Source organism: Diabrotica undecimpunctata, chromosome 6, assembly GCF_040954645.1.
Source record: "Diabrotica undecimpunctata isolate CICGRU chromosome 6, icDiaUnde3, whole genome shotgun sequence".
NCBI classification, from domain to species: domain Eukaryota; kingdom Metazoa; phylum Arthropoda; class Insecta; order Coleoptera; family Chrysomelidae; genus Diabrotica; species Diabrotica undecimpunctata.
In genome coordinates this window covers 33,674,424-33,818,602 of record NC_092808.1, presented here as the reverse complement: position 1 = coordinate 33,818,602, position 144,179 = coordinate 33,674,424, and the positions used below count along the sequence as shown (strand labels likewise).

Sequence of the window (144,179 nt, the reverse complement as noted above, 5' to 3'; positions counted from 1 at the left end):
GAAAAAGAATGTCACGCACTGCACACCAAAACCAGTATTCTTACTCACACGTATACATATTTCTCCGACGCTTAGAAGCGCGAAATACAAAACAATTCTAGAACAGCTGATTATCGGATATTTTGGGAATTAAATTAATTAAATTACAATAAGTATGTTTAAAAAGTTTACAATTAAATTATTAAACAATATCTAACTCATCACGATTTTTTTCAATTTTTTAAAATGATTTTTTCGTTTTTTAAACATTTATTTATTTATTTTATTATTATTTATTTATTATTCAAACATTCTAATTTATAATTAAACAATGATTGCTGTAATAAATATATGTTTAAAAAAACAGCTATTTATTAAAGAATTAATCTGAAAAATAGACGCATACACTAGGGCCAAGTGCTACTGAAAAATTATATTTAAAAAAATGTTTTTTTGAAACTTTACATTATATGCCCCGTTTTGAGTGTCAGACAAGTTATGAAATGTATTCAACGTTTAATTTAAAAAAGAAATATGTTTGAAAAAAAAATGTTATTAATCATTTTAGAGATGGCGTGAGAAGGGCACGTTTGACGCGTCAGACTGGAAAAAGAGCTTGCTCTTGGTGTCAGACAATAATAGAACCGTTAGTTTCCTCGTTAAAGCAAGACATACAGAAAAAAATTAGCTGGTTATTTATCATTTTTGCACAGACCGTTTTTCAGTTATGTTGGGGGGGGGGGGGGTGGACATCTTACCGTCCCATCTATGGCGTCATATTATTCGCGTTTTATTATTCACTGAAATCAAGCCATTCAATAAATATGGCAAGAGTGTGTATCATTTTTGCACATGTCGTGAAACGGTCATGTTTGGGAAAATATAGGGGGAAAATGCCCCCGAACCAGAAAAAGTCACAGAGGAAAACTGTGGCGGACTTGGTCTAAGGAAGCCGTACAAAAAGTTTCAAGAGAGTATAAATCTCTAAAAAATTTGCCGGCGGGCACTCTAACTATAATGCATTACAACACTTATTTACTATCCTTCATTAAATGTGACCGAGCCACAATTCTTAACATTTGTAATCTAATTTTATAAGAGCTTCTCTTATTCTATTTTTCATATTGTCTGGCGTTATTGGAGGCTTCTGGTATACAAGGTCTTTTATACATGAGCTCCACATGAAAAAATCAATTTTTGAGAATTCTTGTGATCGCAGTGGCCAAACAGTTGGTCTCCTCTGCCTATCCACCTCTCAGGAAAGTTGTTATTTAGATGATTGTGAATAGGAGCAGTTTGGTGAACTGGAGCACCGTCGTGTAAAAATCACATTCGTTGTCGAATATTAAGCGGTACATTTTGCAGTAGTATTGGCAAATGATCATTTAGAAAATCCAGATATCCAGTCAAAAAAATGTCGGCCAATCACATAATCGCCAACAATATCACCCCAAACACTTATAGACTACCTACTTTGACTATGAGTGTTAACAAAATAAAGATTGTTTGATGCATAGTACTTAATGAAAATTATAACGGATTCACCATTCCATTTCTGTGAAATGTAGCTTCATCTCAAAAAAGCACATATTCGAAAAAAAATCGGTTTCTTTGCACTTCCTGCTGAGACCATTGACAAAAAGCCAATTTGCGTTGATTATCATCGACTGTCAATTCTTGATGCGGTAAGGATGCAGTTTATGTTTACGAAGGTTTCATATTATTATGTAATAATCTGAAAACTGTCATTTTCAAAGCCTTCCGTTTACGGTTTAATAATATGAAAACTGTAATTTTTTCAAAACCTACCATTTTACCTTTGTAACTGACACTATTCCCTTTTACTTATTAATAACTGCGCTCACAATCGGCAGTTAAGAAAGTTTTATTAAAAATTCCTGGCTTAGAATACTGTTGATATAACAATCTAAAAATTGTTACATCAATTGTATATTGTTTTGCTTTCTGATTTGTGTGAGTTATTTATTGAATACCATAATGGAATTATCGACCGATCTCGCACTAAAAACTCACCCTGTATATGTATATATATATATATATATATATATATATATATATAATATATATGTATATATATATATCCGACACCCTATTAGGGTAAAAGGAAGGGGAGAAAGAAAGAAAGTATATATATATATATATATATATATATATATATATATATATATATATATATATATATATATATTTATAAGTACATCTTATGGTTTCGAGTACAAAAACTAGACTAGACTGACAATATAATCTGAAATATAAATTATTTCTTTGTTTGACCTCTAGTGTGTGGGTCATGTATTCTGCCAACACAGCATTTTCGCATAAGATATCTGCATATAACAGTGGCGCAGACTATGCTGACTATGGTAATCCTCACGATATAAAGTTGATAATCTTTGATAAATCGGTTAATTGGGTTCTGAGTACTGACACTATTTTCTTGTGTCGGTGTGTGTGTGTATATTTCACACCGAATATTTTATATTTTTTGGCGATAAGCCACAATGATTATAATTAAAATTATATATCTTTTTCTTTTTAACTTTCCACTTCTTGTCCGGAAATCGCTTTCAAAACACTCAAACAATTATAAAAAATTGGTATAATACTGATCAGGGGTTATGATTCCCGATGATTGACAACGGCACTGTAACAAGATGTTATCCGACTTCAATTTCTATACTTGTCCGTATACAAGGAAAAGTTTCAGCTACGGTCAAAGTCCAGTCATCAGCGATTTAATCTCTAAAAGTAAGACACTGGCTCTCAAGTGTCTTTTTCTTCCTACTTTATAAATAGGCTTAATGCCTGTTTTACTTCGGTTTTTAGCCTCAATTGACGTTGTCCGACCATCTTTTCCTCGGTCGTCCCAATGATCTTCTTCCATTTCGCGATTTTTCTCTTGCTATTTGTACTGTTCTATTTTCTGTCATTTTTTCGATATGTTGATTCCATTCCACTTTTCTTCTTTTGGTCCACGCGTTTATTTCCTCTATACCACATCTCGCTCGTATTTCCTCACTTCTTACTCTGTCTCTTAGAGTTTGGTTTGTTCGATAGTTCGAACTTATTGAGATTTTCTGGATTTGGCACATCGTTTCATGTTATTTTATTTCTTGATACAACATCGTCAATAACAGCTTCCAGGCTAACGTTTGCAGATTCAACTTTTTCTACAAAGCAAAAAAAAGTAAACTACAAACAGAAATTGTGCATTCCTAAATAACTTACCTATCCTTCTTGTATTAGGCTTCTTTTGGTTAGAACTAGAACCTGCAGTAAATTCTTTGCAATTTTGTGTTTGTTTGCAAATTTTACCTTTTTTTCTGCGAGACTCATATTCACTACTGCATGAGTCTGAAGAACCATCAGTAACATTTTCATTGTACACTGGATCGGCATCGGAATCATAAAACGTACTTTCAGGCATAGTGATATCACTAAAGTCACTCTCCTTAGCAATTCTGCGAAGTTCGTCTTCCGATAGTCCTTTACGGAACATTATCTTCTTTTTTAGTTCCACTTTTTAACAAAAAACTGAAGAAAAAATAGTCTTAAGCTGGATTTATAGATTGACGGACTGTAGACGTAGACGCACTGCAGACGTAACAAACGGACTATAAATTTTATTTCAATTTATAAATCGACGGAGTGGAATTTTTTCGCATGAATAGAAACAGTGGCTAGAGTTGGTGACCATGATACTATAATATTATTTTATTATTTATTATTAATATTTTATAAATTCTTAACGTTCATTGTAACAAATAATCAACAAAATCAAAATTCGATTATGTTGATAAAAAACTTTACAAAATGGTGGGCGGGACAGACAGTTCACTTTGGTTGACAGCACAAAATTCTTCCTTTTGATTGGCCAGACGCAAGTAACGCACTGTAAAAGATGAAAGTTGCTCAACTCTTCCGTTGCAGTGCGTTTCACTTACGTTCCGTCATGCGTTTACGTTCATTTATAAATAAGAGTACACAAAATTCTATGTTGATCTGTTTCCAGTGCGTCTACGTTTACAGTGCGTCAAACTATAAATCCAGCTTTAGCCTCGTTAGACGTTCGAACCGATACTGACTGAAGTATGCTAGAAATTATAACCTAACCTGTTTGTGAACACGTGGTTTAACGGACCAACTTCTGATTTTGTTTACCACATACTGTTTACACAAATTTATACATAAGAAAGCACGGCAAATGCGATCCTCGACGAGCCACAGCTTTAGGAACATAAAACTACAGTGTGTGCCAGTGTGGTACGCATGGGGCTTAACGTGTTAAATATCTAGGCATCACATTATCTAGCCACGGAAAGCTTGAATCAGAAGTGGAAGATCAAGTGAATAGAGCAAACAGAGCCGCGGGTTGCCTGAATGAAACAATATGGAGAAATAAAAATATCGGGAAAGAAACTAAAGGAAGAATTTACAAAACAGTCATCAGACCAATAATGACATACGTGACATAAATAAGACCTGACACAGAGAGGAGAAAAAGGATGTTAGAAACAGCAGAGATGAAAACACTTAGAAAACTTGATGGTAAAACACTATGGGATAGAGCTAGAAGTACAGATATACGACGTAGATTCAAGGTGGAGAACATCAAGGGCTGGGTAAGAAATAGAAGAGTAGAATGGAACGGTCATATAAGCCGAACGACAACAAATAGAGTAGTTAAGACGGCAAGACACGATTCCTCAATAGGAAGATGATCAGCAGGAAGACCACGAAAACGCTTGAACGACAACTTACTGGAGGCACAATAAAAAACACACAGTCGTGTCTACATGAAAAGAAGAAAATGAATACATAATAACAAATTTTTGCATAATTGCAATTGATGTATAATACAAATAAACTATTACTATTACTGTATTAATATAAATGTTTTTATAAATAAAACTACTTAATAGCATACAATATAGTGGGTAATTTCCACTACCGCATCTAAAAAATAGCTTACGGAGATATTATATCTTAGTGGTGAGCCGATGGGATGGGAGGGGCAAACTGATGCCCTCCTGAAAAATCGAGTAGTTCCGGCCCTGCTTAAGTATTCTCTGTAGTTTATAACCAATATATTTTTAGCAAGATTGCTGAATATTACCAAGTAAACGGAAAAAAAATATTATTACGGTGTCGACTTTAAAGCAGAAATTATCAAAATTGGATTTGAAGGTTGAAAGGTTTGAGACATGTCATTTTTTGTATTATTATTGATCAAAATTTGGATGTGACTAATAATAAATCGAATATTTATACATCAACCCCATAATGATGCTCGTATCCCGGAAATGGAACAAGAAAAGTGAAATTATATAACACGATTTCGAACATATCGGAAAACTTATTATAAATGGATATATAAGGAGACCAAAATGGCTTTAGAGATAAAGGATCATAAACCTACAATGTGGTATTATCTTCTACAGAATTTCTTTACGGCACAAATAATTTTCTACTAGGTAGTTCTTAAAAAATTTACTGATGATAATTAAATTTTATTGTAAATAAAAGGAGCATTAACAAAATTTATTGGCTATTCCTTATTATCATCTTTCCGACACTAAACTGTTCTACGCCATTCTGTTTTTTTCCAGATTAAAACTTGCCGCTGTGAGGTCTGATTTTACAGATTTCTACGGGAACTTCAATAAAGAAAGATACTTGAATGTATAAACGTAAATAGCAATATTATGAGCGTACGAAAAGTAAAATGCGATTATAAAAATATTAAACACAATATCTAACGTCCTGGAAACATACAAATTACGAAATAGTAGCAGAAATGTTGAAGTAAAAAGTATGAAAAATATAGAGAAAAAAATATAAAAATTTATTTTTGTGTATTTTATTGGTTTATAACATTTTTGAAAGTTATTGGTAGTGTACATTTAAATTCTCTTGCATTTAGTCAATAGATTTTTCGAAGGGCTTGCTTCTCTTCACCTGCAAAAAACCCACTGCAAAAAATTCTAAAATCCAGCCCCGGAATACAATCGGGAAAAGAGAAGACAACATAACAAACGAACAAGGACTTTGAATATATAACATATGAAATATGCGAGGATGGAGAAGCAAGTCACACGAAGTTATAGGAGGCTTTATACATGTTTATAGCCTTCTTCTTCTTCTCGTAGCACTACAACCCGGGTGGGTTTTGGCTGACTTCACAACTTGCTTCCATCTTGAACGGTCGTCCATAATAGTTAAGTCAGTGGGTAGTCCCATTGTTCTTAGATCTGACCATATATTGTCTCTCCATCGCATTCGTGGACGTTCTAAGGGCCTTCTTTCTGTGGGGGCTTCCTCCCATATTAACTTGGCGAGGCGTTTATTAGGCAGTCTATGGACATGACCAGCCCATCTTAGACGTTGGAATTTAATCTCTTGGACTATATCGCTCTCTCTATACATCTATTATTGCTATTATACTATATGCTATATTGGTTGCTATTAATGTCGTGATAAGGCCCAAAGATTCTTTTGAGGATTTTCTTCTTAAAACATTTAAGTTTTCTTTCAGTTTCTTTGGTCAGGATCCACGTCTCACACTCATACATGAGCACCGGTCTAATCACCGTTTGATATATTCTAATCTTTGATCTTTGTGTTAGGCTTTTAGATTTAATAGTATTGTGGAGGCTGTACATACATCTATTTGTTGCCTGAATTCTTCCTTTAATCTCTTCCGCGATATCGTTATCTGCAGTGATTGCTGCTCCGAGATATTTAAAACTCTACACTCTTTCAAAGTTATATGGGTCTATTGTAACATTTTGCCCTATTCTATCTCGTCCCTTTTGCCTGTTGATGCACATGTATTTGGTTTTTTCTTCGTTTACCCTTAAACCAGTTTTCTTTCCCTTACCTCCAATTTATTAAAAGTCTCCTTCACATTGGTGACTGTGTTTCCCACAATGTCAATGTCATCTGCGTCTGCTAGTAGTAATTTTGGTCCATTTACTGTCAGTAATTCTGTTTTAAGTTGTGCTGCTCTTACTACTTTCTCCAGGATGAGATTAAAGAGGAGAGGTGACAGCGCATCTCCTTGTTTCAGGCCACTGCTTATTTCGAAAGATTCTGAGTGTTTGTTACCTATCCGTAATCTGGATCTACAGCTATTCACACATAACTTAACAAGCTGGATAAGTTTTTTGGAACTTAAAGTTCTGCCGTTGCATTCCATATCTGATACCTTTTAATGCTGTCGTACGCTTGCCGGAAATCTATGAAGAGATTATGGATAGTTCTATTGAATTCCCATCCTTTTTCAAGCAGCTGTCAGAGTAAAGATCTGATCTATGGTCGATCTATGTTTTCTGAAGCCGGCTTTGTATTCCCCCATTAAATTTTCTACAAACGGTGTCAGTCTACTTAATAGGATGTTTTATAAGATTTTATATGCCGTATTATTAAGTAGGGAGATGCCTCTATAATTAGAGCACTTGGTTTTGTCTCCCTTTTTATGGATGGGGATTATTACACTTTCGTTCCATTTTGTTGGTATTTTCTCTTCATGTTTTCTCATCATGTTCTCGTCATGTTTATAGTGGAGTAGAGAAATACAACAGAACACAATCAGGAGTATCAATATTGATAACAAAGACTTAAAAGGAAACCTGAAACGCAGGGAGCAAATCAATGTGATAATTATTAGAGTATCTATTACGGAGTACAAAGAGCATGAACTCGAGATAATTGGAATATATGCTCCATCAGAAAGTGTATCAAAACCAGATAAACAAATATTCTAAGAAACCCTATCATAACTTATTGAAAGTTTAAAGATAAGCTGTTGGTAGATTTTAATGCTTGGAAGGGGAAAAAACAAATGATCAAGTCGTAGGAAAATATGGGGACGATAAAAAAATGAAAATGGGAACTGAAAATTCTAAACAGATTCTACCAACAATAAAAACATACACAAGTATACCTGGGCCCAACCAACGAGAAACTCGCAAGTCAATTATGGATTATATTATCACAAAACACGAAACACACATACAAGCAAAAGACAAAGAAGAAGAAGAGTATTAAGAGGATGAGAGTGCAGAACTGACCACTATATTGTAAAATCAAAATGCGACCCACAGTATCGATCGCGGACACTACACGTAAATGACAACCAATGTAATGATCCACGTAAATTTTGGTGGAATGTGATTTTAAAAAAGGTGTTAGTAATCATAAACACTTGTTCTTCGACAAGTATCTCCTCCAAAATATTAAATCAGTACCGTCTATCAAGCCGGTCTTCCATCCTGCGTGCATTATATGTCTCTTCCTTTCTCTACAGTAGAACTTCTTTTACAAAGCGCTTTTCTGTTTCTGTCATCTTTTTTAATTTGAAACCTATGTTATGTAGGACTTGCCAGAAACTTGTTTCGCCAATATCACCACAATCGCTCATATAAAATTATACAACATTGTATCTAAATTCCCATTTCAATAATCAGTTCACTATTCCCATTTTTATTGAAAGTACATAAATTGCATAAAAATCTATTTAGATTAAGAGAAGAATACATAAGATTTTCTTTTAAATAAATTGCAACTCCACCTTGTTTCTTTTTTACCCTACAAAAGAAATTAGCTAATAAAAAGCCGGTTAATTAATTTTAAATTTTCTTCACTTTGTCAGTGCTCCGAAAAACATATGACGTCATATAAATTTTTATCCACAAGAAAAGCATTGATCATATCGACTTTATTTGAAATACACTGCAAATTTGCATGAGACACGCTTGCCGTACCTTGTCGAATTAGTTTGTTGATAAAAATTTGTATAAGTGTCTAGGTTTCTTCCTCCGTCTCCTTTAGTGCTGAAAATTTTTTTTGAAATTAAATCTCCTAACTGCAGTTTCTTTTGGCCAAATGTTAGGTCTGTGGACTTCGTCAATTTTATCGAAAGGGAAAGATACCTTATATGTAGAGTATTTGTCGGTTCTATACCATTCCAAGCAGTTAAAAGTAATATCGGGCATCGTCTCACCCAAGAATTTTCGATTATCGGCTTTTATTTCAACACCTAGTGGTGTTTACAGTAGACTATTCGTTGCTTTCAATAATGGTTTTGTATTTGTTTTCTTTTTTCGATTGGATATTTCAAGATGAGTGTCCTGTTTTTAGATTTTTTTATTTTCTTTTTGTTTATCATTCATGTATGAATGAGATCGACTTTGTGTTTTTGTTTAATGGCAATTTAAGGAACTGAAGGAGGAGCATTGTTAGTTTCCGCAATAAGGTACTTATGTAGGTTACTAATTAGAGTATTTACACTTAAAACACGCCGTGGCATTTTCAATAAAACAGCACTAACTCCAAACAATACATTTAAGTGGATTATATTAAATTTCATTTGACTAATAAAATGACCTTACCTTAACCCCTGTACCTGTACAAGTGTATGTGTTACGGGAATTGTTTTAGGCAAAATATGGTCTTAATCTTTTCTTAAAAGGAACTATTTTTATAATCTTGTTTTATTCTAAATAAATTTCACGGTAACTAACATTTTTTGGTGTTAAGTGTCACCAGGAAATCTTTCTATTTCCTAGGATTTTTGAGTTGTCAATTGCCGCTACCCACCCAAAGCATCAACTTACGTATTGTTTTTTAGTTGGTCAGTTGAATTTTTGCTTAGTTACTTAATCCGAAGACCGTGTAACTCACCAAATAGACTTGATATAAAGTCTTTATATCACAAATTCTAAAAACTAAGTTTGTTTCTCCCCATTTTTAAAATCCTATAATTTATGCTCACACATATTTATCATTTTTTAAAGTTGTCTACATTATAGGTTACATAACTTAACGACCACATTTAAAGTAAGGGAACTTTAGGAAATGTATACGTATACAAAATTCCTCTGAATGTTACAGAACAAGAAAAGCTACAATTTAACACATTTTTTCTCCCCAGCGGGGTTATGATATTCAACCAAAACCCCAACGATGTAATTTACTCCCTCGTAACATAAAAAACACGCCTTACTCACATTGCTTGTTATCGTTTTTTTTTTTGTGCGTACTTTCAAATTTTATTTAATGTAACTTTTATTTGAACTTTTCATAAAAAAACACCCGTTGCTAAAATGTAGCTGACAACAACTGTCAGTTAATTAAGGATATAGAAATTTCATTTATTACGTCATTTTTCATCTTTTTTAATTTTGACCTGCACAGCTTGTTTCGCCATTATTTTTATATCTTGTAGATACACATAAGACATAAAGAACAACCTTAATTTTTCAAATGCCATAAACTAACCACGAAATTGTTTTCCGTAAAAATATTTTACGATGTCATAATTCGGGCTCACTCGCAGAAGAAAAAAAATTATCTCGATGTGGGTTTAGCACGTAAAAAATTTACGGTACATACTCCATATAAATGACTGACCGTAAAATAGAAAATGTGGGTCGTAGGTGATATAATTCCCAACTGTACAATATTTTCCAATTTCATGCGATGGATATATGTAATATCTACTTTGAATAGCATTAATAAACGTACGAGATAGGATTCAATTCTGGTGGTTATATAGATACTAATAAAATTGATTCATCATTGCGATAGTATATAGTACTGGTATAGTATAGCCGCTGTGCATGTGCCACGAATATAAAATGGGAGAATTTTAAAGTTGTCGTTATTATTTATGAATTTATGGATATGAAATTATTTTTAAATTAGGAATAATTCTAGGATATTTGGCCATTAAACAGATACGGGAAAAGTAAACATGCAATATTCTTAAACACAAATATCTCATTACACATTATAAAAAATATACATATACAGTGCTAGTCAAAAGTCCGTTCCACCCTCGTATCTTTTGAACGGTTATTGTTATAATAGTGAAATTTGGAGGAAGGTAATAAACAGACATAGGCCTCTCAACTAGTCATAACGTAGGTGACGTAATAGTGACAGATGACGTTACAGCGCCACTGCGACAGATAATTTTAAATGGGACCTTATGGCAAGTGATACGTCGTTTGAAAGCTATTGAAAATACCTATTCAGTCATTTAATTAATAAATATTTAACAACCAGTTCTTATAGTAAGTGTTCAAAATGTGCTCTATATACTAACTACCAGTAATGCATCCTATTTCTAAACTCTTGGCGTAATCGTTCAATTGCCGAATTCATCTGGATTATCCTCCAGAATTTCAAGTATAAACGGTTCAATTGCATTGTAATATCTCCAGATACACTTCATCGGTTAAGTTAATATTGAGAAAAACAGCCCTAACTATGTGGTTTCCCAAAATACCTGCCCAAACATTTATTTTTTTTTTGGAAATTGAGTATGTGTTTCACGAAAGACGTGAGGATTTGTGTCACTCCTATACCTCACATTGTGTGAACATTTTCATTGAGAGAAAAAGTACGTTCGTCACTAAAACAAATTGTTTTTATGTAATCGTGCTGTTGGTTAATTTTACTTGACATATTTTCACAGAATTCTAGTCTTCGGTCGGAGTCATTATCTAAAAGTTCGTGCACAATTTTTAATTTGTTTGGATGAAAGTTGTTTTCTGCCAACACTCAGTGTACTGTCTTTTTTGACTGATTCCATAGCTAGATGCAACTTGTGCTGTAGAAGTAGAGTTTACTACCATTTCTAAAATTGTCAATTTTTTTGTCATCACCAATTGTTGGTCGACCAGATCGTTTGATATCTTGAACACTACCTATTTGTTTAAACTTCCGAAGAAGCTTTCTCAAATAAGCTCTCGATGTAGGGCGATCGGGGTACCTCTCATTGAAAAGACGTTCCGCTGCATGGACATTGTTACTACATTCACCAATTATTATGACAGCTGCTACTTTGTCGGCTACAGTACGTACCATTTGTAAAAATTTAAAAGTCTCATTAAACAATAATTAAACTAAATATTAACTAAGAACAACTAACTAAAAACAACTTAACTAAACTTGAATTGACCAAACTAAGCGGAAACAGAAACTAAATATTGAGCTATAAACGCTTTTGCAAACTAAAAACAACTATTGAATTGACAAACGTTAACTTTTTTGACAAATAACCAAAAGCGGGCGTTAAATTTTTATTAATTAATTTATAAACTAGAACTTTCGTATTTATTTAATTTATTCGTCAAAATCATCTTAAATCCAAACAAAATTAGTATGATTAAATAGGTATATCAAAATAATTAGAGTTTCTCACTTATTTAATAAATATTCTAACGTTCACCTCTGGTTAATTGTCAAAAAAGTTGACGTTGACGTAAGAACAATTAGAGAATTGAAAAACCTCAACTTTTTGACAAATAACCAGAGGCGGAGGTTTTAATATTTATTAATTAAATGCGAAACTACAATTTTAGTAATTATTTAATTTATTCACCAAAATGAGCTTAAACTAAAATAAAATTAGTATGGTTAAATAGGTATTTTCAATACCTTTCAAACCAGTTATTACTTGCGTAAAAGATACGAGAGGGGTAACGGACTTTTGACTAGCACTGTATAAGGTGTTGCTCTGAAACTCAGATTTTAATAAGGAAATGGATTCTTTATATGCTTTTCCAAAAACAATTCCACCAATGTGAAGAAATTTTTTCTTGAGTCAATGAATTCTTCACCAAAAGAAACCAAAATGATACAGTGCCTTTTGAGGTAGCTATATGTATAGACATAACATTCTACCATGTGCTTGGCAGCAAACAGGTCCAAGTACTGGTCACGTACAGAACCGTACAAAGACCTTTTTTGATTTTAGTTTATAATGCAAATTAGAATAAAACAAAGACACATTAGATATTTATTATAAAATACATATATTTACAAATAATTATCTTCAAGTACTTAGTTAAGTAAGAGGCATGGATTTTAATAAAAAGACTAAGTTTTTAGCGAGAATTTTATTTTAAAATTGTATATTTTATTAATTATTATATTACTCTGATTAGACTGATAAATGCATTTTACATTGGTTATAGAATAATCCAGGTTACTCATAGATACGAGTATTCAATTATACTAATGTCGATTTTCCTTTCGCTACTATCCACTTTGTTCGCGTGTATAATCAATTGCTTTACGTCATCTTGCACAGATTGTCCGAGGTCCACATCTCAGTTTCCGTTTTCTCAACGACATGAGTGACACAATTTTGCTTTCTTACGGTTGCGAAACCGTCTTCGATCAACTGGCGCACCTCTTCGTTTTTAAAAGTACTATTATGAGTAGCTATATATCGCTTTACTTGGTTGCACATCATTTCTATAGGATTTAATTCGCTATAATACCGAGGAAGCCTTAAAATTGAAGCATTATGTTGTGTAACATATTCATCAGAAGTATACTTATCGCATTAATCTTTAAAAGTACGCGCTACTTCTAATAGCTCGGATTTCAAATAACATTCCTCGAAAGAAAGTCTATTTCCGCTAGCAATTCCTGGATTGTAGCTTTATTGCAGGAATTGTTAGGGAATCTCTCTTTACGGGAGTGATACGATGTATTGCAATAACATTCCTGCCATCATTATTTGGTCAATTCGGTATTAAATCACGACTCAAAATATGTATCATCCATTTCATCGTAATAGTCTCCATAATTTTTCTTTGGCATAAAAACACGTTGTGCACCCGAAAGGAAACCTCCTGAAACACCTGCACGCAATAAAACATATCGCAAAGCTTGTTTGGTAGGTGCTTTTAAACCTTTGAGGGAAGCATCGCGACTCTTATGTATTGTGGTATCGTACTATTCGTAAGTAATAGATTGCAACATTAACCCACGATTCGTCCAAATATATAATATTGCCATCATCTCTTCGCAACCTCCGTATAGTTCTCAAATAATCGTGGCGCCAATGAACAATATCCTCTCAATCCATCATGATGCTTCTTCGGCCAAGTTTCTTTTAAACAAATCCGATTTCTTTCAGAAACCTGTATAAAGTAGAAAGAGACAACGATGGTATATTCTCATTACCTTGTATATAGTTATATATACGCTTTAATTATAGCGGCAAATTTTTCATAAAAAATTCACACTGTTGTTCTTTTTCTTTTTTGATATTGTAAATCCTTCTTTCGCTAACACCAGTCATCATTGAAGTACGCCTTACAGCAGCACTCACATTAAGTTGTTCCTTATTTTGCAAAAAAAAACACAAAACATTCAACACTGCCAGTGTAACGCAACCATCTAACCATGTTTAAATTTATAAGCCTCCATGCTCTCTGCTCAAAGTCGGACTAAATACTTTAGTGTCGTTTCATTTTCCAGATTCACCCATACCCATCCAAATGCTTGGAGGTTATTATATGCTAACTAGGACAAACAAGTTTATGACCATATTTGGTTGATTATGTTAATGATAATAATATGTAGCAGAACTTTTACAAAAAAAAAAATAATACTCGTACGCATATTATTCAATTTGGATAAATCGAGCAGTATTTGACGTTTTATTAGTAAAATTCATATTTTTCGTTGTCAGTAACTTATCAAAATGCTTCTGTATATATTTCTAGGAATTATTCGAATTCGTTGAATCACTTATAAACGATATATTATTAATTTTTTAACATCACTACATATTTGTACATATTTTCAGAATTTTTGTCAAATATTCAATCATTACAATTTTTTTACAATGCTTTTTTATTTAACTGTATACATAATATAAAATATTATACTTATGGGGGGATGCATTTTATGTAGAAACCAAAGATATTTTGGTATTTTACCTATAAAAAATGTTAGGTGTATATTTTAAAACTTTTTTTATGTTTTAGATGGCGATGAAGATTCCCGATCCTTTGATTTCGACCAGCCCCATCGAAAAGGTCAAATTATGCTGGACACTGGACCTAATCATTACCCACCAGATCTACTACCATTTCCTCCTAGGTTGGCTCAGGTCTCACCTGCTGGAAGTTCCGCATCTACTGTTGCAGATACAACCCGTCTTCCGCCAACACACGGTCCACAGTCCCCTCTTCACAGTCCAATCTACGATCAACTGAATCTTTACCGTACCTTGCCATACTCCAGATCCCATTCTCCGTTTGTAGGACCCCCAGCTAGAATACCTCGAACAGGATACGTTACAATTCCAAGACGCCCAAGGATGCAAAGTTGGAGCTCTGAGCCTCCCAATGTTGATGAGCTGATAGCGGAACCATTATATGACAATCTGGGTGCCAGAACTACTGCCGACGGAGGTACTAGTACTTTGTCTTTAAACAAATTGGACAGCACTGCGAGTACTCCAAGATCCATTCGACTTTTGCCTCTGAGTCCAACAAACTGCGATCCAATCGCTGAGAGTCATGAGTCTCCTCCCAGCCAACCTCTTGCCAGTCAAACTCTCCCTAGAAATTTACATGCCACCAAATTAACGCCATCGAAGCTCCAGTGGACGAAAGACAACGCAGATGCTTTACGTAGCCCTGAAAAGAGAAATTCCATGTCTTCCTTGCCAGCTGACGGACAGCCAATTAAGAAAATTCCTCCAAGGCCACCACCAAAACCTAAGAAACGTATTTCTACCGGACCACTGTTTGAGGACGAAGGGGAAGATGGAACGGAAGTGTGAGATTGGCTTAAATCAGTGCGAGTAGCACTGGTTGTGACATAACGTGGTCCAAACTTGTAGTGATAGCTTATAAAAGACAGCTTGGACTGACTGAATAAAAATTACGAAACAGTGCCTTAATTAAATTTGAAACATGAATAATAGATTTTAATTCTTCTTTTGGAGGAGCAAAATTTATTGATCAAACATGTTCTTTAAAGAAATAGACATTTTCTTAGCCCTTAGATTTCTTTATATATTTATTAGAATAACCAATTGACCTTTTTATTTTAACGTGTTAACTCTTTAACTGCCAAAATATTTGAATTCTAGATTTACAAAAAAGAAACATTTAAGCATTTATGGATAATATTTTGTAAACAATTTAAAAACAAACAAATTCTATAATTATTTTTATAAAGTTAAATAATTAATATTATATTTAAATCCATTTTACATCAATTTTTTTAAGTATTTTATTTATTTCGATTTTACTTGATTATTTAAATACTTCTCGATCTACTAATACAACATGAGTCCTCTAATATAATTGAATTTCTTTTTCTTATTATGTACTATATAGTCGCATATCATTTCCTAATCTAAAAACTTCTTTGAGGATACTAGAAAAAAATTATTAAAGACCTTTTTGAATGTTGTTGTCTGTATACCCATATGTATGTCTGTCTCTGTTATAACTCGTGAAGTAAAAGCCATAGAGTGTCCTTACACTTAAAACTTAAGTTCCTGTTAAGTTCCAGATAAATCCGAATAGAGAGGACATAGAGAACACAGTGTTTCACATTTGGGGTTAAAAATTCAGAACTTGAAAAAAAAATTAATGAAAAAAAATATATTCAGTATCATTGAGTTCCATAAGACGCTTAAATTGCTAGTATTCTGCAGGTTAAAACAAGTGGGTTTGTGCTTCATATGTTGTCGAGATTTTTGAAACTGTATTGTGTTTATTATCCTATAAATGGTGTTGTTGTTCAGCTGTTGTAACTATTATTTTGCTTAAAGGGGATTAAAAGGGGGGGCTGAAAAATTACTGGGCTTGGGGATAGGGTAAGCAAATAAATTGAAACGTTTGCGAACGGCTACTCGTGTTTTGGTTGGAGATGTGAGTCATGGATAAGGATTCCTTTATTTGAGGGGAACTTACTACAAAAAATAAATAAATAATAAGATATGACAATTAGCTGATACATAACACTCTATTTATTTTTTTAAATTTTTAAATTGGCCATGAAAGCAAATCTTAGTATATTAACGAACAATGTTTATTTAGCAAAATTTAACAAAAGTACTTTCTTCACTGGCTAATTATTTCTTTTTAAACTATTAAAAACGTTTGTTACTTTGGAATTAAATACAAAAAGCACTGTCCCACACAAACTTTAAATGATCTGGATCCGACCTATTTGAGACACAAAATGGAGGCTGACAAACACCAAAATTGGGCCTCAGGTTATCCTGGATGATAACTATATGAATCTTGAAAACTCGGCTGCTTATTTTCACTGAAAACCACGTAGGCCTCACTTAGCCCTCAGAAATACTGTTATCAAATCCCGTGACACAGAATACAGCAACGAACCGGTGATTATCCCACTTCACAAAGATTGCCACATAGCATTTGAGCCTAATCACCTTCTTTTTAACCTTCAAAACTCATTCGAATTAAGCAAAAATTTGCCTTGGAAAGGATATTTTTTCGTTCAGACCTCAATTAGTTTTCTGACTACTACTTTATCGAATTCCCGATGTTACAAAATTCTTCATGACTTCAACAATGAAATCGACTGCTTTCGCAGCCGGTTCATCGAGTAGTGATCTCATCACCCAAAATCACTCTCTTGTCCGCACACATTTTCCCACCAACCCAAGTTGAAAGATTGTTATTTATTTCCTGCGTAAAATGTCTAGGCGGAATCAAATCAAGATCAATCGAAAGAGCAATTATAATTTATTATAAACAGACTCGAAAATGTTTACATTACCAATCTTGGTATCAAAAAATCGCAAAAAAATTAAAAATCTTTTTCGATGTTTTATTATATACGGGGTGAAATGAAAATGCTACACTGTTAAAATAATTAAAATGCTATAGAATACATCATAACGAATTAAAAAAAATCTCCAAAATCTAACTGTTAATTTTAGATCTGCAGAATTCTACACACAAAGTTTAATAGTTTCTCCACGAGTTGCAACACATTTGTAGTCTTAGAAATGGGAATCGTTTACTTATTTTTTGTTTTACTTGAGAATCTGTATTGAATATTTGTCTCAGTGTATCATCGCCAGTACAACTTCTGCTTGATATTTAGCCTCCATAGTCTAGTCCAGCAGGAGGGTACTTTTCTGTATGCATGGAACGGTGGATAATTGAAAACTAGTCCCATCGTAAAGTACGGCTAAAAATACAGGGTTACGCAATTGAACTGCTACCAACTTCACATCGATATATCTGGCAACTCGATAATGACAGCTACGTCAAAGTTGGCAATACTTCAGTATGTTTATAAGCTGTCAAAAACATTTGCTTTTAAGTTTTATACATACAACAAAAGTTATTTGCAATGGAATTTAAACGTAATAGTGTGATTGCGTTATATTTGGCTGGAAAATCACAACCAGCTATTGTTCGTCAGCTCAAATACCTCAAAGTGAATAAAATGTTTGTGTATCGCTCCATAACTCATTATAATGATACTGGTAGCATTGCCAAACGCTATGGTGGTGGGCGAAAAAAAAACAGCATTATCACCTGAAATGGTTCGGAAAGTGAAGACTCGACTTGAGCGAAATCTACGTCGTAGTGGTAATCAAATGGCCAAATAATTGAAAATATCCCAGCGAAGCATGTAACGAATATTGCAAAAGGAGCTCAAGGTCAAGCCTTACAAGTTCCAAAAAGCACACAATCTTACACCAAAGCAAAAAAAAGTTCGGCTTGAAAGAGCAAAGGAGTTGTTACGCCTGCGCGAACGTGGCGAATTTTCGAACATAATGTTCTCTGATGAGAAAAATTTCCCTATTGAGCAGTTCATAAACTCTCAAAATGATCGTGTTTACTTGACCGAACGCACCTACGAAAGTTTGAGCTTACGAACGAACTTCTCTTCTTTGTCAACCATTTTCCATCCACTCCTGAATGTAGGTCTCTCCCAATTGCTTCCATCTTTCTCTATCTTGCGCCAATCTAATCCACTGTTTGCCTGCCACTGTTCTTATGTCATCTACCCATCTTTTTTGAGGTCTTCCCATGCTTCTTGTTGTCGTCCTTGGTCTCCATTCTAGAATTCTCCGTATCCACCTGTTGTCATTATATCGGGCTACGTGACCTGCCCAGGTCATGAACGAACACCCGAAGTAATTTCCCATTTCAAGTAATGGTATGGGCAGCTGTAACCACCGATGGACGCTCTCCAATCATTTTTATTGAATCTGATGTCAAGGTCATTTGAATAGGTAACAGTTCAATTGCGTAACCCTGTACAATAAAAAAGATATATATGTTTATATATCTTATATGTTTATATATATGTTTATATATAAAAAGTTTATAGGTAATTTAAAAGTTATTAAAAATTTTAGTCGAGAAATCGAATATTTAGCCTCCCAATTTTCAGACCTCATAACTTCTTACATGATGCAAATTTCTGTAAAAGCTGCATAGAAAGCTGGAACCTATTTTGACTGTTGAATCGATTATTTACTGTTGAAAAAATTGAAGAAACTTTCTTTATCAATGAGTTAACAAGCCATAAACAAATAGCTTTTCGCCCTTGCAGAATCAAAAGCATTCAACGGGCTAGTACGTGTTGACATTACGCTATTTTAAAATTTCAATAGCCGCTCGATGCCTGCGTATTATCACACCATGTACTAGCCCGCATTGTGCTTTTGATTCTGCAAGGTTGTAAAGCTATTTGTTTATTGTTTGTTAACTCAATTAAAAATAAAGTTTTTCCATTTTTTTAATAGTAAATTGTCAAAATAGGTTCAAACTTTCTATTTATGTGCAGATTTTAGAGAAATATGCACCATGTAAAAAGTTATGAAGACTAAAAGGCTAAATCTTCGATTTCTTGACTTTAATTTTTAATAACTTTTAAACTATAAGCTTTTTATATATAACATGTATAGCTTTTTTAATGTATTTTTAGTCTTTACGATGGGACTAGTTAATTAAAATATCCAAATTTGAAAATTTATTTATAAATACATTGTTTATAAAAATTGATACCACTTGAAATGGGCGACCTACATATATTCAGCGAAAATTTTTACACAAGATAGAATACTTTTCAACTATCTACTCTTCTATGCATACAGACAGTGATGTAAAATTTCGTTTCTTTTGGATATTTGTAACGATTCGTCACTTTAAATATCAATACCCGATACTTTATACTCGTTACTTTCGGTACTTTTAGTCTTCAACTACTGTCTGTGTCAAGTTAAGAATTCATAAAGGAGCCTTATGGGAAGCGGTGATGCCAGAACTACCGATAGACTGAGATAGGCGAGAGTAGTGGAGTTGCAGCGAAAAAGCAGGGCCGAACTGCATGTTATATTGCACATTAGACGTTTTTTCACTTAGGTAACTTTAAATTTTTTTTGTTTTTTTGAAAAATAAAAATTAAAGACATGTCTTTTTCTCACAACAGTTATTTATTAAATTTCGGCTTAGGTCATCATCAGACTCTTAAAAATATTCTTAATTGTTTAATGAACAAATTGAGTGAGTATTGTGGTAGATATTATTAGTGTCAGTAAAAAACATAAAAAAACAATAAAAACTTCTGTATATTTTAAAAAAAATACAACAGAACCATAGAAATGTAACAAATTATTTGGTTTTTTAGTTTGACATTTATATATTTACAATATTACAATTATCAAAAACTATGTACATTCTTCGTCCATATCCAAATCGGAATTGTCACTACTATCATATAAATCTATAACTATGGGAGTTACGTCTTCCATTAGACCGTCCACTTCCCAAAATTTTTTCTCCAGAGTCATTACATGTTGAATATAGTTTTTCCAGTTATCAGACGTAACATTTGAAAACGCTTTTTTTATGAGGTCCTCCATATCCTTCGCTTTGAAGGTGCTGTTATTTACGGCCACATGCCTTTTTACTTGGCTCCATACCATTTCAATTGGATTTAATTCGCAATGGTATGGAGGCAAACGAAGCACTTTGACATTATTTTGTTGTTTACAAAGTTCTTCAATTTTGTAATTATCAAAATTTTGTTTAAATTGCGCGACTACCTCCAAAAGCTCGCACTTCAGATAATTTTCTTCAAAAAATATGTCTTTTTGTCTTAACCAGTCCATAATGTTATTCTTATTCCACGATTGGTTAGGCAACAACTCGGTTTTTACACTATGATATGGAGCATTGTCCATAACAATAACCGTTTTTCGAACTAAGTTGGGCAACAGTTTGTTTTCAAACCAGTTCTCAAAACACGGACCGTCCATTTCGTCGTGATAATCAGCGCTGTTTTTTTTTTGCAAGGAAAAACATTTCAGCACCGTTTACAAAACCATTTTCACTTCCGGCATGGACAAGGATGAAACGTGGTCCACGCTGAGTGGGATGCTTTAGTCCAGTACTTAGCCCTTTTATGAACGCATCTCTTGCCGAGGTGACGGTTTTGTCTTTCCATTCTCTGGAAACCGAGTGCCCCACATTGACCCATGACTCATCCAAATACACAATGTCATAGCCCTCAGCCCGATATTGTTTAATGGCCCTTAAATATCCATGCCTCCATGCAATTATATCAGGACGTTCTATTAGCACGGCACTTTTATCACGTTTTGCATAAACAAAGTTCATGTCTTTTAACAACCTGTACATTGTACTGCGGGTAAAATTTGGCAAGTTTTCGTCTTGGTTCACTTTTGGCAGAAGACGATTCAAAGTAGGAGGAATGTTTTCAAAAAAAAAACTATGCACTGTTCGACGAACGCCGATACGAACACCTTCATCGTAAGTATAGTCTCTGGAGTTGTTTCGGCAACGGGTTCTTTTTCTGTTTGTTTTTACCTCAGAAAGCTCACCTTCTTTGTCTTCCTGTACGATTTTTTGAATCGTACGAACTGACACTCCTGTCATCGCGGATACTTTGTCGAATACAATACGTTGACTTTCATCTCGAAGCAAATTAATGTGGTATCTCACTACGTTTAAGATCACTTTTTTAGCACTCAGATGTAAAATTTGACCACTTTTAAACGGCAAAACTGGATCCATTTTAACAATATAATTTTTTACACTTGAGATTTGAGTGCGCGATGGTTATGCCTTAACCCTTGTCCGGGCAGAAGAATTTAAAAACGTAATCGGGCAGTTTGGGCTTATGTATACAGACAAACATATAATCTCCACTTCACCTAATTACACTATTTTGAAAAACATACCGCTCATTTATCTATAACTCATAAATCTGTCTGCTTTCCAAATGTGCTTTCCAAATGACACTATTGTTTGGAATGACTAAGTACATAAAGAGAATTAGAAAACTATTAATAGTCAATTATAAAGTAATCAATATTGTTTACTGTTAGGGCCTGTTAGCCCGGCTTGCCCGATAATGGAAGTTTAAGCACAATATCTTAATTATTATTGCTTTCTATTTATTAACTATTGTGAAAGTAATATTTTATAAATAATTTTGAGAGTTGACACCTAAGCTGTCAGAATTACCTGTGCCATAATAATTAACCAATTGCGTAAAACCTAATATTTTAACCACTAATAAAGACATTTTTCTAATAATCTTTAAAATCACTTCCCTGAAAATGTAACCATATTTATAAGTAATTGTAGTCGTTAAGCTTATTAAATAGATACGTACCTATCTTTTTAAAATAAATTTGATTAACATTGGAAAATATAAATAAAAATTTGAATATAAATAAAGAATGGGTTATTTCGGCCGGTCCTGCATAGTCCCGTGAACTATTGGCAACATACGCCCGTAAGAAATGCACTGGCCTATCTGTTCAGTTGTGAATTCTTAACTTGAAACAGTCTGTAGAGTACAATATTTGTGACTTTAGTGATAAGTATTTAAACGGTAATGGTAATAGTTTTCGGTACTTATTATTATTAATAAAAATAGTCCAAACTTGGTTAACTGGGATTTTATTAAACATAATAAAAACTTCTTTATTTTCACAAATCAAAATAAAAGTACAAAATAAAATATTTTTACAAATCATTCTTTTTCTTCGCCTGCCATATCAGAATTATCCGACGGCGACGTTGGCGATCACCATTGCGAAGGGTTCTTGATCTTCTGCAATATGGAATAATTGTCCTGTATTTGATCATATAAATCATTAGTACAATGTAAAAATAGTAGCTTTGCTACATTTTTGATTTTTATCTGTTTTTGCGTTCGATTACTATTTGACCGTCTTTAGAAAGTCCGCGTTCGCATGCAACAGAAGTGGCACGTAAGCATAAATACTTTTTGGATAATTTAGATAACCAGGGATACAATATTTGCCTCTCGCACCACCAAACGAGAGGATTCTTTTTTCTTTCAAGGTTTGGCTCTTCAGAAAACATTTTGATTTCGGCGATGGCGACTACCGTTGGTCACATGTAAAGAGTTTTTTGTATCGAAATGTATCATGTATCAAAAGTCTGCCAAATCATCGTAATTTTTTGTATTGTCCAATAGGTTTTCTTGATATTTTCATTTGTTTTATTAACGGTTTCATTTTCAACAGATAGATATTCTATAAGATGAACTAGTTCACCATGAATTTGTTTTTGAACTCTTAAATTGTCGTTATTGCTGAATGCGTTTATTTTAAATCTCGGATCCAAGAAAAAAGCTTTACCCAGTATAATATTGTTTTCAGGATTTCCAAAACGGACTTTTGCTTGACTAAATACTTTTACTTTAATGAGTTCTAAAGACGACAGTAGTACTTTTATAATAAGTGTAAATTTAGAGAAGGTTACTTGCTTTTTTGTGCTCAGTAACTGATTCAAAAGGCTTTAAAATATGGCAAAGTTCTTTTACTATCGTCCAATCTTTTTCAGTTTGAAAGATTAATAGGATTGAGCAAAAGACCAACTGTTGCAGCCAAAGGTCCCGATAATGTAACTAGTCTCTCAAATATATAGTATGTCGAGTTCCACCTGGTTGCCACATCATTAATCAACTAAGGGGGTTTCGTATGGTTACATTTGATTTTGAGTAGGTATAATTTTAAAAATAAATCCAAACAAATGGTATAAGACCTATAATTAAATGCAAAACGAAGCCTCTCAGTTCTAGTTCTAATTCCAACGACTCAAAGCAAACAAATATTTCAAACTAGCAAAGTGAAATATTAGCTTCTTTTTCTGGACCATCGTTCTGCCAATTTCTTTTCATCTATATTAAATAACAGTAGGTTTCTTTTTATTACAGTTTGCAAGTAATAGTGTAAATATCAAAGAAACCGACCCCCCCCCCCCCCATTTCGGCAGGTGTCTTTAGTCTTTACCTATGATATAATACATGTAATATCCATACTCCATCGTTGGTCTTTTACATTACAGCGCGTCGCTGGTGCCGCCTCGGTTTATCTTTCGAATTGCTGATTACTAACATCTCAATCGACAAATAATTTGTTTTGTTTTGTGTTGACGCCATTCGGGTATTTCGTTTAGTTTACTATAATGGTTATCTGTACCAAAAGTAACGAATATTTCTAACAACTAGGAATCGGTACTTTGGACATTGGACAAATTGGTTACTTTGTAACGGGTAGGTACTTTCTTTACATCATTAATACAGAAGGGTACCCTGCTACTGGACTAGTCTGAACAACTTGTATATTACTAAGTCTGCCCCTATTGTATCAAATGTTTTATGAAAATTTACATGAGGTATAATATATTTTTGTAGGAAGAATAATGCAGTTAATGGGTTTCTATACCAAAACTAAAAAAATGTAACCGGGAAATGTATAATTTAAAATTTTTTGCGACACTTTATATTATTTCGATATATGTAATATATTTTTTATCAATATGGACGCATATTAATTTTTTTATATATTCAATTCATTCGAGTAGTGTATATTCTATTCCATATCTATTTTTGTCCGATTCACATGTGTGATTATAAAATGAAAAAAAATTTAATAACAACGATAATAGAGAACTGACGCGGCATGAAATACCGTGACACGGAATCATTAAAAATTTGAAGGACCTAACAGTAGATCATTTATTCCACGCAATGTGAAAAAACAATCGTAGTGTCGGAACATTTTACTGGCTTAATGAACTGAAATAAATCTCCAGGATACAAAGGAAAATATAGGGGAGGTGCTTTTCACGGGCAATTTTGATATCTTCAGTAAGGTCATTATATCGAAAAAGTTGGCGAATTTGCTAGAATTTAGTAATTATACGAAAAAATTGGGAAATACTGGGAAATTTTAATGTCTTAAACAGTTACTTTTGCCATTTTCACAAAATGTCATTTGTTATTTGAATTTTCATCACAAACATACGCAAAAATAAAACTTTTCAACTATTTCTTTTAAGATTACCATCCACTTCCAGTTTTTCTGCCGATGCTACCAGTATCTGTAACTAAGAAAATTAGTGTCATGGTGAAACTGTTATGAGTTTAATTGGGCTGAGATCAACCGACTTTCCCTAATACACGACACAAAGCTGCTATGCTCGTTTAATAGCAAAATCTGGAAAGGCGGCTACAATTTCAATAATTACTTTGTAAGCGAGACAATCCAACATACTTATATAAAAAATGTCTATGATGCAATCCCTAAAACTCAGCATACGCCAATAGGTGCCCATACATATAGGAGATACCCCTCCAAAGACGCTTCAACTTCAAAAAGGCCAACTGGGCTGAGTACTCTGACAACCTGGATACCGAACTCGAAGCACTAGAGTCAATAGCTGACAACTACCTACAAATCTTGCAGAGGGCTTCTAAGCAGCACATACCACGAAACAATTCTTACCACGTCTGTCAAAGAATACGTTCTTAACATTATTACTAAGTAGCCCATTAACTACTTAATAACGGCAAATATAACATCACATGCAAAAAACAGGTATTAACCGCTCGCCAACAACCAAAAAAAACTACTTTGACACACCTTTCACCATAAGAGAACTGAATAAAGAACTAAATTTACTCAAAAATGGGAAAGCCGCAGAAGTCGATACGTGAAGCAAATTAAACATTTTGCCTCCGTGGCAAAAAGTTGGATCCTATGCTAGTTCATTAACTGCCGAACGACATTGCAAATACCAAAACTGTGGAGGAAAGCAAAAGTCATAGCTATACTAAAACCTGGGAAACACCCAGATACGCCAAAAAGTTACCGCCCTATATCGCTTCTCTGTGCCACATAAAGAAAATGGTTGGCTCAAAAATCATACCACAACAAGCAGATTTCAGACCTGGGGAGACCTACACCAGCCAAGTACTAGCTCTGACGGAACATATCGAGAACGGATTTGAAGAAAAAAAAAAAGATAACATACTTAAGCGCCCCGTTACGACACCGTTGACCACAGAAACCTGCTGCGCCAAAGTCAACGCCATGCTTAAGGACTACCAACTCGTGGAATCACTACCGCAAAAGAGACGATTCTACGTCAGTGATAAAGTCGCTGGCGAACCCAAACAAACGGCTTGGCTTCCGTCAAGAAAATTCCCCAAGACTAAACCCAACCAAACCTCAATTCTACGCTTTCCACCTTTAGTCTCCACTGGTTAAAAGGAAACTTAACATCACCTGGAATAACACCTTACTAAAACACACCGAAAAGCCATTATACATCGGAGTCATACTAGACCGCTCATTAACACAGATTTCATTGTGAAAAAACTGAAAGAAGGTGGATCCGCGCAAAAACCTTTTAAGGAAACTTAGTGTGGTAAATGGGACGCCGAATCCACAGTACTCAGATCAATACCGCATGCGCTATGCTTCTCAATGGCGGAATACGCACGTCCGGTATGGAAAAGATCTGCTCACGCTAAGAAGTAAATGTCAGACTGAACGAAACTTACAGACTCATTACCGGCTGTATGAGACCAAAGCCTATGGATAAACTGTATAAAGCTTCGGACCTCTCGGATCCTGACTCCCGTAGAACCGCCCACGAATTCTCCGAAAGATCCAAACAAACCTTCGACAACCGCCACCCTATTTTTGACCACGAAACGTATCCTGGCAGACTGAAATAAAGAAAACGTTTCTTACGAAAACGAAAATAAAGAAAAACAGAAACTCCACAAAGGATTTCCCCATGCGCGGTATTCCCCCGGATTCCCCTAGCATTTTTTTTCGATAGCTCTATATTACATTATACAAATCTAGCCGATTTCTTAAAGTATTTTATCCAGTTTCGCAGTACAATTTGTTTGTTTGCAGTTCTACATTGATGGTTCTTTTTTAAGTAGGACTTCTATTTTTTGTTACCTATCGATCTATCGTGGCTGATTCTAGCGATTTGTAGAATTCTGCCTTTCTTTGGCCCATCTATTGGTCAATCCAGTGCTATCATCATCCTCTTTGTCTATGCTATCATTTCAGCATGTTTATTAAGATTGTTGTTCCGTCTCAATTGAGATCTGCATTCTTCATCACTTGCATTTCTATGATCGATAAATTGCTTATATCTGCTTATCTTTCAGCATCCTTTTCGTTGGGCTGTTCTAATCCATTTGATTATTTTTTGATCTTTAAATTATATTTGCTTTTAAATTAATCTTTGTGTCGTTTAGATTTTATCAATACATATTTGTCTTTGTATGTTTCCAGAAACATAACTGGAAACAGAGATTTCACATTGGTTAAATATTTCCATTTTAAGGTATTGTGGATATCTTTTGTTTGTTACTATGTAACTTAATTTGCGGAATGCTGCTCAAGTAAACATGACTCATCTCTTTATATTTGCTGTCCGATTTTTTGTTAATTTGTACCAAAATATAAGCTTTTTATTATAAGCTGAATAAAATAAGCTTTAGATCTCCAAATTTTGTATCTCTTCGAAGATATTACACCGAGAAGAACTACATTAAACATAATTTATGGCGAGATGCGCGAAATGGCGTATTTTCGCCTTGAATTACCGGACTAGCGAAACAATTGGAGACTCGCCTTCATTGATTGGCTTATATACAAGATGTTAGTTACTGTTAGTTTTATTTGCCTTATAGACATACTTGTGTCGACCACGTTTTATTTCCACGATTTACTTAAACTTTGTAACTTTAACTTTCATTTAAAACTATCTCTTATGTTACCAACCATTTTGATTTAGAGACATAAATCATCACGTGGAATAATTTATTCTATTAGATTGGTATAAAAGGCGTTGCATTAATATTAATTCCTTTTTCTCCAATTTTATATATTATTTGTATTATTTCGTCCATATTGACTTGAATCAGACTCAATGCACCTCCATGAGCGATCTCAATCACATTGGTGATATAATTCTTCGTTTAAATTGACTAATTTTAAATTATCTATAATTTTGTTGCCTTTTCTATATTTTTCAAATATATGAAGTTACCACTTTATGCTTTTTATCCAGAAATATATTTCGAATTTTCTTATCCTTCATGTTATTTTTAAGTATAAATAATTATTTACCTGTTTTATTACAGTAAAAGACAAACAACGTAGCAACTTTGTAGATAATAAGTTTCCATTATCTCACAATAAAGTATATAAAATGTTTTCTTCTAAACAATCTTTATTTTTAAAATTTACTGAAATATATTATATTGAAAAGCCAATTTTTCGCCATGTTGAAGATTCAATTCAATCAATGAAATCGAAATGGTCCTGCATTGCTCAAAGTTTACGAAAGAATCAGAAAACGTCCTTATCGCATTTTTGATATATTTTAATATTACTTTTGAGAGATGTTTTATCTCCCGTATTGCATTGTATAACGTTTAGTTGACGTGCTTTTGTATGTTGTTGTCTTATTAAACTGCTTTTTACTTATATTTAACTAATTTATCAACTTTTACTAGCTAAAAGTTGATGATTGCGCAGAGCTATTTTCTCTCAATTTTTCGTTTGTGCGAAAAAGGTTTTTGCAGTAGGAAATGTATTGCTAGAATTACGTTACTGGAAGTCCAATTTTAAAATTGTATAAAACTTTAAAAAAGTGTATTTTACTATGTGTTTTTTTCGAAATCCTTTGGTTATACAAGTAAAAGGACACTAATTCTGTAGGACATTAAAATATATATGTTTAAAAGGTACGTACTTTTGTGAATGTATGTAGGATAGAGTAGGCTAGGAGTGCATTCAACAACATGGCCAAACTCTTTAAAAGCCACCACCTTAATCTGGAGATAAAAGTAAGGCCCCTACGATGTTATACCTTCTCGATATTATACTGCGGAGTTGAATCCTGGTCACTCAATCACGGTTAAAAAACCTTAGGAAATGGTTCTCCACAACAACTAATCTATTTAAAACATCAGTTAATAAAATAATTATAGCCAGAATGATCGCCAATATTCGAAACGAATAGGCACCAAAAAGAAGAAGAAGAACCTTTGTGGTCTGCAACTGTCTTTTAAGAAGTTTTATTTTTCAACATAATATCTTCTAATATGAATATGTTTCATTCAGTGTGTTCGTGTTCCAATATCGTTATCATCTTTCGATAGTGTTCTTCTTGAAGTACTGAAAATAACTCATCTACAGCCGCAATGGATTTGATTGGACATAAAGCTCTGATCAGTGGGTAAAGTCTTCAGTTTTGGGAATAGTTGGAAGTCCCAGTGAGCCAAATGTGAGAAAGAGGCTGGATGTACTAGCAATTTATAGTGCTCTCTCAATGCTCCAGACCATCCACTTTCCCCCCGATAGGGCTCTGATGCGCTATAGAGGCTCTCTTATCCACAAAGTGTATTGTGTGGGAGTCCTGGGTACAAGGCCTCCCACACGAAATCCTACCCTGACTTATCATCGATCTGTATTGCTTGTTCGGACCGCTCTGGACTAGAGCCAGTTCAGTGACTCGGCGATCCAGGATGTGGGTCCGTCTTTTTAGGTTTTGTTAGTGTTTTATTTTATGTCTGAAACACAAATGGATGTTAATGTGGAATCAAACTAACGTGAATAAAGAATATCTTCCTGAAGGATTAATTTTTGTACCTTGTATATCATGCCTTGTTTTTCATTATATTTCCAAGTATTACGAACTCGTTTTCTAATGTACACTTAATCTGTTTTATCTGTTTCGTATCTGCTTGAAGAATTTATTAGTAAAAATCTATTTGATGACCGAATTTTAAAAACCTATAAAGATTTTATGGCAGTGAATGTAAACGTCGATGTTTTAGCTCAATAAGCTGTTCCCAAAAATATAGAACATTTATAGCGCTATGATATGTCAAGATGTAGTTGAAATTTTATATTATTCATATTTATGCTGAGATCATGTTGTAGTTATAAATGATATATTCTTTACTGATTCTGCGAGACAGATTCTATCACTTATTTTTTTAATCAAATATCTCATTAAGTATAAACGATTTAATGATGATCCAGTCACGTTCATCTATCCTATTTGCCTTGATATCCTGATTCAATGTAAAAGTAAAATTAGTTTTTGTAACTAAAGAGTCGTTAAGCTTAATGCTTTATTAAAATATATATTGCCGAAAGAGTCGGATCCTGCGTCAGTTATATATAAGGTGTTTGTTATTTTATCTTAGACATGAAGTACGTGGTTATGACAATTTTGGTGTAGGGTGGCATGCAACCATTGGTCTTTTTTTAACGTTTTTTTCTACTTGAGATTTACTAATAGATAGATAAAGCTCAAACAGAATCTTCCAACCCACACTTCTTGTCTATTATATTTATGCAATCATTTGATGTCTATTATGTCACCATTTAGGTCACCTTGATCTATTATTTCAAAAAGTATACAAAGGGCCATCGACGAGTTTTTAGAAATAGAAAAGCTGTGGATCATCACTACGCCTCCTTTCGTAGAATACATTATAGAAGATAATAATTTCCGGCTTGTTGTTTGATTTAATAACATTTTTTTTAGGTTTGATTTAGGTAATTGTTGTTTGGTACTATATCTCTTCATAGTGCTCTGAGTCCTGATATGTTTAATTTAGTGGTGAAGGTGAAGCTATGTCTTGATTTGAAATAAAGTGCAATAGTAATGTAATTATACATCGAGTGCCTTAGCTCCGTTGCCTGCTTCTTCTTCTTTATTTTAGGAGCTATGGTGGTACTAGTCAGATAGTTAGCGTGACTGGCGTAGGTTTTAAACAAACTGGTGCCTCCCATATTGGAGTAACATATTCGCCTTCGGGAAAACAAAGTGGCAAGGCTGCTGCTGTCAATAGGAACGAATACTTTAGTCAGACAAATAAAAAGTAAACACTGACAGAGCTTCTTAAAATTGAAGGAACACGTTACCACGGAACAAGAAAAAGAAATATGGAGAATGATCAGAGGACAAGAAAAAAGAAAAGAGATGATCGAACTAATAAAAAATGAAACACATTCAGAAGGAAACATGGGCAGAGTACTTTCCCTATTTGCTAAAGGTGACGATAATGAACCACCAATACCAGAAGTGACGACAAACGAAGAAATAAATATTGAGGAGAAAGAGGTAAAGGAAGCATTAATCAAATTAAAAGTTAATAAATTTAACAACCAGAATGAAATATACGAGCAGAAGAACGATGGGAACTTTAGGTCGGGAAGATCATGTACTGACGCTTATTTATAATGAGGCAAGTGCAAGAGAAATCATTAGAATAGAACAAAACAGCATATTTATGTTTCGTGGACCTTAAGAAGGCATTTGACAGGGTTAAATTAAAGGACGTTAACCATGTACGCAAGAGAGATACCTCTAGGAATAATCAAGATGATCGAAAATATCTACTAAAACAACACAATAAAAGTAAAAAAAGAACTAACTAACGCAATTGAAGCTGGTAATGGGGTAAGACAGGGAGACTCCCTGAGTCCTTTATTATTTGTGCTTGAGTCTGAAGAATAAATCTTTATTTTGTCACACAAAATATTTTTGTTTGGTTGTTGTATCATAAGTGTCTCGGTCCTGTCATTGGTCTTCGATTATGATACAGTTTTTTCATAATTTTCGTTACCTGCCTGGAAAGTTTCACTGGAGCCAATGCTTATTCAGGAACAATATTGATGCCTGTGGCATGAAATCCAGCTGAAACATTATTGGGTATAGCAACTCTTGGCCAGACTTTTCCGAAAATTCTTTTATAAATCATACGCCCGTCGGTAGTTTTTGTCGTAGTTCAGTACAACAAATCGTATTGGTTCCAATATTCTTCAAAAGGCTTAAATATATATTTGTCCTAAGGCTGTAGCTTGTGAGTAGTGTAGCTAGGAATACAAAAAAGTATAATTCCATGCAAATGAGCCGCATCAAGAATACCTTCGTCTAAGTGAGCCACAGCTCCATAGAAAATCAGTAAAACGGGACCTTGCGGTTTAAACTTTACAAATTGGTTTACCCATTTTAAAAAGGTTGATGTTGTTATTGATCCTTTCAATGGTCGGACCAGTTGGAACATTATCTTGCCATTCTGGCTGCATACGTTTTCCTTTGAAGAGAATCATTGGAGGTATGACTTGGCCCAGTGCCTTTTCACATGAAACTATGGTCACATTTTCATCATGTTTAAGGCAACCATATATACCACTTTTTGACCCTTATTTAGCATAGACTGATTATTGTTTATAAAGAGAAAGTCGACATACTTTCTAACCCATATTGACAGTCAACTGCGGTTTAACTAAAATGTCCAATTTAGACAGCTCCTCTTTTATCTTGTTGAAATAGTCGTTTACTTTAAATTTATTAAGTTTGGCCGCTCTTCCAGAGTTCATGCTTTGTGATGTTCTTTTTGCAACCTCTGGGTGGCGTTTTAAAAAGAAGAATAACCATTTACGACCAGCCAATATTTTCAAAACATTAATGGGGTTTCGATACGGTTTTTCATACAGCAGGAATACATTGATTGTCGAATGAATTTTCCATTCAAAGGCATACCAACATGTGCTAGCCTAAAAAATTCTACTACAATTCATTTTTCTGAACCGGTGATAAATATGATCCCCTTTCCAATTTTTTGTAGTATTCCCACTACTTAAGTGGTTAAAGAGTGTTCTAAGGGGAATTTTGTATCTTACTGCAGCAGTCCTTACCTACCATTTACAGCTTCCAGAGCTTATTAACTGTTGTTCACTCCAAACAGCGCGCTTTTTCTTTACTATAGTCATCTACAACAAAACTATGTACCTATATTTAAAAAAATCATTTAAAAAGGAATTAAAAATAATATTAAAAGAGTATTATTATAAATACCTAAAAATAGTAGTTTGATGTGCGTCTAACTTGCTTGAGCAAACAGCTAAAACCAACATGGCGAAATCACACTTAAACTCGATGTAACTTTAGATTTAGCCACTAGATGCCAGTAGCGTCCAGTGGCAAACATGACTTTGAGAAATCTTGTCTGTTTTGAGTAAAAACAATCGATGGGTCTTATTTGTTCACGTTTTTTACAGTAATCGATTTTTTCGAATAAATAGTGGTGAATACATTATAGAAATAATTGTTTATATGAAATTTGTATCACAAAAAGCGGACAGAGATAAATACATCGAATACTCAACGGACTTGTCAAGCAAACCGAACAAACCTAATTATTCGTATGATTTTCAGTATTATTGTAATTCACAGAGCGCGAAATCACACGTGTTTTTAGCAACCGAAAGTTGTAGTGTAGTTGTAGTTCATACTATAATAGTATGAATCATTGTTCGGAGGAAGTGTATGTGCCAATTTTATTATGACAAAATGACCGACGAATCTTTAATTACAGATGACGACTTATTCATATTTTTAATGGAACAAGTCTGTTTGTGAGTCAAATGAATGAAGTCAAAAAAATCTTTTTTACACCTGCGGTACAGTTGACGGCATCTTCGTATAATGCGTGGATCCGTCAAACACGTCTATTCACATCGTTGAAGATAAACAGATATTCGAACATTGTAGAAAAACTTGTTCAAATTATGAAATAGAATATTTTTTTTATGTATAGTCGATTCGTTTTATTATTCGATATATTTGATAAAAGATAAGAGAACAATTTCAGAACAACATTGTGTAGCATAATCAAATAATTTTAGGAATCTCGACATGAACTTTGTTGATTTTTAAATACATATTTATTTACAAAACGTTAGTATCGAAGATATGACTGCAGATTGCTGGATCGATTCGCTTAACTATATTACAAAATTTTATTTTAAATAGTCGACCTTTTAAGCTCGATTTATCATGATTTTAGTGAACATATTAATGTATGTGAGAGGTTTGGAAATTAAGAAATATTATATAAATTGTAAATGAGGTTTTAGAAATATACCATACCTCTTTCATAACCAGCTTTAAAAACTATCTAAGGTCTACGTAGCTATGTTCAATATACATTAGGAATAAACAATAATTTTGCTCCTCTACTTATTTAAACAAAGTTAAATAATGCTTCGAATCCCTTAAATGTTATGCATGTTATCCTTCGGGCTTCCACTTCGACTGATGCTATATAAAAATTCTTTGTTAAGCGCATTGTAGGTTTTTTATTGTATTTTTGTAATTTTCATCAGTTTTACCTTAAAATTAATTTGTAATTACAAATTTAGCTAAGTGTAATGTATTTTTAAAAGTTTGTATCATTGAAAACATTTTCTAATATGTAAAAACGTCACACTATAAGCCAGTGGTTTTTAAACGATTGACTGCAAAATAGACATAACTATTCAAGCTGGGAAGTACTGTATATAATATTGTGTTTTGCACTGTTTAGTTAAACATCTTATAGACCAATGAAGTTGGTAAAAAATAGGCCTTTTTTCATTACAACTATATAGACGGGTTTGACAGTTGAAATGTGTAGTAACGTATGAGATAGTACGCAAACACTGTCATCTAGGGATTCATAAATTTTTTAATGGAACTATTTTTAAATAAACAAAACGTCAAACTCATTATTTTGCTCCTAATTAAAAACTTGTCAATTTATAGATTTGACGTCAACAGATAACTTTTTCGGAATAAAAGATAGGTACACAAAATGAGATATGCTAAATTAAAATCGGTTAATAAACAAAAAAGTTATTGCAAAATGAACAACAAAAGCGCTGTTTTTGAATATTGTTAATTACTTTTGTATTATTTATTAAAATTTTTTTAAATGTACCTGAACTTGAGAGTCTTAACGTGTTAATATTATTGAATTTACTTTTTTAATAAAAATATACGTATAGCCTTTCGCGAAGGGCTATACGTTTAGTAAATAGTATGTGGTGTAGAATTGTTTAATATTTTCCTCTTACTTACGTTAATTACTTTCTCAACCCCTCCAAAAACGTTTCCTTAATTTGTCGGATTTGGAAAACGAAATCGACTGCTTGTGCGGTCTGTAAAAACAGGAACAAAACATGTTTGGCTTTTTCTTTAATTTTGTTCCATTTTAACGATTGTAAAATTATGTTTTACCTCTTTTTTACAATTTATAATGTTTACAATTCAAGATGTTTACAACAAAGACAAAACTCAATTTGCAATTACGTAAACTCGGTTCGCTAATCCCAGTCCGAACTGTCTAGTGAATTTAGTAATTATTTTTTTGCGAAGTTAGTTACTTTTTGACAGACTAAAAGTGGCTGGAAATTACTATACAACCAAGCACCCGTACTCATAGCCAATATTAATAGTAAACAAACTAAATAGTAAATAAAATAGAACTTTGCGAATTACCGACAATCAATATTTATTTATCTGCACCATATAATAAATAGTTATGTTAAATTATAACAACTAAATATATATTTTTTAAATATATACTACCCAAAATTTGATGGGTTTAGTATACACTTCGACTATTTAGAATAATTCTTCTTTTTTTAAAGAAAGAAGTCTGTAATAGCAGGATACTTGAGCTATTAATACTGAGAAGTAGGAATTGTTGTGTTGTAGGTTTCCGACAATGAATCTGTCAAAATTTGTCCGAGCTAAGCGAATGGAGTTTACCAAATACCAATCCAAATATATCTAAATTCCGTCACGGCACATGCGTCTCCCGCTATGTCATACCCCCACCTAGCGTGACTTGTAGCGCCACCGCCATTACGAACGCTCGGATATTAAAAGGCATACCAACACCATCTACTTTAAAAACGACGTAGAACATCAACATTAGTGGGGTTATCTGAATAGTTCAGATCTTGACTAGTTTGATAGCAAAAAGCACTGAACCCATCGAGTTAGAATCTATGGAGAAGCTATGAGCATATTAACGTGTGTATTAAAAACGGCATAGGTAGGCGTGGCTAACGATGATACCAATATGGCGGTGGGATCATGGCCGGACTCAATAATATTAAAACTACTATAAAAATATGACTAGTTATTCAGAAGATTTAATCATAATTTAAAAAAGTGCAATACATTTTTAATAAACTATGATTTATTTATCCCGCGGTAAACACTAAAAACACGATATATTATACATAAAGATAAATTAATACAGTCAAATACTATTAATTTATTCTCTGAAGTACGAGCCATTACTTTGTTTACATATTTGTATACTAACCTGTAGAACGTTATTCCTGAAGATTTTTTATTAACATTGCTTCTGCTACTGCAACTACGTTGAGAACAAGAAACCATTATTATGCACTATCACAATATATTATTACAGTTTCTATAAAAGTATTATAAAACTAAAAATATTCGAAAAACAACAAACGTAAATAAACATATACGATCTGTCAAAAGTGTCAAAACAATCTTAACAATATGGCCGAAGTGAGGTCGTTTTTAGTCACGTGATGCCCTCTCCATAGATTCTAACTCGACGACTGAACCATAATAAGATTCGGGAGGTCAGTAATGCAGATCCAATGCTTATCGACATCGGCGCAGTTACGTCAGAATGGGACTTTGACCGTCTGGCAATACCACGTGTAACGTGTACTTAAATTGTTTGCAAAAGTGAAAAGTTTTTGCGAAATTTAATTTGTTTATAAGATTTTTTAAAGAATAACCTAATTTTTAATGCTGGTCCAGATAATTTGACTAAATGGATCTCAATATTCCGGAACTTATTTTCTCCGTTAAGACGTATACTAATAACCTATGGAGAAAAAGGTTAAAAAAATACATTTTATTAGAAATTGCTTTAACAGGAATGTTGTAATCAAAGAGTACTTTGCGTTCCGACTACAGTAAAAGGAGTGATGGTAGCAGACTGAAGGGCCAGCCAGCCGCGCTCTCGAAAAAATCCAACACTGATTGGATGGTCGTCAAATCTCTACATTGGCAATTTTTTATTCGAATTTTGGCGTTTTGATTGTTTATTTAAAAATAGTTAAAAATAAAGCCTTTTGTACTATCTCATACTACAAATTTCAACTATCAAATCCATCTATAGAGTTGTGGCGAATAAAAAACTAACTTACTTGGCCTATTATGGTTTTTTCTTTTTAATTCCTTAACTGACAACTGATTTACTCTGTAAAAATTTTTTTTTTTGTTTAAAAGCTGTCTTTGTAGTGAGTTGATCTCATTGGCGCCTTTATCTTCCCTCCTGTACACTTTATTTTATAGTATGTTCACAAATATAGAATTGGTCTCCACATTGTACTTTCCGCCAATCTTTGCTTATGTCCGAGTAAATGGTTTTACACAGATTTATAATTTCACTTCTGGATCCGATTTTTCTTTTTTTTTTTTTCGTTATTGCCTTAGTGACTATTAGGCATTCAGATACTCTTCTTTTTCTAATTATTTTAGACGAAATACTACTTATCTCTGTTAAGATGTAATCCCAACTTCATTGTTTTGAGTAATTATTTGACCAATTGGACTGCTGTACATGTATTGTATACCTTCTTAGCGTAAAGATGACTTAAATTGGTTTGGTCTCCTTAACACGTACTTTTGAGTTTCTTAACCACGTTTGGACTTTATTGAGGCGGGTTTATAATTTTTTTGGGGCGGCCAATGGATCATAATAGGAAGCAAGCAAGTATTGCAGTGTTATCTGCGAAGATCACTGTTATCGTAGTTACGTATTTGTTGGTTTATACCGGCCTCATGTCATTTAATTAATTTGCGTTGATAGCGAATATGTCTGACAGTTTTTTCTTACACTTCGCATCGTACTAAGGTTCTCTTATGTTGTTGCGATGTTTTCTAAGTTAATAGTAACCAGTCATCATCTCTGTGACAGTTTATAGCCCTTGTCTGTTAAGATTGAGTAGACTAAACGAAAGGCTCTTGTCAATTATGCGAATCATTTTCTTCATATGTGGTTATGCCTATAAGGCTCTAAAAATTATTGTCATGACTATTTCCCAACCACTTTTAATTTAATTTCTAATGGCATCTTCCGTGATGCTGCTTTCTTCGTTCTGAGCATTATTAAACTCATCCCTTCTTGTCTTGCCAGTAGTACCATATCTCTAAATTACTTAGATATACAAGAAGTACTATTATAGCTGGAAAATAGTTAACATTTTAAATATTTGCAGCAGGTTAAAGAAAACTTGATATGTTAACAGCATGGAGCACTGCCGGATTTTGGAGGTAATGTGAGATGTTTTATAAACGAAATATGTGAAGAACATATTGACACTTGCAATTAAGAGATGTCGCACAGTAATATCCTGTTCATAATTGACTAGAGTATACTAAAAAATTAGGTTTATTTCGACAACATTTTAGATTAAGCATACACCAGAAAAAATCCAATTAGAATTTTGCTTGTCGCCGCAGATAGCAGACAGGAAAAGTATTCGGATAGAAAGAGATGGATGAACGCCGGGACCCGACTACGTGTTTTTTAAACGCAGTTAACAGATCGAGCTTACTTCCACTACTAAGATAATTTTCGGTAATTTTCCTGCGCAAGTTGGCTTGCCGATTGTAGGATTTTCAAAGTCGTTCCTAGTGTTGACAACCTGTATTTGTTGTAAAACTTGCAAATCGATGTAAAAGCTAATAAATATTTTCTTAGATCAAAATGGATACCAATTTAAATATTATTTTAATTTTATTACACCCGGTGCTATACTTCAGAGAAATCTTTCACAATCTTGCTGAAACATTCAATTCTAATCTATTGGCCAATATTAGTGTATTTATTTTCGAGCAGCTACTTTTATTGAAAATTAACTTTGATACAAACTTTTAAGCAGTTAAAAAATATTAGTTTAAATTGAGTTATTGCTCAATTCCTTTCTTGAAGAAACTTGTGATGTATCCTAGTTAGTTACTTATATATTTCTAGTGAACTTTACTATATGCACTGTACATAATATCTATTAACATGTCTATTGCCCAAATCTAATATGTATAGTATCAAATCTTAAATTCATAAACAAGATTTCAAAATATTAGTTTGTTATTTTTAAGCCTTATATCTATTTATTGTAGATTTGAAGAAGTGGATTAAATATTGCAGTATTATTTGGAAGTAATGTAATAAACTCTGTCTTAATACGTATATTGATGTTTAACTATAACTTTTTTTTATTATACATTTCTGGAATATCGTACAATTTAGGTTGAAAAATTTCAACAACGAATTTTAATTTCACCTCTATCCTAGAAGTCTAATGATCAAATGTAGATGGAGTTGAGAAAATACAGCAGAATTAAAGAATAACTTAAATAAATGAGCGAGAATAAAAAGATAAATGCAGCGATTGTAGATATGTCTTCTTTAATAACACCTTTGTCGAAAACTGACAAATATTTAAAAACAGGCAATCCATGATTAAGAGCTACTGAATTCTTAGTAGACATTTCTCATTGTATTACTTTTTCTCTATGGTAAAATGCTGAGACGCTGAATTAGCAATTACAGTAAACAGTTGGAAGAGTCCATTTACGCAACGAGATGAGTCCGTTATACAACATGTAAACGTTTCTAATCTTATTAAAATCTATAAAAATCTATATAAAATAATAAATAAGTAATAAAATTACTTTTATCAAATTTTACAAATACAGAAAACAGTTTGAAGTTTCTCACTAGTCTACAGTACCGCATACTGTACCACTTTTCTTGACATTTTATGGTTTTTAAGAGTTCTCGAATATTGTTAGTACCTACTTTGTAGGGCATCTTTGTTTCATACTTGTTTTTCCCATGATATCCGTATCATTCTTCCGTGAATCCACAGTAGTGGAAGATACTTTCAGAGTCCAGATTTCACTGTAATGCACAAGCGATTTTCATATGTAATATAGGTACATTTAATGATTCCTTATGGCACCTTCAGATGGATATTGTCATTACAGAAGAGGAATTTAAGTTTAATGAAGATTGTCTAATTTACCTATCGGATCCGATAAAAACACTAACATATCAAAAAAGAAAATGCCATGGTTTAGAGAAGTGAAGACAAAATGTGAAGAAGAAGAAAGACTTTTTACAATACAGAACACAACAAACACAACATGCATATAATCACTATAAACAAATCAGAAATGAAACGAATACTTTATTTAGACAAATAAAAAGGGAACACTGGCAGAGCTTCCCAAACCAGATGGAACACGACTTCTACGGAACACAAAAATATGGAGAATGATCAAAGGACAAAGAAAAGAGATGAACGAATTAATAAAAATGAAACACATTCAGAAGGAAACATGGGTAGACTAATTTCGATCCTTATTTGCTAAAGGTGACGATAATAAACCACCAACATCAGAGGTGACGAAAAACGAATAAATAAATATTGAAGAGGAAGATGTAAAGGAAGTATTAAGGAAATTAAAGAATAGAAAATCACCAGGACAGGACAGAATACCGAAGGAACTCCTAAAGTACAAAGGATCAGATCTGACCAAACAACTATTAAAATTAATCCAAAAAATAACAGAACAAAACAGAATTCCTCAAGAATCGAGATCAAGCATCCTAGTACCTCTCTTTAAAAAGGGAAGCCAACCGGACCCGAAAAATTACAGATGAATTAATTTATTAAAACACAACACTAAAATTAACAACCAAAGTGATAACAAATAAACTGAATGAAATTATAACACTAGCAGAAAAACAACAAGGTTTCAGGTCGGGAAGATCATGAACCGACGATATATTTATAATAAGGCAAGTACAAGAAAAATCATTAGAATACAACAAACAGGTATATTTATGTATTTATGTTTTGTATACCTTAAGAAGGGCATTTGACCGGGTCAAATTAAAGGACGTCATACACTTATTGTACGCAAGAGGGATACCTATAGGAATAATCAAAACGATCAAAAATATTTACCAAAACAACACAATAAATGTAAAATTGGAAGAAGAACTAACCGACCCTATTGAAGCCTGCAGTAGGATAAGACAGGGAGATTCCCTGAGTCCTCTATTGTTCAACCTGATTATGGATGAATTAATAAAAAAGTAAGAACTAAAAAAGGATACCAAATGTTAGAAAAAGAACTTAAAATAATCTCCTATGCAGACTACGCGACGCAATACTACTTTCTCAAAGTGAAGACGATTTACAACGTATGCTGCACCAATTTAATATAACCGCCAGAAAATTTAACATGTTAATTTCCCCAAAAAAGACAAAATGCATGGTTACAACAGCAAATTTACTAAGATGTAAGTTGGAGCTGGAAGGTCAGATAACAGAATAAGTGATGGAGTTTAAATATCTAGGCATTACATTATGTAGCTACGGAAAACTCGAATCTGAAGTAGAAGATCAAGTGAATAGAGCAAACGGAGCCGCAGGGTCCCCGTATGAAACAATATGGTGAAATAAAAATATCGAGAAAGAAATGAAAAGAAGAATTTACAAAACAGTCACCAGACCAATAATGACATGACCCAGAGAGGACAAAAAGGATGTTAGAAACAGCAGAGATGAAAAATTGATGGCAAGACACTATGGGAAAGAGCCAGATATACGACGTAGATGCAAGGTGGAGAACATCAAGAACTGGGTAAGAAATAGAAGAGTAGAATGGAACGATCATATAAGCCGAATTCCAACAAACAGAGTAGTAAAGACGGCAAGAGACGGCTCCCCAATAGGAAGACGATCAGTAGGAAGAGCACGAAAACGTTGGAACTACAACTTACTGGAGGCACATTGAAAAACAGAGTCATGTCTACATAATGAAGAAGGGATCCGATGAAGATAAGAAAATTGATGTTTTTTTACATTATGTTTAAGCTCATTTTTCTTTCTACTTTTAGAGATAATGTTTCAGATTATCGCATAAGATTACAGTTTCATCTGCATACCTGATATTCTTGATTTGTTACCCATTTACTTTTATGTAACATGCTTGGTTTTTTAGAGTTTTCTTAATAAGTAAAACGGTGACAAGAACTATGAAAAAAGTAATAATTAAAAGAAAATAGAGAATAGCAGCTCAGAATATATAGATGCACGAGAAATTATAAAACAAAACTCAAAATGGGCTTATCTCCAACGTAAAAAACTCAAATTATTAAGTCAAAACATAGCTTTCATGAGAATGTATAGCTTGTACTATTTAAAGAGAAAATAAATAAACTATTAAACTCTTTGTTATCTATTGAGCGTTAAAAGCAAGACTATAGCATCCATTTATACCTACTAAAAACATATTTGTGTCATTTACGGAGATTAAAATGTATCAATTAGTCCAAACAAGACAACTTGAAAAACAGATCGTACCAGCTTTCATCAAAAATATTAACTGTTCGTCGTCATTGTAATAAATACAGGCTGTAACTCTTAAAATAATCATGCCAGCTTAGATTTTACACAAAATCTTGTGCAATTGCTTGCTAGTTTTTTCGAAAAAATATTGTATACAAATCGATGAGAATGCCCCATCAACGAGATGAGATTAAATTTAAGAGTTAAACACACAGCAATAGACTACATTCAAATCAAACGAGTCAAATGCTAGGCCTTGTATACAGTTTTATTATATATAGGTACCAAAATACCTAAATCAATTCTGATTTTAATAGCTAATGGTCCATAGATGAGTGGCAACTTGTAGTACAAGCATACTGTTGTTGTGTTACCAATTCCACAAAACATTTCTGATTGTAATTTTAAGTATTTATTACGAATTGCGATAATTTATAACAATCAAGTCTAATTAAACATTTTAAGAATACCTAAGCACGTTAAAAAATTGATGATAACTTACTTTTACCCTAAATAAATTAATTATTAATGGTTAATTAATATGAGCAAATCTAAGCCGGACAGCACTGGAAGAAAGATATTTTATGTAAGTACCTATATGTATTTCAATTCTTAAATTTTGTTAATAAGCGTTTTATATAGATAATAAAATAATTTAATTGAATATTTGGAATTAAAAATTCGCACGATATTAATTTGTAATTAATTATATTTTATATAATATATTTTTAGTCTTTCGATTTAGTCTGACTGCCTGCGCCCTCTACGTACTAATTGACAGATGAATTAATGCAGCAAAAAAGGAAACTGTAACGGGGATAGTAAAGTTAGAAACTGTAAATTGCAGCAAAGCAAACTCATCGAATCGTCGAAGTCTACGATGATCTTCTTGTGTTTCTGTTATCCTAATACTAAGTTTTGTAGGCAGAAGTATAAGTATGTATGATGAAATGGATAATTTTTTGATCTTTTTTAATTTAAACCTGTTATTTTTTCACAGGAATGATTGTAGAAAGATGATAGTAGTTGTAAAAAGTAATAAATCTAAGTAACAAATTTTTTTTACGTACCTAGTTAATTACTTAAAAATAAAGTTTGACTTGGATTCTATAATATGTGACAATTTTTGATTTTATCTCATAACAGAAAACCTGTTAAAACAGTTTTAAATTTTCCTATTACGGAAATCATACGATTGTTGTAAAAAAATTTAATATGTTATTAGAATACTGAATCTAATACTTTTGGGCAATATTTTGTATATCCTATCCATTAAGTCGTTTTTTCCTTTTTCGTGTATTGATATCAAACATGATATATATGTTTCAAGCTGAAAGCATTTTCTGCCATTTCCCAGATATTTTGTAATTCTTTCCTCAACTTTTCCAGCGTTCATGCCCTTTTTTAAAACATTTATTTATTTCGATTTTAATGTCTTCACAAGCTGCAAGTTGATCATTTATTTCATCGTGACATTTTTGCTGTTTTATGGAATCTGGTTTTTTTTATCAATATATAGGTACTCTATGATTAGTACTTAATACGTAATTAATATAATTATATGGTAATAACAATAATTAATATTTTAGTTCGTTAACAATAATTAAAAACAATGTTTAAAACAAAAATAATTAATTATATTTTATTAAATAATATATTTAGTTTGTCTGCATACATCTATGAGATAATTGAGAGACGAATATAACCAGCAAAAAAGAAAACTGTATCGGGCCGGTTTAAGCTAGAAAATGTAAGAAGATCCTGATCAACAAATTCATCAAATCGGCAGAGGAATCGATGATCTTTTCGCCTTTCTGTTATCCTGATACTAAATTTTGTCGATAGAAGTTGGGTTTTAAATGTAAAGGAAGGTTTGTATAAAGATATTTTTGAGATAAAAAGATATTTTTAGATTTCGCAGGAAAATCGATATATGATTGTAAAAAGTAATAAATCTAATTAACAAATACATATTGTTTTACATAGTTAATTTTTCTTAAAAATAAAGTTTGATTGAATTTAATGTTTTTTTTAAGAATTTTTGCTTTTATCTCACAACCGAAAACCTGCTAATGATATACGAAAGGTCCTACATATTGTATTACAGAATCATATGATTGTTGTAAAAAGTTAAAAAATATGAGTAATTAGAATACTCTATAGAATATTCCATATTTTGGCTAATATTTGGTATACCGTATCCAGTAGGATAATTTCGTTTCTAGTTTTCAAAATGTTATTTTTTTTCATGTATTGGTATTAGAAATTATATGTTTTAAACTGAAGGCATTTTTTCCTTTCCCATATATTTTGTAATTAGTTCCTCAACTTTTTCAGGATTCATGCTATTTGTTAAATATTTTATTTTCGTTGTTAATGTCTTCACAAGCTGCAACTTGTTCTTTTATTTCATCGTATGAGTTTTTGCTATTTTTTGGTCTGTATCAATATATTATACTTTATGCTTAGTACTTAATAATAATTATTATTATTTTAATACACAATTTGTAGAATTATTTATTATATTTTATTAAATATTATATTTAGTTTGATTCCTCACATATATGCGCTAATAGAGAGACGAATGTAACCCGCAAAAAAGAAAACTGTAATAGGGTGGTTAAAACTAGAAATTGTGTAAACAAATTCATCAAATCAACGAAGGAATAGATTATCTTTTTACATTTCTGTTATCCTGATACTAAAAGTTGTCGTCGTAAGTTGGGTTTATGAGTATTTTACGAAATTCGATCAATGAGGTGCCAAATCCCATACACAAATTCTGTCTTCAAAATTTAATATCCGGATAACAGAAAGCCAAGAAGATCATCGTTTCATCCGTTGCTCTGATGAGTTTGCCGGGAATCAGCGTTACAGTTACAGTTTTCTCTTTCGCTTCTTGTTTTCGTCTTTTAGCTAGCTGATAGATAACGCAGCAGTCAGATTAAATATAAAATTTAATAAAATATAATTAATTATTGCGTCATCTATGAGCTAATTGAAATACGAAAACAAGTAGCAAAAGAGGAAACTGTAAGGATTCTCGGCAAACTCATCAGATCCACGCATAAAACGATGATCTTCTTGTATTTCTGTTATCCGGATATTAAATTTTGAAGACAGAATTTGTTGTATGGGAAAAAGACCAGATATGAAAGAAAGTTGATTTTAAAATTTAATATTGTATTGTATAGTGATTCATCAAATCAACGGAGGAATCGATTATCTTTTTACATTCCTGATATCCTGATACTAAATTTTGCTGACAGAAGTTGGGTTTATATGGTTTATTTGGTAAATTTGTATCAAAGATCTGTAAAGTTGGTATCTTAGCTATTAAGTTTTTTTTTAGCTATTAAGTTTTAAAACAGTGAAGACATTCTTTCCCCTTAAGTCTTCTATGGTAGGTATAGGGAATTGATCAGAACAAACATACTTATTTAAGTGTAAAGGATCTTAACCTTAACACAACATTAACTTACCATCATTTTTTTCTACAACTACTTAACCCATTCCGTTGGTTTATCCATTTTGACTATTATTTCCCTTTTTTCAAGGTCATCAAGGGCTAATTTTATTTTTGGTTGTATTGTGTCCGAGATCCTCCTATAAGTACTTACTACCCGGATTAGCATTATTTTATAAAATAATCTTATATTCTTTGAAGGGTACTTTACTAGTGATAGATATTCATCCAGATATTCATCATTGGAGCGCATACGGGTAATGGTCTCAATTTATTTAAAGAAAAAATGGTACGCCACTGAGATATTTCAAATTAAAAATTATTTTTGAATTCTTTGTTTAATTTATGACAAAAAATCTTTCTTCTTTTTTTTTCGTATGAGGCGCCGTTTTTTACAAGAAAAATACCACATATTAACGCGTATTTTTCTTTCTTGAAACATTTTCAAGAACTATCTAATACAATAACATTAAACCAGAACAATAACAATATCAGAAAGTACCCTAATATAATGTTAAATAGGCACAAAGTTACAAAAAAAATGACCCCTTGAAACTTTAGAGAAGATTCCTTCCTTTTAGGTAGTTTTGGTCATGTTCATCAAACGCTTTCAGTATCCAATACTCAGAAATCAATTTTTTCTGAGTGAGCTTCGAAGTATCGATATTTTTTTAAATCACATCTGAATAATAAACGCGACATTATATTTGGACATTACACGCTGGTGAAAAGGCTGGATAAACATAATATTATTTAATTAGACATACCACAAGGTAATAGTTTCCAAACCTTGCTAAAAATTGAATAAAAATATTTAAAAAGCGTTATTAATCATGGAAAAGTTCATTTCAACTTTCAAATTTTAAAATCAACGATCTCGCTTGCATTCAAATCGTATTATTTACCTGGTCTTTTTCCACCTACCCAACACACAAGTTCTGTCTACAAAATTTAGTATCCGGCTAACAGAAATACAAGAAGATCATCGGTTCATCCGTCGGTATGTGTATGCCGGGAATCCTTAAGTTTACAGCGTTACAGTTACAGTTTCCTCTTTTAAAACATTAAATTAAATTATTGGTATTATCTAAGTACTAAGCCTAAAAATTATTAGGTATTATCTAAAATAAAAATGTATCAAAGAATACTTGTAAAATAATTAATTATATTGTATTAAAATATTATATTTAGTGTTACTGCTGCATCATCTATGAGTTAATTGAAAGACGAAAACAAGTAGCGAAAGAGGAAACTGCAACTGTAGCGCTGAAACTGTAAGGATTCCCGGCAAACTCTCAGATCGACGGATGAAACGATGATCTTCTTGTATTTCTGTTATCCTGATATTAAACTTTGAAGACAGAATTTGTGCCAGGTTATGCAAAATACGATTTCGAATGAATCAGTGAGATTTTTGGAAATCCTTGATTTTAATTAAAATTTGAAAGTTGAAGTGAACTTTTCCATGATTCACCACATATTTATTCCATTTTTAGCAAGGTTCGGAAACTATTTCCTTGTGATATGTCTAAGTTAAATATTATGTTTATCCAGCCCTTTCACCAACGTGTCATGTCCAACCATTTGTCGCGTTTATTGGGATTCAGATGCCGTATCTTAAATACCGATACTTAATAAGCTCACTCAGAAAAAATTGACTGAAAGCGTTTGATCAACATTACCAAAGCTATTTCTGTTAATTTAACCACTTTTTACACAAGAAATACACCAGGAATATGCACGAATACGATAGATAAATAATAAGGTAAGGGTTAAATCGTCTCTAACGTTTGAAGGGATCATTTTTTTTGGTAAATTTGCGTCTATTCAAAATTATATTAGTGGTACATTATGTTATTGTTATTGTTCTGGTTTATTATTATTGTATTATATTAGTTCTTGAAAATGTATTCAAGAAATGAAAAAAATTTTTTGTCATAAATTAAACGAAGAATTAAAAAATGATTTTTAATTTGAAATATCTCATTGGCGTACCATTTTTTTTCTTTAAATAAATTGAGACCATTACCCGTATGAGCTCCAATGATGAATATATAATAATTATTATTTGTATGGCAAAAACGAGCAAACTGCCTCTTAAAATCCACCAAATTTTATTTGCATATCTCAACCAATTTAGAGCAATAAATAAATCACTCCCTGAACTTGGTTATACTTATTTAGTAACAACCTACAGATTATACAAATGCCTATTATGCAAATGGACTAAAAATCGAATTAAAGCAAATTAAATTAAATATATCCATGCCACCTGCACCCTACGAAGAGGGGCATGTCCAACTGGGGCATTAAATGGTCAGTTCTTGCAACAAAAAAATATACAAAATATACGAGAATCCATTTGGACCGACAATTAACTTGGAGGACATAATTTGCTAAGAGAAAGCAATTGAGCTTAAAACTTAGCAAATTGTACTGGATGTTAGGTCTTAAATCACAGTTAACAGTTATCAACAAATTGCTAATTTACAAAGTCGCCCTAAAACCGATTATGGAGCTACATAATTCATTTGTGGGGGACAGCATCCCAGTCAAATATCGAAATCCTACAAAGATTCCAGTCCAAAGTACTAAGGATTATTGTAAACGCTCCATGGTATGTATAACTACCAGTACTATTGCTCGTGATCTTAAAATAAAATCTGCCAAAGAAGAAATATCCTACTTCTTCCAGAATTATGACGAACGCATAGAAAATCACCCTAATGCATTGGTTCAAACCTTAATGAGACGTCCAGCGAAGGTTAAGAAGGCATCTTCCATGTGATCTGCCCCTCAGATTTTTCGAACCTTAGTATTGTTCTATAGTGTAGTGTTGTGTAGCAATCTCCCAAACCCAACCTCAGATAAGTAAAAGGAAACTGTCACTGGACAGTTTTTCTAAATGTTTTGTTACTGTTTTGTACTGAACAAGAAAGTGTGCATAAACAAAATTACCAAGAAAGAAAAATTTTTAAAGATGAAAATAAATGAACTAGCAATCATAGCCTGTTATATCTCACCTAATATAAACATGACACAATATGCTGAGCAAGTTGAAGAAATCATAGAAGCGTCACAAGGAGAAACAACCTATATAATCGCTGGTGATATAAACGCTAAATCCATTCTTTGGGGTCCTCCAAAAAATGGCAAAATAGGGAAAATTTGCAACAAATGGATTTCCTCCGCAAACCTGACAGTGTTAAATAACCGTAAACCCCCATTCGAAAGAGGTGAGTCGCGAAGTCACACAGACATTACACTAGCAACCAACAACTGTGTCAAAAAGATCTCGGGACGGGATATGCTTGATGATAACATATTCACGTTCAAGTACATCTTATACTAAGTCGACATCAAGATCACACCCAGGCACGGCAGGAAATTACTCGAGTTCGATAAGAACAAATTCACGAATCAGATACGGAAGCTACAAGAAGAAACTACCAACTTTAATAACTTTAGAGACAACATAATAAAAACACACAAAACGAGCAGTAAAAGCAAACATATCACATACACAATACCATACTGGTGGAATGAAAACATTCACCAAAAGCGGACAGAATGCTTTAGAATCAGGCGTACGGCACAGATTAATAGGACCCAGTAAGTCAAAGAAGAGTATAAGAACGCCAAAAGGGAACTCAATAAATAAACGCAGATGCTGGCAGAACTTGTGCGATGCGTTGGAGAATGATAGGCCACTAAGACGCTGAGGTCAGAGACCCCATTTAACCTGTGCGATGACAAAGAAGGGAAATGGCGAATACCCAGTTTCCTAACAAGCCCATAAATGACTAAAAAGAGACGATGAGAACTGTCTCACAGAATTAACGGCAGCTGAACTCATCAGAGCCACCAATTCCATCAAAATAGGTAAATCCTCTGAACCGGACCGTATGCCACCAGATAAAAATACTAGTGAATGAATGCCCAGAAGCTACTAGAAGGGCACTCAATGAGCTACTAAAACGACAAGAATTTCCAGATCAGCTAAAACTAGCTAAACTTACACTGATACATAAACCCGGTAAATACCCGGATGAAGCCAATTCATACAGGCCTATATGTCTATTAGACTGTCTGGGAAAACTATACGAAAATCTTGTCAAAAATCGCCTAGAAGATGAATTAAGTGAAAGAGAGACTATCTCCAACAGACAATACGGATTTAGAAAAGCTAAGTCAGCAATATACGCGGTAAAAAGGTTAACTGATACTGTAAAGAACACAAAGAAAAGATGGGCCATACTGGTTATGTTTGATGTGAAGAAGGCCTTCAACTCTGCCGATTGGGCACATATCATAATAAAAGTAGAATCAGCGCGAGTGTCAGGATATCTCATCAATGTCATTAAAAGGTATCTTACTAATAGATACGTTACAGTGACAAAAAATACAGAACAGAAGTTAACAGCCGGCGTACCGCAAGGTTCCCAACACTCTGGAATAAATTGAATAACAGGGTACTTAAAATCGACTATGGTAGAGATATTCTAGATATTGCATACGCAGATGACCTGGCGATATTAGTCACGACTGACATGAACTGGGAAATCGAAGATAAAGTCAACACATGTTGCAGAAAAGTCTGGATGGCTAGAAACGATCTCGAACTGACAGGAGGCAAAATGGCAAAGTGGTCATACTAAAAGGACCACGACGAAGACCCAAGTTGACTTTTCAAATTGGTAATATTATTATAATGCCTACAAACTGTGCAAAATACCTAGGCATATACATCGGCTTGGGCCTAAGGTTCACGAAACACCTGACAAATGTAGTCCAGAGGGCGGAAGAAAGAATGGCAGCCCTACAAACGATCATACCGAATATAGGAGGCTCAAGCAGCCAAAAGAAGAATATACCTACAAGTGGTACCGTCGACCCTCCTATATGGAACCCCCATTTGGGCAAATGTACTAAATTACAAGAAGTACAGAGACATGATAACCAGAGCCCAGCGAAAGCCCCTTTTAAAAGTGACAAGTGCGTACGCGTACCGGACTACTTCAACGACGGAATTACAGGTGATAACGGGCAAGCTCCCCATTCACCTCCTACCGAAAGAACGGCAGACGCTCTATAACTCTCGAGACGGCCACCTACCTCAGGTCAGAGCCGCCATTAGAGAACAATTACTAACAGAATGACAAGCAGAATGGAAGGCGCAGATAGACAAGGCACAATGGACCAAAAAATTAATACCCAATGTGATAGAGTGGTACAAATGTAAGTTCAAGAGTTTTTCATGGATCCCGGACATGGATCTTTCAGGTCTTACACTTATCGTATTCGAAAAATCAGCGATGAGAACTGGGTCATATGTAACGTAGAAGACGACGCTGAGCAGTGTACTCGTATCTCCAGGTGTAAGGTGTTTGAGTCGGAACAACATATAATGCGAACAAAGCTATGAGAGATATCATCTGACAACTTGATAAGTGTCGCTATGGAAAGCAGAGAAAACTTTAAATTTCTTATAGACCAAGTAACAAAAGTTAGAAAGAGAAAGTCCATGATAGAGAAAGAAACTGAAACAGGATGAGAGTAATCTGGGACAATCCGCCTCCATTCAAAATTACTTATTATTATATATTACGTATGTATATATGTATAGATATGTGCATATGTGTATGTGTATATATATATGGGTATGTGTGTATGTATGTACGTATGTATATACTACATTTGTTTACCATACTTACTTATTGTTACCTAGTATTACCTAATACCTAGTATTCCTATACCTTATTGTTACCTAGTATACTTATACATTCCATATACTTTCCCCCTGGTTCCTTACCGCTCTTAGGTAATACCATCGGCAAGACCATATCACTATTGTACATACATTTTCTTCTGGTTCCTTATCGCTCCTAGCTAAGAACCGGCAACAAATCTCCATCATCAATTTAGGCAGCGCAAGTCATCCCTAAGTTTCGTTCACTAACTCAACACGCAAGGGAGTGTCTTGACGAAGAATGGGTTGTTTTAGTTGGTAGGCAGGGCAAAGGAAGGCATCAGTTTGCAGGACCTCCTCTACACAGGGGGAAATGGTCTCAGATGTTTTCCTCTGCCCTGAATCCAACACACTGAGCAATGGTATGGTGTTTAGAACATATCCATCCTCATAAAAAAGGTGATGAAATAAAAATCTAGGTTGCATTAAGAGAATACATTTATTCCACTTGGTATAATAGTCTTTTACGCTACTTTGTTCTTCGTAAACAAGAAATTGTAAATATTCAAGAATAAGCCTCAGTTTTTTAAAATGGTTAACCACTTAATCCAATAACACCGATAAACACTTTATTTTAAACATCAATATGTAATGTCAACAGTCTATAAACACAAGAGAGAGTTAGATTTATGTTATAACCACCCTTAACATGAATATTACTTAAAACAGGCTTGTATCGTGTTTTTCTATGTTTCCAATAATGATTTAATATGGACTAAATCCGCACAGAGCATTTTAACTGTCTTACTCAAGTAACGTATTGATCTGTAAGTCTAGCATAATATGTTTCACATTTATAGTTTTCCAAGATTTTGGGTTGTTCTATATAATAAAAAACTGTTTAAGATTCCTTTCTGTTTTATTTTTTAATTCAAATTCAACATAAAACAACCTCAAAGATAGGTGTGTTAATCTATTCTATAGAAATTTTAATCTTGTTAAACTATATAATTATAGAAGATAACACAAGAGACTACATTTAGGGATACTATGCTCGTAATATGCTCGTTTGCGGAAATAAAATTACATAATTTAAATACTGAAGAGCGTCTTTCAATTAGAAGATCATAATTTTGCTCATGTTCATTACCTAAATTTTGTAAAATTATTTGTATGACCCATTAAGAAATCATTATATTCAATTATATATTCATTCACTGATTGAAGAAGAGTTTCTAGTCATTAATTCGATTAAAATGGTGTAATCGACTTAAGTATAGTTTTGATTTTGTCAGATGCCTTATAAAGGTTCAAATAGCTAGCAATGCAAAGCTATCCATTGCAAGCTTTTTGTCGTCGTTAAGAGATCGGTCAAAATCAATAGGGCCTAAAACATACTTAAGTTGATCTATTTATATTTTTGGTCAATATCGTGATATGTCACTTATTACGATTTAAGCATATTATCATTCTTTTGAGAATTGTTGGGTATCCAACGGAATTGTACGTTGTAATTATTCTAACTCTAACAGTATGGGTACCATTCTTTGTTTATTATATGCTCACATTAAAAGCAACTACTATCTAAGTTCTTATATATAGTTTATCGTACAGGGGTAAGAATTAAAATGGTTATTGTTCTTCGGATCGTCCATGTTCATAGCCAGAGTCATTATTTTTTGTCGTCCGGTTTGGTTCAAAATTGGAGGTTGGTGTTGTACGTTTACAGTATAACATTGTTGCCTTTTTTAGCTGCCACAGGTAATTTTTCTCCAGTTAAAAAGGGATTGTTCTTAGACTGAAATAAATATACAAACAATTAAAAGAATTTGTTTTATAATAAAAATAAGCACTAAAACTACATCATGCCTTTTGTATAATTCATTAAATTAAATGGAAACCAATAGGAACTGAAAAATTGCCTCTATTAAAATATGTAAGGTAACCCGGAGGTAATGAAGTACCAATAAGTAATTTTCGATATGCAGATGATACTGTTATACTGGCCGATAACATCGATGATTTACAGATGATGTTAAATAGAGTAAATACAACTGGCAACCAATTTGGACTGAAGATCAATAGAAAGAAAACTAAATTTATGGTGATCAGTAAAAACAACATTCAACATATCGACCTGAATATTGAAGCCGAACGTATTGAAAGAGTACACCGATTTAAATATCTGGGATATACAGTAAATGATAAGTGGGACCCAGACGTAGAGATAAAGATCCGAATTGAAATAGCAAGATCCAAATTTATCAAAATGAGAAAGCTCTTAAGCAACCGCCACCTAAGCGTTAACCTCCGATGGCGCGCCACGAAATGCTACGTACTCTCTACGCTACTTTACGGAGTTGAAGGGTGGACGTTAACAGCAGCAACTATAAAGAAGTTAGAAGCTCTAGAAATGTGGCTGTATCGACGCATACTGAGAATACCTTGGACAGACAGAGTGACCAACACAGAGGTATTAAGACGAATGGGTAAAGAGGTGGAATTGTTAACAACTGTTAAAAGAAGGAAAGCGTCATACCTGGGCCATGTGTTCCGTAATGATAAGTACAGTCTGCTACAGCTTATCGTGGAAGGCAAGATTGAAGGTAGAAGAAGTTTGGGCAGAAAGAAGAAATCCTGGTTGAGAAACTTGAGAGAATGATTTCAAATACCAGAAGCTGCGAACATAATACATGCGGTACAAAACAGAGAAACCTGTCGTTTGATGGTCGCCAACCTTCGGTAGAAGATAGCACATAAAGAAGAAGAAGGTAACCCGACCTAATAACGGCCCAGTTAAGGAATATTTGACTTTAGACGTAAATAATTAAGGAAATAAAATAGTAAAGAACATGGATTTAAAGTATATTGGATAGGTTGATGTTTTCTTTATCAAAATAATTAATAAAAAAATAAAAAAATGTGTGTTTTTTATTTGCAAAAAAATTGTTTTCACTAAAATGCAAAAAACTTTAATTCCAGCCTATGTCGAAAAATTAGTGGTAATTCTGGCCTAATGGTGATTTAATTCAGGCCTGTATATCAAAAGAATTATCATTTTTTTTTAAACTGAACACACAATTTTTCGTTAATAGGTATTTTAATGTTTTCAAAGTAGGTATAAAAAATGCATCAGCACAAAGACATAATTTTTATAAAGAAGAGGCACAGAAAAACTAAATAAAATAATGTACATACGTAATGCATTTTTAACACAAAAAAAAACAACAAAAAATACTTTCAAAAGTTACTTAACCACAGTCTTTTTTTTCATTAATTGCATAAGAGCAAAGAGCTATGAAAGACCTACAAATTATTTATCTCGGGTACAGAAAAAAGACCACTTTTCTAAATGTACTGAGATGGTGCAATTAAACAAACAATTTTTTGATAATGATATCCTATTTTTTCCATAGCTTTGATTTTGAATTTATCTTCTGTTATTTCTTCTCCTATTCTTGGAAAATATTTCTCCTCGTAAACTACAATGACGTAGTCACCTAGTTCGTAGTCACCCACCACTAAATCCATAGAATTGTTAGCTTTCGGCTTTCTAGTTCTTTTACCTGTTTTTCTGTCAGAACCAACATTTTTGTTTAAAATTTCATTTTCTTTTTTACTTGCTCCATCTATCTCTCCTCTTTGTTTTTCTTTATTCTCAATGTTTAGGTTTAATTTCATAGCTTTCGAAATTTTAATTTTTTCTATTCTCTTGCCATCAAATTCTGCATTTTCTTTGTGATGTTAGGTGCTTTGATTTCTTTTTCTTCAAGCTTTTGTTTTTTCCTTGCTTCCTTTTCATTTTTTTAGCTTCTACTCTTCTCTGGTACTCTATGAAATCATCAGCAATCGTTACTGCTGGTATTAATTTTTTTGTAGCCTTTCTTTCGGACGTTTGAGATATTTTTCTGGAGAAATTAAATGGCGTTGGAAATTTTGGAGGAGTGACAAAATAGGATTCAGCAGAATTTATGGGAAATTGATTTTCAAAATAGGTTTAGGTAATCATGAACTATTTTGCGGCATGAAGCTTTGACAGGTCGGGATAGAGCAACATCAAGCGGTTGCACGATATGTATAAAATTTGGAACCAGTGATACCAAAACAATTCCATTTTCATGAGAAAACTCGCAATGCCAGAGATATATGGCTAACATGTTCATCCAAAAATAACAGGTCGCTTAATGTTTTTTTGGTTCAACCATTTATTAAAATAGTTTGAGACATAATCATAAAACGTTTCTGTATTCATCCATTCACTTTCATTGTATCCGATACCCCAACCTATTGGCATAGTTGGAACCAAATGTTTTGGTAGCCTTGAATAGGAAAACAAAACCGTTGGTGGTAGAATATCTCCACTAGCGGATATGGTTGCTAATATGGTCAGACATTATTTTGTCGTTAGCAGTTCTATTATATACAGTTTTCTTCTTCTTCTTCAGTGCCTTATCCGGTCCGGATGTTGGCGATCATCAAGGCTATCATGGTTTTGTTGACTGCTCTGCGAAACAGCTCCGCTCAGGTCATCCCAAACTATTGTCGGAGATTTTTCAACCACGAGATACGACGGCGTCCCGGTCCTCTTCTGCCAAATACTTTACCCTGCATAACGAGTTGAAGAATTCGATATTTTTCTTCATTCCGCATCACGTGGCCGAGGTACTCAAGCTTACGTTGTTTAATTAAATTAAGCACTTCTTTTTCTTTTGTCATGCGCTGTAGGACCTCAATGTTGGTGACATGGTCCACATAAGATATTTTTAGTATCCTTTTGTATATCCACATCTCGAAGGCTTCGATTCGTTTTTCAGTGGCTTGCGTCAGTGTCCAGGCTTCAACTCCATACAGTAACACTGGAAGAACGTAGCACCTCACTATTCGCATCTTGGTTCCCAAACTGAGATCACTGCAGCACAGCAAGGATCTCAACTTAATAAATGTAGACCGTGCCATTTCAATTCTGGATCTAATCTCTTGAGCGTAGTCCCATTGTACGTTGAGGGTAGTTCCGAGGTAAGTGAATCTGTCGACTCTCTAGATCTCTTCGCTAGCTGCCATTAGTGCCCCGGGATTTGTTTTATGTATAAATAGATTTGTATAAATTTGTACGGCTGACAACCATGAATTTAGTTTTCTTAATATTGAGGTTCAGTCCGTATGTTACGCTCACAGTTCGCACTCGGTCTAGTAAGGCCTGCAGATCGTTTAGGCTGGTTGCTAGTAACACAGTGTCATCGGCGTAGCGGATATTATTGATGTATTCACCGTTCACTCGGATTCCCATGTCTAGGTTTGTGAGGGCTTCATTAAAAATCTCCTCAGAGTATATATTGAAAAGAGGCGATAGCACACATCCTTGCCTTACTCCTCGCATGATCTTCACTTGGTCGGTCAGCTGGTCTTCGATCTTGACTTGAGCACGCTGGTCCCAGTATAAATTCATGATGATCCGAATGTCTCATCCAATGATACTCATCCAATCCTACTCTTTGTAGTGCGGTGACCATCTTCTGGTGCTGACAACGGTCAAATGCCTTGGCGTTTTAGACCCTCTTAACTAACACTTGTTTGTAATGTGGGGCAATGAAAAAGGCTGTCTCGTTGAAGTTGAATATTCAGCTTGGATCTTTAAACACATATGTGATGCCATTTTGACTGAAATAATCATATACTTTCTTGAACCAATTTCTTATCCTTTCGTCTGTAACGAAGAAACGGCTAGCTGTCAGATTTTGCGATAAACGAGGTCTTACTTCCGGATGCTGGGTTAGGAAATGTTAGTACCATCTATTTCCAGAAATACCATTCTTAAATGGATTGGCTCACTTTAGATTTTTAATGACGGTTTTTTTTGCAGATACCATACCAGTGAAATGTGAATAATTGAGTCTTTTATTGCTAAATTTGGGTTAGGCCGAAATTAGAGCATATGCGAAATATAATAAAATCTAATACCGCCCAGATTAAAATAAAATTAATTTAATGTTTTTTTTGTAAATAATTAATTGTCAGTCTTGAGTAAGTTACAAAAAAAAATATTTTTTTTTAGGAGCAAATTCGAGTTTTTTTTTAATTTTCTACCATTAGAAATAATCACCTGACTTTCATAGTTGTAAACTTCCTTTTTTGATTTTATAGAAAAAAAAGTATGGGACGGAATTTGATAGTGCGTTTTTGTTAATATTTTTTTAAAAGAATATATTATTTTTATTTAATAATTTTTGATATATGAAAAATTATATGAAATATGAAAAATTACTGCGTTGAAAAGTCCTGGAAGCCTGGAAGGAGTAGGAGAGAAAGATCAAAGAAAATATTGTAGGATGCAAGTAACAAGACTAACTTGTGAACACGATTAATATTATGATCGAAGATAAAAAACTTAAATTGATCATGAATTAAGAGAATAATGAATATTGAAAATGGTGTGTAGAATTTATTGACTAGATCATTCCTTGCACTATCTGCTACAACCAACGGTATACTGAACACAAGGTTGATTGACACGAGTTTTTAATTTAAAAATATGTATCAGAAAATTAGAATTAAAAAAAAATATGCTTTATCATTTATAACTTAACAATAACTATAAATATAATTTTATTATAAACAACCTTGAGAATTATTATAAGCTATTAAAATAATGGTGAGTTAAAGTACTAATAAGTATATCCAATCATAACACAAAAGTATTAAACCACAGTAAAAATACGTGTTCAGCTCATAAAATCACAAATAGGTAATAAGCGGGTTTGACAAAATTAATAAATTTTTTTTAAGCAATAAACAAATAATTTAATGCAAAATAACGTGATCATTACAGATCCGTTTATTTACATTGCTAAGTACCTATATGTATTAAGGATTGAAAAATATGACAAAAACAAAACATTGCGGTGATTAATCAAAAACAGGATTAAAAATGAAAAAATATTTATATACGAAAAGAGGTATCGGCTGTGCCCAAAGAGTAAAATCGAAGATAAAATTTTTATCGAAATGTCTGCATTTTTGATAGTTTCACATGGAATACAGAAGTGGTATCTGACCCTAAATACATCTGGCATGTACTTCAAAATACGATTGACTCAGGTCACATTTTAAATATCTGCCAATGGAGTATTTCAAAAACAACTCAATTTATTAAATTATGATACATATTCGAAAGATCTTTGATATCTATCAGTCTTATTATTGATAAAATTTTGTTTTTTTTTGTGAATCATCATGTGTTTAATTTATTGGTTTGTACACTATGTTTGTGTGTAACAACCTTTTGCCCAATATATACTCAGTGACATTAGAATTGTAACACCCCGAAGGAGTAATTTCCTAAACTTAATTTTTTGGTAACAGAATGACTATATTTAAAACATGCTATGATAACAATACCAATGTTTTATCTCTTCTACTTTTTGTAAAAATAAAGTTTTATCTTAGAAATTTTTTTGTGAAGAGACCGACTTGTGAAAACCAGTTCGTATAGAAATTTTTAGTTATTATTCCTCAGTCTAATTGTAATTCAGTGTAAGAAAATGCCTCAAGTTCGAATACACCATAATTACCACCATGTTAGCGATTTTGACAGGGGTAGAATTATTGCGTATAAAGATATGGGTTTTTCATATCGCGAAATTGGCCGTCGTGTTAATTGTACGGCAATGACGGTTATGTGTGTCTGTCGTGTGTGGACAAACGAAGGTAGGGGAACACGAAGAAGACCAACTGGTCAACCAAGGCGTACCACAGAGCGTCAAGATAGTCGCTTTAGATTACTGGCTCTGCGAGACCGTTTTGCTACTGCGCGTCAAATTGCTGACCAATGGTTTGGAGTAGTAGGTAGAACTTTTAGTATGCGTACACTATACCGTCACATTCGAGCCTTTGGACTGGTTTCATTCCGCCCACGACTAGTGCTTCCTTAGACTGCGGACCACTGTCATCAACGTTTGAATTGGTGCAGAGAACGGCAACATTGGGTAGAAGAATGGCGTAATGTAGCATTCAGCGATGAATCAGAGTCTGTTTAGGAATGCATAATGGTCGTAGGATGGTAAGACGCGGCCGTGGAGAACGACGAGATATCGAGTTTTCTGTTGAGAGGCATGTATACAGGACAGTTGGAGTAATGGTTTTGGGGGCTGTTGCCTATGGTAACCGATCACCATTGGTGTTTATTCGAGGCAATACCATAGCTGCGCGTTATGTTGAAGACATCTTACAAACCACTTTACTGCCTTATCTCGACGTCCTTTTTCAGCAAGACAACGCGCGTCCCCATATTGCTCATCAAACTATGGACTTTTTCCAAGAAGCTGGCGTTAATGTGTTACCATGGCCGTCACGTGCTCCGGATTTAAATCCTATCGAACATGTATGGGATATGATGGGAAGGAGACTGTCCACTTTGCACCATCCTCCACAGACTCTGGCACAGTTAATACATGAAGTTTAAGTTGCTTGGAACGAGGTGCCACAAGCAGACATTGAACATCTCATTTTGTCCATTCCTAGACGTATACAGTCAAACACATTATTAATTTTTTTTTGATTACTTGTTAATAAAAATTCTTGACAACGTTATCGTTTCATTCTTGATGTAAATCTACCATGTTCCCAAAAAATTAAGTTCAAGAAATTATTCCTTCTGGGTGTAACACTTCTAATGTCACTGAGTATATATTGAATTGCAGTCTTTACAATTTAGGTAAAGATTTTTAGAAGATATTTTAAAAACAAATAATTATCTACCAGAATTTTACAACCGCTAATTAAAAAAAGAAGTTGCATTATCAAAAATCAAACTAATTCCGATAACTATCCCAGAAAAACCCAAAGTATACATAGCAATAATATTAATAATGTCAACGACTCAAACAAATACTATATATATTTTAATATTTTTCAAAATTTAAATCCAATGTTACTAAAGATCATCAGTCAGATGTTGTTTATAATGTAAATTGTAAAGATTGTACTTCAACATATACTAGGCAAACATAACAATATCTACATAGAAGGGTTGTTGCACACAGATTTTGTAAAAAGAACAAAACTACAACAAAAGATATATATTGGAGATAATTCACATAAAAGCAAAGATTAACGTTACATCAATAATAAGACCAATTTAAAAGAACTCTTCGATATATATGATAATTTATTAAATTGAGTTGTTTATAAATGCATCTGGTATGCACCAAATTGGTAGATAATTTGAAATCCGACCCTGAACCAGTCGTAGTTTCAAATGCCTGCTATGTGGCTTTAGGATAAAATAGCACTTGCCCTGAGGATAGTACTATCTTCTTATTTTTATAATTCAGTCCTAGTCATAAGACCTTTGTACCAAAAAAAAATTTCAATAAAATCCTTTATAAAAAGGTATATAAAAAACCCAGTCGGGCTATGTTAAATAGACAACACGTTTTCGGAATAAGTATTCCATCATCAGTGTCAGGTTAATACATGAATGTAGCCACTAAATATGGGGGTAAAAACCCTTTAAAAATTACTAAATGAAATTTAGTTTACATTATATCTTGTTTAAAATTAAGACGGTAAAGTTACCGTTAGATTGGTAACATGGCGACATATGACTCTACATTAAGTTGCAAGTCCTGAGACGGTATGTCTACGAGGACTTTATTAAAGCAGCTTTATCAGGTGGTTTATCAAATTGTCCGAGAGTTTGTTTAAGTATGTTCTTGATTATTTTCTTGGACCAGATTTGCACTTGAATAGCTCTCCATTTCTTTTGATGATTCCATATCAGCCACTTCTAAACCTCCTGTCCTGTATTCTCTTTGATTTGGCCACCAAAACAAAAACTTCAGCCTTTATATTACCCTAGGCCAGTGGTGCTCAGACTGATACTACATGGGATCTACCACATAAACTGCAAGCTTCCGGAGATCGACTGTTATACCCTGTTTTTAAACCGGGAGGAGTAATTCAAATTTACCGCGCCGCAATGTTTTATAATTAAGTTTACCGCGCCATAATTAAGTTATATCGACGATTTTTTGTGTTTTCTGCGTTATTCTTTTAATTTTTAGATTTTTAGTCTGCTTTTATATAAAAAATAGTTATTTTTAGAAGTCTTTGGCGACTTAAGCTAATATTTTTGGATTACCGTCGAAAGTCGATATGATCAACCAAAAAAGAAGATGTATTTGGTAACTTTTCTAGTGAATTTCTTGGGTGTGAATCTGTCCCTTTAGTTTACTCCTCCTGGTTTAAAAACAAAGCATAGTAAAAAAACATTTTGACAATAAAATCTTCATTGCACATTTTTAGTTGATAAAAAGTTGTAACTACAGAGAGTTGTAATTAAAGTCAGGTTTTTCATATTAATTTTATTTCGATGTTGATGCATACAAGTATTTCATATGATAGTACGTAATTACCGAAGGCCAAACGCAAGCATGAAGAGTGATGTTCGTCAGTTAGCCGATTACGATATTTTGATTTCACTATCCTCATTTGGGAAAATGCAGCCTCACACAAGTATGTTGATTCAAAGAATGCTGTGACCTGTGCAGAGCTACTTGTCTCATAGTCGGATATTTCTCAGACGATATGAAAGACCAAAATTTCGTATCGGTCGCTCTGGATTTAACCTGTATATCCGAAATTATTTTCAGTACCTCATTTTGGACGGAAATGATCTCCATATTGAACGTAACGGATATTTCAGTGGCTCTTTTTTGCACGTCTTGACAAGAAAATGGATTAGACATGAGTGTTACAATATCTGTCAGTTTTTTTAAAATCAGCGAAGCGTCTTTCAAACTCGCTATGAAGTGTTTGCAGCTCCGAGTCGTAATAAACATAATTCAAATGAGCGGCTATCTTTTTTCAACGATGGAAAGTTGTTTAAATCCTTTCTGCTAATTTGCTTAATCAATAATTTCAATTTGGTGACAAAAGAATGTATTACGCTCATCATATCGATAATTGTTTTATTTTTACCTTGTAGTTCAAAATTAAGGAGGTTCAAATGATTTATTAAATCTGTTAGGAAAGCCAGATCACTGAGCCATTTTTCGTTTAGAAGTAGATGAGTATCGTCCCCTCGTTCTTCTAAAAAAGAAATTATTTTGGAAAGTAGCTCCTGAAACCTATCAAAAAATTTTCCACGTCTCAACCACCTCACATCTCTATGCAAAAGTAAATCAGTGTGTTCCGCAGAGTCGCTAGTTTCCAATTGGGCTTTAAAACGACGTCGTTGCAAGCTTCGCGCTCTGATTGAATTCACAATTTTTGTTGTCATATTCATGATGTCGTCCATATTTAAAATTTTGGAACACAAAACTTGCTGGTGAATGATGCAATGAAATGAAAAAAACGATGGAAAGTCATCGTTAGCTCGACATAATGCATCAAATCTATTGTTAACGCCAGTCATGGATGGTGCACCATCTGTTGTAATACAGCTCGTATTGTTTCACAAAATTTATAAAAACGTTGTATATATCTTCTCTGCGAGTTTTTTCTTTCAGAGGCAGCATTGTTAACAATTCTTCTTTAGCCAACATGTCAGAAAATACCATCCGAATGAAAATAGACAACAAGGCGGTATCAGTCATATCGGTTGACTCGTCAAATTGCAAAGAAAAGTAGATACACTTCATAATTGGCATAAACAGCTTTAACTTGGCTTTCCAAATCTTTGCTCATGATTTCGATACGTCTAGTAACCGTTGGACGTGATAACTGGACTTCTTTAATGACAGACATAATATCTGTTTTATTTTTGAAGTCCTCAAATAATACATTCGTAGCCTCAATGAATGCTTCCTTTACTACATCTCCATCTTCAAATGGTTTTTTATGTTGTGCCAATATATAACAAATTTTTAACGACGCAATTGTTGCAGCTACAGATTGTTTAACAGTCCTAGTGAACATTGATTGTTCCGTCTTCAAACTACTTTTCAAGTCTTGCACTTTCCGTTTTCTAAACAAAATGTTTTGCGAAAAATCATTTTCATAGATTTTATGAAAAGTTTTATAATGCCGTTCTAAATTTCTGCGTTTGGGCAGAGCAACGGAAGACCGACGAACAAGACAAACACACTTATCTTTCACCGTAGTAAACAGGAATATTTCTTCTTCCCACGCATTATTAAAATTTTCTGTAAGATCCGTACAGTTATAGAAATCGTTATACTTCATTTATTTTGCGATATATTCCGGTTTCGACATATTTATACCTTTTGCGGTTTTGCGGGTTTTTCTTGAGGTAGCATGGCGGAAAATGTTCATCCAGTCATGTAAGGAGTACACAGGAATATTTTTCTGTGTACATTCTATTGCAGAATGCATTGAGTCTACATGGAGGTAGATGTGTCTCCTTTCCAAGAACTTTAGCTGTATAATTTCAACATTACCCAACATTGCTTCTACTGCATACATAAATGAAGCATTCACATTCAATTATCCGAGAACAGTGTGATATGAAACACATTACTGTTAATGTTATTCTTTAGATAGTTCAAGATGCAGTTTCCTACTTGCTAACTTTCTTCCCTTCCATTCATCTCTGTCCAAACGTAACAGTACGCATTATTCGGTAGTTTTTATACTTGCTATCGCAGATATTTGGCAAGTATAGTATAAATGGCTCACATCTCCACATAGAATTTGTAATACTGCTTGCAGGTCGAAAGTTAGTGAAAGAAAATTATTTACATTGTTTGCTCTTTCTTTATCCTTTACTATTGTATTTTGGCATGCATTCTTTCTCTCTTTGTGATTGATATATTTTTCTTTATATTGTTCTTTATCACCTTCTTTTGCATAGTCATATACACAACAGATTAAACACTGGTCTTTTTGGCTTAAAAAAGGCAAGTTGTAATTTCTGCAAAATATTCTATATGTTATTTCAGAAACCGGTACCCACTTTGTTTCCTTGCATGTAAGCTATACATTTTTGCGATATTTAGATTTCTCTCAAAATACTGACGTTTCGTGCGTTTTCTTCTATAATATGACTCTATATGGAATTTAACTTGTTGAATTGATTCCAGAATGGTTTCATTAATTGACCTATATCTTCCACGTTTGTCATTACCTAAGAATGTTTCTATATAACCTTTATTAATGACAGCATGCGTAACTATATCCTTGATATAATTAACATTTTGCAGAAAAAATTTCTGCATACTTGAATTTTGTCATTTCCATTTTCAAAGAAATAATGTTTTGCATTAGATCTTTCGTTATGTTGTGTTTTCTTGAGTAATACGCGTTTTTTTGGAGTAAAAATTTATATGTTCGACAAATTAAAATATTTTTTTTTCGTTTAAAATCCATTTTCCAATAGTTCGCGCAAAGTACTTGTCGCAGTTCCATTAAAAAATGCTCAGTACATTTATGTAATGTACGTAAAACATTTTTAGAAATATATGGCAAACACTCTAAACGATGTCTTTTAGCGACAGTTCTTCTCCATTCACTGGAATTACTTGCTTTGCATCTTCTTAAACTGTTTACTTTAGCTACTACTGTTTTGTCAGAAATCTGTGCATTAGATGAAGTTGGACTTATTTCAATATTATTCGGTAATAAAACATTTGATAATACTTCAATTTCTGGAGATGAAGAAAAAAATATATGATTATCTGGTAACGTCGTAGGTTTTGTCACACAATTTGAGTCCTTTACTGGCTCCACTGCGCGTTGTTAAATGTCTGGTGTTACATTTTGCAAAACAGTGTAACCACAAGGGATATTACCAGTTTCATCTTAAAAAACTAGATAATCTAGTACTTTTTGAGCAGGAGGTAACCAAGACGGATCCTCGTCAGAAAAATCAGATCCCAAAACTGTCTCAATCTGTCATCCAGTTCTGTTTAGCAGGTCACTCTGCCAATAAATTTTCTTCTTAAGTTTTTATTACAATTGCAGAGAATATAATTACATGTCTTCAAACTATTAATATCGATGTCTTCTTCAATTACAGAAATTATCCTTCGCCGAGCAAGTCCTTTTTTCGTATCGTTGTGGAAGAAGGTCTCTCAAATAATAAAGTCTTTTAATAATTCCAATTGTAGGGGCGTTCACGAAATTAATAGCAAGATTTTAAAAGAAACTTACCAAATAGTTTTAACATCTTTCACTCATCTTATTAATTTAATTCTATCAACTGGAGTATTTCTGGAAGTACTAAAATACACAAAAGTACCACATATATATATATATATATATATATATATATATATATATATATATATATATATAAAAAAGGTGATTCCTCAAAAACTGACAATTACAGACCCGTAAGTATTGTTTCTACTTTTGAGAAAGTGATTGAAAAGGTTATTAAACAACAATTTTATTCTTATTTTGAGTCCAATAATGATTTTCGCAACTCACAATATGGATTCAACAGTGCTCGTTCTACTACGAACGCGGTATATAATATTTTAAGTGAGGTGATTGAGGGGCTTGAAAACGGCAATCGTTAAGCAATTTCTCTTTGCGACTTGTTGAAGGCTTTTGACTGCGTTATACACGACATTTTGCTCCAAAAACTAAATTACTATAAAAACAGAGGTATCCCTTTTAAGCTTATAACTTCTTATCTATGTGGCAGATACCAGGCGGTAGTGTCTAAAGGTCTAAAGGTCATCTCTAGGATTTTCTATCAGTAAAGCATGGAGTCTCATAAGGTTCGGTGTTAGGACCTCTTTTGTTTATTATTTATGTCAACGATTTGCCTAAATTCTGATTCTGTCAATTTTTGAGGAGAAAAAAAAGGTTATTAAAAAAAGTGAACCAAGCATACCTAAACTACATACTTCGGTCACATATCCAGAAGAACGGGGACTATCAAATTGGTAGTAGAACGAATGGTAGAAGGTTGAAGGCCAAGAAGATCTTCAATAAGATGGGCAAACGGAATGAAAACTCTGGTGGTAAAATCCGAAGCTGACCATCTGGCAGAGAATCGCAGTCAATGGAAGCAGCAAGCTAACCATATTTAGAATATCACCAGGCCTTGACAAGGGGTCAAGGAATGAGGATGCATTCAATTATAAAATTCAGCGTGTGACAGAACGCTGTGTATTAACTATGTTATCTTTTTGTAAACAATGATCTGACGACAACGGTTTCCGATCAAAGCCAAAAATTATTTGAACATTTGCCCCAAACAGTAACGGTGCCTTAAGTATGCCTTTCAACAAAACTCACTTTTCACTGCCATCTCTTACCGGCATTATTCTAACTTTATAAAAAATACGTACGTTGCAGCACTGTTTGCTCCAATTAACCTGATCAATCGCTGACTCTTCTCACGATATTATTTATTTATGTATCAAATCTTCCTATTTTCATCATTACAACTTTCTTATATGGAAACAATAGAAATGCGGGAAAATTACGCTCTAGTACTAATTGAAGGTTAGGCTCTTTAATTAGAGATAGAATCAGAGTACCTGTAATTTCATATTTGTTACGGGAGTCTTATATTTTTATATGTGCAGTTCTCTTCATTAAGACAAGTGTATTAATTACACGCAAAAGGAAACCAGAAATTAATCGCTTGTTAAGGCTCATGATATATCATGAGCAGTTGTACTTATTTAATTATTCTAGTAAGTGGTCCTTTTGTTTGGGCTGAGTTAACTTGGGCATTTTTAAAACCACTTTGATGTTTTTCCCGTACGGAAACCTAAAGCTCCCTACTGCTTATTTGACGTTTTGCTGCTCTAAATGTACTGTATATAGAGGTAAATATATAATAAAGTAACACCAAACGTGGATCCGTGCACTTAATTGAAAATTCGCGAATTAATCGGGTCAGTCTATGGATAAGTAGTAGGGTATAAGGTAAGAAAATGAATTTCCTGCATTGATCCTACACGAAAACGAAAATCGATAGGAAATGGGACAATTGATTAATTCTCAGAAGATATTTAACTTGTTTATAGACTCATATAATAATTTTTAGCTATTGTTCCTCTATGCTCCCTTCTGATCGAAGACTAGATGTTTCAATGGATGTTAAACTTACGGTTTTCTTCCCCAACTGAATTCGTACTAGTAACAAAAAACTTGTAATTTTTTTAAATACTAAAAATCGCAGATGGTTGTATCTTCTAACTGTAATCAAATAAAAATTTAACCCATATGTTACCATAACGATTACAGTTAACAAGTAACCGTTTATTGAGTAACACCTCATCGCTCCATCTGAGTTCATTAAAACGTGATACCAGTGTGGAAGATAACTTCACTATTTTCTCCTTGATGATATGATACTTTCTATATAAGGAAAAGAAAATAAGATAAAAATGTCTCCATTTGGTCACATTAATTAATCACCCAAAGTGATTCTTCCGGTTCCCAAACAAAACGACGACGCTCAATTAAAGATTCAGATTAAAATTAACACATGTCAACTACCCACTTATCCACCTGTATATTAGCTACATCGACCATATTATTATGTTGGTAGGTAACTTTCCTTTGTTGATTCTTTCAGATCGAATTACCATAAACACAAATCTTTAATCGCAAACAACTATTTATTATGTTGACGAATCTTAATCGGGATGAGTTTTGATCTTACGCCTGTCATACATTAAGTTAAATGCAGGTTTTGTAAGATTAAATCAACAAACTAATAATATGAACAAAACATCCACCACATCTTTAATTAATCAATAACAATAGCATATTTTTGTGTACAATAAGTCACTTTAAACATACATTAATGATTGTTTGAAATATTTTAATTTCAAAACATGATGATGATAGATCAATATTTCTGGCAGCTTTAGACAAAAGTGATCACAAAAGGTAAGAGAGGAATATTAAAGTAAAACGCTAAAGAAGATTACGAAATACTTATAGAACAAAGCCTAAAATTTGTTTTGGGTTGATTTAAAAGTACACAGAATTGTTTTGTACATAATTTCCTCACAAAAATGTCTTACGAGGAAGTTTCTACTAAATCTAGCACATGGATTTCTGCAAACAATCTGAAATTTAACTTCGATAAAACGCTAAACTTGGTTATATCTGCAAGTAATTTACATAATGATCCAGATAACGAAGAAACTGTTAAACTATTAGGAATAACCACAGATAATCGACTGAACTGGTCGGCTCATATCTCATAACTAAAGAAAAAGTTATCAAGTTCATTATTTGTTATTTGCCAACTAGCAAGAATTGCCAACTTGTTAATTTCTATTCTACAGTAAGCATATTACACCGATATTCTTATTAGTCAACTAAATCTATTTCTCTAAAATAAAATACCGCAATTGAATGTTTGAAAAGCACAATAATCTTTTGATGATTTAATTAGGGAACTAGGCTGTCTACTAAATAGGCTGTCTGATGCAAATACACTAAGTGTTTAAAAATGCATTCAATAAGCACTCTACTTTCTTATTACCTTAATCTGTAGATCTTTTTTTGCATACAGGTTCTTTTGCGCAAAAAGCTGTTTCAACTGGAATGAAGGAATAAGTTTAATAGTATGGGTTCACGAGAAATTTTTCTAAATTAATCTGCATATTTTAAGGAGTTACTATGAGTAATTTTATTAATTGTTTGTCAACCTGTCTACAAAAATAAGGACCTTCTTCTTCATCTTGTAGCACTACATCTCGGGATGGGTATTGGCTGACTTGTTTTTATCTCACACGGTCGTCAATGATAGTGTATCGGTGGGTAGCCACTTTGTTCTTAAATCTGACCATATGTTATCTCTACACCACATTCGTGGGTGTCTAAGAGCCTTCTCCCTGTCGGAGCCTTATCCCAGATTAACTTAGCAATATAATGAAAACCTTGGACGACATGGCTAGCGTTGTATATTTGTTTGACCTCAGTATTTGTTCTCATTCGGTATTGGTTAATATTCGGGTAGTGATAGGGTCCGAAGATCCTTCTGAGGATTTTTCTCTCAAAACATCTCAAGTTTTCTTTCCATTGCTTTTGTTAGTGTCCACGTCTCCGGCACCAGTCTTATCACTATTTTATATATTCTGATGTTTGAGGTTCAGGATAGGCTCTTGGATTTAATAGTGTTATGTAGGCTGTACCTACATCTGTTTGCAGCCTAAATTCTCTTTTTTTTTTCTCTCTCCGAGATATTTAAAATGGTCCACCCTTTTTATATGGATCTATTGGTACATTTTGCCATATTCTATCTCGTCTCCTTTTTCTGTTAATGCACATGTATTTAGTTTTCTCTTTATAGGCCATAAAACCGTTTTTTGCCTCCATCATTATTGTTGTTCTCAATGGTTCTGTTCTAATGTTCCAGAATTCTATGAAAAAAGACAGCTGATAATGCGTCTCCTTGTTTTAGGCCACTGTTTATTACAAACCATTCTGTGAGTTGATTATCTATCCGTATTCTGGATCTACAGCCATTTACACATATTTTAACAAGCTGGATAAGTTTTTTGGAATCGAGACTTCTACCATTGTATTCCACATCTGATCCCTTTTAATGCTATCGTATGCTTTTCGGCAGTCTAAGAGGAGATTATGGATAGGTCTATTTAATTTCCATTGTCTTTCAAGTAGCTGACTTAGGGTAAAAATCTGATTTATGTTCGATATATTTTTCCCGAATCCAGCTTACTATTCCTTTATAAAATTTTCTACTAAAGGTGTTAGTGTATTGGCTCCCTTTGGATATGGATTATTACACTTTCTTGCAAATTTGTTGGTATTTTTCTCTTCATTCTATATAAATGTTATTAGTTTTGTGTAATTATCTATGTAAAGTCTCCCCTCTCGGCCTGTATGTTGTCGAAGCCTGGCATTTGCGTTTTTAAATTTGTTCATTGCTTGCTATGTTTCATCTATGGGTGATGGTCCACCTTAAGGTATATATCCCCTTCATGTTTTTCCTTTTGATGTAACTTTAGTAAATTTTTGAAATCATTTTGCGATGTTTGGAGTAGTTCAGATTAAGAAACAAATGAAGATAATATTTGTTGGTTCAAACCTCAAACTAGTGCTCTACATAAATTTATTAAATAATATATATTAGCATAACTAATAGGTTGACATCAAAACTAGACTTTTATCAACCTTGCGAGCAAGCAGGATTTAGAGCTGGATACGGAACAAATGATCATTTGCAAACCATTAAGTCGTTGATTGAAATACCATTGAATATAATAGACCCCTGATACTTGTCTTTGTCGACTTTGAAAAAGCATTTGATACGGTCAATTAAAGTGAAATGCTCCAAGCTCTAACACAATGTAGAATAGATTATCGATACATATCCCTCATCAGATACATCTATTAGAATGATACAGCCTGTGCAAGACTTAATGAAGATACTAGGACCTTTCGTATTGAAAGAGGCGTTCGGCAATGAGACAACATGTCTCCTAAATTATTTATAACTTTGTTAGAATACGCGTGTAAAACAATAGATTGGAATGAAAAGGGCATCAATGTTGATGGAAAATTTTTAAATAACCTTAAATTTGCAGATGATATCGTTGTTATTGCAAACAGCTTTGATCAGGCACAGATAATGCTCCAAGAACTCCATACTGCCACAAAAAGAGTTGGTCTTAAAACAAATTTTTCAAAAACACAATTTATGACAAATTTAGTCCACAACAAAAACATCTCAGTAGAAGACAAAGATATTGAGCCAGTTGACTACTATAAATACTTGGGCCATGAGATCAGAATAAGTCGAGACAACCAAACAATCGAGCTGAAAAGAAGAATAAACCTCGCTTGGGCTGCATTTGGAAAGATGAAGGATATTTTCAGGTCTAAGATTCCAATGTATCTGAAAAGAAATAGAAACCCCAACACTCACAAGAACAACATGAGTAAACTACAAGTTGCGGAAAAGGGCAATGGAAAGAATAATGTAAGGGATTTCTCTACGTGATAGAATACCCAATGCTACTATAAGCAAAAGATCAGGAGTAGCAGACGTTATTGAAAAGATAACAACACTAAAGTGGAACTGGGCAAGTCATGTAGCAAGATCAGTTGATGACCGGTGGACAAAAATAATTTTGGAATGGAGACCCCGAATACAAGCTGACAGAAATAGAGGTCGACCCCCAACGAGATGGACAGATGACATAAAAAGAGTGACTACAAATTGGATTGAGATGGCGCAAAATCGGACTAAGTGGAAAAACATGCGAGAGGCCTATGTTAAGCAGTGGACGTTAGAGGCTAGTTAATGATGATGATATAAAAGCATGTACTTAGTTAATCTCATGGATTTTCGGGTTTTATTAAAAAATCAAAACGATGGACAAATATATGTGAATTTATTGATGGTCAATCGACAACTTCCTTAAAACTAAACTATTTTATATTGCGTATAATAATCTCCGTCTATGTACGAGGGCCATTCGTAAAATAAGGTTCCCATGAATTTAAAAATAAACAGTTTCATTTTTGTGCTTAGTGTTAAACCTTAAAACTTACGCAATTATTCTAATCTCCGTTTCTATCCAACAATTTTCCAGACGATGCTCTAACTTTTCTATCCCCATTTTATAGAATTTTACCGCCAATCCATTAAGGAATCAAGTAACCTCTTCCTTGACTTTGGGAAAAATCTCTCTAATTTTGGGAATAAGTGATAATCACTTGGTGCTAGGTACGGACTGTAGTGGGTCCCAGGAGTGGGGCACAACAGTCCAGCCAAAATCTCTTAGTAGTTCCTCAGTTTGATGTGAGGTGGAGTATTGTCAGAGACGTTCGCATAATTGCAAATTTATATTGAAATAAAACAACATCAGTTTTAGTAGACAGTTTGGAATCACTGGCTCTTAATATTAAAAGAGGAGTATGGCAGGGATACCTCTTGACGCCCCTGGTTTTCAACATTTAATCCGAAAGAATTTTCAGAAATGTACTTTCCGAAAAACAAGAAGGAATAATTGTGAACTGTGAAGTTCACAACACACCAGACAACCATCCAACAATTTGCGATATGCATATGACTCAGTACTCTTAGCATCTGCTCAAGAAGATCTGCAAACATTACTTGATGTTTATTTGATTAATGAGAGGTCCCAAATATAGATTGCTACAAAATATTATGCAAGAGAAAATAGCAGGCAAACGCAGTCCAGGACGAAGGAAGACTTGATAGTTGAAGAACTTACGAGATAGCTATGATTGTAACCAACTTTCTGAAAGGACATGGTAAATGAAGAAGAGCCATTACTAATGACTTTGGGAAAAAACGGTTAAGACGATACGGACTCATTCAAAGGAACAGAAACAAGACTCCCTAAACAAGTAATGAATTAGAAACCTACAGATAATCTGCTGTCATATATGGAAATCAACACCCTTACGTCAGCCAACGGAAGTCAACACCTTTACATCAGCCAACCTTGATTATTTAATAATATTAATGGAAACACGTATTGTTATGGTTACTTGATGGCAAATAAAAAGAGATTGTACGTCTTCGTATTTTAAAATTGATCGTATAAATATTGAGTTAGTAAAGAGATTAGTAAACCATAATTTATTAAATATATGAAGAATGCGCTAAGAAAGAACTTGATTAAATTCTAGATTATAACAATTTTTACCTACCTTAGCCGATTGTTGTAACATCTTGTTAAAATGATAACCGTCGAACATATCTATGGAATTATCATCGGGAATATCATTTGAGGTAGGGCATTCAAACATATGTTCCGTATCACACATACAGTTTTGTGATGCTTGGTATCTGCGACTGAATGAAGCGGTATTTTCAAACATCTCAATGCATCCATGTTCAGCTAAAATAAATAAACAGTAACAGAGGATATATATATATATATATATATATATATATATATATATATATATATATATATATATATATATATATAAATATATATATATATATATATATAAATATATATATATATATATATATGTATATATATATATATTAGAACGCACCTACGAAGACTATGACTACGATGAAGATATTTTGACTCGAACGTCGTTTATTAATATGTTAGCCTTATTTTATATTATAATTAGGTATATATATATATATATATATATATATATATACATATATATCATACACACACATATATATATATATATATATATATATATATATATATATATATATATATATATATATCTTTATTTAACAGGAAAGCCACGGGATGATTACCACGTTAAAGATCCGCATGGATATCCTTAATAAAAATTATCATGGACCCCCTAGTAGATAATTTACTTAATGATCATGGAGCTTGAAATCCAGTATCCGGCAGGGGAGGACAATCAGATTTAGACGACGGGGTCTCTCAGGTCATCATCAAGGTAAATCACTGTCAAACAAATAAGAATAAGTCTAAAACGTAAAATAAATATAATCCAAGTATATGCACCCACTGCAGACAAGGATGAAGATACCATTGGCAATTTCTTAAGGCTGACTAAAAGACATGATACAAATATTATAATAGGAGATGAGATTAAACGCTAAATAAAGGCCAAGTAGAAGTGGAGAATTGTGTGGGGCGATATGTACTTCTTTCTTTCTTCATGTACCATGTCCTTTCAGAACGTTGGTTATCATCATAGCCATCTTAATTTTATTCACTGCTACCCTATATAGCATGCTTGTATCAACACCATACCAATCTCGCAAGTTATTCAACCATTAGATTCTTCTTCGTCCTGGACTGCGTTCGCCTGTTATTTTTCCTTGCATGATATTTTGTAGCAACCTATATTTGGGACCTCTCATTACATGTCCGAAATACTCCAGCTTTCTCTGCTTGATGCTTTTTATGATCTCAGTAGTCTTGCTGAGACGTTCTAGTATTGAAAGGTAAGGACTCTTTGGTTGATGCTCTTTGCAGACGAGCATGTTAGTGGTGGACAGTAAATACAGTTTGACAGGTAGAGAAGGACTATTAAAGAGGGAGGACTTAATGTTAGCAGATCGAAAATGGATTATGTGTGGTTTGAAGAAAGAGGAATAGTTGGGGACATACAATTGCTTGGAGAAAAACTAGGACAAGTAGAGAGTTTAAATACCTTAACTCCTAAATAACAGAAAGAGGAACTCTGTTTCTGAAAATGTCCACAGGATACAGGCTGAGTAGTTTAAATGGGGTAACTATAGTCTCAAATAAGATCCAAGAATAAATACTGCAATGGTTTGGTCATGTCAAATGTAGAAATGAAAGCTACGTGGGAATAAGGTTAGAGCTGTTAGAAGTTGATGGAAAGAAAGGTAGAGTAAAACCGAGGAGAAGATAGAAAGTATAGGGGGAATAATATTAATGCGTGTGTTCCATTTAGTTAAACATAATATAGAAATCAAGTTTAAAATATTTTTATTATAATATTCATTTTATTTAAATAATTAGTACATCCTATGATATTTCTAATTGTAAGTGGTTAAATATCAGAATAAAATATTAGCAAGTAAGGATTATAAAATATTTTGTTGATAAATACTTAAAAAAAGACAAAGGTCCTTTGTTGTTTCTTTAGATTTGATTTGTAGAATGGAAATTGGAAATTTCGGATAGTTTAGATGTTGGCGATTTCGAAGTAAGTGGGATTTTATGATGACTACAATACTTTAACATGATTGGTTGGTAGTAAAATGTGAAAGTGGAATGAGAGATGACAGGTGTAAGTTCAAGGGAGAGAAAAGGGATCTGATCCCTGAACTTTTGAAAAGAGGACATCTTCTGGTAGCTCAAAGTAATTTTCAGTGTTTTAATTTCTATACATTATAAAAATCTTGAAGTAAAATATCAAAATCAACTACTACATAAAAAGTCAACTAATATCCAAAATACAAAATTTCTTCCGGTATAGCATAATTTAAACAAACATTTTATTTAAAATGTTTTTAAAAGCTTTATTTTCATTATTTATTACAAAGATTGGAAAACAAAAACATATTTAGTGCTGAAACGGTTACGGAACGTGAGTGTTCATAGAAATGTTGATCAGTATTAGTATATTTTTCTTAATTATTGTTATAGTCTTGACTATACTACCAATTTTACATAAACGATATGTTAAAAATCAATCTAGGTACTTGGGCAATGTGCCAGGGCCCAAACCGAATGCCTATATTGGTAATTTGAATTTATTCTTAGGAAAATCTACTGAAGGTGAGTTAAACAATATTACATATTAAGTTTTAAGAAGACTCTTCTTATATCTTAACTTATTATCTTAGCATATGCACTAGAGAGATCACGAGAAATAGTTAAAGTTTGTTCCTGTTTATAAATGGGGTCTTAAAAAATTTTCTGGTAAATAACTTCTAATTCCATTTCTGGAACAGATTGAAACTTTAGTTTTCTAGGAACTGCACTGATGAAGATTTATTCATCTCTGCAGGAGATTTATTTGACAGTGCTGCTTTTACTTCATCATCAATTAGCCTATATTTGTCCACTGCTGAACGTAGGCCTCCCGTAAAATTTTCCACCTATTTCTATCTTGAGCTTCTTGCATCTAGTTGGTGGTCGTCCTCTGCCTCGATATGCCTCTTGCCTTTGTCGCCATTCCAGAATCTTTCTGGTCCATCTATCATCCGTTAATCTGGCAACATGTCAGGCCCAAGCCCATTTATCCATGGCTATTTTTTCAACTGCATTTGTGACTCCTGTTCTTCTTCTTATTTCTAGGTTTGGTACTTTATCTCTGATGGTAATACCTAATATTGATCTTTCCATAGCGCGTTGTGTAACTCTTATTTTATCTATTGTTCTTTTTGTCAGAGTCAGTGTTTCTGCACCATATGTAAGAATCGGTAAAATGCACTGGTTAAAAACTTTTTTTTTTTAAACAAACTGGAATAATAGACTTGAAAATGTTAATCAATCTATCAAAGGCAGCATATGAGACCTATCCTTCTTTGTATTTCAGTTGTCTGATTATCTCGGCCTAAGAGAATCTTATGCCCTAGATATTTGTTAGCTATTACTTGGTCGATGCTATGGCTCTCAATCAGAATTTTACCGCTGACTACAAGGTTGTTCATAAATTTTGTCTTTGAGGTGTTAATTTTAAGACCAATTGCTTTTAACACTTTATAGAGCGTGTGCAGTATTTTTGTAGCTTTATCAACTCAGATATTAAAACGATGTCATCGGAAAATCTTAGGTGGTTCAGATCTTCCCCATTTATATTAATTCCCATGTTATCCTCTGGTTCCATTTGCTTGAACATATATTCAAGAACAGGTGTAAACAATTTATAGGAGATAGTATCACCCTGTTTAATTCCACGTTCTATTCGTTTTTACTTGGTGGCATAATAATTCCACAAAAAGATCTTTCAATTCATGGTCTGAATTAGTTGCTTCCTTAAAGGAAACTTATTTATCATATAATTATGAAAGAAATTTGTGGAAACAAATACGTTCCACAAAACAGTCTTTTAGACAACCGGTCTCTGCATATATGCAACTGGTCTTTGATGCTCTGGTCTTCAAAATTCAATTCCTGAATGTGAAAAAGTGGATGAAATCATTAATGGACTTCTTCCTGACTATGTCAAGGCTTTTGCTTTTCAGGATGTGGAATCAGTTGCAGACCTTACAAAATATTGTAGAGATTGAGGTTTGAATCTGCTCTTACTATTTCGTCTAGCAGCAAATTTTCTGTCGAGTCTCGTTCTTCGTCTACTACATGTTGGAACTACAACATGAAAGGCCATACTTTTCAAGTGTGCAATAAACCCAAAAGAAAGTTTTGTTGTGGTTGTGGCTTTAAGAATATCACCATATATGAATGTAGAAAATGTTCCAAAAAGGGTTTCTCAAAGCTACCTCTCAAAAGGTTTTGTCAAACGTCTCTCCAAGAAACATCAAGCAAATGCAAGAACATCACGGGAAAAACTTTTCGTAAACGTTCAAACAACCAAAGTCAGTGAGTGTTTCTAAGCAACTCATACCTAAAATTGCTTCTCCGTTTATATCTTATGATAATTTATGCACTTTTTTTTCAGTACAATCTGAAACTTTACCTTCTTCTACTACTTCTGTTTCTTCTAGTAGTCCTTTAAATTCTAAGGTACGTTTAAATTCTGGTCCATTACTAGATGTTCATACTAATGATAATAGACCATATATTTCTATTTCTGTAGGTAATGAGACAATCTCTGCACTTCTTGATAGTGGCAGCAATGTTAGTATCATGGGTTCTCCTTCTTTATTTTGACTTAAAAAGCTAATTTATCAGTTAATTATGTTGTTTCAGTTCAAGTCACTACTGCTGTTGGAAATATTCAAAGTAGTTTAGGATATGTTTGGCTACCTGTTACTTTATTGAGTAAAATTCAATCACTTAAAAGTGTTAATATTTCCTTCTATTTCACGTAAAATATTATTAGGTATGGATTTTATTCATTTGTTTCAACTTTCTTTGGATTTCTCAAATTTTTTATTTAAGCCTACAGATTTATCTTCTTGTGTAGTAAATACTATTATCAATTCCAAATTTGAGTTCGCATCGAGACAGCAAAGTGAATAGACGTATTTAATACGAGTTCCAAAGCTATCGAGTTTAAAAAAGTAAAACACATTAAGTATTTAGTTAATTAGTTTTCATTAAACAAAAACAGTGTTATAATCAAATCCATCTAAAATCAACGGTTGAATCTGTAAAAACCAGTAAGTAAACAAAGTTTGTTTACATATATTTAAGCATTTATTGTCAATCGAAAAACACCCATCATTTTTCGAAATTTTGTTGAAATATCAAAACAAGTTCTTCAGGTGAACAGGACCGTACTCAGCCACAATTTAAATTATTAATGTGGCGTTTAAATAATGGATAACAAAAATCCAGGGGACCATGTCCCTAACCCTCCTCTGAACCTTCCCATATCTAGTACTTCAACTCAATACAATTCCCAATCATACGCATCAATTACAACAAAAAATCAAACATCATCCAAATTTCCCGATAAACAGCAAGCCATCTTATTTACTTCCATTGACGACGTAAAAATTGAAGATTATCTAATAGCCTTGGGCAGTACTGTAAATCCTAAAGATATTATTTTCGCCTCACGGATTTCTCAAAATAGAATATGCATTTACTTATCCTCAAAGAACTATTAGATAACTTCTTAAAAAATTATGGTTCAATTAAAGTCAACAATCAAATTCTCACTGCCCGCAAATTAATCACTCCAAGTCAAAGAATTGTTTTATCCAATTTATGCCCCAGCATACCACATTCTATTTTAGAAGCAGAGCTAATAAAGCTAGGTCTAAATCTATTATCGCCTATTAACTTTCTTAAAATAAACGCGTCTCGCCCAGAATTTAGTCATATTCTCAGCTTTCGCCGACAAACGTATATTACTCCTTTAGAAAACAATGCAATATTGCCAGCTTCTTTCATAATAAATTTCGACAATACATCATACAGAATTTTCTTAGCAAGCGACAACCTTGAATGTTTTTCTTGTAAACAAGCAGGTCACTTAGCTGTAGTATGCCCACTTCTACAACATAACGAGCAAACTTCATTAGAGAATTTCGCCCAATGCACAGAAGCCGCCAACACTTTAGCGTCTAATGATGAATCTTGTCAAAACATAAGCGCATCTTCAGTTAATCAAAATGTCAATGTAAGTACCAAAGAACGAAATAAACAGAATACGGAACCAATGAAAACATCTGAAACGGTAGCCCAAGAAACTTCAACGATTTCCATTAAACGACAAATGTCAGAGTCTACACCACCGCTTGAAGACCTCCACAAACAACCTACATTTCAAAAACCCAAACCCAAGAAAATTAAACCGGAAAAATCCATTCACGATGAAATGCAACCATTACAACAAATGTTTGAAGACGATAAAAACAATTTTACACTGAACTATAACCAAACTTTAAATTTCTTTGAATCAGCCCCACACAACTCAGACATATTGGATCTTCTTAAAACCTATACAGACAATGTACAGGTTTCCTTAAGGATCTGGACACTATGTACACTCAAAGCTCAAAAAAGCTGAAAACAAAAATCACAAACATTAAAAGAAAATTACAGCATCAACTCTCCAGAACATCTGCATCAATGGACAGCGAACTCTCATCCTCTCAAGAAAACTTAAGTACTTAACATTCAGATGTATCATACAATGGAATCTCAACGGGTACAACACCCGTTGCGAAATGTTACAAAAGTTAATTGCTCAACAAACACCATCAGTTATTTGCCTTCAAGAAACTCATTTCAAAGATTCTTACCATGCAAGGTTAAAGGGTTTTAAATGCTTTTATAAAAACAGGACCAATAGAGATAAAGCAAGTGGTGGAGTAGCAATCTATATCAACCAAATGTACGAAGCAGAACTAATACCTTTAAATACACCCTTAGAAGCTGTTGCAATCACAATTAATAGTGATATAAAGATCTCAATATGCAACATTTATATTCCACCGAGTGAAAATTGTTCAACTGCCGTAATCGAGGAACTACTTCAACAGATCCCATCTCCCCGTATACTCTTAGGAGATTTTAATAGTCATAGTCCCTACTGGGGATCCAAATTTCGATCATTAAAAGGAAAAGTACTAGAACAATTACTTGACAGTAACAATATAAACATCTTGAATACAGGGGAACCCACAAGATTTAATATACAAACAGGAGAATCCTCAGTTATCGACCTAAGCATGTGCGATCCGGTCCTACAAACATCTTTAAATTGGGAAGTCCATCCCTACTTATACGGGAGTGATCACTTTCCTATTCTTATAACCCGTCCTTTTAAAACCGCCTTAACTACTCCTCTCTCAAAATGGAAATTAGACCAGGCAAATTGGACACTTTTCTCAGACCAAATAGACCAAAAACTCCCATATCTCCCTGACCCTAGTACCTCAAATATATCTTCAACTTATCTAAAATTCTCTGAGTTAATATTAGAAGCAGGCCACAAAGCAGTCGGAAAAACCAAAACTCTAAAAACTCACACGCCAGTACCGTGGTGGAATACTAAATGTGACGAAGCCATCAAAAAATACAAGCGAGCTTTTAACAAATTCAGACGATGTCCTACTACACAAAATCAAATAAAATATAAAAAACTGAAAGCTGAATCTCGATATCAAATTAAGCAAACTAAAAAACAAAACTGGAAATCTTTCGTGGCATCCATCAACAACTCTACTCCCCTGTCTGCATTATGGAGGAAAATACGTCAACTATCTGGAAAACAGCAAAACGCCCAAATTAGTTTCTTAAAACATAATGATCAATTCATTACCTCAACACAAGAAATCACAGAAATTTTTACAGACCTTTACGAACAAAATTCCAACACTAACAACTACCCTCCAAATTTTCTTCAATTTAAATTTAGAAATGAAAAAAAGGAGATAATGATCACGGAGAACACGGAGGACTACATGAACTCGCCAATTTTACTTGAAGAAATGGACGATGCATTGTTTGGCATAAAAAACTCTTCTCCGGGTCCAGATGATATACCAATAATTTTTCTCCAAAAACTAAGCACAAATGCTAGAATATACCTCCTTAATGTTTTGAACCAAATGTGGATTCAGCACTACTTTCCAAAGTCTTGGTCAGAATCATATATTATCCCAATCCCTTAACCCCAAAAACCGAAAACAGATCCCCAGTCCTATAGACCAATATCCCTAACCTCGTCAACCTGTAAGCTATTTGAAAAGATTATAAACCGTCGTCTTACATGGTTTCTGGAAGATAAAAAATTGCTTATCCCGGAGCAAAACGGCTTTCGTCAAAATAGATCAACGACGGATAACCTAGTTGATCTTGAATCCGAAGTTCACGAAGCACTCATTAACAAACAACACTGTCTAGCTATTTTCTGCGATATAACAAAAGCCTACGATTGCACATGGAGATATGGTATAGTAGAAAAGCTTCACTCCTGGGGTATTAATGGACAATTCCTAAAATTTATTCAAAATTTTCTTCAACTTAGAACATTTAAAGTACGATCAAATGGAACACTATCATCAAGTCGAATCCAGGAAAATGGAGTCCCCCAGGGATCGGTATTAAGTGTAACTTTATTTCTTGTTGCAATTAACGATATCTTGGAACAATGTCAACATCCAGTAAAAGCAAGACTATACGCAGACGATCTGGTTATCCTACTAAGAGGAACAAATTTAGAATCCACCCAAAGAATCCTACAAAGCGCATTAAATAATCTCCAGAAATGGTCTGACAAAACAGGACTCAGTTTCTCTAACGAAAAAACAAAATGCATGCTCTTCTCAAAAAAGCGAAAAGAGGATAATCCAATTTTAACATTGAATGGTAAAAATCTGGTCTTTGTAAAAGAAATAAAGTTCCTCGGTCTTACATTTGACAAAACATTGAATTGGAAAAGTCACATTAAAAATCTAAAAGGTACTTGCCAGCAAAGCATTAATATTTTAAAGACACTGTCGAATATCAACTGGGGCAGCGATACGGCAACTCTTCTACGAATCTTTTCATCATTAGTTCGATCAAAAATTGACTACGGCTCAGTGATATATAACTCAGCCAAAAAATCTGTTCTTAAAGAACTAGATGTAATCCAAAATACGGGACTGCGAGTCGCTTTGGGTGACTTTCGAACAAGCCCCATACTAAGTATATGTAGTGAATCAGGGCAAACCCCTTTAGAATTTAGAAGAGATTTTTTAAGTTTGTCGTTTGCTTGTAAAGTTCTATCCTCTCTAGATAACCCAGTCTACCATAACGTTCACAGCAATCGTTTCAGCCACTACTTCTCATCTCATCCTCAATGTAATCCACCTTTCTATGAACGAATTAACCGATTACTATATAAATATAGCATACAATTCCCGTCAATATACCATCCTTCCGAAAACCCTCCTCCTCCATGGACTGTAAATAAACCACCAGTAATTACTGATCTATTAAAATTTAATAAACATGAATCCCCACCAGCCATATTAATAAACAACAAAGATATTATGGATAGATTTAGCGACTACCGACAGATCTACACAGATGCATCAAAAACAACGGACGGAGTCGGCGCAGCCATTTTCTGTAATATTCATAATGCTAAATTTAAGTTGCATAACAACTGGACTATCTCGAACGCAGAACTATACGCAATCCTTGAAGCTCTAAAGTTCATTAGCACAACGGACCAGAGAAATTATACAATCATTACTGACTCAATGAATGCTCTTTGTGACATCAAAAACATATACTCCAGCAATCCTATTCATAAAGACATTTACAAAGAACTTCAAAATGCTGCAAAGGAAAACAAACATGTGGTATTAATCTGGGTTCCATCTCATATTGGAATACATGGTAACGAGGTTGTGGACCGTCTAGCTCACGAAGCAGCGACAAGAGATGGTCAAGTGCAATTAAATAAAATAGTGCCAAGTGATCTTAAATTGTGCTTAAAAAACATAGTTAGTTGTGCGTGGCAAAACAAATGGTCGCAGTGTTCCGAAAAACTAAGGCAAATTAAAGACAATGTTTTACAAAAACAAGCCTTTGTGTTACCGAGGAAAAAATAAGTCATCTTTTCTCGACTTCGAATTGGTCACACCCGTCATACACATCTTTACCGAATTACAAGAGACAATCCTCCATACTGCAACCAGTGTCAAACCAACAATACAGTTAAACATATTTTAACCGAATGTCAAATTTTCCAGGAAACCAGAAGTAAACTCAACCTTCCCAGCGACATAGGCGACCTTCTTAGAGACAATAATCATCTACACAATATTATAAAGTTTTTAACGGTTGTAGGCATAAAAGATATTTAAATTAATATCTAGACTGTACTTATATTACATATATCAATCTTCTTTAATGTTCTTTAATGTTAGTACGTAATTAATATTAACCTTTCTTTGTTACAATATGTATTTTCCATTGTTGTCGTCTATAACTCCAGTGGTTCGGACGACATTAAATAAATTAATAAAAAAAAAAAAATTCCAAATTTATTTATTGTAAAGCTTTAGGCAGGGTTCTTTTTGCTTTGTTTAGCATGAATAAATATGATTAGTTAAACATTGTTTTATTTGTTACCAGCTAAATTTTCATGGTTTAATTCATAGTTTAAGACAAGACGAATTCACACTTGAGAGACTGAGCTAGGCGAAGCATAGACGATAAGCTCCCATTGTTGATTGAGGTATTATTTTATAATAGTATTTCAATTCTCTTTGGTAGTCTTAATTATACCAATATTATTATATGGAGGAGAAACAATGACAATGACTAAAAAAGATAAAAAGACTTAAGAATAGAGGAAAGAAAGAATATGAGAGATGAAAGATCATAAGATCATTTAAAGGATTGGTGATAATACGCATCCCTGTCTCACTCCACGCCTAATTTAAATTTAATCTGACAGCTGTTTATTAATGCGTACTCTATCTTATTTAATTTCAGTGCATTCATTAATTGTTCATGTTGTACGTTAACGCATGCTTTATTATAAATTTTTTTTAGAATACTTGGACATCATTTCAAGCGTTTTTAAAGAAAATGGAAACATAATAAAAATTTACAGAGGACCTTTAGCAACCGTGGTGTTAGTTGCAGATGAAGCTTTTCTAGAATATATTTTAAGTTCCAACAAACTTATTAATAAATCCAAAGAATATAAATACTTAGAGAATTGGTTGGGAACAGGACTACTAACTAGTGGAGGTAAGCCAATTTCAATTTGAACTATTATCAAATTTTCTACCTAATCAGATGTCATCATCATTCAATCTTCGCTTATCTACTGCTGGACATAGATCTCCCTCATAATTTTCCATCTATTTCGATCTTGTGCCTCTTGCATCCAATTCCTATGACAACGTTTTAGATCGTCAGTCCAACGTGTTGGTGGGCGACCTCTACTTCGGTAGGCATCATCTCTTGGTCTCCATTCCAGTATCCGCTTTGTCCATCTATTGTCTGTCATTCGAGCCACGTGACCTACCCAGTTCCAACACTAAAATGGAACTGGGCAGGTCACGAGAGAGAGTAGCAACACTAAAATGGAACTAATCAGATGTAAACATTCATTATTTGACGTAGGTCTTATATTAATTTGTTCCTTTCTCCTTTGCTGGATGTTACTTGAACTCAATTAACTACAGTAAAACTTTTGTTAACGGACACCTCTAGACAACGGAAACCTCTGCTGAACGGACAGTTTTTTTAGGTCACTCACATTTACATTTTATAACATTTTATATGTGGGTAAATAGGAAGACACCTGCGAACAACGAACTCTCTTCATAACGACTTCGGACAAAATTTGCCTTCAGTTTTTCTAAGAAATTGTTGTAATTTTACCTTCCAACAACGGACAGTCAGGAAAAGCGATTAAAAGATTAAAATTGGGGCTTCAGAAATACAACTAGTAAAAGTTTTACAGTGTTCGAGTTTTGGCCAAAAAGTTTCAAATAGGAAAAACTCAAGTTAGTGACATTTTAAAGAAAAAAGCCGATTTAAAAAAGTGGTGTATTGAAAGTGGAAATGTTCAGCATAAAAAGAGGATTAAAACTAAAGGTTTTGCCACCGATACTATGGTGTACGATTGATTTTGTAAAGTGAAGAGTAAGAACATTTCATTATCTAGACCGATAATAAAAGAAAGAGCTTTAGAGGCAGCGAAATAACTCAATTTGAATTTTAAAGCTTCCAATGGTTGGCTTGACAAGTTCTGCTTAAGACATAACATTAAATTTAGAGGAATTTCTGGAAAAGCTGCAAAAGTTAACTTTGACGACGTTTCAGATTGCAAAGAAAACTGCCAACCTTTGGTGATTAATAAAAGTAAAAATTCTCGTTGTTTTAAAAATTTTCTTGTTAATAAACTCCAAGTGGTACATCAACTGGTACTACAACAAAAAGGCCTAAATGACGAAAGATATTATGCCAGATTGGCTGTACAAATTTAACAGAAAAATGCAACGTCAAAAAGAAAAATTCTCTTCTTCCTAGACAACGCAACATCCCATCCGGATACTCAGTTATCTAACATATCGATAATATCTGTGGCACCTAATACTACAGCCAATTGTTAACCGTTAGACCAAGAAATAATTAAAAACTTTAAATCCTCGTATAGAAAATTTTTGATGAGAAAAATGTTATCATCTATAGAATGTTCTTTATCAACTGCTGAACTGAAGTCCATGATGATTGCTAACGCTTTAATTTGGATTGTGGCAGCATGGAGAGACGTTTCAACCAAAACAATTAAAACGTGTTTCATTAGGAGCGGGTTTTTAAAAAACCATAGTAGTGGATAAGAAATTGAGGAAAATCTGGAGCTATAAGACCTGGAAGACGATTTGCCATTGTCAACCTTTTGCGAAAGCCATGGAGGTGAAAATTTTTTGAACTACCTACATATTGATGAGGTCCTATTGATGGAAAATCCTGAAGTAAACTTAGCTAGATGTGTTCAATTGATTAAGCGATAACTCTATCCAACGGACAACCTTTACACAACGGACAATTATTCCCCCCGTTGGTGTACATTATGGAGAAGTAATGTATGTATTTTGGGGCATTTTGACATTATTGAAGCCAAGCGTCTATACTGGCGTTGTATTACTTTTTTTTCTGCAGTAAAATGAAGTACAAAATTGTACATAATGTATGTATTTTGGGGCAATTTAACTTTTTAAAATGTGAACTTTCTCTTTTCTTTGTGATTCTCCGGTCTTCAACATAATATCTTTTTATATTTTCTCTTAGAATATAATCGGAATTTCCCATTTAAATCTTTATTATACTTTAGGAATTATTTCAAAACTGAAGAGAGTTGCCTGCCTTATTGATAGTTGATGGAACAAGACCATGTTTACAATCGAGAAATCAAAAATTCGTTTGTCATGTATACATCAATGTCACCAAGTGCTCGGTCAAGAGTGACCAATGAGCACTCTTGGCGCGCATCGCCCCGCCTTCCTTCCTTTTCTAATTTCCTCATTAGTCTTTTGGTTTGGAATCTTGCAAAATATTATGTATAAATATTAATTGATTTCCAAACCAAAGGACAACACCAGTGGACACCTCAAAATCCCAGTGCCACACCCACCAATAAAGAAAACACGTCCTGAAGAAGCACAAGCCTAAAGCAGGACATCGGACACACCCAACACAGAAGATAATCACTCACACACAAAACCAACGCTACAATGAATCCAAATTAAAGGAGAGTCTACCTCGGTCTCTGCTAGAGCCCTAAACTCTAGGGAGCCGACTAGCGGGGCTCTGCTTCTACCTTAGACTCTGAGGCTTTGCCTTCGCCTCTTAAAAATGAGTTTTATTTTATCCTTCAAGAAAAGAGAGAATTCAACGTCCCAACTAGAATAAGGGATAAGTGCCTAGAGTGTTTCGCTCATTTAATTCACGAAGCCCCTAAGCAGAGCGTATAGCAGAGTGGATAAGTTCATAGGTCCACTCTAGCTACGATGACATGACGCCCAACAAATGGATTAAAATCCGAACCTACGACCTAGTTACTGATCCACAGAAGGCAACACTCCATTGACTTTAACATGGGCTGAAGTCAAGTGAACAGTGGGGAGAGCCACGGGAGTGTTAGAAAGCTATATTCTAACACTCCGCCATCGAGTTTTGCAGCAATCCTGATGCCCTCAGTGTACCAGGTCTCAGTGAGCCAGCCTTCTTCGACATTTTGAAGCCCCGGAAGCTAAGAAAATCCTGGAGTAGCCACAGTACCTGCCTGCCCTCCAGATATGTGGTCCGCGTCACCACGGAGCCCCAAGCAAACTCGCCTACGAGACCCCAGGATAAGCGGATGGAAGCCGGATAGCAGAGAAGAAGACGAACCCGCTGGGAGGAATGGTACACCGACCGTGGATGGAGCATGCCGCAGAGGGAGATGAAGTAACATCTGGCCCCCTCCAGGTTCAAGATAAGTGTTGTATGTGAGTTACGAACCTTTTGAATTTATTTTGAACACTTTTAAATTACTGTATTCATTATTCTATATATTTTTTTCGCATTTCTTAAACTTGTAATATTTTAAATTTTTCAATAAAATTTTCCACAGCCTCAGAGTCTCGAAAGGAGGGGGATGTCGCCAAGTGCTCGGTCAAAAGTGACCAATGAGCACTCTTGGCGCGCATCGCCCCGCCTTCCTTCCTTTTCCAATTTTTTCATTAGTCTTTTGGTTTGGAATCCTGTAAAATATTTTGTATAAATATTAATTAATTTCCAAACCAAAGGAGAGTCTACCTCGGTCTCTCCTAGAGCCCTAAACTCTAGGGAGCCGACTAGCGGGGCTCTGCTCTTACCTCAGACTCTGAGGCTTTTCCTTCGCCTCTTACAATTGAGTTTTATTTTATCCTTCAAGAAAAGAGACAATTCAACGTCCCAATTAGAATAAGGGATAAGTGCCTAGGGTGTTTCGCTCATTTAATTCACGAAGCCCCTAAGCAGAGCGTATAGCAGAGTGGATAAGTTCATAGAGAAACTAGAACGAGGCAGAATGGCAGCGGGCGGCGAAATTTGAAACGTTTATAAAAAATAAGTGTTTCGAAATTATAAAACTATAATCAATATTGCTTATTTGATTTTTTATGTACTTTAAAAACGTTTTCATACGGTAGGAAGTTTATCATTATATCAAATACTATAATATATAAATTTGACACTAATGAATGTTTTTGTTCGGTTTAGGTCAAAAATGGAAAACACGCAGAAAAATGCTAACACCAGCATTTCATTTTTCTATTTTAGAAAACTTTGTTGGTATTTTCGAAGAGTTAGGACAAGATTTTATCAAAAAGTTATCATGTAATGTTAATAAGCCATCATTTGATGTATACCCCTTAGTGAAGTTATTGACGTTAGATATTATATGTGGTAGGTCTTTTCACTAATTACATAAACTTACAACTAAATTTACAAAATAATTTTTGCACATACAAAATGAAAGAGGAGCACATTACAAACTATAAAAGGACTAATATGGTTCTGAAAATATTTTCTACGTGTTTTTCACTGAATATTTTGTACATAGGAATAAACAACATTTAATGATAATAAAACATTATTGAAGTCAAGCGTCTATACTGGCGTTGTATTACTTTTTTTTCTACAGTAAAATGAACTACAAAATTAAAAGAATATCTATCAATAAAAGATTCGATTCGGAACGATTGTCAAAATTTAATAAAATATATAAATGTCATCCGGTTAACAATAACATTAAAATCATCTGTTTAAATTTTTATAATAATTCTGGTCTTACAATAATTTCATATAAATACAATTATTATAATTTATTAAATTTGTTTAAAATATAAAAAATAAATAAATAATAAAATTACTTTATTTAATTTTAAATATAATATTAAAATTTTAAAAATTCATCATTACAAACAGCATTGCATCTCTCAAGATTTATCCTGGAGCAGACTTAGAGACGAACCACGTTCCATTCCTAGGAGTATTCGGAGTCAACCTCAAAAGAGAGCAGACAAGGAAGTCACAATTCAAACAATCTATGAATGTTAAAAGACCTTAATACGAAAATGGGGACTGCAATTAGAGACGAATTGAATGAAGAACAAACAGATTACAGAAATAGTTCAAAATGTAAAGGATAAACATTTAAAGGCAGATAAATGAATCAAGAAAAAATCATAAATGCCAAATAAGATCCCTAATATAATGGACGAAAGAAAAAAAGCCAAAAATGACCCAGACAGATATAAAACGATAAATATAACAATAAGAAGGAAAATCAGAGAAGCAAAAGAAAAGTAACGTTGAAATATGCGAAGTAATTGAGACTCCACAGTTAAAGTACAATAGTAACAATTGTACATAGAAACATTAAATAACTATAGTTGGAATAAGGTGAAGACAGATAGGAAATCTAACTGATTGCGATGGAAACATCATCTTGGACAAACAGAATAAAAGAAAAACGTGGAAAGAATACCTGAAGAAACTGTATGAAGACCAAAGAGATAACACCTTTAAGCTAGAAGAAGCGCTAAATGATGGACCAAGAATAATACAGCAGGTAGCTTATTTAGCAACAACACAGCTAAAGGATGTCAATGCAGCAGGCCTCGATAATATACAAGCAGAACTAGTCAAACTAATAGCTAACAAATTAATAGCAATAATCACTAAAATACTCAAAAATATATACAACTTTGGAGAAATACCAACAGAACGGCTGAAGTCTGAATTTATCGCACTTCCAAAAAAAACCAGGAGCCAAAAAAATGCCAAGAATATGGTACGATAAGCCTCATGAGTCATCTCCTAAAATTGTTCCTAAAAGTAATAGATAAGAAAATTTACAAACCGTTAAAAGCGTTTGATCGAGTACAACTTGCCAAAATTATGGAAATACTAAAAGAAGAAAGAATTAGTAACCAAGATCTGAAAATAATTAGAAACCCTTACTGGAATCAGACCGCAAAATGCATTCTACTAAACGTCTACCGGCTTAACACCATCAGATATGCAGATGACACCATAGTATTTGCGGACAACCTAGAAGACCTACAAGTCCTAATGAACAAAATCACGTATTACAGTTAACAATATGGACTATATTTAAACGTAAAGAAGACAAAGCTCATGATAATTCTAATAAAAATATTCTACGTCAACCAAACCCCAATAAAAAGAGTAACGCACTACAACTACCTCAGCACCATAATAAATGAAAATGGACCAACAACCATGAGAAAAGAGCACGCATTGGAAAAGCTAGATCGACCTTCAATCGGATGGAAGCCTTCTTCAAGAGCTACAACCTTTCTCTTGGTATAAAAGTAAGAATGATGCGATGCTATGTCTTCTCCGTCCGTTTTAAAAGGAAAAGTATTGGAAGCATTTATCTGAGATGTGGCTATATCGGAGAATACTTAAGATCCCGCTGTACCATTGAATTAATAAAATGCCCTTCTCGGTCCTTAGTAATAATTTGTTTGGCGTTTTAATACTAGCGGTTAAAAACCTAGCACGAACATGAACTGATCGAGTCACAAATGAGGAGGTCCTCACAAGAATGAAGAAGAATCAAAAAGTACTGACCACCATCAAATCTCGAAAGTTACAATAATTCGGACACATTATCTGAAATGAGCCCAGATATAATTATTCCCCATAGTAGAAGATCAAGAAGCCCTCGTAATGGTGATCGCCAATGTCGGATAACTCTGATATTGCACGTGAAGAAGAAGATGCCCTCCTACAAGCCATCATGCAAGGATGCAAGGAAAAATATTTGTAAAGCGAGGTCTATGAAGAAGAAGAACGGCCTGGTTAAAGAACCTCAGAACCTGGTTCAACACAAGATCTGTGCAGCTTTTCCAACATAGTGATCACCAGCAATCGTCACGGATAGGCACATCAAGAAGAAGAATACTTTCGATAATGGCATTACACCTTCTGTATCAGGAGTATAATTATTGGAGTTATGATACTACTAACTAGAATATTATATATTATAAATAACTATAAAATTTTTTATTTTAGAGTTTTATTAATATTGCAATGTAATCTTTCAGAAACTGCGATGGGCGTGAAAATAAATGCTCAAACTTACGAAAATTCGGCATATGTGCAATCTGTTAAAAATATTTGTTCATTAATTCACCAGAAAATGTTCTCTATTGCTGTAGCAATTAGCCACCATCTACATCCTTTGACCATCAATTACTACAAAGAGAAAATTGTCTTAAAGACACTTCATAATTACACTGATCAAGTAATTGCTAAAAGATGTGAGGATTCGCGGTGTGTTATTAAGAACAAGATAGATGAAAACGGAATAAAAAAGAAAATAGCGTTTTTAGATTTATTACTCAGCGCCAACTCCAATGACCGGTTTCTTTCAAGAAAGGATATAAGAGAAGAAGTTGATACTTTTATGTTCGAGGTAAGTGATAAATATTTAAAATATGCAAGACAATAATCAAATATTAATAAATAACTTTTAGGGCCATGATACCGTATCGTCAGCCATTTCGTTTACTCTTTACGCTTTAGCTAATAACTATCAAGTTCAGGTAAGAGAATAATATATATTTTTTTTGTATAACACTTGTGCGGTGTTTGTATACTGCTATCTGGTCATAAATGACCAATTATCAGTTATTTTCTGACCTAACTTAATAAATAGCAAATATTTAAATCAAAGGGCTTACCCTATGGATTACTCTTATTTTATCTATTATCAACTGATGCACTACAATTAACATGCAATAACCTCACAGCACTATACTGTGCTTTTACACTAATCTGTTATACATTTACACTAACTCAAATGGTATTGTCCTTGTTTGTGTCTTCTCTTTAGTTCAGTGTTGTCAAGAAGCTGGATTGCCTCGACATTTACATGACTATGCAGCCTGTGCTCGTAACTTGCTCTTGTTCTCTTGATTATTTTGATCACCATACCGAGGTCCTGGTGGAGGTTGCTGTTACGGATATACCAAGCAGCATCAACAATGTTTCTCAGTACTTTGTTTTGAAATCTCTAGATAATATGTAGATTACTAGCTTTGGTAAAGCCTCAGAGTTGGCACTCATATACCCATACTGGCCTCAGTACTTGCTTGTAATGAGTATGAATGGATAATGTTGAATTTTTTCCAATCAGCCAATACAATTTCTTATATAAAAAAAGAGGTTAGTCTTTGTATGTGGGTATATTTTATTTTATAAAAACCCTCAAAAGGGCAACATTACAAGCACGAACGTTTTCGGAACAACTGTTCCATCATCAGGTTAAAATGCCTAAAATAAGTATAAACCATTTAGTTACAACAAACGTGGTTTAAAATTTTGACTAAGGTTAAAAACAATAAAATGGTTATACTTACAGGTTAACATGCCTGAGCCACCAAAATATTTGGGTAAAAACCGTTTAAATTGAAAAATGTTACCGAAGAATGTACATGATGTTTATAATACTATATGATGTTTAATATTTTAATTAGATTTTACTTCAGGTAACATACTTAAGCATGGGTGTATGTTACCTGAAGTAAAATCTAATTAAAATATTAAACATCATATAGTATTATAAACATCATGTACATTCTTCGGTAACATTTTTCAATTTAAAGGGTTTTTACCCAAATATTTTGGTGGCTCAGGCATGTTAACCTGTAAGTATAACCATTTTATTGTTTTTAACCTTAGTCAAAATTTTAAACCACGTTTGTTGTAACTAAATGGTTTATACTTATTTTAGGCATTTTAACCTGATGATGGAACAGTTGTTCCGAAAACGTTCGTGCTTGTAATGTTGCCCTTTTGAGGGTTTTTATAAAATAAAATATACCCACATACAAAGACTAACCTCTTTTGTTATACGTGGTATACAGCCAGCTACAGGAATTATTTTCCTTGTGGATTTTTTTAATTTCTTATATCTAATATCAAGCTGCCCTCTTTTCTTTTTGACATGGACTTTCCAGCGCAGCTTCGCGTCTAGGGTGATGCCCAAGTATTTTGCTGATGTTGCATAAGGAACTTGGGTATCATTTATTCTCACTGGGAAATTTTCTATTTTTTTTTATTTGTAAAGTTAATGTGTGCAGATTTAGTCTTATTTAATTTTATTCGCCATTTTCTGGTCCAGTTATGTATTTTATTTACTGATAGTTGCAACTTATGAGTCGCTTCTTCACTAGAGTTTCCTATCGCTAGTATGGCTGTATCATCTGCGAAGGTGGCAATGGTGTTTTTTCTAGCTCTGGAATGTCACACGTATACAATAGATACAAAACCGAACCTAAGACACTCACTTGTGGCATGCCAGCTTTGATCTCCCTTAAGTCGGTGTACACTTCTTCTTGTTTTACTCTGAAATATTTATTCGTAATGTATGATTCTAAGATTTCTGAATACTGTTTAGGCATGAACGTTCTTAGTTTATAGTTTAAACTCTTATGCCAGACTTTATCAAACGCCTATGCTACGTCCAAGAAGATTGTAGAGCAGACTTATTTTTCTTCTAATATTTTTTCTATTATATTCTTTATTCTGTGAACTTGATCTATAGTGGAATGTTGATTTCTGAAACCAAATTGATGATTTGGTATAAGATTTTTTCTATCTATTATTGGTTTTAATCTTTTCAATAGAAGTTTTTCAAATAATTTTGACATCACCGGAAGGAGTGATATTGGTCGATAGGAGGTTTACCTAGTTTGGCGATCATCATGACTTCGGCTACTTTTTAGAGTCTGTGAACATACCTCAATCTAAAAGCAGCATTTATTAGGTGTGTCAGCTTAACTATGGCTTTTCTTGGTAGATTTTTTAATAGTTCTCCTGTTATAAGATCATATCCTGGAGCTTTCTTAGAATTTATATTCTCTTTTATCTCTGTTTATACTTCTCTAAATGATGTCAACGTTATTCTTTCTTCAGTTTGGAATGGTTCTTCCTATCTCAGTTCTTTACCATCATTGTCGTTGGGTTAGAACGTGCTTTCTAAATGATCTGCAAATCGTTCTGCTTTTTTTTTGTTACTTCTAGCCCAACTGCCGTTTTCCAACTTGATAGGAGGAGAATGAATAATTGGTCTCTTCATTCTTTTTGTTGCCTTCCATAACTAATAAGAGAATAGAGAATAATTGAATGATGTAGAATGAAAAATTACGAATTTTAGTAGTATTACTACACACCGTGCGAAAAATTTTCGCTATATTATTGTATAATGTATATATATATATATATATATATATATATATATATATATATATATATATATATATATATATATATATATATATATATATATATATATATATATATATATATATATATATATATATATATATATATATATATATATATATATATATATATATATATATATATATATATATATATATATATATATATATATATGTCGTTGATTACGATTAAGGAAATATTTAATGTACCCCTGAGATTAAAAACAATGCTATCTGTCTATCTCTAGCCCATTATCTATTCATATTATAAATATAGTTTCTTTCAATTATCTCTATATTCTATTTATATTTTGTACATTGAACATGAGGTTTACTTAAAATTATAGTAAGGTACATCACTTTTGCGGTTGATGACTTTTGGTTTTTTGCAGTATATTTACTACGTCACAGAAAGACTGGTAGAAAATGTATTCGAAACCAGGAAAAAATATAAGAAACTAAAAAGCATTAATAATTGGGAAGAAGCAAATCGGTGCTCTAACAAACGAAAACACCATAATTACAGACCGAAATAAAATAATACAACTCATGACTAAATTCTACAGCAAACTATGAAAAGCCTCTGAAACACTTACATAATCAACCAGCAACCAAGAATATCCAAGAAGTACAAGAAGTTCTTCCGGAAAATGTGGAATCGACAATTACAAAAATAAAAAGCGGTAAAGCAGCTAAAATAGATGGCATTACAGTTGGGCTGCTTAAATATGCTGGCAGAAAAACCTGGAAATTCTTAGTAGGTATATTTACGGAATGGCTAAAATCAAGATGCATAGCAGCCCACTGGATACACAAAACATAATTCTCATACATAGGAAAGGTAGCAAAGAAGATATAAAAAAACTACAGACCTATAAGTCTACTAATAATCATATACAAAATATTCACAAAGATCATCAACAGCAGATTAACAAATGCATTAGATGCTGCTCAGCCAAGAAAGAAAGCTAGCTTGAGAAGTGGATTTAGAATCCTGGAGTATATCCATATGCTTCGAGAACTAATGAGTAGAGCTAAAGAATATGAAATACCGCTAGCCTAACCTTCATAGATTTCGAGTAGGCTTTCAATTCTATATATCCCAAGGCAGTAATAGAAGTGTTGATCAACCAAGGCATTAATAAACCGTACAAATAAACTTGAGCAAATATATACAGATAGGCATAAGCTAAGGCAAAAGTTTATGAAATCAATCCAGAATTTTTCACTATCAGAGGCATCCGACCAGGAGACGCAATATCCCCAAAGACCTTCATTGCAACCCTAGAAAATATATTCAGCAAATGAACTGGTAGACCAAAGGCCTATCCATTGATGGAGAATACCTCAGCTATCTAAGATTTGCAGATGAAGTCATTCTGATCGCTAATAATGGCTTGGGCATCTTTTGGTAAAAATGCAGTTATTTTCAAATCCACGATTCCGCTCCAGCTACGAAACTTGGACACTAAAGATAAGGTCGATGAAGCGGTGCATACTGGGCAGAACAAAGAGATATCGCAAAAGAATAGAATGGATTAGACAAAAAATCGAGGTCGCTAAAATAATCCACAGATTTGTGGTATTCAAGAGGCGTCATGAGACCAAGAAGACATCCAAACTTAAGATGACATAAAAAAATAAGCAGATACAACATGGCAGAGAAAAACGAATATTAGACAATCGTTGGCGGAAACGAAGAACGACTATGTAAGGAAGGCTCCACCAGAATCGACAGAAGACGCTAAGCATGATAATGATGATGATATCTTCTTCTTCACGTGCCATATCAGAGTTATTCGATGTTGGCGATCGCCATTGCGAATGCTTCTCAATCTTCTGCCACATGGAATAATTGTCCTGCATTTGATGATGATACTACGTCGCATAATTTGTAGGAAGTCCTAGGGAAGGGCTTCCTACTGAGGTGCTCTGGTGAGTCTTAAATAGGACGAAATACGTATAAGCAAATTGTAGAAGCACTATACATGAAATCAAGTCTTAACTGTCTTTTCTATATCTTTATTTACTCGTATTTTGAGTATTAGAAGCCAGTTCATGAAAGGTTCTTCCTCAGATGAAGCGATATGATGTGGTATGCAATTTTAGATTCCCCATATCAATTTATTTTCTGGTCTATTTGCTTTGTATATCGTAGAGGGCACAGATTTGCGTAAAAATCTGAATTTTGGTTTCGAACATGTAGTAGAAATCTTAGGATTTTTACTAGTTGCTTTATAAATAGACTCATTTATTGGTTTCTATAGATTTCTCTAGTATTTGCGTAACTACGAAGACAGCATCGTGACATGATTTTGCGCTACTGCCTGCTTATCTGATGGTGTCAATATTCACTTTTATATCAATAATTTTATTTAAATGCTTATTTATCATTCTTTCTTGACCATCTTTCAATTTGTACAAATTGCTTTTTAATTGTAGTGCAAATAATTAATTATTTGTATGTTGACAATCTAAATTTTCATTTTAAGGCATTGTGTATGTCAAAAACAATGTGTTTTTATTGTAGGAAAAAGCCATTAACGAACAAAAAAATATGTTCAGTGATTTAAAAAATGCAAAACCCACTATGGCCAATCTAAACGATATGAAATACTTGGAACTAGTAATAAAAGAAACTCTAAGATTGTTTCCCCCCGTACCGATGTTTGGCAGAATCGTAGATGAGGAATTTGAATGGAGTAAGATTTGTTAAATCTATTCATATATTAAGCAATAGTTATTGAGAGTATATTTTATACTCGTACAAATTTTAAACGATAAAACGTAAAGCTATTTAAGTGTTCTGAGTAGTATTTTAAAATACATTCTTAAGAGATTTTGTAGTTCTGTAAAAACAACAAGCCAGCATTTTTTTTCTGTTTGAGATTTGTTTTAATCTCTGTATATATATATATATATATATATATATATATATATATATATATATATATATATATATATATATATATATTATTGTGATATTTAAAGTCTTGGTGCGCCAAGCAATAATTAGCTAATTAATTTTTTTAATTAATTAAAATTATTTCAATGATGTGATTATGACTCTATCACAATTTTTAATTCTTTTATCTCAGGGTTAAAATTCGTGCTTCAATATCTATGCTATTACATGTGAAAGGTAAGGTCCAGAGAATACCGGAATAATAAAAAACACATATAATCTAACACTATGTATTGAAAAAAAAATAATGAAATAATTCACACTCAAAAGTTTTCAATAAACAAATCTCATATAAGGATTCTCAAAATTTTGTTCTCCGTACGTGAACAATCAAAATTAATGGTACAAACAATATTAATTGAAAACTCAAAATCCAAACTATTCTAACTCTCCTAATCAAAATATTTATATCCTTTCTAAATTACGTGTAAAAATTGTGTTATCAATAAAAGAAAAAAAAAACTTCAGAACAACAAAAAATATCTCTCTCTGATGATGAGTGGTCCAAATCCTTGTTCCTTGTAGACTGTATTATCTCCTCTCAACCGCTCCCTATGTAATCAGCAATCTTACAACAGATTGTTGCAAGTATATCGTCCTTAATGATCTCCTTCAAAAGCACAAATCATTCAAATTATGATAGCCTTTCTCCTCTCGATAAACTGAATTCAATAACTTTCCTTCTCCGAAATGTTTGTTGGATATTATCCTACTTATCTGAATTCTTTTAATGTTTTTGAACTTTGAAATATTTTTAAACAAACCAATATTTTTCTCGATTTTACATATCATAACAATATATATATATATATATATATATATATATATATATATATATATATATATATATATATATATATATATATATATATTTATTTATAGTTATCAAATTTCCCTGGTTCAAGGATAAAGAATCAGAGGAACCAGATAAAACCAAAGAGGAAATCAGCGTTAAAAGGTACGGAGAACAACAAAACACCTGGAGAAGATGGGATTGTAGGTGAAATGATAAAACTAGGAGGCGAATGCGTCATTAACTCTTTTTAATGCCTGCCTCTTTCAAAGAATTATACCAGAAAAATGGAATAGTGACATTATGATAATATTGCATAAAAAGGAGATGTAACAGAAATTGGAAACTATAGACCTATCAGCATGTTATCTTATTTATGTATGCTCTTTATGAAAATAATTAATAGCAGACTGGGACCTAAGCTAGATTTTCACCAACCAATAGAGCTAGCCGCTTTAGAACAAACGAACTTTTTTCTTTAAATTCCATATTCTATCGAAGGTTGGAAATCATCATGGCTATGTGGACCCTGTGGACTGCCACTCTAAATAGTTCTGCACTACTGCATTCAAACTATTCCCTTATGCTCTTAAGCCTCGATATTCTTCGTCTTCCCACATTTCGCTTTCCTCGAATTTTGCCTTACATAATAAGCTGCAATAATGAGTATCTTTGCCCTCTCATAATATGGTCTAAGTACTCAAGTTTTCTTCTTTTGATAGTCAATATTATTTCAGCTTCATTTCCTATTCTTCTAGTAACTTCTGCGTTTGACATTCTTTGAGTCCATGATATTCGCAGGATTCTTCTGTAACACTAAAATTCAAAATCAGCCAACTCATTTAGATGCACTTGTTTTAATGTCCATGCTTCCAAACCATAAAGAAGAGTAGTGAATACCTAACTCCGAAGCATTCTTAGGCGTAGTCCTAACCTTATATCCAGAAAACAAAGAAACTTTAACGAAAAAAGTTTAACGAATGATGCACGTGCTATTTCAATACGTGTCTTAATTCCTTTGGTTTGGTCTACATTTGATGTTATCCATGTTCCTAAGTATTTGTAGGTACCACACTCTCAATTACAGTATCCTCAACAATCAATTGGATGTTTGCATCTGCTGATTTAGTCATGATCATGCATTTAGTTTTTTCAAATTCATCCTTAGTCCGTATTCATGACAGTATTCATTAAGTCGCTGCATTACGTTCTGTAAATCATTGTTGTTTCCGTCATTATTACTGTATCGTCTACAAAACGCAAGTTATTCAAAACTTCTCCATTGATAGATATACTTTTTATTGAATCTGAGAGCGCTTCTCGAAATACCACCTCACTGTAGACATTGAAGAGTAGTGGTGACAGTACGCAATCCTGGCGGACTCCTCTTTTTATTTTGATATCTCGGGTGTTCTGTTTGTTCTCATATCACGACTGTCAATATTTTTGCTTTTTGATATATCTACAAGCTTTTTATGTTGAACCTGATCAAATGCCTTTTTAAAATCAACAAAACATAAGTACATTTCCTGATTTATATCCATGCATTTCTGGGCCAGCACATTCAAGCCAAACAAAGCATCTCGTGTGTCCATATCATTTCTAAAGCCAAATTGTGTGTCACTAATTTCATATTCAAGAGTTTTAATAATTCTGCGGTGTATTATTTTCAAAAATGTTTTAAGTGTGTGACTTATTAAAGCTATTGTTCTGTGATCTGAGCAAGATATGGCACTTGATTTTTTGGGTATTGCCACAAAGGTCGATTGCAGCTATTGTCTGCAGATTCTGGCAGTCTGATATATTAGATTAAAGTGTTCAACCATTACATCAATAACATCTTCATCAATGAGTTTTAATAATTCGATGGGCACATCACCTGGTTCGGTAGCTTTGTCCTCTTTTGTGTTTTTAATGGCATAGATGACTTCTTCTCGTAATATTGGTTGTTCGGTATCCTCTGTGGTTTCTAATGATAGTTCTTCTCTTTCATCATTAAATAGCTTTTGAACTTTTTTTTAAATTTAAATTTCTGATCCACGGCTAACCTTGCCGCAAACTCTGAGTGTCGTTCGTATGTGGTATCCCGGTTACTGACGTTGTTCTTCTTTTTTTTTTGCTACCATCAATACATTTTGGTACCATCAATTATCTTTCTTACTACCGCCCTGAATAGCTAAATGGAGGCTCAATCCATCTCTAGTCCAGTCAATGACCATTTTCCCGCATAATTTTCTAAAAATTTTTTTTATTAAAAATTACGCCGGGAATGAATATACTAACCAATTTTTAGCAACTTTTGTCTTTTACTAATTTTTTATGAAAGTAAATATTTTTTTATGAGATTTGAGAATTAGTCAAAAATAAGTTTTTTAAAAGCAAAGAACATCAATAGAAACAGACATACTAACATATATAGAACAAAAAAGACTAAAGTGGTATGGACATGTAAGAAGAACTAGCGACAGCAGATGGATAAAGAGAATAACCGAATGGAGCCCCATAGGAAGGAGGAAAAGAGTACGACCCCGAAAATCCTGGAGGAACGAAGTAGACGACGCCATGAGTAAGAGAGGACTAAACGATGAAGAATGGAACAACAGAGAGAGATGGAAACGGTTGAGCGAGGGAAGGCAGTGAATACTGTAGAATCCCTAAATATATCTTCTTCTTAGAGTGTCATATCCCTACGGAACGTCGGCGACTACCATGCTTATAATATTTTTATACTGATCTCGGTCTTGCGCTACGTGTAGCAATTGGTCCGCTGTCAAACCTGTCCACTGCCGCAAATTCCTCAACCAAGAGAGTTTCTTCCGTCCTATCCATTTCTTTCCTTCGATTTTACCGTTGAGAATTAGCCGAAGGAACTCATATCTTGGTCCTCTGATTATATGTCCAAGATATTCTAGTTTCCGCCTCTTAATAATATTTAATAGAGTTCGTTGATGTCCCATTCTTCGAAGAACTTCTTCGTTTCTAGTTCTGCTAGTCCATGGAATTTTAAGTATCTTCGATAAAACCACATCTCAAACGCCTCGATTTTATTCATGATATCGGTGTTTAAAGTCCAAGTTTCACATCCATACAAAAGTACAGACCACACGTAACATCTTGTAAACTTTTCATATTATTATTTTATATTATATATATATATATATATATATATATATATATATATATATATATATAAATATATGTGTATATATATGTATATATATATATAATATATATATATATATATATATATATATATATATATATATATATATATATATATGTTTTTTATTAAATGTTAATGTCTTATAAAAATTGAAGGTTATAAAAAAAGAATGTTTGGTTTATAATGTCGGTTCTTCTTCGTCACATCTACATGAAAATGCTTCTTATAGAAAATGGTGTTATCGAAGCAGTTAATGAATTTGTATTCATGAAAGTGCTTGAGAACACTGAATACATTTGTTATTTTGGGCTCATTCTACTTCTGAAATCAATCCTCAGTTATATCGAGAAATACAAAGGTAAAACTCTACAAAACATTAATACGCCCAGTCCTAATGTATGGTTTAGAGACCTGGACTCTATGTAATGAATGTAATGAAATGTAATGACCTAAAAAGTAATGAAAACATGTAAGGATGTTTCGAAAATAAAGTACAAAGTCAAATCTATGGAGCGGTGAATGAGACTGAAGTATGGAGAAGACGATTCAACTTCGAACTTTATAGAAAATACGAGTATTAGGAACTTGATATTGTAAAATATATTATGATAGGACGTTTGAGGTAAGCATGTAAGCGAATGGAATAAAATGACCTAACTAGAAAACTGCTCCTTAATAGACCCATTGGTCAGAGAAGAAGAGGAAGACTCAAAACAAGAGAAATATGGGAATAAATGCTTGGCGGAGGAAGGCGATAGATAGGGTCGACAAGAGAGAAATTATTGAGGAGGCTAGAACCCACACAGTGTTGTAAAGCCAGAATTATGATGATGATACCGCTTATAGATATTTTTATCTCAAAGCAGAAGTATATAAATCCATGTATTGGATGAAAAATCTGGAACATGGACTGGGAAGAGACTGGTTGATAGGAAAGGTAGACTTCTTAGCCGTGAAGATATATGTGACGAAGGTAAGTGTGTGCTTCCCATACCGGCGATGTCGATAGACTCCCATACGTCGGTCTGGATCTTTAATAGTAGATTTGAAGTAAAAGTGGAGTATGAGAATGTGTTGTGGGTATCAAAAGGTACGAGAGGCATGGTCATATGTTATACGGATAGCTCGAGAACTAAGAAAACCGTATGATAAGGTATGATCTTCGTGAATGGGAATCTTCCTTTATATGTCTAGCTTTTACCTTAATAAACATGTTACTGTTTTTCAAGCGGACACATTGGCCCTGCATGACGCGGTAGTGACAACGATCAAAGTTGGAGTTCAGAATCATGATATAATTATGAACTCAGACAGCCAATCTGCTCTGAAAGCATTCTTAAATCCTATCAAACGATAGAGTTGTATAACAACCTGTTTTAAAGCACTGAATGAGTTGTATGCTAAATATGACAAAGTAGCTATTAGATGGGTACCTGGGCATTATAGTATTGGGGGAATGACGCTATCGATGAAGCAGCTAATAAAGGTACAGAGCAGGTGTATTACAGACCTGATCTTTTTACCCAGCTTCGTATCAGAAATGTAAAAATGATATACGGAAGTTTTTCCTAGATCAACTCCTGGCACAATGGAATGGAAGGACCGATTATCGTCAGACTAAGGAGTCTGTCGTCTCAATCTTGTTAGGAAATCAACTAACTGCTTTGAGTCGATTGCCGGCTTTATTAAGCAGACGGGGCATCTTAAATGGAGGCAATCCTGAATATGGATAAATCTTTATTAACCTCACTAGGAGGAAACTGATACGGTAAAGACAATGGGTCTAAGATCTGCGTCCAGCCCATAAAAACAATTGTTAAACAGCTTTAGGAGAGACAGGAAGAAGTAAGCTAACAGGTTTGTTATGAGACAATTATGAATGTGGGACAAATGCCAGATAAATTGAGAGGCAGTATATTGGAACTTGTAGCTTAAGCCTTAATATATTTGAAGAGCTTAATGTGAAACAATGACAAGCCACACATGAGTTCAAAAAGAGTTAGTGCTATGATCGGTTAAAGTAATAGTATAACAAGCCACTAAAAATTTATTTCAGCTCGTCGTTAATAGATGACGCGACAAACCTATGGTAACAGTGTTGCATAGATCTAGTTTGTCTTAGTATCTACTCGACATAATGACAAGCCACATCAAAATGGCGAACATGGGCGAAAGCGATTCAGATATTTCTGTGAGTTCTGACGATTCTAGTAGGACAAATACTGAAGTTCAGTCGACATTCGATGACAGTGACCGTGATCCTGACTTGTCATATTATTACCATTAAAGATTAAAGTATGATTGTAGTGGCTTGTGACATGGCTTGTTATATTATTGCATTTTGTTGTAGGATAATGAACAAGGTCCGTTAAGAAAAAGGACAAAACCAAACACACCCGACAAAACTCCAACAAGTCGATGGAGACAAAGCAATGAAGTGAAGTGTAGGGAAAAGCTTCAGGGCCACGAGAGCAATATTTTTAACGAATTCTGGAACCTCGGTTCATGGGAGTTACAAAATAGCTACTTATTCGGATGTATAGATATTGTTAAGAAGAAAAGGTCCTACCGAAAGAAGAAAAAACATCAAGAATCGCATAGAAAGAGCAATGCAGTCTACTCCATTAATGTTAATGGTGAAACTACACGTGTCTGTAAAACAGAATTTTTCAATATCCACGGACTTAAAGCTTCTAAGGGCAGAGTAAATAACATTGTTCACAAGAAGATAGAAGGAAATCTAGTGCCAGAAAGAGACAACAGAGGAAAGCATACAAACCGTGTGAACAAAATATCTGATTCTGAAATACTAAGTGTTAAAAACCACATACATTCGATTCCAAAGTATCAAAGTCACTACAGTCGACACAAGAACATGAATAAAGTTTATCTGGATCATAACATGAGTATAGCCAGTCTCTATTTGGATCGATATGTCCTTTGGTGTACAGAAATGGGAATTGAACCAGTCAAGGAGCATACTTACCGTAAAATATTTTGTACCGAGTATAATATTGGATTCAAGCTGCCAAAATCAGATACTTGCAAGACATGCGACGAAATTAATATCCAAATAGAGTCAGCAAAATTAGAAAAAAATGATTATAGCGAATTAACAACAAGACTTAACTTGCACAAGTGTAAGGCTCAGGCAATGCAACAACTACTGAAGAGCGAAACAGTCCAGTCCAAAATTGATAACAGGACATGTGTTATATCGTTTGACTTGCAGCAAGCGTTACCGATTCCCAAATTAACCACTGGTCCTGCATTTTATTGCAGGAAAATCTGGATGTATAATCTAGGAATCCATGATTGTACGAAAGACGCTGGTCATATGTTTGTCTGGACAGAAAACATTGCAAAAAGAGGAAGTGATGAAATTGCATCAATACTCATAAAATTTTTAAGCTCAAAGATAGGTGAAGTAGAGCATCTCGTTTTCTTCACGGATAATTGTCCCGGGCAAAACAAAAACTGGCTTTTAATGTCTTTATGGTTCCAGTTAGTGAAGGAACAAAAGTTTAAGTCTATTACACACCATTTTTTAGTCAGCGGACACACTCACCTTCCCTCCGACAGGGATTTTGCTCTTATAGAAAAACGACATAGAAAGTATGCTCCGCTTGTGTACTCTCCTGAGGAATGGCAAAAAATTATAAAAGAATCTAATAAAAAGAAGCCCTTCAACTTAACTGTTATGAAGCAGGAAGATTTCCTCAATGTACAACCACTCTTAGAGAACGTTAAAAAGAGTACTCGCACTGATGACCAGCAATCTTTGGATTTTTCCAATGTTTTTTCCTTTTTGTTCAGGAGTGATAACAGACAAGCATTTTACGTTAAACATTCTGTGAATGGTACCTACAACCCCGTTAGTGTTGTCAAGAAGGGACGTCCTAATGTGCTTACTGTATCTGCTTTAAAACAGAAGTATATTGAGCACATTCGGATTGCAAAAAAGAAACTCGAAAATGTAAGATCATTATTACCCTACATACCTTCAGTGTATCATCCATTCTACAAGAGTTTACGAGAGGATGTCAGCCCTGATGTTGCTGATGAGGTCGCCGAGTTGGTTGATTAAATAAGATTTTGGGTACTTATCACTAATGTAATAATGTAACAAGCCACATTTTTTTAATAAAGACTGTTTTTATCTCAACTTTGGAGTAATTTTATTAATATTGTTATAAATATAGTTCCATAGCGCAACATACACCCACATATCTAAATTAAAACAACAAAAGTTGTTACTGGATTTTATAATATTATTTTTAACATTAAAAGTCAAATATCTCACTTTTGCCTTTTTGAGGCTTGTCATTGTTTCACATTAAGCTCTTCATTTATATGTGATAAAACAAAAATAATATATTCCGCTATGGTTGCAAAACACTAAAATTCTCATGGTATATTTTTTATAAAACTTCAATTTTAATTTTATATTTTAATTATTTTTATCAATTGAATTTATTTTCACTTATTTATTTTTCAGGCAATATTGTATTCCCAAAGGGACAGGAAATAACTATGTTTCCATTTATATGTCATCGAAATCCAGCATATTTCCGAGAACCACTTAAATTTATACCCGAGAGATTCGAAACAATGTCCGGTAAACATCCCTATACGTATATACCTTTCAGCGCTGGAGCAAGAAATTGCATAGGTAAAAGTATTTTGTCTATAAATTTTATTTTACTTTATATTTTTTATTTTAGGTCAAAAGTTTGCCATGTTAGAATTAAAGAGTGTGGTGTCTAAAATTTTACGGCATTATGAGTTATTACCAGCTGCAAATTTTACAATGAAGCTTGCTCCAGAATTAATTTTAATATCAAAATCTGGCGTATATTTATCAATTAAAGAACGAACTTAAAAATTAAATATTTTGTATTTATGATCTAACTCTGAAGGGATAAAAATAAATACAAGAAAATCCGAGATGATGACAATAAAAAGTTACAAAATCTAGTAATCTATATAAATGAACAACAACTAGGGGTTGATAAGTATAAATAACTGTGAGTATTTTGAGTATAGTAAGTATCATGAAAGGTAAAATCGAGGGCCGAGAGGAATGCGGATGTCGTGGTTCAAGAATATTCGTGATTGGCGTGGAATACGCAGTGCCGAACAACCATTTCGAATAACTGACCACCGTGAACTGTAATTCGTCAATGCAATTGCCAACGTTAGGGGACTAAATATGACACCGAAATAAGAAGAAGAAGAAGTGATTAATCAAGAGCTGGATTGAAATCGCTAACAGTGCGTTCCTAAAAATCAAGAATGTTATTTTGTAATATTCATATCTCTATACCGCAGCGCAAAAGACTAGTTTAGTTCTGTTCAATATGAGTGGGCTCTTAACCACCATTCCACTCAACCTAAGAGAACTATTGCGACTCATCCGTAGGTTAAAGTTGCCCAGCATGAGAGAATTTAAAACCATGTATTGAGTGGAAGGTTTATAAGACGCTAGGTAAGCAAAAAAATAAGAAGCAGAAAAGACAATGAAATCAATAGGTAAAGGGGAGTTCGTGTAACCTTCTAATAAAATTTATTAGTTTTACTGTGAAATAACAACAGTTCATTTTGGCGCTTCGATTTCGATTTCGGAAATCTTCCTCAAAATAGCTACGAAGACATGAATAATTCCAACCTCTTTGAAGACTGGTTGTAAAGCGTTCTGCCAACTCTAGCCAAAAATGCAGTGTCATATAACGCGTCCTACCATAACAGAACATATAAAAAATACCAACAGATGCTATGCAAAAAACTGATATTCAAGATTGAATGCAAAAAAAAATAGATGAAATCATTAAATCATCATGTAGATATGTGCTTAAATTGCCACCTTACCACTGTGAGTTAACCCTACACTGCTCAATGTATCATTTTGTGATAATACATTACCATCTTTGAGTTGTTTTAATAAGAATAAACTATGAATTATGCTTATCTACAGGTATTCAGTGCTTGACCGCACAAATATCAAACTAAGAATTATTGTGCAGCTGACTTATAAAATGCGATTATCTCGAAAACGGTTTAATTTTCAGGTTACTAACAAGTATACCTTTTCTTTGTAAAAATAATGTATCTTAAATATTTTTTAACACAAATAGAGCTAACTTAAGCAGCAAAAAAGTTAAGCGCAAATTTATGCCATCCATGTGGCATATGTGGCGCCCTCTATTAGTTACATTAAAGTAAGTATAAAATTATAATTTATCCTACTCAAAAGCATCTAACCTTAAATTTTTGTCCAAAAACATTCACAAACGTATAAGTTATAGCGAAAAATAAAATTTTAAATTTCCACTTTAACACCCTGTATCTTTCTTAATATCAACATTTTATTAAATCAAGTTGGCTTAAATTGTAATAGTTTAAAGTGTAGGATCTACGGTTTCCGTTTGTACAATTACTTAAGGACCACCCTGTATAATTTTGTCCAAATGCAGTTTGTATCAAAATTGATACATTACCGAAAATGTCCTGAAATCAAAAAAAATAACGTTAAATTTTTTTTAAGTATTTTTTTCGGACTTCTTTATAAAATAGCTATACATATAATTTTTTTCAATCTAAAATTAAAAATTGAGCATTGTAGGGTTAAACCCCATTGAGCTAATATGGTACAAGTAAAAAGTGAAGTTGCAAGAAAATATACGACATTTCAATTAAGTGACATATAAAAGTACTTTTCAATGAAGCATTGAATAATGTTACATCGAATTTCTGGAAAAATGCCATCATCCATGTAGATGGCATTATATCCAAGATGTGAAAACTCGAAAATGGTTGCGTTTCGATTTAATTTGAGGTTCTTACCACTCCCTGACACGTGTTTCTGGGTCTTCCCGTCATCAGAGAGAGCTTGTAAGAAAACTCAAACTAAACCAAAACGCACCGGCTACTCGGCAATTATAGACAAAATAATTACCAGAGTATGCTACTAGAGACATCTAGTGATGAAAGATGAAGTTAAATGTGTCGATAGCAATTAAAGTAAATTGTATACTCACGCTTAATCAAGCCATTAAGAGCGATGCTGGGAATATTTATATTCCACTAAGCATCAACAATTTACCCATGTAAATTACTATCTTTCTTGTACTCATTGCGTCGAGTAAGGACGATAAATATGCGAAAATGGTTGCGTTTCGATTTAATTTGAGCTTCTTACCACTCCCTGACACGTGTTTCTGGGTCTTCCCGTCATCAGAGAGAGCTTGTAAGAAAACTCAAACTAAACCAAAACGCACCGGCTACTCGGCAATTATAGACAAAATAATTACCAGAGTATGCTACTAGAGATGACGGGAAGACCCAGAAACACGTGTCAGGGAGTGGTAAGAAGCTCAAATTAAATCGAAACGCAACCATTTTCGCATATTTATCGTCCTTACTCGACGCAATGAGTACAAGAAAGATAGTAATTTACATGGGTAAATTGTTGATGCTTAGTGGAATATAAATATTCCCAGCATCGCTCTTAATGGCTTGATTAAGCGTGAGTATACAATTTACTTTAATTGCTATCGACACATTTAACTTCATCTTTCATCACTAGATGTCTCTAGTAGCATACTCTGGTAATTATTTTGTCTATAATTGCCGAGTAGCCGGTGCGTTTTGGTTTAGTTTGAGTTTTCTTACAAGCTCTCTCTGATGACGGGAAGACCCAGAAACACGTGTCAGGGAGTGGTAAGAAGCTCAAATTAAATCGAAACGCAACCATTTTCGCATATTTATCGTCCTTACTCGACGCAATGAGTACAAGAAAGATAGTAATTTACATGGGTAAATTGTTGATGCTTAGTGGAATATAAATATTCCCAGCATCGCTCTTAATGGCTTGATTAAGCGTGAGTATACAATTTACTTTAATTGCTATCGACACATTTAACTTCATGTGAAAACTCTTTTTACCCCGATAATTCTTATCGGGGGCTCTACTATAATATATTAACAATGCGTTGTAATCGACCGTACTATATAATAATTTCAAAACAAACATATCAAACTGTGACTAACGATTTTCGAGTATCCGGTTTTTAGTAAACACTTTTTGACTCTGATAACTTTTTACATTAAATATTTACAATTTACATTGTGGGACAATTTATTCGAGGATTAAAATCCAATAAGAATAAGATTAAAACATTAAGCGTTCCAAACAAAAGCAGAGAATTATTTTTGTATGATACGGCCAGTGTGGTAACTACTGAATTTTTAAAGGGTTTTATTTAAGAATCAGCAATATATATTACACCATTGGTTTACAATACATTACAATTGGAACTCTGTGGAGCAGTAATTTTATCGCGTTTGACCAATAATGTCAAAACTTATTATGGCCACTAGACACATAGACAGATTCCTCGATAGTACGAGCCCTAACAACTATATCTTGAAACAAGCAGTTATTTTGCAAATAAAATACCAAGTTACCGAAATTCTTTAATAAATTTTTTTTTAATCGTAAATATGAAATTAACAATATTTTTTATGATATATGGAACTACTTTTGCAGTTTAATTATATATTTTATTTTGAATACTATTTAATTCATTGTTTGATACCCAAAAATGCTGACAACTAAAGATTGGAACAAGAGGTTTTTAACAAATTAAAATAAACATTAATAAGGCGTAACGTCACACTTAGCTTGAATACCAGCCCGAACTCTATTAGGTATTGTATCAACTAAGCCTTCACATAAGTAGGGTTGAAATTATTCCATATTTCTTGCAATTTAGCACGTAGTTGTGGCAAAGTACGCTGAGGGTTATTTCTTAGGCGTTGTTTCATTTTGTGCCAAAGTATCTCTATTGGATTAAGATCCGGGCTGCTAAAAGGATGTGACAAAACTTTAATGTCATGTTCTCCCATCCATTTTTTGGTAGATTTAGCCGTATGGTATGAGGCTCCGTCCTGATGAAAGATAAAATCTCCGGATGGAAACAACTTTGCCGCACTTGGTAGAAACGAATGTTCAAGGATATCTTGATATTTGGCTGCTTTTACTATGGCCTCAATAAAATGTAAAGTTCCCAACCCTTTAGCCGACAACTCCACACCATAATGCTCTGTGGAAACTTTACAATCCTTTTGAGACAATCCTTATGGAATGGTTTTGTTTCTTCGCTAATCAAACGCTTTTGATAATCTCCTATATAGACATCAAATTTGCTTTCGTCGCCATGGATAACTTTGTCCCTGTGATGTTTGGTCTACGAAAGTTTTGATTTAGCCCAAATGTAATGACTCCGGTTTTGAGTTTCCGTCAACAATGGTTTTTTTGGGCTTACGCGAATAAATCAAAAAATAGAAAATTTAAATCGCAAAGAAGAACTTATATAAAAACTAAGACCACTTTTGTAGATATATTTGTGACAGGATTCTCTGGAAACATTCATCCCAGTTTCTCTGTTCCTTCTAGCAGTTACTTCTAGTAGTGTATTTCTTCTTCCCGACTTACGTAATCTAATCAAATGCCATATACTCCTGCTTTTAGACGGCCTGAACTTTTGCCCCGAACATCAATCCTGGCAGTTTCACCCTATTTCTTAATTATATTAAACACAGTAGTTGTTGCTACAGTCAATTCACTGGAAATTTCACGCATTGTTTCCCTTTATGGTACTGATAAATAATAATTTCTCGAATTTTTGGATCAGTAGGTTTTCCACGTGCCATTTCCATCTTGCTCGTAATAAAACTGATGGTTGTCTTTATTCATACTCAAATGACGCGTGACAATTATTGTTGATAACGCACTACCTACTTGTATGTTTGATTTCAAAGCCTTCTTTGCGCCAGGCTAATAAAATTTAAGGAACGTGAGGAAAAGCAAAACATGTTCCAATATTTAGTTGTTAGCAGTTTTCGATTATCAAACTATTAATTCAATAGTAATCAATATAAAATATATAATTGGGCCGCAAAAATAATTCCATACATTAAAAAAAAAATAAATTTCATATTTACAATTAAAAACAATCAAATAAAAGAATTTTCGTTAAATTGGCATTATATTTGCAAAATAACTGCCTGTTCCAAAATATAGTTGTTAGGGCTCGTACTTAGTTGGTTGAAAACATCAGCCAATGTATTGAAGACGTTTGTCAGTAACCGCGTAGCAGAGATCCAGGAAACCACTTGGTTTGCGCAGTGGAGTCATGCGCCAGGTAAGAACAATCCAGCAGATCTAGTGTCCAGAGGTGTGGAACCGGATAAAATAATGGAATTCAACTTATGGTGGCTCATGCAAGACTCAGATAAATGGCCAAATTTACAAGTCTGAATCTGAACTTTTAGAAGAATTTTTAAAATACCATAAAGGGATAATAATATTATAATAGTATTATTATAATACAACCTGCCGAGGACTTTGCGACACAATTGGTCTCATTTAGCATAATTAGAGCCGCTTCTTTGATTTTATAGTCCTAAAAGAAACGGATGGTAAAAAGAGAAAAATCAAAAAAGTGGCTCTAATTATGCTAAATGAGACCAATTGTGTCTCAAATTCCTCGGCAAAATGTAGTAGGATCTGGTTACCCATATTAAATGAGGAAGTTATTAATAGGAAAATACCAGTATTAGTAAGTCAGTAACATATAAAGAATACATCATTTATGTTTATTAAAGTGCATAATTTATGTTCATTAAACAAACATATAAAATCAGAATTTGGTGTTTATTGAAAGTAAACTAAATGCACGACCAAATACTTACCATGTCGGAATAATATTATGAGGTTTTTTTCCTGGTTTTTCCCTCATAATTTACTATGGAATCACTAACAGGAGAATTTTACTGTCATCATGACATGTATTTGTCTTTTTAAAGAAGAATTACATGCTATGATTTTATTTCTGACGGATATTCTCAAGTTAAAGTTGACTTTCTGTAATCGACTGAACTATCTTACAAGTAAAGTCGTCCCAGGAACGCAACCCAACAATATTGGCAATATCATTTTAAAGTTGTCTACTTTAAAATGTATAATGTATGTCTGAATTGTCAATATAAATGAATCAGATAAAATTAAATTATTAGAAGAATTTTTCACCAAGTAATAACAAAAACAAAATTTGTTTAATTTAATAATGTTTGTATTTTGAGAACGATTTCCGAAGTGGAAATTGAATCGTCAATAAACTTACTTTAACCTTTAATTGTGGCTTATTCCCATTTAAATAGTAATATATATTATATAATACTTATAATTAATATTTCAAATATCAGGGTGGTACAAAAAAATAATGTACATAATAAAAAAGAAAATTAGGGTCACAGAAGGAGGAAAATAAAAATAGAATAAATAATTAAAGAAGCGTCATAACGAATTGAACATCCTGACTAAAGACTTTGAGAATCTGGCTTGCCAGAATCATTAAAAGATTCTTAAGGCAGGAACAAATAAAATTATCATGTATATGATTGTCGACATTCGTTAAATGGGAGGTATTAAATGAAACAAAAAAAAACGAATAAGATGTTGATACTATCAATATTTATTATCTTTTACGTATGATGAGATTCATTTTTTATTTCAAGTTTGTTTTCTTCAAATTTATGTCTAGCAGAGAAAAGCAAAAAATGCCGAAGTAGTGAAGATATCCAGAAGAGATATAATAAGAAGTGGAAATGTTAAAATCGTATAGGAACCCCGTTTTTTCAAATAAAATTGATAAATAATTTACGGAGATATTTGCAAAAAGCAGTTTTTTTGCACTAATTTATAAATTTAATTAATTTTTTTATTAACAAAATAAAATGTTATTAATACATTTCAACATTGAGGAATTACCGTCCTTTAAATTTGTGCGAAATTTCTTCCCGATCGGTCTAATAGTTTAAAAGTTATTCAATTTGTTTATCCCTGGGACTAATTATTGAAACCATTGAACTTGCCCTATGAATGATGCTAGACACATTTAACAAATTTCATAGGATTCTTTAAGACTTATACTATCTCAGAAGTTAAATGAATAGTGAGTTTTCATCGAAATTATTTACAAAATAAACGTTTGAAAAAGGGGTATGTTTTTTACTTATAAACAATTGTAATAACTTCTATATTTTTCAAGATACAGACTTGTACGTACAACCATTAGATAGCTGGTAAAAAAACTCACATTTATCAAAAATAAACCTTCTATGAACAATAGGAACGAAGTTAGCGACAATTTTTTTGTTGATTATATCTCCATTGTTTATAAACATTAAGAAGTAAAATTTGCACTAATTTTGAATGAAAATCTAAACTTTATATTGAATTTTATAGCTATAAAATTCATCCAATTTTTCGAAACTTAAAACCTTTCGAAACGAAGTTACTTTCGAAAGATCGACATAGGAAAGTGGAGGGGAAACTGTTTTAGCTCCTCGCTGCAAAATTTAATATTATGGTTACGGATTTATCATTTAAAAGCTTCAACAGTTCTGTAGAAATTTCATCAGGTCCATTTGCTTTTCCATTTTTAGCGTTTCTTATTGCGTATTCTACTTCTTCTTTCAATATGTCTGGCCCCGTTGCATTGATTATCTGAGTTAAGTTGTTTCTATCGTCTTCAAATAATTAATTCAGGTATTCTGTCCATCTTTTTATTTTATTCTCTAGATCTACAATAAGATTTCTATCTTTGTCTTTAAGTTTACCTATTTAGCATTTCTTTATGCTTCCTGTTATCTCTTTTACTTTTTTGTGCATATTGAACGCATCGTACTTTTTCTCATAGGTTTCCATTTCTTCACATTTTTCTTTAATCCACTCCTCTTTGGCTTCTTTTATTTTCTTTTTTATGTGTTTATTTATTTCTTTATATTTGTCTGGGTAATTCTTCATCTTTCTTCTTTGTTCCATCAAGTCTAGTATATCTTGTCTCATCCACCCCTTATTCTTTGTTGTTGTTTTTGTAAGATGTTTCTTTCCTGCTGTTTGTATAGCTGTATTTATGTAGGTACTTTAATTTTTGGTTAACGTTGTTTGTATCGTTAATTTGTTGCTGCACTGAACGGAGGTTTTCATTTATTTCTTCTCCTGTTTCTTGTCGTATATTTTTGTTTCTAAGTTTATTTAAATCTAGTGACTTTCTGTGTGGTCTTCTAATCTTTTTTGGTCTCGCCTCTATCACAGTAACTACCGGGTTATGATCTGCGCCTATATCAGCTCCTGGGTACGTCTTAGTACATTTAACAGCATTATGATACCTCCTTGCTATCATAATGTAGTCTATTTGATTTCTCACTATTTTTTCTTTGGTAGGTATGTTGTGGAGATGTCCATGTATATAACCGTCGAGGAGGTAATTTGAAAAAGGTATTTGTTATTACGAAGTCTTCACTTTGGCAAAATTGAATCAATCGATCTCCTCTGTCATTTCTGTTTCCAAGCCCATATTTTCCTACTTGTTCTCCTACCTTACCTTGACCCACCTTGGCATTAAGATCGCCCATTAATATGTTAATGTATGGAAAGACTAACTTAATAAGTGAAGACAAACAACCTGCAACAAAAAGGTTCAGACCTGACAGTGAAGTCGAATAAATGAACCAAATTTTAACTTTTAAACCAATGTATGTAAAGAAAATAAAAAAAGTAAAGTTCAATAAACATTGCAAAATTTAATAAGGCAAGTGATGAAAAAATCGACTTATTTTATCAAAGCAGTAAGGCACATTAGATTAATATTGTATATCATATTTGTAAGAAAAATAGAATAAAAATCAATCTTGTTAATTATAAAAATAAAAACAATTATAATTAATATAAGGAATATAATAATATAATGTGTAAAAAATTACCTGAAATTTAATTTATAAAATATATAAGTATTATTACATCATTGATATAAAATGAAAAAACATATGTTGATTTTCCGAGATTTTCCGAGATTTATGGGGGGTGAAAATTATGTCATCATTATTAATACTGCGACAGACTATTTGAGCAAATTAAAAAAAGTAAGTATTTAGGGTGAATTTCAAATGGACTCAATTTTTCCGAGTTTTGCGAGTTTTCCGAGTGCAAAGGAAGCCGAGATAATGTAAATTTTTCCTACGTGTTGCAATTTGAAGTTCCGATGCCGAAAAAAAAAACGGAGCTGAAACAGATATCCTCTCCACTTTCCTATGTCGATCTTTCGAAAGTACCGTCCTTTCGAAAAATTAGATAAATTTTATAGCTATAAGTTTCAATATAAAGTTTAGATTTTCATTCAAAATTTGTGCAAATTTTACTTCTTAATGTTTATAAACAATGGAGATATGATTTTTTTTTAAATAGTCACTAACTTCGTTCCTATTGGTCATAGAAGGTTTTTTATTTTTTAATGTAATGTAATGTTGTACGTACAAGTCTGTAGCTTGAAAAATATAGAAGTTATTACAATTGTTTATAAGTAAAAAACATACCCCTTTTTCAAACGTTTATTTTGTAAATAATTTCGATGAAAACTCAATATACATTTAACGTCTGAGATAGTCCAAGTCTTAAAGAAACCTATGAAATTTGCTGAATGTGTCTAGCATCATACATAGGGCAAGCTCAATAGTTTAAATAATTAGCCTCAGGGATAAACAAATTAAATAACTTATAGAATATTTGACTGATCGGGGGGAAATTTCGCACAAATCTAAAAGATGGTAATTCCTTGATGTTTAAATGTATTAATACCATTTTATTTTGTTAATAAAAAAATTAATAAAATTTATAAATTAGTGCAAAAAAACTGCTTTTTTGCAAATATCTCTGTAAATTATTTATCAATTTTAATTAAAAAAACGGGAAAATAAAGATATCTTGACATAAAAAATGACATAAATACTGTTTATTTAAAATATAAGGGAAACAATTTATAGACAAAAAATCAAATTGTGACCATAAATTATTGCTTAAAAAAACGCAAGGTAAAACTAGGAGTATCTTTTCATCATCTAGTATCCCCCACCTATGTTTTAAAAGCTTCAGATATCTGCGAAACATTTTTCCACCTTTTTTTTTTAACCAAACTGGGCTAAAAGTATCTGTATTTGACAATATCAAAAAGTATTATAAAGAAATGTTTGAAATTAAAAATAATTTCCAAATATTTATGTTTATTTACATTAACAATACTACTTTGTTCGACATTTCCTCTTCGATATCGCGATAAAGTTGACAATTTAAGTACATATTATTAACTGATAATTAATTTGGATTCAGTGGCCTGTAGAATTTTTCTATAAATATACAAAATATTTTTCACATTGAATGTCGAGAGTATTTGTTTATGATAAGGTAAAAATGCGAGCAACATTGTTAGAAAGGAAAATTTGAGATTTTGCTGATAGTGGGTGATAAATATAAAATATTTCAAGAATTTACAAACAATTTTAATTTCCGATAGTCAGATAAAAACATTGGCATTGAAACTTTAAAAAACAATATTTATTAAATTTGAGACTTGTGGAGACTTTGAGAAAAAGAGCCTCTTCATTGTTAAATTAAAAAATTCATACCTTAAGATCAGGAAAAAGAAAACTGGTTTATATCCATATGTATTATTTTTTGGGATAAAGCAACATTCTTATCAAATGGAACAGGTTCAACCCAAAACTGCTATGCTGGTGGAGTGATACGAATCCAGAAAACAAAGGCTTATTACGAAATTTATAAAGACCCAATAATTGGACCTTTCTTTTCCGACAAATCTTAAACGCGTATCGTTTTGTGTGTTCTTCAAACAATTAAATAAGTGATTTTATTGACAAACTTCACTTAGTTAAATGTAAGGAGACAAGATAAATAATATAGTATGTAAGGAGATATGGTTCCAGCAGGATTGTGTCCCATGTCACAGTAGATAAGATGTACAGTCCATCTAATTTACTTACCGTTGCACGTCATTATCATTGACAGAGATCAAAGTTGACATAGTTGCCAAAGTATAAAAGAATCCTGAATCCATTTTAAATCAAATATGTAACATAATTATTGCAAAAGTGTATTATACAACAAAACAAATTAATATTTAATGTAAATAAATAGAAACAAAACAAGAGTTAAAAAATAATTTTGTTAAAAACAATTTGAACCGCTTGTATGCGTCGTATAAAGATGTAAAATAGAATACTTAAACAAAAACAACACTTTTTTCATTACTTATTTACTTTGAAATGTTTTGTTACAACTAAATTTTCAAATGCTTTTTTCTTTTTTCTTCAGATTTATTTAAATTTCGGTTTTCTGATCGATAGTGATTAGATAGAGATCGATTATTTAGTTATATAGGCCTGGTACGTTTTTTGGGCGGTGATAGAAGTGTATTAGTTTTTACGGCCTGAGAAATATAACTCACAGTAGAAATAGGTAAATTTAAAGCTACAGCTACACGCTAAAACAAGAATGTTTATTTTAAGCATCTACAATAATATACAAAACATACATTTACATACTTCTCTAACAGCAGTCAAGGGTAGAATGGGGCCGTTTATCAATCATGTAAAACCTTCAAAAAACGATCCCGTGTTGCTCATTCTTGATGGCCATTATAGTCATACACGGGATCTAGACGTTATAGACTTAGCGAGAAATGCTAAGTCTATAACGTCAACGTCTATGCTTATGCATAGACGTTATAGACGTTATGCATAACGTCTATGCTTATGCATCCCTCCCCATACGTCACATAAAATCCAACCGTTAGATTTGTGTTTTATGTCTCCATTAAAGACATACTATTCAAGAGAAATCCAAAATTGGTTAAAGAATAATCCTTCTCGAAATGTAGGACCCTTTCAAATAAGTTCATTATTCTGCCCTGCTTATCAGAAATCTGCTACTGCTGAGATATCAGCCAATGGGTTTCGTAAAGCAGGATTTTTTCCATTCAATCGGAATATCTTTTCAGAAGCAGATTTTATTTTAGAAAGACAAAGAGAAAGAACTTCGCATCGACAACATAATTTTGATAAGACTTTGCCATTGGAACCAAATCACACCAGTAGCTCAATTCAACTGTCTATTGAACCCCTCCCCTCCCGGTCGTAGGTTCGTTCTTGTTTATGGCTTGCTGATCATGACATCACCGTCTAGAGTTCGTTAAGTTTGCTACAATATTGATTGTAGCACAATTATTCTCTCCATTTTTGTTAATGTACTTTTATGTCGTAAAGATAATAATAAACGAGATAATTTGATTATTATGCTTCCCGCCTTTTACTAGTTTCTTCTTAACACGGAAAATAACGACCACACGAAAACATTTATAAAAAAGAAATTGTAGAAAATCCCAGTTACAAAAATTTTAGTTCCTACCATTTTTTGTCGAAAAGTTTAAAATGGCGGAGAGATTGAGCAAAAACGGTTCCCCCTTAAATTCGAGATAACGGCTAACGCAAACTGGATGCTCCGCTCCGCAAACAGCTCCGCTGCTGCTTCATCTTTTCCCGCTGTCTTTAATTCTCTTGATTTGATAATATGATTGTTTTTTGTGACATTCCCTTTTTCAGATTTAAGTACCTACCATTATAGAAACTTTTGCCAAGCCATTTACAGAACATTCTATAATAATAATGGCAATCATTAAAATATTGTAATTTTCTCGTTAAGAGCATAAAAAAATGGAAGAAACAAATATGTCCCTATAACACATAGGCTATAATATAGTGTGTAAGTTAAATTAACACTCAGTTCAAAATGCTTACCTGTATATCCTATCGGGCATGGATTCGGTGGACTGCAATAAGCTGGCAAAGTGGATTCGCCTTTATGAACATTCTTATTCTTAAATCCGTTGTGGTGTAGTATTGAATTTTCATCCCTGTCTCCATTCAAATACTAAAAATTAAATTACTAAAAACGGAAGTTTTTTTTTATCATAATTAAGCAGTAGTAATATCTACTAATGTTTTGTGGTTTTAACTACATACATTGGTTTTTAATTTAACTTTAAAATATATACGTGCTTCGTGTGTCGGTGTCATTACTTATGTACGTGTTTAAATAATTGCCAGGCGGCTTATTTCTAAGTTTCATTTAGCATTTGAATAATGTATACATATGTAATATGATCATGTATATGTAATAATGGCTATTTGTATATTGTAACTATACTTGTTTAAATCTGTTATGAGACATATAGACCACATGAGAAGTAAAAAGAACATAATATAATGAGGACTATACTACGAAAGTCAAGCTTCATTCAATATATTAATAAATTTTTATTTTGAGTCTCTTAAAAATATGGTATTAATAGTATATTTAAAGTAAAATTTCATTTTAACTACTTATTAATTAACAAATTTATTATAATAGTTAGTAAGAATAATATATATATATATATATATATATATATATATATATATATATATATAAAAATATATATACATATATATATATATATATATATATATATATATATATATATATAAATATATATATATATATATATATATATATAAATATATATACATATATATATATATATATATATATATATATATATATATATATATATATAAATATATATATATATATATATATATATATATATATATATATATATATATATATATATATATATTGGAAATATCGGGTATGTGGTCTATATTAAATAAAAATCTCTGTTTTTTCTAAAGCTCAATATTTCGCCATTTATTTAATAGCTTCATCGGAGTAAAGAAATTAAATGATTATACACATACACATCTTGTTCCATCTTATTTATTGTTAACGAACGTGCTCAAAGATATTTTAAAATTTTAACATGCATTTTATTAAATGTACAGTTTCATCAACAATAATGTTATTTTAATATTCAATTTTATTAATGTGTATAATCTTTTAATTTCTTTACTCCCGATGAAGCTATTAAATAAATGGCGAAATATTGAGCTTTAGAAAAAACAGAGATTTATATTTAATATAGACCACATACCCGATATTTCCAACATATTTATAAATTGTTTTTTGGTCGAAATAATCACGTTAAATATATATATATATATATATATATATATATATATATATATATATATACAATATATATATATATATATATATATATATATATATATGTATATATATATATATATATATATATATATATATATATATATATATATATATATATATATATATACATATAGGTATATTATTTTATTGTATGATTCCTGATCTTGAATTTTTAGATCATTTTTTTTAATTCCTTGGTTTTTCGGCTGTTATAAATAAAACACTTAATATATTATATATTATTAACAAGATCTGATATGCAGATGAAACCATAGTAGTTGCGGACAACCTAGAAGACCTACAAGTCCTTTTGAACAAATCACGTATTACAGTCGACAATATGGACTCACAATATAAACGTAAATATGATGAAGCTCATGATAATTAGCAAGAAAAAGATAACAGAATGTCAACGCCAGTGGAAAGAGTGACGCACTACAATTACCTAGGCACCATAAAAAATAAAGAATGGAGATAAGAGCGCTTATTGGAAAAGCTAGATCCATCTTCAACCGGATGGGTGCCTTCTTGAGGAGTCACAACCTCTCTTTTGGTATAGAAGTAGAATACTGCGATGGATGCTACGTCTTCTCTGTCCTTTTTTATGGTGTTGTATCGTGATCCTTGAATGAAGATAAGTGCAGAAGATTAGAAGCATTTGAGATGTGGCTATATCGGAGAATATATCCCGTGGACTAAACGAGTCACAAATGAGAAGGTTCTCCTAAGAATAAAGAAGAACCAAAAGGTACTGACCACCATGAAGTCTCGAAAGCTAAAATAATTTATCCACATATGCAAAATGAATCCAGAAATGCCCTCTACATGACACGGCTGTCTATCCTACCTAGTTCTATTATAGTAGCTTCCTACGAGCAAACGAACAAAAAGAATACGCTAGGGTGCTGGTCTCCAACAGTCGTAAGAGGCGACCAATGGGACGTTCGGATATTTAGCGGCGTTTATGTCCAAGTAGCTCCTTGTAAGCGAACGGACGAACCGAATACTGCTAGTGATGGTCCCTAGTACTCGTAAAAGTCAGTCAAAGGGATGGAACGAGAGATGACTGAACGCTTGAGGTTTCGGATCGAAGCAACGAACTCAGATCGCTAACTGGTACTTACGTCCCGTACGTAGGAACAGTAACGTGGCAGTCGTTTGACCTTAAGTTCAATACGATCAGTCCCAATCTGAACGTGCACCTAGGAGATGTGCTTGTAGTGGAGATGAGTGGTGTGGTAGAGGAGTAGGCTCCTTAGCGGTAACCTGTCAAACGTGCCTGGAGGTTTGTTAATCCACCTGCGTGCACTTGTTTACCCTCACAGGGACCACGGACAGGTGTACTTATAGCAACACAGGTACTGCGAAGAGGGTGGAACCTCATGATATGGCTATCGTTGCACCCTCACTGGAGACGGACACGCAGGGCATTGGGTTCTGACAGTAGAGCTCCTCTCGCATGCTTTTCCTGATCTTTATACGCCTAACCTACCCAAAAAGTCGCTTATTCGGGCGTCTCTACGTTATCCATTTATATTGAAACGGATTCCTTGATGGGTAAGGAGTTCAGGTTCTATCGGGTTCTCTGGGATTCCAATCCCGCCCGTTGCCCACATTCGTTTTACCAACACGGCCCCCAGGCCTTCTTTGTGCAGTCGTAAATATGACTCTCTTAAGGTGGCTATTTTGCAAGGAAAAATATTTGGAAAGCGAAGTCCAGAAAGAAGAAAAATATCCTGGTGAAAGAACGTCAGAACCTGGTTCAACACAACATCTGTTCATCTTTTCCTCGCTGCTGCAGACAAGACAAAGATTGCTATGATGATCGCCAACATTCGTCACGGATAGGCACATCAAGAAGAAGAAGCCACATCATCATAACTATCCAGTATATTGTTGTAGATTGTCCAGTGCTTTAATTGGGAGACAAGAAAACAACTTGTGAACTGAAATGTGGATTAAGTGGTGAAGATAATCGAAAAATCTTAAAGTTTATTATTAATATAAATCTAAAATATTTATTGTTAAATTTAATGTCTCATAAAGCCCAATACGTTTGTAAAGAATACAGTAAAATGTATATAGTGTATTCTATATTATTTACTGTATATTATATACAGTGCAAATCGCAATGTTGAATAACTTTTAATTATTAATAACGTTTTATGATGATGTGGTATTTTTAATAAAAAAACTAATATATTACTTTCTTTGATTAAAGAAAATTCGTATATTTAAATTTATATTATAGTAAAATAATTTTAAAACTTGAAATTATTAAAAGAAAACATTTTTACTATATGTCTGGATATATGAATAGTCGTAGAACTATTTAACAAATAGAATTTTCTATTACTAAAAATACGTTAAAACATAATGTAAAAGAAAAACATTTATCTTCAAAACTCTAATTTTACAAATAAAAGATATATAAAATTTCAGCTAATTTAAAAATAATTCACGAAAACGTTCCCAGCTCTCAGACTATAGAAACAATTAAATTAAAAATATCTTCAAACGCAAATAAAGCATTATCATATTATGAACATTGGAATGTCAAGGTTGTTTGGAAATTTAATGCAATATGGTGAAATATGTTGTAATAAACTGTAATTCGTTTTAAGTGTATAAATAGTGTAGTTCGCGGTGAATGCAGTATCAGTGTTCTATTCGAATTGTTCCAGTGTTAATAAACAGTGTAGAAGTGAAAAATAGTGTTCAGTGACGATTAAAATTTTCATAGGTAAATCTAACAGTAAGTTTAACCTTTTGTGGTTTTGTATTGTTTTAGCGTTATGGAGACCGATACTCAACAAACTACAGCTCCCGCTGATGCACAACTACCTGCAGAGATTGAGGCCATAATTAAAGCAACAGTTGAACAAACTGTTGTTAGTTTACTGGAAAAACGACTTGGTAAACGAAAACATCAAAGGTCCAGGTCTAGATCTAAGAGCAGAAGTCGTTCCAGATCTCGAAGCCGTGGTGGACGTTCCAGATCAAGAAGCAGGGGTAAACATGACAGATCTCAAAGCCGTGGTCCCTGTAGAAAATTTGGAGGAAAAAATAAAGATCAATGGAATAATTTAGTAGATTTTGGTTACCCATCCCATCATCATTCTCATTTCCACCACCATCATCATCCACCAGGTGGCTTCGGTAAGAATTTTCATTTTGGGCGTCATGGTAGACATGGAAGACATGGTAAACATGGAAGGCATGGTAAAAGGTTTCCATTTCCTTGTGAATATTTTAGTAGCTCGAGTAAAGAAGAAGAACGAAATCCCCAAAGTGAACAGGAGGAACAAAATCTACAATGTGACAAGGAAGGTACTCCGGTTGCCGATAAGAGTTTAAGAGATAATTTTGAAATTCTTGAGATAGACGACTGAGCAAAAGGGAAGATATTTTATACATTTTAGATGACAAACATTGTAAAAGGTCGTGTAGTGAACCAAAAATTAAAACTAAATAATGTGTAATAACTATTCCGTATTATATTTAGGGATAAAAAATTGTATGGGAACATGTACTAATATATAAGCTATATTTACATTAATATTGTATAATGTTATAATTATATAAAATAAATATTCTTTTAAAATACATCACTATTTTTATACCCTTATTCCTGTTTCGTTTTCACAATTATTTTTATTTTAAATATTTAAAGTGTAAAAATGCAAGGAGGATTTTAAATGCACTGAAAAATTTAGACAATATGTAGCAGTACAAAAAATTTGGAAAAAAAAATTTTAATTATGAGAAATAAGGAAGTTTAATAAAAAGATCTAAGTGCAATAAAAGATGAAGGCCATTGTTGGTAAATAAATAATCACTCATAGACAAATTAAATTACTATCTAAATGTAAAGAAATTTCAGCTTTTAAAAAAATATATAAGTATATAAATATTTTTACAAAATTAAACAATAGTAAATTAGAGTGGATTAGGCCTATTATAGGGGAAACCACTATAAAATAAAACGCGCCGTGAACTCTACCTCTTGGGTGGTGTGGAAACGAGTTCGTCTTCATTAATTTAAAATAGTTGGGGGTCTAGAAGCAAAAAGGGCAATCTCCATTTTTAAAAATTTTTCAGGAAATAGAATTTTTAAATAAAATTTATCGTTTTATTAAAGTTTTATTTATTTTTTGTTATTTATATTTATTTGTACATTGGCTTTAGTTATTCACAAAATTAACCTAATTATTTCATTAAATTTTAAGTAATTAATAATTTAAGTTTGGAGATTCCTGGTTTTGCTTCAAAAACTTTGAGAGTGCCGATTTTGCAACAGAAAAACAATGTATGAATGCAAAAAAACACACATCTTTCCTGAAACTAAATTTTTATTGAAATAATCTTAATACAAATATTTATGGAACAAAAAAGTTTTAAGCAACCAAATCTTAAATTTCATCACAAGCATCAGCCTCTTCTTTAATATGTTCAATATCTCCTTCAATTTCTTCAGAATCAATAATGTTTTCTAGCATATCATTATTCGTGTTTAAAGCGTTATGGTAAAACTTAGGATTTTCTAAGTTTTTCCACTCTTCTCCAAAATGTTTTTTTATGAGTTTATAAAATTCCCGAAGTTTTAGGGAGTTAACTTTAATAGACCCCAATCCAATAATATCAGAATTATTCATCCTGATTTTTTTTCAGCCTTACAAACACTTTTTGGTTTTCTAATATCGCTTCGATAGTGCGGCTCTCCCCGAATCAAAACGTTTAATCCATTTTTAGTCTTGGTTAAAATAATTATATATATATATATATATATATATATATATATATATATATATATATATATATATATATATATATATATATATATATATATATATAATCCTAAACCCATTTACCTTAAGGTTTCGGGTGTATTGTCTTTAGTTAGTTGCATGTACAATTTTTCTCCATTGCTTCCTGTTCTTTGCTTGGTTTCTTGCTTGTTTTTTGCTGATTTCTCGTGTCTCTAGGATTAAAGTTACATTCATTGGCCTGCCCCTTGGTCTCTTGGTTTGTCTTCTGGCTTCCCATATTTTTTTAACTGATCTTTCTTGATTCATTCTAACCATGTGTCCATACCATCTCAGTTGGGCCTCTTCAATTTTTTTAATAATTGGTTGGACCTTAAGATGTTCTCTAACTGCCTCATTTCTAATCCTGTCTAACCTGGTTATACTCATTATTCTTCTAAAAAACTTCATTTCTATGCTCTGTATTTTCGATTTTAATTTATCAGTAAGCGTCCAACTTTCACTACCAAAAGTTAAAATCGGCACCAACACCGTCCTGTATATGGTCACTTTGGCTTTTTGTGATACTTCTTATTTCGACAAAAACGTACTTTCAATTGCGTGGTACATCCGAGCAGCACTTTTTGTTCTGGAACTTATTTCAGTTTCTTCAGTTTCTTTGTTCTCTATTTGTACTCCCAAGTATTAGTAAGTACCGGCTTGTATAAGTCTAGGTATATGTATTTAGTCTATTAGTCTAGACAAATTTCGTTTAATTAGTGCAGCGTTCCATACTTTTAAATTTTGATTGAGTGCTTCTTCATTTACCCCAAATATCAGTAGATCGTCTGCGTATGCACACTCCGAGATCCACACTGCTTCTAGATTTCTATTTTCGGCATATAATTTCAATGTTTCTGCTCTAGTTTCTTTAATTATGTCATCCAAGACAATGTTAAACAGTATGGGGCCTAGGACTCCTCCTTGACGTAGACCCTCATTTACTATGAACTCTTCGGATTCCATATTATCGGTTCTGATTCTGTTCCTTGTATGTCTATATATACTCATAACGGCTTGCCTGATTGTGATTTTCTCACCTTTCTTTTTTAAACATATGTCAATCACCATCCTTGGAGTACTATCAAATGCCTTTTCTAAGTCTATAAAGGCTTGGTATAACTCAGTGCTTGAGTTCCATACGTTTTGTATTAGTGTTTTGATAGTAAAAATGTGATCTTGGATACTTCTGCCTTTTCTAAATCCACTCTGTGATTGTTCCGTTTTAGAATAAACTTCTTGTAAAAGACGTTGTATTTTAATTAAATCATCTTTAGTCTCTCGTAGGAGTGAATAAAAAGCCTTTGCTTTTAGTTCATGAACATGTTAGTTCTAGGTCTTAGTCTTAGGTCTTTCTGTTCTAGGTTCATAGGTCTTTCTTTTTATGCGCATTATTTGTTTTAACTTAGATGTGCTGATCAAATGACAAACAAGTAGAACATACATCCATTCGTGGTGTTTCAAGCCCCAAGTTGAAACATTTGTTAAAAATATTTCGAAAATAATAATCTTTCACTTTAATATTGTCTGTTACCTCTTTATCATATATCCTTTTCATTTTTTTTATATTTAACTCAGATGAAAGATATCGCCTAATAGGTAGTTGTTGCGCTTCTTGTGTAGTGAGCTTCTACGAATTTGAATTTTTTAATAAAATTCATCACCGACTCTTTTCTACTTTTAAACTTAAAGCTGATTCGGTCCCCTTCTCTTTTTTCCGATGGTGATTGACCAGTCATAAGATAATTTTTCATTACGCCTTGAAATCTATTTTTTTTTATATGCAAAATATTTCAAAATGTTGCTTGACAAAGGGGAAGCAAAATACCATTTTGCGCTCTAACAACGAAACATTTAACTGTGGATGTTTTAGGGGCATGACGGTCACTTTTTGAGCGTCTTCTTTTACAAGGTCTAACTTTACAAAATCTAGTAAGAAATTCATCCTGGATTTGTTTATTTCGTGAGGCATAAAAATTCTTGTGAAAATCAGCAATATCTGCCATTTTTAAGTTAGCACATCGATACGATTTCGTATTATGGTTGCATTTAGAAGAGTAGTTCTTCTTGAAAAAAGTAGAAGAGCAAGTTCAAAAAGACATAGTGCGAGATGATTACAAAAGATTTGAATATCATTGATATTGGTAAGAAATTAAATAATTTGAACTCAGATAGCGATACAGAAAAAACTAATATAATACTTTAAATTTATTACCTGTTTTCCCCATAAGGTGCTATGCTGCAAGTATTCTTGATCACGAATGCTGGGGTGCATGTTCATTTCACCCATTGCTTCATAGTCCATTGGAAACATTTGCTCTTCTTCCAGGGTACCAGATAAAGAACGCCCATCTAGTGGCATTCCATCGGTGAAATCCAAGTAAGATACTCCATCTCCTTCTGAGATGCCCTTACCATTGATTCGATTTACCAAGTCTCTAAGGAATAGCCCAGAGAGAAGATTTTCCTAAAAAAAAATCATAAATTACATATCGGGATAAGTTTAGTTTGTTATCTAGGGAATAATGTATAATATACAGGGTGGGCTACCAAAAATTTTCCACCCACGTTTTGGTCTAATTGGTGAAAAGAAAAAAACAAAACTTGGAATTTTAATTTTTGGAGGAACACACTTTGTAAATATAATCATTTTCAAATTTTAACCCGCAAAGTGCAGGTGGCCCTTATCCCTAAAATCTTTAACAGAAAGGGATATCGTGTGATAAACCTTTTTAAAGGTTATTTGTTCATCTTTTCAAAGTCAAAGACACTTCGTATTTTTATTTTGGATGACCAGTTCTCGAAAAATTAATTCTTAAAATTTGGAAACCAAAAAAAGTAACATAAAATTTTAAGACCTAGTAAAAAATGCCCCTCAAAATATCTCTTAAAAAAATATTATTGATAATGTTATCTATTGCCTTTTCAATTCTGATGGGTCCACCCAAGTTTTTTTGTGTATTTTTGGCTGCTGATTATGAATTTCAAGGATGAATTTCAAGTGGTCAAATAATTATTATAAATAATTTAATTGTTTATAAGCTTCTAGTTCGTAAACTAAAACAGATAGAAACATTTTTTTAAACAACATTTATTCCTTAAATGAAATTTAAAAAAATGGCGTTTACTAAACTTTAATCCAATATCTGGGACTCGAAATATTACAAAATTAATTCAAAAAGATTGCAAAATAATAATTTTTCGAAGATTTTTCGATCGTAACTCTGCTTTTACGCATGCAAATGAGCTTTACAAAGTCTTAAAGCTGAATTTATAGACTTTCAAAATTTGGTTAATTACTTTATTTGTAAAGTCATATAAGGTTGAATGCTCGAATAAACAAACTTTAATCAAATAAAAGGCAGATATCGAGGACAGTTTTTTATTAAATCTTGCCCACGTACTTTCGCTCTCAGAGCATCTTCAGGGGCATCTGAAATAAGCCAAGAAACGTTTTTTCAAGTGAAGGAAAATTAATTAACTTTCAACTAAAAATTTTTTTATATAACGTTTTTGACTTACTTCCTCAAAATTATAGGCTATCCAGCACTTTTATGAATGTCATAAACATTCAATAATACATTTACACAACACTAGACAAAGAAGAAGATATTGAACATTTCTACGAAGACATAACAACAGCTATGTAAGAAAAAATCAAAATTAACGCTGATAATCGGGGATTTCAATGCCAAAATAGGAGAACAACTATATAAAGAAGAAGACAAAGTAGGACACCATGGATATGGCAAAAGAAATGATAGAGGACACACATTGATGAATTACTTGGAGGAGAAGGAACTATATGCAATGAATACATTCTTTAAGAAAAACCCCAAAGAAAATGGACATGGATTAGTGCAAATGGTGAAGCTAAAAACGAAATTGATTATATTCTTTCAACGTAAAAATCCATCGTTAAAGACATAAAAGCCCTAAATCGCTTCGCAACTGGTAGCGACCAGAGACTAGTCCGAGCCAAGCTGATCATTGATAGTAGATTTGAAACAAGAAAGAAAATGAAAAATAATCAGAAATTAGACATGGAAAAACGAAGTACGAAGAGAGAATAAAGGAAATATTGCCCACCAAGGAAGATATAGAACACAAACATATCGAAGAAATAAACATGATATTTACTGAAACTCTACTGAAAGTGGGTAAAGAAATAACAGAGACAACACAAAGTTTCATATTCTAGGAAACAAAGATTCTTTTGAACACAAGAAGAACATTACTAGAACAAGGGGACAGAAATAAAATACAAAGAAATAAACAAAACTATTAGAAAAAATATCAAGGAGTGTAAACGGAGAGTACAGTAAGAAAAGATAGAGAAAACAATTGAAAAAAATAGAAACATGAAGTGCTTAAAGCAGAACCTGGGAAACATACAAATTAATAGCATAAAGAACAAAGAAGGAGTGGAGACAAACAATATAAAACAAATTTTACAGATAACGCACGAATATTATACAAATCTCTATAAAACAGAACAAAAACCAACCCAAGAAATCCATAATCAGTTACAACTGAAAATAAAGAACGTTAACTCTGACCTACAACCAGAAATAAGTAAAAATGAAATAAAAAGGCACTCAAAGAAATGAACAAATCTCCTAAGAAAAATGGAATAACTGTATAAATGCTAAAAATGGGGGGAAAACTACAGTGGAAGTCCTTTATCTTTTTCGTTATCCGATTTCCGAAGTGGAAATTGAAACGTCAATAAACGTACTTTAACCTTTAATTGTGGCTTATTCCCATTTAAATAGCAATTACTCTTTTATGTTGATTTGAACTTTCGCTCGTATCATTCTGTGGTCACTGCTTGTGGTGAAGTTGTTGAGTACTGTTACATCTTTAATTATTTGTTTTTTGTCGTTTGGACTTCTTCTGCGCATCTTTTTGTGAAAGAAGCTGTTCATGTTGAATAAATAATTATTCTGGAGTAAGAATGCTAGTAGCGTTTCTCCTTGGTCATTTCTTCCTGGGGAACCAAATTTTCTCAAGGATGTTTCTAGCTCTGCTTCTTTTATACCTATTTTTGCGTTAAAGTCGCCACATAAAATTATGAATTGAATACGAAAGTCATTAAGCGCAGTAGACATAATATCGTCACAAAACATTTCGATTTCTTCGTCTGTATGGTCTGATGTTGGAGAGTATACTTGGATAATTTTGAGTTGATATTTACTGTTCAGCTTTAGAACAAGATATGCCACTCTAGATGATATACTTTGGATGTTTATTATTTTGTTCTCGTGGTTTTTATGGACACAGAAACCAATGTCTCCAACTGATATAGTTTTAGGGCCAAGCTGATAGAATATATGTCCTGATTTCAGTGTTTTCAAAGTTTCACCTTCAATGTGCAAATATTGTTAATTCAATTAATAGTAATTAAATTGTTGGACAAAATTCACAACATCCAAAAAGAATAAAAGTTTGGGAAGGAATTTTGCCATTAATTCCACTTTAACAGCCACAATTGAACAAGACTACCGTTGTCGTGAATAAAACTTAATCTTTTAACAAAATAGGGCTCTCCCTCATTATTCTATTATACCAGTGAGACCGCTGAGACAATTTTTAGAATTTTATCGGAAGGAGGGGAATTATGGAATGACCTACACGTTCATCAGATTTATTTACATTTAATTTTTTGTCATTTAAAGACAATAATTTATGCAATACAGACCGGATTATTACAAAGTTTTTGTTAACGCATCGTACAATAGTGTAACATTATTACTTCCGAAATACTTCATAATATTAGAGAAGACTGGACAATGTCTCTATTACACCATGGAGGTCGGTAAATGGCAGTCAGGGTCATTAACATATTAATAATTAAAATATCGAAAAAGTAAATAATCCCTAAATTTATATACCACACGACACTCTTTTCTATTTAAGAATTTAGAAATTAGGGCCACCTCCGCGATGGAGGGATTGAAATTTGAAAATTCATATATTTACATGTCTGTCTATTTCTATATTTTTTTGTTTTTGGTATCAATAAAAACACAAATCAGATGGAAAATTGGTAACATTATGCTGTAGCTCAACTTACATAATAATTTCTTTATTATCGTTCAATTTTTAAACGGATCGGATAATCAAATTTTAAACGGTCGTCAAAAAGTTTGAAAATAAACAAACGATTGATTGTCTATTCTATTTTGTTACTTTACAAATACTCTAACTAAAGCTATCGTTTACTTAAGAAACGATTTATTTAAGGATAAAATAGCATTAACTCTTTTGTAAACTTTTCGATTTGCGAATTCGAATTGATGACGCACGTTTTTCAGGTTTTATCTCAAAAGGGCGATAAATGGATGGCTCTCTGTAAACATTCAGTTTTTGTAGCCAATTATGCAAACACCCGTTTTATGTATTGATCGAAGAAAAAGAATTTTAATGTGGATTAAGGATGGTAAAGGGTCTTGTGGAATAGCTGGATTGCTGAAATCTAACTCGAGACATCCAACTGGTTACTATGAACGAGTTAATGGTGACACATAGTGTTACGTAATTACTTGATGTACAACTGATATAGGATGGAAGTAGTGTCACAACAGAGAAGATGAATGGCATGTTACTGACGACAAGAAACGTAATTTAGAAGTAAATGTAGACAAAACAACATATTAACACATTTCGATTCGTTAACGAATAAAAAATCAGGTTACACAAAACTAAAAAAAAAAAAAAGATTTAGAACCAAAAATGCCTTCTTTGGGGCTGTTTTATCTCACACTTTAAGAATTTAACTTCATAAATTGGTCATATTATAACTTAAAACTAATACTAAATAGTCATGAAAAATAAGTGCCGAAAAAATTAACTTCAACGAAATATGCTCTTTATTTCTCTTAAAATTTAGCTTTATCAAAATTTCTATGGTATAATATGGTAATTAAGATAATATAGTAATTAAAATAAAATTAAAAAGTGTATCTAATTATATTTTTTTGGTATGCTCATAGATTATATCCTTATAAAGACGCTAAAGGGACCAACTATCTTTTATAGAAATTTACCTTGGCTGGAGGAAGATAACACATTGCTCCTGTCAAACAGCACATTAAAATTGTGATCTTCATCTTCAGTTGAACAGTTTTCGACCTAAACAAAATAAGAATGAGTAAATATAAGTTTTATTTGCAGTTAGACTAGAGTAGATCTATTTTGAGGTGGATGTGAGAGGTGGCATTCAGATTTTTGCAGAAATAGTTAGGTGACAACTTCAGTAATAATAATTGACTTATTCTACCTCTCAAATAGGTCGAAAACATTAATAAAAAAAAATTAAATATTTAAAAATTACTAAAAACATCGATTTTTCTACTTTCCTTTCTTATAAATTTAAAAAAATTAATTTTAGAGCAAAGTCGTAAGGAAATAAGATAGCGACAATTAAATTTTCTATCTTTTTCTTCTTTAAGTGCCATCTCCGCGACGAAGGTTGGCAATCATCATGACTATTCTGACTTTCGAGGCAGCTGCTCTGAGCAATTGCCTTGAGCTGCAACCAAACCACTCTCTCAGGTTCTTTTTTTTTCAATTTTAATTCAATTTTCTATAAGATAGTTAAAAAAGTTTAATTGTACATCATGATGATATGATACATGTCGTTGGCAAAAGTATTGAAGTGACGTAGTTTAAATACTTAGAGCACTTAGCTCTACTAGTCACGATCCCGTAAGCGAAATAAAATATCTTCTTCTTCTTTTTATATAGACATGACTCTGTCTGTTTTTCAATGTGCCTCCAGTAAGTTGTCTTTCCATCGTTTGCGTGGTCTTCCTACTGATCGTCTTCCTATTGGGGAACCGTCTCTTGCCGTCTTTACTACTCTATTTGTTGTCATTCGGCTTATATGATCGTTCCATTCTACTCTTCTATTTCTTACCCAGTTTTTGATGTTCTCCACCTTGCATCTATGTCGTATATCTGTACTTCTAGCTCTGTCCCATAGAGTCTTACCATCAATTTTTCTAAGTGTTTTCATCTCTGCTGTTTCTAACATCCTTTTTGTTCTCTCTGTGTCAGGTCTTGTTTCTGACGCGTATGTCATTATTGGTCAAATAAAACATAACATATATAAAACTGTAAATATGTCGAGATGTCTGAAATAAATAGTCTTAAATTTTTGTTTTGTTTTGTTTTTGGCCTTGGTTTGGAATCTTGTCCATTTACTTATGAGGAAAATTTAAATTTAAAAAAGTTTTTAGACTTTCTACAAGAATAGATTTTACCAAGACCATTTGCAAAAATAGCTCCAGATGAACAAGAAATTTAGTTTCAAATGGATGGATCTCCTGCGCACAATAACTGGGAGGTTAAAGAATTCCTTATAAAATAGCTTTAATAATTGAGGCGTTCTTTGTAAAAAACACATACAGATTGAACGAATTTAAAACGGAACATATGAAATCAGTGTATTTCGGCTAAACTCTGCTCTAGGTGGTTGGCCAACAAAAGGTTGTCAAATAATTATATTATAAAAATCCAATACTTCAGCGGGCTGCTGGATTCTGAATTCATTCAAGAACAAGTCAAAACTCCACCCAAATAGGTTGCCTAGAATCACTGAAAAAACTAAACTACACAAGCAGTTATTATGCTGTCAAACCACTTATCGCTTCCTTATAGTCCAAGAGATAGAGCCGAAATTTTGAACTGATCAGTAATATGACATTTCTCTATTGGAATATATTCATTGTAACTGGGTTAAGACTTTGCCTTACAGGCGCACCCCCTCGTGGTACAGGGGGTGGCTATACAGGGATGAAGTTGTAATTTTTTTCGGAAAAATTAACGATCGATAATATGGCTGAAATTTTACCCAGAGTAAGATCTTGGTATAACTAGACGAAATCCCAAAGGGCGGACGCGAGAGTGGATACATAAGGGGTGGCGGACAGGGGTGAAGTTGCAATTTTTTGAGGAAAAATTAACGATAAGTAATATGTCCGCCATTTTCATGGCTCATTATTTAGCCCCTAAAAACTCTAAATCCAAAAGGGCGGGCAGCTGGGTTGGTACATAGAGCCATAAAACGGGGTCAAATGTACCACTTGCCTGCGCATTTTAGGTCTCGGTAACAATTTTCAAACTGATTTTATTATGATATTTTTATACCGATTGATTTGAAAATGTGTATGCTCACTTCTGTTACTATTCTGAGAAGCGTCAAGTAGAGTTTTCCTCAAAATTTTCCAAAAAATTTCGGTAAATAAAAATTTTCGTAATTTTTAAAGGTAAAATCTAATTTGTAGAATCCTTTCGATTTTCTGTAAGTTATAACATGATCTTTTTCCAAAAATTTTCAAACGATTTTTCCGATAAGAAAAAAAATTTAGAAAAACTTTTCTAAAACATTTGATAAAACTCTACGTCATTGTCTGAATCTTTTATAGAATATTTTGTAGTTTTAAAATGATATTATGATAATGTTTTTTTTTTCAAAATAAAGTCATATTTTCTTTACAAATCACATTTTTTTCTTAAATATAAATATTTTACGAATTAATTTTTAATTGAATAAATGTTTGATATTTGATATTTTATTAAATTAAAGTAATTTTATAATGTTAACTATTAAATATTTTTTGTATAACAAATAGTAATTTTACTTATTTTTTATTACAATAAAAAGGTTTTTAAATTTATATTACATAAATAATGGTTGTTCAGATATAAGAAAAATTTGATTTATTATTACATTAATAATCAAATACAAAATATATTATTTCTATTTATCAATAGGTAAAATTCAATTTGTAGAATTCCTTTAACATTTTACAAATAATTATTAATAAAAATCAATTTAATAGTGGAATTATCAATTTTTTAAGTTTTGAAATTTACTTTGTAGATATTTTCAATATTTTTTTTAACTTTTAAATTGATTGAATTTTTTTTCATTAGTTAATTATAATCTTACAAATTCTGTTTGGACATTAATTTTGCATCATTATTATTTTAAAATATTAAAATAATAATGATGCGCGTTCCATTTAGATCAGCAATTCTAGACGCATGCGCTAAATGTAATAAGTATCAAGATGCTTTTATCCAACTTGGTGAAACTGACTTCGATTGTAATGAAGTTTTTGAAACCTTAGAAACTTTCATATGTCACTTATCTGGAACAGGACTGACGAGAACAATTCCAAAAAGAAAAGTAAGATATGTCAGATTTTCACTATTTAACCGGCAGTATAAGTTGCATGATGTAAACGAGCCTTAAAAAAAAAACTAAAAAATTTCGATGCTTCAAGCTTACCACCATGTCAAGATGAATTACACCAACATCTACTGCGAGCCCATTATATTTCAAATATTTGGACAAATGCTCATAAAAAAGTACCAACAGAATTGATTGTTGAAGAACATGGTTGGGAGTTTTAAGATGAAACATATAAATTCAAATGGTTTAGTGGACCTCAGATGCCAGAATCAGTTCGAGAAGTAGTGATTGAAAATGAAGCAGATCATGAATCTGATATTATTGAAAGTGAAAGTGACGAAGATGATGAATGTGATGACATCAATGAGAGTGAGAAAAATGACAAAATTTTTAAAGTTTTTCTAAATTTTTAGTTTGAAAATTTTTGGAAAAAAATCATGGTATAACTGACAGAAAATCGAAAGGATTCTACAAATTAGATTTTACCTCAACAAATTACGAAAATTTTCATTTACGGAAATTTTTTTGGAAAATTTTGAGGAAAACTCTACTTGACGCTTTTCAGAATAGTAACAGAAGTGAGCATATAAATTTTCAAACCAATCGGTATAAAAATATAATAATAAAATCAGTTTGAAAATTGTTACCGAGACCTAAAATGCGCAGGCAAGTGGTACATTTGACCCCGTTTTATGGCTCTCTGTACCAACCCAGCTGTCCGCTCTTTTGGATTTAGAGTTTTTAGGGGCTAAATAATGAGCCATGAAAATGGCGGACATATTACTTATCGTTAATTTTTCCCCAAAAAATTGCAATTTCACCCCTGTCCGCCACCCCTTATGTATCCACTCTCGTGTCCGCCCTTTGGGATTTCGTCTAGTTATACCAAGATCTTACTCTGGGCAAATTTTCAGCCATATTATCGATCGTTAATTTTTCCGAAAAAAATTACAACCTCATCCCTGTATAGCCACCCCCTGTACCACGAGGGGCGTCCGCCTGTAAGGCAAAGTCTTAACCCAGTTACAATGAATATATTCCAATAGAGAAATGTAATATTACTGATCATTCCAAAATTTCGGCTCTATCTCTCCGACTATTAGGCAAGCTCCTCTTTCCTTTAAAGGAGACAGATAGTTGAACGATATTTTATACAATGTCTATCACTGGGTATGGATTTATTTTTGTCCAAGTTTTATATTGGTCCACTATTTTAAATGCAGTTCAAACAGACATATATTTAATTGTATGTTCCGTTTTAAATTCGTTCAATCTGTATGTTAGTTTTTTTCGGAAATGGACTTACGCCATCTTATGTACCATGGTTTAACTCCAAAAGCGACTCGCAGATTAAAATACGAATTTGCCGAAAAAAAAACGAATTCAAATTTCCAGAGCCTTGGAAATGTAAAGTGTAACACTTTACATTTCCAAGGCTCTGTTTTTTTTTTCAAGGATTTGTTTACTTGGAAAGTAAACAAATCAGCTGGGAAGGAGTGGTTTACCGGATTTTTAAGTCGACAATCTGAACTATTCTTACGAATCCCGGAGAATAAAAGCTTAGCGAGAATTTCCAGTTTTAATAAATCTACAGTCGGTAAATTTCAAGGTACTACTTTCAAAAAGTAGTTGCTACTAAAAGTCAGCATCAAGTTGGTAAAGTAGTATCGCGTGAGAGAGGAGAACTGATTACTTGGGTGGGTATTATTGGAGCTAATGGAACAGCGCTTCCACCAGTGTGGGTGTTTCCAAGGAAAAAATTTGACAAACATAGCATGCTAAATGGTATTCCAGAAGAGTATCGTGCAACCGGTTTATGACCGATGGATAACAAGTGATAATTTTTTAAAAGTTTTAGAGCATTTTGTAACTCATGTTCGGTGTTCTCAAGAACGCCAAGTTATTTTATTAATGGATAATCATGAATCCCATTTATCTATTTCTGCTATTGATTACTGCAACGATAATGGAATTATAATTCTACTCCACATATCTAACAAATTGCAACCATTAGATAGGTCTGTTTTTAGGGCGTTTAAAAGGTGTTTCAATCAAGGAGCAAATGACTAGATGCTTTCTCATCCAGGGAAGGTACTATCAATTTATGACCTTGCATCAATATATATTAAAGCTTGTGATCGATCTGCAACTATTTCCAACATAAAATCTGGGTTTCGTTGCACTGGAATTTGGCCATTGGATAAAAATATTTTCATATATTCATTAAGTGAATTTTCAAATCAAAATGTGGAGATGTCATCGCAATTCAGCCTCTCTGTATTGTTACAGCCCGACACTCTAGTTCAAAGTGAGCACAAGAAAGATTACTTATCTCCATCTTAAATAAAACCATACTTGAAAGCTCCAAAAAGAAAATAAACTAGAAAAGGTCCAGTCCAAAGAACAACCATAATAGCAACCGATACTCCGGAATGCAATGCAATTGCAGAAAAGAAATTAAAAAAAGAGACACCACAAATTAATTAAAAAAAAAGAGATGGTGAAGAGGAAAGTAATGAGCGTGTCTTCTTCCGATGAAGAAGAAGTGATTTACAAAGACTCATCTTTAGACTTAGATTTGAAAAATGATGAAGATCAGGATGAGGACCTTACTAGACTTCGAATTGATAGTTTCGTGGTTTGTAAGGTGATTGTAAGGTTACCAAATCCTTTGACAGATCAAATTGTCAGATATAAAAACATAATATATTTTAACATTGATCTTTCCCAGTACAGTTTATTTTAATAATGGATATTTTGTTTGTTGATATCTAAAGCTTTAGATATCATTGATATTTTTGGCAAATAAAACATGACCTGCTCGACAGTTACGGATAAGTAACATACTAATTGACCATGTAGAATCTTATGTGTACCTTGGCACCAACGTAAATGCAAAATGGGAACAGGCCTCAGAAATTAAGGCGAGAATAGAACGAGCTAGAGCAGCATTTAGCAATATGAAAAAGCTCCTCACAAGCAGGGATTTGTCTCTTCCTCTAAAACTACGTCTAGTTAAATGCTACATTTTTCCGATCTTACTGTATGGTGTGGAGGCCTGGACGCTGACGGAGACGCTCACGAGAAAACTAGAAGCATTCGAAATGTGGGTGTACCGACGCATTCTTCGTATATCCTGGACCGAACATGTCACCAACACAGAGGTAATCCAAAGAATCGGCAAGGAGAAAGAAATCGTGAATACAATTAAACAAAGAAAGCTTGAATATCTAGGCCACATATTGAGACACGATAAGTACAGTCTACTGCAATTGATTGTCCAGGGAAAAATAGACAGTAAGCGAGGGCCAGGCAGGAGAAGACACTCGTGGCTCCAAAATCTGAGGAAGTGGTTCGGGCTCACATCGGTCGAACTATTCAGAAGCGCCGCAAATAAGATCAGAATTGCCATGTTAATAGCCAACGTTCGCAACGGACAGGGCACTTGAAGAAGAAGAAAAAAATATTAGTATGATTTCAAAATTTTAGATATTTGTTATCGATGTCCACGCCATAATTATTTATTAAAAAATTGTCCAAACTCTCCCGGCGCTCTCCTACCTATAAAAATTAAAAAAAACCCAGGATAGTTTTCAGTAGTAATATCCCTAGGACATTGATAACAGACGAGATAATTTCATGACAATCGAAAGCTCGTTCCTTGGTAACAGCACGAAGCCGAAGGCTGAGTGCTGTTACCAAGCAACGAGCTTGAGAAATTTGTCATGAAATTATGATGCATTCATCAATGTCCGAGGGATATTCGGCGGATAATTTTTCGAAAAAAAAAAAAAAAAAATTATAACTCAACATAACGAAACATTTATTTATTAAAAGTACACTTAGTGAAAGTACAATTATTAAAATTTAAGTTAACATTAGATTTAATATAAATTTATTTGGATGAAGTTGTCAAACTCGATCGTGTTGTCATAGGGATTGAAAATTGCACTGAATGCAATTATCAGTCTAATGTTGACATGATTGGGTGAAATTGTTCCACATGACACAAAATGACGAAATTTGAATGGTTGTTAAAACAGTCGAAAAATTATCAATGTTATAGTTCTGCGCCAGGCTTAATGATTTAAATATACGGTAAATGTGTACCAACGACGAACACATGGCCGAAATTCAGATAAACCTGTGTCCAATATACAGTGTGTCCGTAAAGTATGGAATAAATTCGATATTTCCTAAATGAAAAGCCTTTTTTGTCGATCGGATAGCCAAGCGGGCTGGGCGGCTGGCTTCTCCTTCGCTTCACTGCGAGAGATGTCAGTTCAATCCCCAGCTCGGTGTACAGAAAACAAAAAGGCTAACGCAGCAGTTTAAAATTCTAAATGAATCTGCGGCTTAGTCTAGAATATGCTGGTATCTGATCGGCCTATGGTGGAGCAGTACGGCAAGAGATAAGGGCTTGCGGCTTGGTGATACTCCTCCATAGATCCCTACCGGAAGGGAGTGTGCCGCCTAAATACCGGGTATATATATATATATATATATATATATATATATATAAAAGCCTTTTTAAAAAAATCTAAAACACGTCGATTTTTAAATTTAATGTTCTACATTTTACAATAAAATTTAATTATACAAGGTGATACACATTACAGTGATAACGTCATCGACTCTTTTTTTAAAAGTAATACCCTGTATTTTAGGACATTTTTAAATCGATAAAAATGGGCTGATTCCAAAAAACTTTAATACTGGGTATCTAACGGATATAATTTGAAAGATATGAGCTTAGAAAAATAATTTTTATTGATTTATAATGTTAATAATTTATAAAAATTATAATAAATAACTTGGAAGTAATCCAGTAAGTAATACATGACTTAATTTTAAATGTTTGAATTGTAGCCCTTGTTATATTTGACAGTAACCCAAACGTTGTACAAATTCTTGTAGAACCTTGTTTATGCTTTCTTGAGAAATATTGTTTAGTTCTTTACGAATTCTTGTTTTTAAGTCTCCAATATTTGAAGGTTTCGTTTTATAAACATTCTTTAAATGACCCCACCTAAAATAATCCAAAGGATTGAGGTCTGGCGACCTCTCTGGCCATTCAATATGTCCACGTCTTCCAATCAACCTGTTCGGAAAAATTTCGTTTAGGTACCTTCGAACATCTAAAGCATAATGCGGAGGCGCACCATCCTGTTGAAACCATAAACTTTTATCAAAACCTCTAAGATTAATTGTACTGGGGAATAAATTTACTAAATTAGGTACGAGATACCCATTTAAAAACTGAAGGTATGTTGGCCCGTTTAGATTACCTTCGAAATAGTAGGGTCCAATGATTTTATTTCTTACAATGCCAGCCCATACGTTTACCTTTTGCGGGTATTATGTATGATGTTTCCGCATCCAGTTGGAGTTTTCTTGTGCCCAGTATCTACAATTCTGACGGTTGACCTCGCCATTTAATTTGAATGTAGCCTCATCAAAAAAAAAAAAAATAATATTTTGAACCAAGAGAGGGTTTCGGTGGTTGTTATCCATCATTATTTCGCAGAATTGTATTCTTTTATCTGGATCATCCTCGTTTAATTCCTGTACAACTGTGCATTTTACTTACTTTACTTACTTTTACGCACTTTGTCTACCTTTGTTTTGCGAACATCGAGATCACTACTAACCTTACGAACAGAAGTGTGCGCATCTTCTTCAAAAGCAAGTAGAACATCTAATGTTCTAATATAATTACAGAGGGACGACCTGATTTGCGTGCATTTTCAAACATACCAGTTTCTCGCCATTTCTTTTCAATCTTACTTACTGTTGACTGCTTGATGGGTATTTCTGGATATTTATCATTAAATAAATTACCTACACACTTCCATCTGAGTTCGCGATTTGTCTGCATATCCAATCATCATGAGTAGTTCAATTCTTTGCTTTAGACTCAAATTCATTTCTACTTAAAATTAATTCTAAGCAATAATACAGAACATTCACGAAATAATACAATTATTGTACTACTTAATTGTTTACTAAAAATAATTACGTTTACCAAAAACTATAAGTAGGCTACTTTTTTGCAATTGATAATAAATAATTTATTTTCTAAGGGCATATCTTTCAAATTATATCCATTAGACCCGAGTATTATATTTTTTTGAAATCAGCTCATTTTTATCGATCTAAAAATGTCCTAAAATACAAGGTGTTACATTTAAAAAAAGAGCCGATGACGTCATCACTGTAATGATTATCACCTTGTATAATGAAGTTTTATTGTAAAATGTAGAACATTAAATTGCAGAGAACTAAAATTGCCTGTGTCCATATATGTGGTAGGTACTCGTGGCATTTTAAAGATTATTACTTTGAATATTACAATATGAAAGATTTTTGTCCACGTATATACAATCACATATTTTGGAATTAAAAATTCTATAAAAGTAAAATATAAATAAAAATTGTGATAAAATATATGAGTAAGGGCTCAGCAGAAGTCACTGGGTTTGCATATGGAAGAATAATTACCTTACCAATAAGAAAAATATGGCCCAGTTTAATTCCAGTTTACCACATTAAGGTAAACTTTTTTCCACATAATTAAATAATTTTATGAGAACTTTTATACGACATATGCAACAATATTTACTAAAAAGCTCCACATCATTTTTGATTAAATGTACAATTCCTGGTTTATATCTCGTGTAACCAAATATTTACAATGTTTTTACATGACGTTTACAAATAGAAAAAAACCATGTGCAATTTATAACCAAATGACTTATTTCACCTGTTTTGAATAAAAAACAATTCTATGATCAAATGTCACACCGTTTACAAAATTTATTAGCAGCTGCAATTCAAACCACCTGTTAAAATAATTATTCCGGGCAGGATTTAGATAAGTTATATTCGTATATTTTTTATTATAACCTGCTATACTAGAAAGGTTAACTCTACATACGATAAATTCTGGACGTTCTTTCCTTAAATAAGAAAAATATGTACTGGGGAAAATTGCCACGTCAGTGATATTATATTTCAGTTAAATCTCTAAAGCTCACTCGAAATTTATAGTGGTTCTTGGAAAAATCCTAAATATAGTGCATAGTCTATTAACAACATTTATTTTTTATTGAAAAATTGAGTTACTTACCCTAAGGGTCGAGCACTAATGCGGAAATGGGAAATTTTTAGGTTGTGTCTAGCTGGAATCAATGGTGGAAATGCGCACTGAATGATGCGACTCCAGGCCCGGCTTATCAAACTGCAAGGGTTAGGGCATTGATAATAAGACCTACATGAAACAAATAACCTCGATTAGTATCGGGTTTTTCAGTGTTTTGTGAGTAGAAAAAATTGGGTAACATAAAAAAAACTTTAAAAATTAAGAAAAACTTTTTAAAAACTTAATAAGAAAAAAAGTTGTGTTTCTTGAGTAGTTTTTTATAAACGAACTACGATTCTATTTTCGGATAATAGAATTTACCAATAAAAAAAAAATTGAAACGAAGCATGCAACTCATCTTTCTAAAAAAAAACGATGTTCCCATTTACAAATTTTGCAAATACTAATCTTAAAATATAGACCAATGATACTATGTTTACACGAAACTAATTTTAAAAATAACACTCACATAAACGAAAAACTTTTATTCTTTCTTTAAAAATCGACAGCAAGCTAAAGAAGCCAGCGGAGTAGAAGCGATATATATTTTCTTATTCTTCTTCTTCTTTTTATGTAGACATGGCTCTGTTTTTCAATGTGTCTTCAGTAAGTTGTCGCTCCATTGTTTTCGTGGTCTTCCTACTGATCGTCTTCCTGTTAAGGAACCGTCTCTTTCCGTCTTTACTACTCTATTTTGTTGTCATTCGGCTTATATGATCGTTCCATTCTACTCTTCTATTTCTTACCCAGTTCTTGATGTTCTCCACCTTGCATATACGTCGTATATCTGTACCTCTAGCTCTGTCCCATAGTGTCTTGCCATCAATTTTTTTGAGTGTTTTCATCTCTGCTGTTTCTTACATCTAAGGTCGTGTTTCTGCCGCGTATGTCATTATTGGTCTGATGACTGTTTTGTAAATTCTGCCGTTCATTTCTTTCCCAGTTTCAAGCTTTTCGTAGCTAGATAAAATGATGCCTGGATATTTAAACTCCATCATTTTGTCTTTTTTGGGGAAATTAATATACTAAATTTTCTGTCGGTTATATTAAATCGGTGCAGCATACGTTGTAAATCATCTTCACTTTGAGAGAGTAGTATTGCGTCTTCTGCATAGCAGATTATTGTTTTTTTGTTTTTGTTTTTTTATATAAGAGATTAGCGATATATATAAAGAACGATATTAATAGCACAGAAATAGCACTAGAAACAAACATTAAGACACAGACGGTCAGAATAAAAAAAAACTACCTTCTCCGTATGTAACATATACGTTCCTCCCATCCAAGCACTTAACCAAAACGAAATATTTTAGATAAAATACCTACTCCACGACTAATTATAGGAGACTTCAATGCACAATAATCCTTTATGCGGTTTAAAAAAATTAACACTTCCTGCTAGAAAAATAGAATCCCCACTAAAAAAATTCAACCTAATTCTATTTAATGATGGACAAGACACCCGTTTCGATATAAGAATGGACGAAGGTTTTGCTATAGGCCTACCTATATGCGAACCATCAATAACGCATATAGGCTTGCATGTATTAACGTCCTGATCGACAGGCGAGTAAAACTGCGGTTTTGTGGCTCGTCGGTAAAGCTCGCCAGTGTATCACTGCAATACCGCGGTTTTATATACAGACGAGCCTGGCTTGTGGCTCGTCAGTTTGTTTTATTTTTTACTTGGCTCGTCATTTAAAATCGCGCGTGTATAGGCGGGTACACATATGCGAGCAGAACTGTTCGCGAACCGTTTGTGAACG

At 33.0% G+C, this 144,179-nt stretch overlaps 3 protein-coding genes across 12 annotated transcripts in view; 2 read left to right on the top strand and 1 right to left on the bottom strand.

Moving 5' to 3' along the window:
• The window catches only part of LOC140443381 (uncharacterized), a 742,015-nt gene extending 721,741 nt beyond the window's left edge, over positions 1-20,274 (top strand). For 6 of the 8 annotated variants that reach the window (XM_072534614.1, XM_072534615.1, XM_072534616.1 and 3 more), the window contains one exon: positions 14,796-20,274. In XM_072534614.1, coding sequence (XP_072390715.1) covers positions 14,796-15,598 — 803 coding nt within the window. In that variant the 3' untranslated portion in view covers positions 15,599-20,274. The remainder of the gene's footprint in view (positions 1-14,795) is intronic. The other 2 variants (XM_072534613.1, XM_072534618.1) reach the window with 1 other exon arrangement.
• A 31,776-nt stretch (positions 20,275-52,050) lies between these two features.
• 7B2 (Secretogranin_V domain-containing protein 7B2) lies at positions 52,051-142,899 on the bottom strand. 2 transcript variants are annotated; one of them, XM_072534609.1, is made up of 8 exons: positions 142,883-142,899; positions 142,402-142,542; positions 132,118-132,202; positions 127,284-127,535; positions 118,952-119,084; positions 73,159-73,349; positions 68,993-69,049; positions 52,051-53,368 (listed from the first exon to the last, which is right to left on the bottom strand). In XM_072534609.1, coding segments are annotated over exons 1-8 (936 nt in total). In that variant the 5' UTR covers positions 142,885-142,899; the 3' UTR covers positions 52,051-53,293. The 2 variants fall into 2 exon arrangements, with proteins under 2 accessions (XP_072390710.1, XP_072390712.1); XM_072534611.1 differs by lacking the exon at positions 68,993-69,049.
• Positions 75,509-106,281, top strand: LOC140443377 (cytochrome P450 4c3-like). Of its 2 annotated transcripts, XM_072534607.1 has the most exons (8): positions 75,509-75,713; positions 84,072-84,272; positions 88,278-88,463; positions 91,136-91,506; positions 91,568-91,636; positions 96,849-97,020; positions 105,738-105,911; positions 105,964-106,281. In XM_072534607.1, exons 1-8 carry the CDS (start codon positions 75,539-75,541, stop codon positions 106,119-106,121), a joined length of 1,506 nt encoding a protein of 501 aa, XP_072390708.1. In that variant the 5' UTR covers positions 75,509-75,538; the 3' UTR covers positions 106,122-106,281. The 2 variants fall into 2 exon arrangements, with proteins under 2 accessions (XP_072390708.1, XP_072390709.1); XM_072534608.1 differs by lacking the exon at positions 91,568-91,636.
• Positions 142,900-144,179: the final 1,280 nt, after the last annotated feature.

What these genes read in the sequence shown, in the direction of transcription:
- LOC140443377 (XM_072534607.1), top strand. Translation starts at nt 75,539, where the DNA reads ATGTTGATCAGTATTAGTATATTTTTCTTAATTATTGTTATAGTCTTG. An exon ending in CTTAGGAAAATCTACTGAAG is followed by an intron (nt 75,714 to 84,071) that starts GTGAGTTAAACA and finishes AATTTTTTTTAG; the next exon opens with AATACTTGGACATCATTTCA. An exon ending in AGATGAGGAATTTGAATGGA is followed by an intron (nt 97,021 to 105,737) that starts GTAAGATTTGTT and finishes TTTATTTTTCAG; the next exon opens with GCAATATTGTATTCCCAAAG.
- 7B2 (XM_072534609.1), bottom strand. An exon ending in ATTAGTGCTCGACCCTTAGG is followed by an intron (nt 132,203 to 142,401) that starts GTAAGTAACTCA and finishes TATTTTGTTTAG; the next exon opens with GTCGAAAACTGTTCAACTGA. An exon ending in AAAAAGATCTACAGATTAAG is followed by an intron (nt 53,369 to 68,992) that starts GTAATAAGAAAG and finishes TATTTATTTCAG; the next exon opens with TCTAAGAACAATCCCTTTTT.